Genomic DNA, 144,179 nt, shown 5'->3' with positions numbered 1-144,179 from the left:
GGAATGCAAACCAATCTCAAGTGAAGAGAGAAAAGAACTGGTTTCTGGGGATTTCAATTGTGTTTTTAAAATCATGGAGAGAATTTCCAGTGAGTTATTTGCCGAACCTGAATTGGCAGTCTTATTTTCGGAAACAGTGAGCTAATCGCATGTTAAGTTGCAGCTTGTTAACATGCAGCTGTAAAATCATATGAATAAAAAAACTGGCACTGCATTCAGTGGAAATAAATCTGATTTAATAGCAAATAGAAGGATGTAGGCTTGGCAGTAGAGTTGAGCCTGCCTGAATAGATCCAGAACATAGAGCAATTAGAATGCAAAGAAAACTAAATGGCCCTTTTTTCATTATCACTTTTCTAATGCTCTTATGGGATTACAAAGATTATAAGATTCTCTACAAAACGTGTCATTTTTGTTCTCAATATAATATTTCCATTATTATCTCCAATCATTTCCCTGTGTAAAACCAAATTGATTTTTAAAAACCAGCAATAAAAATGGGATAAGAGGGCTTAAGATTACTGATAAAAACGTTAAGAAACTTAAAAATCTTTCCAACCCTAACATACAAAATATTAAAACATTTAAGGCCACTTAATCAGGATGAACATTGCGGTTGAGACTGATCTGATCCTTGCCCAATGATTGAACACACAGATTTTCCAGCAGGAATCAATGGATAATTATCAGATTAGGAAATCTGGCAGACTTTTATCTGTCCTTGTTCTGAAGAATTAAGGCCAGCTTAGTGCCACCAGTAAACACATCGACTCAACACTGAGAAACTTTTTGGTTTGGAGTCTTTCTTATTTGTATGCCTCAACATTACACCAGGCAGTGCATGTTGATATTAAAAAGCAAAATTAAAATTTCCCTTGGAACATCTATTTAGCATGCCTTCTTTCTAATCGCCAATCTCTAAGATAAGGATCAAAAGGCACCATGCTCATGAAGTCAATTGTTTTTCAATGTATCAACCTTTCTGGAAGGTTAATGGGGATGTGTAAGGGATTCAGAGGTAATGCCAAATTGGGTACTACAGTCCTTTGTATCAAGCACAGGTGATTATTAGAACTGAACTAGTTCTCCTTGATTCCAAACCAGATCGATCTAAGAACATCAGAACAATAGAAATAGGTGCAGCTGTTCAGTTTGATCATGGCTGATCTGATTTTGGCCTCAACTGCACTCCCCTGCATTAAGAAGGTTATTAACTAACAGATAAAGGAATGGCTACTCCAACTGCTACAGTGCACATCCGGTGCTACATGGGAACTCCAGGGTGCTTCCCGTGTCCTGGATAAACATTTGTCCAGTAAGTGCCATCAGTTGCAGTAACTTGAGCACCAAGTTTCAGAAATTGAGCAGCAGCTGGCATCACTGCGGTGCATCCATGATGTTGACAGCTTCATGGATAGCATGTTTATAGATGTGATCACCCCACAGCTTATAAGTATGAAGGGAGAGAGAGAATGGGAGACCACCACATAATCAAAAAGGAACAGGCAGATAAAACAGAAGCCCCCTGAGTGTATCCCACTTCCCAAACAGCACTCAGTTCTGAATATTGATGAGAATGATGGTTCATCTGGGAAGTGCAGCCAGAGCCAAGTCCATGGCACCACAGGTAGCTCAGCTGTACAGGGTCTACAAGGAAGATGGAAGAACAATAGTGATAAGGTGGTGGAAGCAGATTCAACAGTAACTAGCAAGTGACAATTGGATATCAAGTTGAAAAGGGGAGAAAAATTGAGGGCTTTGGGGAAAGAGCAGGGGGCTGGGACCAATTGGATAGCTCTTTCAAAGAGCCAGCTCTGGTATGATGGGCCAATAGGCCTCCTTCTGTGCTCCATCAGTCAATAAAGTGTGGGAATCTGAGTGAATTAATGAGGAAAGGGTGTGGGACATGATCTTTCAGGGGAGGAGATAAAAATGGAAGGCAGTGCGAGGATCTCCTGAAAGTACTATATTGGCACAGGATTGTGACAATAGCAATTATATGAACGAAAGCAACTAGGAGCAAAACCATGGCATTGTAGAGCAAGTGATTGCCAAGGTGTGGGCAAGTGAGGTGCAGTAACACAGTAGTAATGGGAGATTCCATTGTCAGAGAAGTAGGCATTTGCTTTTAAAGCTACAACACAGAGTCCCAAATAGTGTGTTACCTCCCAGGTGCCAATGTGAGGGGTTGCAATGAAATGGGTGCAAAAGGTTTGGAAGGGGAAGGGGAACCGTACTTCAAGTTGGTTCAAGTTGGAACCAATGATGTAGGAAGGAAAAGAGCAGAGCCTGAAAAAGGAGTTTCAGGAATTGAGAAATAAACTAAAGAACAAGACCTCTACATAATAATCTCAGAATTCTTCCCGGTGTTGGGTATCAGTCAGTGCAGGGATTGTAAGATAAGGGAAGTAAATACTGGCTGGTGTAGAAGGGAAGGGTTCAAAATCCAGCAGAACTAGGGCTGTACAGAATGGGCAGAAGGTGAGGCTGCTCAGGATGGACAGGTTTCATCTGAGCAATGGGACCAATGTCCTTGCTAGCAATGTGGTTAGTGCTGTGGTGGAGTCTTTAAATTGACATGGCAGGGGGAGGGGGAAAAGGAAAAGAAACAAAATGAGGAAGGAAAGAGGAAAACAAAGGATGTGGAAATGACAAGAGAGAGGGCCAAAGAATAGTAGAAGGAGGAGGGCATAAGAGATTAAGATTGCCAAACAGAATTTGAGTTGCATGTGCTCATACTTAAATAGACAAAGTATTCTGAATAAAGCTGGAAAGATTGAGGCACAAGTTGCCATGGGATACAATATAAATTGCTATGGCACATGATATAAAAACATTATTAGCTAGGGAAATAAAAGAATGGACAGCAGTATTAATTAAAGTTGCCTCACAACACTAGAATCTAAGGATGATGTAGCAGCTGGTGCTATTGAGAGTTTAATATAGATCAAACAATGAACAAAGGGTGAGATATGCAGAAAACTGCAGTAACAATAGGGCTATAATATGGGTGATTTTAATTATCCAGAAATAGACTCAGTGTAAGTAATACAAGTAGCAAAGCATGGAATATTCAGTATTGCTTTCTTGTTCATACATTTCAATCCAATTAAGGAATGAGCAATGCTGGATACAGTTCTAGAAAATTAAGCAGAGTAAGGGTGGGAAAATCAGAAGACAGGAATATCAAGGAGAAACTGACTGCAACATACTTGCAATATAAAAATGTTAAAGGACACTGAGCAGTCCAAGATAAAGATACTTGGCTTTAGAAAATAAATTTCAACAGAAGGGAAGTAACTCTGCAAAATTAGTAACAAGGGCATGTGATCAGCTAGGACAGAAGAGGAGAAGGTAGACCAATTAAATAGGATAACTATCGCTAAGGAAATAGCCCTGAAAAAAGGTTGGTGAAACTAACAATGCAAGTTTCTGATGCAATGTTCTAGAATGCTGAAGGAAGTTAGAGGAAGTTGCAGAGGTTCTGGCTACAATCATTTAAGCATTTTTGTTGATCTAGAAGAGGACTGGAGGATGACAAATTTAACACTTCTTATCAAGTGAGGAAAAAGCGGGAAACTACAGGTCAATCAACCTAACACAGGTAGTAAGTTCACTTCTGGAAGACATGGGTTAATTCAGGAAGGACAGCCAGCAAGGATTTGCAAATGGCAAATTGTGCCTGACAAATTTAATGGAGTTCCTTGAGAAAGAAATGAAATGAGGTGGATGTTTGTGTTGGGAATTTTCAAAAGACATAGAATACAGATCATTGCAGCATGGAAGGCTGGTTGATAAAATGAAGCTGCATGATATTAAAGGAAGTATAACAACATGGATAGAAAATTAGCTAGAAGGTGGAGACTGTTACTGTTACTGCTTTTTTTGGACAAGAAGGATTTAAGTAGTGATGTTCCCCTGGGCTCAGTGTTAGGAGTGCTCTTCTCAGTGTATATAAATGAAATGGTATTGGGTATAGGAGACAGGCAACAAATGAGACTAAACTAAGATCTCTTTCACAGGGCCAGGCTGGGTGAAATGGCCTCTCTGTCTGCTGTACAATTCTATGATTTTATCCGCCAAACAATACTGCACAACTAGTGAGAGAAGGTGTAGTTTGGCAAAGTTGTGCCTTGAATCCCAGATAGATGATTCCATCCTAAGAGATATAACTTTTGGAAATGACTCATGCTATGGATTAGGACAAATGAAGAGTCTGAATTACTCATATTTAGACATAGTACCATTAATTTTGCAATGGTTATACCCTGCATACCTTAACTCCCACTATAATCCCTCCATGAAACAGGCCGATGTGCTTGATGTTCATGGGGAGCATTAACACTTTTCTTCAATAGTTAGTTTTTATTGCACAGTTACAGATAACCATTTAATTCCCAAATGCAAGTCCAGGATTTTCATAGCCCATTTGATATTGCATCAAGTGATTGTTTAGTTCTATGTTTGAATTTCTGCATAGAAGAAATAGAATTTTAGGCAACAGATAGATCATATGAGATATTGATGTATATAAACATCTCTTTATTTGTTTTTGTTGATGTTTTTCAACCTATCCATTTTAAGTTAAAATTAAGAATATAATCCATTTTAACAGGTAGGATTTCTTTTTTTATTATTCATTCCTGGGAGGTGAGCCTCGGTGGCAAGACTTGCTATTGTTCCCCATCCCTAATATTGCCTTTGGGAAGGTGGTGGTGAGTTGCCTTCTTGAACGGCTGCAGTCCACCTCGTATAGGTATGCACACATTGCTGTAGGAAGGGAATTCCAGGATTTTGACTTAACGACAGTGAAGGAACAATGATATAATTCCAAGTCAGGTTGGTGTGTGGCTTGGAGGGGAACTTACAGGTGGTGGTGTTCCCATGCATCTGCTGCCCTTGTCCTTCTAGGTGATTTGGAAGGTGCTGTCGAAGAAGGCTTGGTGAGTTCCTGCAGTGCATCATGTAGACGGTGCACACTGCTGCCATTTTGTGCCAGTAGTAGAGGAAGTGCATGTTTAAGGCGGCGGATAGAGCACCAATCAAATGGGCTGCTTTGTCCTGGATGGTTTCGAGCTGCACTCATCCAGGTAAATGCAGAGTATTCAATCAAACTCCCGATTTGTCGTTTGTTGATGGTGGACAGGCTTTGGGGAGTTGAGGTGAATTCCCCACTGCAGAATTCCCTGCCTCTAACTTGCTCTTGTAGTATATGTGTGGCTGGTCCAGTTAAGTTGCTTGTCAATGGCAACCCCAGGTTGTTGACAGTAATGGTATTGAATGCCAAGGGAAGATAGTCATTGTCCGGCATATGTGTGGTGCGGATGCTACTTGCCACTCATCAGTCCAAGTCTGAATATTGTCCAGGTCTTGCTGCATACAGGCATAGACTGTTTCAGAAACTGAGAAGTCATGAATGGGACTGAACACTGTGAAATCATCAATGAACATTCTCGCCTCTGACCTTATGTTGGAGGGAAACAGTTGAAGATGGTTGGGCCTAGGACACTACCCTGAGGAATTCCTGCTGTGATACCCTGGGGTGAGATGATTGGCCTACAACAACCACAACCATCTTCCTTTGTGCTATGGATGATTCCAACCAGTGGAGAGATTGCCTCCAAAGGCCATTGACTTCAATTTTGGTCAGCCTCCTTGCTGTAACACTCAATCAAATGCTCCCTTGATGTCAAGGCCAGTTACTCTCACCTCACATTTGGAGTTCAGCTCTTTTGTCCATATTAAGACTAAGTCTGTAATGAGTTCGGGAGCACAATAGCCTTGGTGGGACCCAAACTGAGCATCAGTGAGCAGGGTTTGCTGTAAATGTGCCACTTGATAGCACAGTCAATGACACCTTCTAACAGTTTGCTAATGATTCAAGGTAGAATAACGTGCTGGTTATTGACTGGGTTGAACTTGTCCAACTTCTTGTGGACAGGATGTGCCTGGGCAATTTTCCACATTATTGGATACATGTTAGTGCTGTAGCTGTACTGGAATAGCTTCATTGGAGAACTCTAGAATTTTGCCTCCTAGTACCTAAAATCCAAAGACAGAGTTATTGAGCCAGGGCTATTGAAGCAAATGACTTGTCTGTTTGCATCTTGGTGCGATTTCTCCAAGTTAAGCTGCACTTGTCACAAGGATTTTTTTTTTAAGAGACCTACCCTTGTTATAATTGCCTGAGCTGAGTCGTTTGATTTTTTATGTAACTGTTACGGGCAGGAGGGGATTGAATTTAGAACAGCTCTGGTTTTTCCACATACTACCCGTCCGTAAACAGAAAGGTGTTTTTGGTTTTTGATTTCCCTCCTTTATAAAGTGGTAGCATATACCCTTCAGTTCTGGAGTGATCCAATCCCCTATTAATAGCCCCACAGCAAACTGAAGGTAAGGTCAAATAAAAGGGGTAGTTTATTTTACACAAATACAAAACACAGGAAGGGTGGTTTCGGAACGTCTGCCCCCTTTTGCATTCGTAAAATAAAAGATAAATAAGGGAAAGAAAGGGGTTCAGGGCAAAGACCATGATAAAAATAAGAATTATGGTTTCATGTGAGTCCAGAGTCCTGAATCAATAAGTCCAATGGTGCATAGCTTCAGGTGTTAGTGGGCTGAAACTGTTGCAGGGTGATCCGTTCTTCCAGAAGCGATGACTTTCATGATGGAAGAAGGAACGTAGAGATGAATTAGTTTTCTAATGCAGAAGTTCAGATGTTCCAGTACTACACAGTGTAGACCAGGGCCAGGTAATTTAAAACCTGGACAGACCCCTGGTTCTGTTGCTACTCTGTTAGGTGGTAAATGGCAGACAGAGCCTGGAGTCCAGTTCCTCGCCTGAGGTTGAACAGTGACTGACTGTAAAACCCAAAAATTGTATAATTAAAGCAATTCAAACAGCTCAAGTCTCAGTCATGTGACAGGCTGGTTTCGGTTGAACTATTCAGCTAATGAGGTCCCTTGTTAAAACCCGTTGTGTTTTGAGCAAGTAACTGTTGAACCATTAACACAATGTTAGAGATGAGGAGTCACAAGTAGCTCCGCCTTTCTCCATAGCTGGCGGGTGCAGACATCTCACCTACTATCCTTTGCTTGGCTGCAATGTTTGTACAATACATGGAATGTTACATTCCAGGTGTTTGATGTGTTAGCCTTTGCCCATGTTTAAACTGTTCAGAAACATCCACAACTACCACCATCTGGTCAGTGATGACCATTTTATCAGTCCAGCCATTTGTTCATTTAAAAAAAAACAGAATTTAAACTAGATAATATGGAAGAGAAACTAATTTACTTTAGGTTATTTGCTTCATGCCATCTCGGCGGGACATAACAAACAAATACAGAACAAGGTAATACTTCCCTTGTGGTTCTGCTGGTGATAAAAAAAACCATTGAAATTTTGTTTGAGCGATTCAGGGTTGAATGTGACTCACTGTCAGCAGTGTATTATCCTAGATGTATTATGGCATTATTTTTATTTAATGTTAAAATGCTACTCTAGACCTCATGTAGTGAAAAAGAAACTTTTATATTTTAAGGTACTAAGTGATTTGAAAGCACTACTTTTGTTTTTAAAGGCAATAGAAGGGGAAAACCATTTAGCATGTTCAAGTGTCATTAAACCATAGGTTTTCCAGCTAGAGATTACAAGACTATCCAAGGGATCTGCAAAGTCTTTTGTCTGTTCCATTAGATTTATATTTTGTTTATTTGTTGACTGGTATTTTCGGGAGCTGTATACTAATAAAAATCCTTTCTGCATGACAACACCGTCTTCCTTTAGATAGATATGACTAGCTTTCGAAAATTTGGATGGGGGTGTTGGTGATGTGTGGCCCCTGTGTGTATGTGAACCTTTTCAGAACATTGCCCATACAGTGCAATTGAGAATCACTAATATAGGCAAATATCCAAAGAAACCCTCTAAAATATACTCATACATGTTGGTTTTGGGAATGTTTACAATATGTGGAATTGTTGACATGTGCCTCTCATTACAGCAGTCAGTGCAAAACATTTTCACATATCAATAGCAAAACTTCCCATTGATCTTTGTATTAGTAAAGTTGTGCTGTTCAAAAGTAAATTGTGTCAGGTATATAACCCGTTCTTTAGCTTGGACATCACTTAGAAGGATTGACCCATTTTAGTCACATTGAGTGGATTCTTTTCACCGTACTCTTGTACATCAGCCGAGTTGGATTAAATGGTCTACCAGCTCTTCCCTTACTGCTGTCAGGACAAAACCCAAGTGATGCAAGGGTTAATTAGTAAATTACTTGCTCATTGGCAAGAAAGCCAAATGGTAAACTCCCTTTTGAAACCATGTTATTACCTGTATCTATTAAATCCTATTAATGTCACAGGTATTTTTCCATTAAACTAGCAATTTTTTTTAATGTCAAAGGAGTTCACATTTGTTTGTTGCATCTTTTGTCGATAGGGAGTTTAAAATGGTTGTTAGGGGCTGAACATTTAAGTCATTCAAGGTGAATAGAAAAGGTATTCAGGAAACTGTGATCTCATTAGAAACTTCTTTTTAAACACAGGAAACATTAGCTCAGATTTTACTGTAGCTGGACACCAAATTGTGTCTGCTGTTAATTAGACTTGCCCTTGCACATTTAGGATTTTTTTTGTGTTGAAAGTGTGAGCTGACAATGATGCAGCAAGGGAAAAAGGACCTCTGAGGCTTGAACAAAGTGGACAAGCGACTGTGTATCTCCATACCCAATCAAATTGAAGATATACGAAATAAACAGCGTGAGGACATGTTAATGTTAAAGGAAGGTGAATGAAAGAGGATAATTCAATGTCAAATCAGGTACAGAGAAAAGAAACAGAAAGGAAAAGTTAAAAAGGTCTGAAAACTTTAATATCTTACATTTTTGAGATCTCCAACAGCAATTAAAACCTAAAGGAATGAGACTTAGCACATCTTTTGGTTATCTCCTTCTATCACTGCTTGCTTGTCCCAACAACCACATCCCCCCCCCCACCCCCCTCCCTCTCTCCCCCACCCCCTTAAACCAGCTTATATTTCACCCCTCTCCTATTTTTACTTAGTTCTGTTGGAGGTCATGAAGACTCGAAACGTCAACTGTACTCTTCTCCGCTGATGCTGCCAGACCTGCTGAATTTTTCCAGGTATTTTTTATTTTTTATTACAGGTATTTTTTATTTTTTATTACAGAGCTAACTGTCAAGTGGTCTTGTTTGCTACTAATAGCATCAACTTTTGTTGGTCTGTGTTAGCTGATTGATCAAGTATAACATTATGATTTGATTTTCCACATTGGTCAATAAGAATGAATTGATGGTCATTTGGTCCTGCTGCAAATGAATCTGTGAACATGGGCCAGCACTGAAGTGATCCAATATAGATTGAGAGTGTCAGTATGCCTCAGCTAGCAGTACTCTTGCCTCTGGGTTCAAGACCCACTCCAGGCCTTGAGCACAAAAATTTGAGGCTGATATTCCAGTGCAGGGATGATGGAGTGCTGCACTGCCAGAGGAACTCTTTTTCAGATTTGATATTAAACTGAGGCCTCATCCCCTCTCTCAAGTGGACGTAAAATATCTCATTGCACTATTTTGAAAAAGTGCAGGCGAGATATGCCTACTGGCCAGGGCACGCCCCTCAATAAATAAAACAAAAGTGGATTGTCTGGTCATTATCACATTGCTGTATGTGGGAGCTTGCTGTGAGCCAATTGGCTGCTGCATTTCCTGCATTACAAAAATGACTACACTTGGAAAGTACTTCATTGGCTGTGAAGTACTTTGGAACGTCCTGTAATTGTGAAAGGTGTATATAAAACCAAGTTTTTTTTTTCTTTTTCTTTCCCCTAGCCAAAAGGGCTTTTTTGGTGGCAAGTGGATTTAATAGGATATGCAGAGTAAAATCCAAAATATAAAATTATTTGAAAATAATTTTTGAATACATTTAAAAAATGCAAGTTATTTCTTTTATTTGAAATATTCACACGTGGAGTTGGAAGAATTAACTAGTCCTGATGTTAATGTTTATAGAAGCGACAATTAACTGGCTAGGTACAGTGTTGGGTGAGTACCTGATAAACTGACCAAGGACAAATATTAATGGAACCTGCAGAGATAGGACACTCTACCCTGTGCCTAACAAATTTGAACTTTGTTGGAGTTTAATCATCTTGGGTGCAATTTTTTTTTTTTGCATCCTGATGTCCTACTTCAATTGATGAATGAATTATTCAGGCAGAGAACCAACAAAACCTATTTTCAGGGAGCAGCTTGCTGGGATTTTCCATTTCAGCACTCTTGGTGTATACCGGAAGCACATAAAAAGGATATGCATACACTCAACCAGTGACTTTCCCTGCAGTCAGAAGCACTAAAGCAGAAAATTTTGACCAGCTGTGACTGTCCCTTGGCCTGAATTTCAATCTAGAGCATATGAATGTGTGTTCAGCACATTATTACTGCACAACCACTTCGTAAAATTGAAGTTGCTGATTTGAAATATTGTTGCTTTGCAAAAGACTTTAACCGATGCTATACACTATGGGTCTTTTATATCTAAGTTAACATTTCACACAAGAAGGAAACCAATTCACCAAACCCCATCCTCCCCACTCCCACCCCCACCCATCACTCTACCCATTTACTAATAAACAATTTACAGATCTTCATTTTGTGCTAGTTTTTCTGCTTAAGATTTTCACTGTTAAGTGATAAAACTTGCATTAAGACAGCACTCCTAGTGTAAAAATTAAAATGTGTGGGTGTTTTGCAGGGAGAAATTGTACCTCAGGCAGGATATAGAGGAGCTGTGGGGGAAGGAAAAGATACAATAGGTATGATTGAAGAGGCAAAAAAGTAAAATGGTTTTGGAAAAGCTTTCAAAGATTAGGATTGAAAGACTGAAGGATCAGTGCAAATGATTTCAAGTTTACCAACCACGTAGTGACAGCATCTGACTTTAAATTGTAGTGGCACTTAGACTAGAATTCCAGCCAAATTACACACCACTTAAAGTTATCCTTTAATAAAATAAGAAAACAGTTCTCTTTCAAACTTATTTAAACAAGCACTCTTTGATAATCTGTAAATAGCAAAATTAAGAGTCTCTTAAAATACTCAGTTTCTACAAAAGATAACAATGTTTTTGTGAAACTAAGTAGAATTTGTCTTGCAGGTAAAAACTTTATTTGTCAAATGCACCTTATATTCATGTATGTTTATTATTATATTGTTATTTATTCCTTAGATTGTTATTTAATGTTTCTGTTGGCTACAAGTTTATTTTGTATCCAAAATGTATTCACCCCCCTGAGTTATTCTGCACGAACCAATAAAATAATTAAGGTAGCATATGTGAACTGTACAGATAGAATTACACAATTCAGTATGAAGTCATACACGGTACTGACTGACTAAGGATTGGCTAACTGCTTAAAGGACAAAGCCGCAGATTAAGTTCTTCAACTGACAAGTTCCTCACCACAGTACACACCCAGGTAGGTCACTTGCCATTCTACCCTACCTTCAAAATATTGAATAAAATGAGTCACTTTCTTGAAGAAACTTAATGCATTTTTTTTCATTAAAACAGGTATTTTTTTGGATGGGAGGGATGCAAAGGCAGGTCCAGGTGTTAGCCATCTCCCCAGGGGATCCTCAATAATAGCAGAGCATCCAGAATCCAGCATGAAAAAGTGATTTGGAGCCCACTAAAATGTGAGATTTTCCATAGGTACAACCGAACATTTCTCAAATGTCTTTGAAAAGGTACAGAAACACAATCGTGGTATTGTCACATATGTTACGTGTCACCACAGCACATTTCTCTGTCAAGCCCTTAAGAATGATTACGTTTCACTAAAAACCTAAGACTAAAAGGCAATATTTAAAGCACAGTTCATTAAACATACACTTGCACCGAATACTGTACATGTAAACAGTCTCTATGGTTGATCATTGCATAATATTTAGTAGCAGTTAGAATCCGCCCAGCCGTTCCTTCACTGCTGCTGGGTCAAAATCTGGGAACTCCCTCCCTAACAGCACAGTGGGTGTACCCACAACACATGACTGTAGCGGTTCAAGAAGGCAGTTCACCACCACCTTCTCAAGGGCAATTAGAGATGGGCAATAAATGCTGGCCTAGCCAACGACACCCGCATCCCATGAATGAATTTTTAAAAAGCCCTTTTTCATGTTAATCAAACATTTGATAAAATGTCTCCTGGGATAAAAATCAATATGTTATCTTGGCAAGCAGTCTTGCATTTTTTTATTGTTATAAATACTTAGTTCATGGTTCATAGTAATATTTTACAGTGATTTTTAGTTCTGGGAAGATTAAGGTTTAACTGTAGAAAATGGGATAAATGCAACTGCTTGAAGACTATTACACATGGTTGAGGCCATGTTGACTTAAGGGGCTAACAGCTAGAAAGGTAAGATCATAAAACAGCAGGTGGGGTTACTTAGTTGGAGAATTCGAGATGAGATGTTGACACTGCTTGTGAAGAAATGCAGCCCAGAGAGTTGTTCTGTTTTTGAAGTTAGAGCTGCAATTAATTTAAAAACATTCAGTGAACCCTAGAAGGTGACATCATCATGTGTGGAGCTTAAGAAAGTTCTAGGGTTTCAAGATATCTCTTTGTTTGCTGGGGAGTGAGTGTTCTACAGCAGGGGAAAGGGCCATGCCAAAAAGGTGTTGCAGTTAGCAGGCTCCAGACAGCAAAAGTGTTACTGTTAGCTGGCTCAGTGTAGATGGACCTCAGGAGAAGTCCCAGGAGTCATTTGATAGGTCTATGCAGTTAGGACTCAGGAGAGCTGTGAAGGTGGAAGGAGGTCACTGGCTCCATGCTGGAAAGGGTTAGGGCTCAGAAAAAGCCCTGGGAGCCATTTAAAGCTTGGTGTAGCTGGGGAGATTGGAGTCTGGTGAAATACAGGGGCATTGCCAGCCCAGTGAAGCTAGTTGGCTATTAAAGAGCTGAAAATGCACCAGTAAATTGAGGCTGGAGTGCAGATTCAGAAATCCAGGGAAACGGGGTCTCAGGAGATGAGATTGAATCCCTGGGGGGTACACAGTCATTAAGTCGGTGCGAGCTGCTTTGAGGGAACCCAGAAGCTTGATCTTCGAAAGTGAAAACTCATGAGGGAGACAGAGTTTGAATGAGATTGCTTGACTCACAGTGTTTACTGACATCTGGGTGGGTAGCTGAGAAATCCATGGGCACTGTCTTGGTCACATTTGCTATTTATTGTACAGTGTGGTGTGTTCGACCATAGTCAGCCTGTTAATTCACATGTATCTCATATTAACCCTGAATGTTAGAGTATAAGGTAGAAATTGTAAATTGTATAGCAAAGTTTATTCTTGTTTGTTCAAAACCTGTGGAATCTTGTGGCTTTATTCTCTTAGCTAGTGTCTTGATTCTTAAACTTTGCCTATTTTGAACAAACAATTATTGGTCCCTAACCAGGTCAGACCAAAAACTTGGGGGTTGGGTCAAGGATCATAATATTATCTAATTTCCCATCCACACAGCATTTTGTAAAATGGTGTACATAATATACACAAGTTTTTCACATTGTTCTTCATACTCAAAAAAGAAACAAGTTTTGAAAAGGATGTTGTTTTGCCCCTCCCAGGAGATTAGATGGCTGCAGATGGGGTGTTGGGGTGGGGGGCTGCGGTGGTGGAGGGGGTAGGAGAGGGAAGGGTGCCTTATTAATTATGCACTCCCGGGAAAACACGCTGTTTCGATGGTGGGCGGGCTCTGATTCACCTGTCGGAGATTAATCACACCAAGGCATCATTTAGTACTTAGAAACCCCATTTATTACTTGTGCACAAGAGAGACAATACAACGAGAGCTACTGTACAGTCTCGTAGCAGAATACACGCAGACCTGTTAAAAGCATTTTTACAGCCAATCAGTAAATTTTGCACAAACCTATCCGCTTATTTGCATAAGTTAACTGACCAATCCATATTTCAGTAAATTTCCATTCCCAGCACAACAGATGTTGTGCTTACGCACATGCTTATCACAACCCTGATTACATTCGGCCTGAGAAAGAACAAAATGGAATGTCTCAGGGCTCATCCTACAACTGTGGTCAGACAAGATGGTATTGTTTCTCAAGGCTGCAGTATTTTTCTCTTAGGCCTAGGCATATAATTCAACTTCCCCATTAACCCTTTTGGCACTAAATGGGTTCCCTGTAGTTGCCTAGGCCACCACACACCCACCACGCTATCGCCTCACTGCTTCATCACACTAGGCGCCACATTTAAAACCCAGCCATGCCCACACCTCTCAGTGCTTCCAGCCCAGGACTGCCGCAAATAAGAAATGGCCCCGAAAGGCAAGAAGACTGCAACCCTCAGGTTTAGTGACATGTCCCTTGAGTGCCTTCTGGATGCTGTGGAGGCCCACCGTGATGTCCTCTACCCCTGCTCTGGCCACAAGGGGAGCAGCAACTCCAGCGATGGCAGTGGCGGTCAGTGCCAATGCTGCACAGAAGAGGTTAGCCATCCAATGCAGATAGAGGACGAATGATCTCATCCGTGCCCCCAGGGTAAGGCAACCATCTCTTCACTCTAAACTCACACACTCAAGCCCATGTCACTCACTGCCAGCTCAAGAGACATCATCCCTCATTCTTTCACACACAATCTCACATCTCCATCTGGCCTCATCTGTTCTGGAAACTGCCTTCTCAGTCCTCTGAGTGAGTGAGTGTGTGTGTGTGTGTGTGTAGATTACAAAACTCTAATATTAATAAATAATGAAAATATTGATCAGAGGTTTCAGCAGGAAAGTATTGTCATTTGGATATATTTGGATTTCAACTGCAGTCAGGTGAATTAATGCATGATGACCCATAAGTAAAGAATTTATTTAAGATTCTATTTGCTGGATTTTTCACAGACATTGTGAAAGCCTTAGGTTCTTGAAAGCTTTTCCCCGAATCTTGTCCATCAGTAGTGTGCTTAACAGATTCTTCGGTGATTAAATAAATAACAAAAAACAAATTAGTGAAAGGTCCATTCCAGTGACAATGTTTTTCTTTCATATAGGAATCTGTAACATACTTACAAGTTTATTAGATCAATTCAAAGTTTGGACTGAGGGTTGAACACACTGGAAATCTTATGTTTAAATCCTCAAGTATCTAGGATAAGTTGTTTTGGTTAGAATGGGGAACCAATATTTGCTGTATCTAGTAACTATACTGTTGAAATTAATCTTACTAAAGATTTTGACAGTAGCTTGCCTTTAGAGAAATATTTCCACCCACACACAATAGTATCTTATACCATAAGTGGGAAAATCTTATTTTGCCATCTGACTTATCCCTCTGATCTTCCAACATTCTGGGCGGAATCATCCCAGATTTGCACTGCGCGGTAGCGGGGGGGGGAAAAATGATGGCTTCTCACACCATATCATCTTACTCTTGCTGTATTAGTTATGCATTCCCAAGAAACACACCTTTTCGATAGTGCACCGGCTCAGATTCATCAGCCACACGGTCGACTCACTGCACTTTAAATGTGGCACCCAGCGTGATGAAAGCTTGTGGCCTTTTGGTCTTCATCACACTGGGCGCCATATTTAAAGGGCAGCCACGCACACACCTCTCAGCGCTTCCAGTCCAGGACTGCTGCAAATAAGACATGGCCCCGAAAGGCAAGAAGACTGCAGCCCCAGGTTTAGTGACGCGTCCCTCCTGCACCTTTTGGATGCCATGGAGGCCCACTGTGATGTCCTCTACCCCCACTCTGGCTGCAGGAGGGGCAGCAACTCCGGCTTGGTAGGCAATGGCAGTGGTGATTAGTGCCAATGCTGCACAGAGTGGTTAGCCATCCAATGTAGATACGGGGCAAATTTTTTTTTATTCATTCATGGGATGCAGGCATCGCTGCCTGGGCCAGCATTTATTGCCCATCCCTAATTACCCTTGTTCAGAGGGCATTTTAAGAGCCAACCACATTGTAAGTCACATGTAAGCCAGACCAGGTAAGGACAGCAGATCTCCTTCCCTAAAGGACATTAGTGAACCGGTTGGGTTTTTACAGCAATAGGCAATGGCTTCATGGTCATCATCAGACTTTCAATTATAGATTTTTATTGAAATCAAATTTCACCATCTGCCATGCTGGGATTCGAATCCAGGTTTCCCAGAGCATTACCCTGGGTCTCTAGAATACCAGTCCAGTGACAATACCGCTATGCCACCACCACCGTCCCCTCTTAATGATCTCATCCATGCCACCAGAGTAAGGCAACCATCTCATCACTCTAATCTCACACACTTAAACCCATCACACATGCACTGGCATCTCACCCACTGCCAGCTCAAGGGACATCACCAGTCATTCTTTCCCACATACCCTCACATCTCCATCTGGCTCCATCTACTCTGGAGACTGCCTCCTCAGCCCTCATCATCTTGAGGCCGATTGCACAGATCAACTTGTGCCCCCACACAAACCCTGGGATACCCCACATCCACAGTGCAGCCCTCACCCTGCAGCCTCTTCCCTGCCTGAGGCCACTTCTCCCCTTTCCCCAAGCAAGCCCTAGCCCTGCAGCTGTACAAAGCCATTCCCGCCTTATGGCTGGACTGTTAGGTAGAGACCTGCCCGTGAGCACCCCCTAAAAGTGATGTGGTGCTGTCTGCAAAGCCTGGCGCTGATGACTGCAAGCACTGACTGAAGCAAGGTAGGCAAACAAACCTCAAAGCCCTGAGTAAAGTGTAGCTCGCCAGGTGCACGTTGCTTATGTGCTGCTGTGAAAAGCACGCCGACATGGGCAGACGATCCAGCGTGGGGGGGATGAGACTGGAGGGCTAGCCTAATAATGATGTGCAGATGTATTACAATGAGGTTCCTGACGTCTGATGGCAGGAAACGCGGTCAGCCATCAACCGGCCAAGCGGTCAATCACAAACTGGTTTCACAGCGCTGTGAAACCGATTTTTGGCCTCCTCGCCATATTGTCCACTCACGCCACCGAAACACGCCTGGTGCCAGCAGGCACAGAAACTTCCGCCCTCTGTTAATTCGGTCAAATGCACAAAACCAGAACATTTCATCCTACATATGCTATCTTATAATGGCATTTTCAGAATGTTTCCTAGGAACCTTAGTGCCTTTCTTTGACATGCTCAATCCTTCCAAAGCCTGATTGATATAAAGTTATAAGAAGTATGTTCTTAACTCTGTTAGTCAAAATGAATTAGTTGTGTGGAAAAATCCAACACACGTTTATCTTTCATTAGCATTGGTGAAATATTGCTATTTCATGAATAGCTGTACAAAATTGTGATTTCCAAGGGAAACGTCTCAGGATTGTCCTTACATTATTATGATCAGCCAAAGAGGTAAGAGACAGTACTAAACAGAAAGAAAAGTTTTATACAACACAATACAGCAGAATGGGAGAGCTACAAAAAGCGGCAAAGGGATACAGAGAAAATAGGATGTACAAAAAATAAATGAAAAAATTCTTACAAGGGGTATCAAAGCAGAACAGCAAAGGTTTTGATAAATATAGTAAGAGACAGAATGTTGATGGGGAATATGGGCCATTTCAAGAGACAGATGTAGTCAAAACCATAGTTGATAAACAAGAAAATGGTAGACTTGGTAAATGAGCACTTTTATATCTCTTTTCCCAGTGGAAGAACAGGACAAAATACAAAAAAATGCGGGGAAGTATGAAGTCATTTGAATTTTTTTTTAGAATACTACTTTAATGATGAGACACTAGGAACTGTTGGGGAGCACTGGAATTTAGTATCCGTGTGCACAAATCACCAGGTCCATGAAATAATCAAAAGACAATGAGGGAATGTTGGTCATTGTCTCAAGCAGGTTGGAATTCAAGGTGGGGAAGTGATGCTTCAGGTGTATAGAGCCTTGATCAGAAATTATTCAGGTTTGAGCACCAAACTTGGAGTTGGTACAGTGCAGATTCACCAGAAAGTTACCAGGACTTAAAGAGATGGATAATGAGGATAGTTTGCCTAAACCTGCGTGACATTCCCTGGAAGGTTGAGAGATGATCTAATTGAGGTGTTTAAAACAATAAAGAGGTTTGTTAGGGTAGATAATGAGAAGCAATTTCCTCTTGTGGGAAACCTAAAACAAGGGGGCATGATTTTAAAATTAGAAAATTAAACCATTTAGGAGTGAAATCAGCAAGTACTGCTTTCGCACAGAAGGTAGTGGAAATATGGACCTCTCTCTCCTAAAATGTTGTGGATCATTTGAAAATTTCAAGACAGAGATTGATAGATTTTTGTTGGATGAGGAGATCAAGGGATCTGGAGCAAATGTAGGCAAATGGAGTTGAAGTACAGGTTAGCAATGATCCAAAAAAAATAGAATTGTCTTGAAGAGACGAATAGCCTCTCCTTGTACTTATGTTCCTAATATTCCTGCCAACAGCAATAATGAGTTTTGGCTGTACTACTTATCTTGTAATGGAGCCCATGAAATGAGTATCAGAACATCCCTACCTTTAACAATGTTAATGCTGTATACCACATAGATCACTTCAACTTTTGCTTTAGGATAATAATACTATAACTGTATTTCACAACAGTTGGTAACAATGGTGACCATTTATTCATCTATAAATGGTGTTTACTTTTTCATAGTTTAAATAACTAATATTCCTCCTCAATTGCATTGTAGCTACTTCAAATTGGAGTAATCTGTACTGACATGTACTGTGATAATTTCCTACCCAACTTCTTGTTCCAAAATTGTTCTACCTAAGTAATCATCAAAGGTTACATTGGGCCGTTGAATGTCCAAGAAAAAGTTACAAAAGACTCATTGAGTATGGCAGAAATATTAAGCGAGCATTTTGCATTTGTCTTCAATGTTGATGATGCTCGACTATTAGAATTGAATGATTTTAATAATAAAACCAGTAGTTTTAAATTAGATGAACATATTGTTTTAGAAAGAATTATGAATTAAAATTGATCAATCACACCAAATGATATTCAGCCAAGGGTCCTCAGAGAACTGGGACACATGCTGTGTGAGGCACAAGGCCATATTCTTAACAGTTCACTACATTCTGGGATCCTCGAACAAGGCTAACATAGTCTCCATCTTTCAAAAAGGTGACAAGATAGACTCAAGTAACCAAGGCCAATTAGTTTGACATCAGCAATAGGAAAGATGCTTGAGAGCATTATTAGGATTACAATATAGGATTGCTTGGATACAAAGGTCATGTCTATTTTACAAATCTAATTGCATTTTTTGAACAAGTTACAAAGTTGGTGGATGAGGGAAGCCCAGTTGATATTGTCCACTTAGATTTGCAAAAAGCTTTTGATAAGATGCCACATAAAAGGCCTTGCCACAAGATTAAAGTCTCTGGTAATAGTGGTAATATATTTAGCTGGATTGAGAACTAGATGGCAGGACCTAGGAAAAATTAATGATAGTGGGATTTAGATTTGTTTAGAAACAGTGCTGTCCCACAAGAATTAGGACTGTTGCACTTCTATATTCTTATTACAGTTCTGGACTTAGGCATTATCTTCAAAGTTGCAGACAAAATGAAGAGTTGTGTGAGTGTTAGAACTGTAGATGATGCTCGTTTGCTTCAGGCAGATCTTAATGTATTGGGAGATTGGGTTCATGACTGGCAAATGATGTTTACCTTGGATATGTGCAGGGTTATGGATGTGGTCAGGTTGAATGCTCAACATTCATATCCTCTTCAGGGAAAAGCATTAAGGAAGCTAGAGAAAGAAAGACATTTGGGCATTCCAGTGTATACGTCTCAAAGATACATGAGCAATGCTGTTAAGTGGCTAGAGCATAAAGAGTGTTGGGGGGCATTCATAGGACAATTGTTTATAAGACAAGCCAATACTATTTTGTTCTTGCACAAGACCTTGGTCAGGTCTCACTTGAAATGCTGTGTCTGGTTCTGGTATCTTCATGTTGCAGATGAGATTGAGGTTTTGGAAAAGGTTCAAAGGAGGGCCACTAGACAAATTCCCACAATAACACATCTTAGTTATCAAGATAGGCAAAAAATGCTGAGATTCTACACTTCAGAGAAGTGTATTGGGATCATCTGATTAACGGTTAAAAGATGATGAAGAGATTAGATTGTGTTCCAGCTGACAGTAGATTCCAATAGGTTAGGGAGGATCAGCGGTCACAATTTTAAGCTGTGCAAGGCCAGATTTAGGTTAGATGCCAGGGAGTGATTCTTTTCCCAAAGAATAGTGGACCTGTGGACAGGATGTCATCTCATGCAGTGAACACCAATTCACTGAACTCCCTCAAATGAAAGCTAAGCATTGATGTTATCTCTTACAAAGAGTAGTTACTTCAGGGATTTCAGAACCAGATAACATCCTCAGTTAGTTTTGATCACCTTGATGGATCAAAAAGGAATCTTCCAGATTTTTTTCCCCCAAAATCGGCCTGGGTTTTTCACCTCTTCCAGGCGATCAAATGGAGTGTATATGTTGTGATACACAAGGTATCGTATTGCATGGGATAGCTGAAAGCGTCTTCACCTGACCATCATCGTTTGTTTGCTCTATGTATTATGAACAAAAACTAGTTCATTTAGTTTGGTTATGATGGCATTCAAAGTTCCATTAGGTTGCCATTACAGACACTTGAAAGCTCACTAAGTTTCAGCCTTGACACACTGAGTCAGGAAGGTGTGAGCCGAAGGCAAACTCCAGAGACTTGAGCACAATATTTAGGCAGTGCAAAGGATATGCTGCAACAATAAATTGCATTTATATAGCACCTTTAACATAGTTAAATGTCCCAAGGCCTTTTACGGAAGCATCAACAAATAAACTTTGACGATGAGCCAGATAAAGGGCAGGAAATCAAAATATTGATCAAGGGTGGGTCTTAAGGAGCACCTTAAAGAAGAAGAAAGAGATACCAAAGTGGAGAGGTTTCAGGAGGGAATTCCAGAGACAGTACTGTCAGAGCTGCTGTCTTTCATAAGTATTAAACTGGTGCCTACCTTTGCCACTCAGCTGGACGTGTAAGAACCCAAGGAAGTATTTGACAAGCGCGCAGGAGTTCTAGTGTCCTGGTCAATATCTATCCTTCAAAAACAACACCAAAACTGATGATCCAGTTATTTATTTGTGAAACATTGCTGTAAGCAAATTAGCTGCTGCTTTGAAGTTTAAGGTAGTGCTTTAGCTATGCAGCACTTTGGAAGGCTCTGAGGCTGTGAAAAAGATTATATAAATGCAAGCTCATACTTTCTTTGTGAACATTTTGCATTTTTTTCCATTCTGCTCACTGTTTCTTTCATTTGAGTATTGCTGAAAAAACCAGGGCCCTATGTATTAATATATGCAGCTTCCAGTACATGCAAATGCACCACACTGCAAACCCAACTGACAATCTTAAATTGGTTGTCACCGTAGTTCTTAGCACATTGAGGATTATTTAGCAAATGTCCAATTGCGGAATCACATCTGATGTTGGACACTGTTTTGAGTTTTGCAAGCACAGGCTGGCAGGGTACGGTCTGTACGCTGCCCGTTGCCAACAGGGGCTGGGACATGCTTGATATGATCCGCCAGTCTTTGGGACGTATGGCCTACATACCTAGCATCACACTGGCACTAAAATTCATCTACCACATTACTCATTTGTGTGATAGGCAGAGCGTCTTTTTGACTTGTACATGCAGCTGCGGATTTAAATATAGCAAACATATCATCCCCATGAATCGGAAATATACGAGGGGTAGGAGGTTAGGTGTCATTCCATCGAAGGCACGTTTCTGATAGAACCCAACAAAGATGTTTGTGAGAGCTGGGCCGAGAACAGATCCCATGGCGACACCATTTATTTGGGCATACATGGCGTCATTAAAACCTAACTCAACTGCGCAAGTTGCCGAGTTCATAAGTTCAATGAATATTGATTCATGCAATGGTGGTGGCCTATATCACCATGATATAATGCTGCAGCACAAATATCTATGGCTTCCTTAAGTAGTACATTGGTGAATAGGCCAGCAATGTCAAATGAGCACATGGACACAGCATTGCTATCAATATGAAAGTTCTGTATGGCCTTCGCAAATGTGAAGGAGTCCTTCACCGTGTATGTGGAAAACTTGGTCAAAATTGGATGCAACAATTCACCCAACCATTTGGTCAATTAATGTTGTGCAGAACTGGTGATGGATAAGATAGGCTGTAAGGAGACATCACTTTTGTGTGTCTTGCCCAGCCCATACACACGCGGATGTAGTGACTATGCTTGCAAAACTCAAGACACAGTGTCCAATGTTAGATGTGATTCCGCGATTGAGGATTATTTAGCAAATATTGTCCAATGTGCTAAGAATTATGCTGACAACCAATTTAAGATTGTCAGTCAGGCTTGCAATGTGGTGCATTTGTGTGTACTGGAAGCTTCATATATTAATACACAGGGCCCTGTTCTTTGCAGACAGAAAGAACACGTACATACACTGTGCCTGTTTCAGCTAACAAAATAAGTGACAGCCATTCGCTGATTCATTCTTTACGGCAATGCCTTGATTAATCAGGGTCAAGCTGCCTGGTTTAAATTTCAAACAATGCGTGACAGTTAATTCTCAGTCACCGTCAGTGGTGCATTCTCCATGGCAATGCCACTTGCCAACCAATCAGCATTCTCTTCACATACAGTATAAATTGTTGTTTTCCCCCTTATATTGGTATTCTTGTGAGTGTCCCGATGAGTGCAAGACGAAAAGCTTAGACATGTCCCTTTTATCAGCAATACTAAAGTTCTGAACTACCAAACAACTATTTCTTTCAGTTATTTAAATGTGGCTAAATTTCTAAAACAATCTAATGAAAATATATAGCCCTTGCTACTACTGACTTCTAATTACTTATTTTTAGTTGTAGAAGACTGCAGTATTATTTTGATTTGACTGCATCAGGTGTCAAAATATGCCCCAGGTACTTCAATTCTGCACGTCAATGCTGAATTTTTGGAGGTTACAAGTTAATCCTGGTACTTTAAGCCTTTCTGTAGCTTGCTTTATATCTGAAAGCTGATGTAACAAGAAGGGCGACAAGATAATGACATAATCCAGTTAAAGCAGGTTCAAGTGTCTTTGAAACATTTCTATTAGTCCTTCAAAGGTCACCAAGACTAATTTTATTTGCCCAAAAGGAATCACTTTAATTTATGCAATGTATATTCGGGTTGTGAAAGTCCTTCTTCAATTTCTCTCTTAACCTGTTGATAACCGGTACTGAAATCAATTGGACTGAAGATTGGATAGGCAGCCTCTATTATTATAAATGCAAAACACTGCAGATGCTGGAAATCTGAAATAAAATCAGGGCCTGAATTTTGCGCTTGTCGAGCAAACTGTCCCCCGATTGCGATTTCACACTGGCTGCCCAATTAATGGCTAATCAGCGTGAAATGCGCGTTGAGAAAGGCTCAGCACTGCCGGTGGGGGCAGGAAGAGGGCAGGCACTGATGTTACCATGGGTGCTGGTGAGCGCTTCCACTGAGCTCCCTGAAGGCAGACAGCTGCCTCAGAGAGCTGCAGACCTCCAAATAATAAAAGAAAGCACAAAAAATGCTGCAAAAAATGTCCATGCGGCACAATCAAGCACCTGAAAGCAGGCCTCATAATTAAAAAAAAGTCCCCAGATATTTAGTTTTAATTATAATTCTTAATGGAGATTTCATCCTGCCCTTTGATGAGGTTTCATCAAAAATGTAAAGCCTGCTTGGCTGATTGGCTAAATTAAATAGGAATAGCAGAAGCATTATCTGCTTTCTGAAAAATTGGAGGCAGTAGTGATCTGAAATTGTAGAACTCGATGTCAAATCTGGAAGGCTGAACAGTGCCAAGTCGAAAGATGAGGTGCTATTCCTCGAGCTTAAGTTCAGCTTCATTGGAACAATGTTGGTGGCGGAGGACAGAGAGGTCAGATTGGGAGTGGGATGGCGAATTAAAATGACAGGCACCCAAAAGCACAGGGTTATGCCTGCGGACTGAACAGATGTATTCTGCCATGCAGTCACATAATCTTCATTTGGTCTCCCCAATGTATAGGCTGCATCGTGAGCAGCAAATACAGTATACTAAATTAGAGCAAATTACTGTTTCACCTGGAAAGTGTGTTTGGGGCCTTGGACGCTGGGAATGGAGCAGCTAAAAGGACAGTTGTTGCATCTACTGCGCTTACATGGGAAGGAAAAGGGGTGTTGAGGTTGATTAAGGAATGGATTAGGGTGTTGTGGATGAAATGATGCCTTCAGAAATGTGAGGGTAGCAGAAGATATGTTTGGTGGTGGCATCATGCTGGAGGTGGCTGAAATGGAACAGGATGATCTATTGAATGTGGGGGATGGTGGGTTGAATGTGAAGGACAAGGAAAAGCCTATTGTGGTTCTAGAAGAGAGGGGAAGGGATGAGAGTAGAAGTACAAGAAATGAGATGGACACAGTTGAAGGCCCTGTCAACCATGGTGAAGGAAAATCATCCTTTGTATTCAAAGACAGTGAATCCACGCAAAGCTATCAAGTACTGTTAACACTTTAACAATGAAAATCAGTGAATTATAAATTTTTTATTGTCCTCTCCAACATGAAGAAGGCGGTGTCGAGATTTAAGGAATGTTTTTTAAAAGACAGCGCAATAGGCAGGCTAAATGAACATGGTGACAGCCAAGATAAATGGTATTTTATTGCTTTTGACTTGATATGTTGTTTGTTTTCCAGTATGGAGTTTATATGGCTCTAATTTAGTCTGTAAATACTCCTTGATTACTTGAATTGTTCTTGTGTCAGAATTAAATACCAATGAGATTTTTATCTGAACTGAAACTTATCAATCCAAGGACTGTCTTTCACTTCAGTTCCTCTCTCTTCTGATTATTGTTTTAAGATCTCATGCTCAGAGTTCTCATTACAAAATCCTAATGGTAACTACATGGATCTCAAAAATCCACAGGAACTATGGCATACTCTTACCACAAAATAGATGGAAGTACAAAAAGAGGGGCCAGGAATTAGGCTGGGACCCAAATAAAACAACTCCTGACCTTTGTCAGACAGAACCTTCATTCACTACAAATGTGGTCCACTATACCAGAGCAGGCTGCAGATTCCCAAGCTGGGAGTCCTTCAGCTTTGGATTGAGCCTGGTACAACAGGCAGTGGAAGAGCACACATAGAGTCCAGGCCTCAATTGTGGCCTGGGCTCCCAAAGAAATGCAGCCAGGAGTGTATTATTTTTTACTCTTTCATGGAATGTGGACATCACTGATAAGGCTAACATTTGATGCCCATCTCTAATTGCCCTTCAGAAGATTCTTTCTGGCTTCTTCTCAAGGGGGCCATTGGAGCTACTTTGCCTTGGGATGGATTGCCTCCCACACTGCACGCCCTTAACCTGCAAAGCAAGGTGAACCAATGCTGAAGCATTTTCAACCCCCCTCCCCCACACACATGCTATGTGTCACAGGTACGCTGGTTATTTAAATGAGGGTGCCTTCCATTGACATTGGTTCATCAGGGAATCCTTTCAAGGACCTCCACACTCTTCTTTTATCCCCAAGACTTGAGGGCCTCAAAATTGTATCGCATTGAGTATGTACAGGTACCTCATGGCCTCATATGGCAGACAATATGTGCACACTCTCATTCCACAACAGAATTGCACAGCTGTCCATATTGGTAAGGGTTCCTCAGTAGACATCCATGGTGTGCATCAGAACTGCATTAGCTCTCTGATTTGCATACGCAATGACCTTAATGCCTGTTGAGGCATTTTTGTAAAATTGAAATGTGAATGACAACAGTTCATATTGTATGCATTGGCCCTTCAGGGGGTCAGCAGCCAAACCAGGGATCCTTAAATGAGCTGATGGAGACTAGTCCCAAGAAGGTTAACTTTTAAGTGTTTTTTTACTTACCTTATTGCAAAGTCAGTATAGAAAGAGGCGTGTTCCTCCCAGTTGCAGACTAAAGCCATGGACAGCTGCACCAGAAAAATACCCTGATTCTAGGCACTTTGGATTTTTAAACTCAGAACGTTTAATCTAGTGGCATATTTTTGACAAAATACAAGTAAAAGATGAAAGTTATTGATGAAACCATTAGAAACTAAATTTAAGCTGCTCTATTAAATTATCTAAGCACCCCATTTGTCATTTTCTGCTCTATCAGTGCTCTATTAGCAGTCATTGCTACAATAAATGCATTTGTTGCTCTTTATTTTAAATCTCTGAATGATTTATTACCTTTATCTCCTTATTCAACATATTTTCCATTTATGGAGCAGTGTATCCACTATCTAGAACAGAAGAACTAAATTATATTTCCATAAAATTGTGTAACATAATTAACATGGTATATTGATTTTTCTGGAATTCAGGACCTCTTTGGTGTAGAATGGAATACTTTTCAACTTTGGGGTCTAGCCACGATTAATCTGTCCCAGCTAAAGGTACAAAGTTTGTTTTCCAACAAAATATGTTAAACACAAGCTCAACAAAATTGCTGATTTACTGAGTTGTTCCATTTTCCACGTCTACAACTTTTGAGATTGCCAGTTTAGCCTGCCTCACCTTGAGGAAGCTGCATATATACGAAAGCTCCATGTTCATTCACTTATATTTTAACATGTTCCTTAGGATTTTATTTTAATTTTAAAAAAAAATTTTCACCACTCTTGTGGAAACGACTGCAAAGCTCATGTACATTTTTGAGTTGATCAAAATTTCAGCATTATGATTCTTAAATTAATCAAACAATTATATATACTATTTTATCTCACAAACTAATAGAGCAATATTACAACATGATATACAATTTATTTTGAAGATTTATAAATATTCAACATTTGGTAATTCAATAATATAATCAGGTGATGGTATGATAGAGTTAGCATTTTGTTAAAAGATCTTTACTGCCCTCACATGGTACCAAAGGAAAGACCAAAATATAATTTGTCATTGTATCAATTTAAGCAAGGAAACATTTGTGGCTCCAGTGCGTTTAAAAGAATGCTTGCCTTTAGTAAGCTTCTTGATTGTGAGCTGCACTATGTACCTTTAAAGCCTTCCCCAACTACTCAAATAATAAAGTGACAGAAAAAACATGAAAGAAATTCAATCCGGAGATATGTGAGGTAATGCATTTCATTGGGTGCGGGGTGGGTGGGTGGGGGGGGGGGTGCAAACAGAGCAAGGAATACAGGGTAAATGGTAGGTTACTGAGAAGCGTAGAGGAACCTTACAGTGCATGTTCATAGATTTCTGAAGGTAACAGGATAGATAGACAAGATGGTTAAGTAAGTATAAAGGATAATTTCCTTTATTGGATGAGGCATAAGTATAAGACAGGGAGTATGCTAGAACTGTATAAAACACTATTTAGACCACAACTAGAGTACTGCATATGGTTCTAGTCACCGCATTGCAGGAAGGATATGATCAAATCAGAGAGAGTTCAGAGAAGAATTATAAGGATGTTGCCAGGCTGCAGAATTTTAGCTGTCAGGAAAGATTGTATAACCTTGGGTTGTTTTCTTTGGAACAGAGGAGGCTGAAGGGAGATTAAATTGAGTAGTAGAAAATCATGAGGGGCCTAGATAGGATAGAATGGATAGGAAGATTTCTGTATTTCATGTGAAGCTTTATCATCTGCAGGAAAGCTTATATAAAAGGAGCATGGACGTAAGTTGTATGGACGAAAGCCTCCTTCTTCTTTGAATTCAAGTAAATCAAATTATTTACACTTGGAAGGGCAAGAGGTATTTTATTTGTGGATTTTAAGTAGCAGAGGAACAGTTATAAATGGTGATAGGTAGAGGAACAGTATAAATGATGATAGGTAAAGAATGCTCAGCAATCAAAATGGACTTTGTGCTAAAATGGCTGGTTGTGGAGTGTTTAATGCATTAACTAGCCCCGGATAAACATAGCTGTGGGAACATTTGCCCAAGAGTCTAAGCCAGATCGGAGGAAGTTATTATACCAATGAGTCCAGAATGCCTGCTTTCTCCAATCAAAATCAGATGGAATTTTAATGCATTACTTGAAGATTCCAATCAGTAATATCTGATATTAGAGATGGACAAATGATATATTGAACACAGTCTCTCCAAACATAACATGGCTATATGAACATCGTTTCGACTTAGGTGTAAGGGGAATTTCGATCAGGTTACTCTGCAGTATTTTTGTTTTCAATACCATTCACAACTTCTCAGATCCTGAAGTAGTTCATGTCCAAATTCAGCAATATCTGGACAACATAACAGGCTTGGGCTGTTATGTGGTGCAAATGTTATTTGCTACTTAAGTGCCAACCAATGACTATCTACAACAAGAAATGACTGACTGTAAAAGTTTCTATAGGTATGTGAAGAGAAAAAGATTGATGAAGACAAATGTAGGTCCCTTAGTCAGAAACAGGGGAATTTATAATGGGGAACAAAGAAATGGCTGACCAGCTAAATACATACTTTGGTCTGTCTTCACAAAGGAAGACACTAATAACATACCAGAAATGTTGGGGAACACAGGGTTTAGTGAGAGGGATGAACTGAAAGAAATCAGTATTAGTAGGGAAATGGTGTTGGGGATTGAAGGCTAATAAATCCCCGGGGCCTGATAATCTACATCCCAGAGTACTTAAGGAAGTGGCCCTAGAAATAGTAAATGCATTGGTGGTCATCTTCCGAGATTCCATAGACTCTGGAACAGTTCCTACTGATTGGAGGATAGCTAATGTAACCCCACTATTTAAAAAGGGAGGCAGCGAGAAAACAGGGGATTACAGACCAGTCAGCCTGACATCGGTAGTGGGGAAAATCCTATAGTCCATTATAAAAGATTTAATAGCTGAGCATGTGGAAAACAGTGGCAGAATTGGACAGAGTCAGCATGGATTTATAAAAGGGAAATCATGCTTGACAAATCTACTGGAATTTTGCAAGGATGTAACTAGTAAAGTTGATGAGGGGGAGCCAATGGATGTGGTTTATCTGGACTTTCAGAAGGCTTTCGGCAAAGTCCCACATAAGAGATTGGCCTGTAAAATTAAAATGCATGGGATTGGGGGTAGTGTATTGAGATGGATAGAAAACTGGTTGGCAGACAGGAAACAAAGAGTAGAAATAAACGGGTCTTTTTCCGAATGGCAGGCAGTGACTAGTGGGGTACCACAGGGATCGGTGCTGGGACCCCAGTTATTCACAATATATATATAAATGATTTAGATGAAGGAATTAAATGTAATATCTCCAAATTTGCAGATGACACAAAGCTGGGTGGGAGGGTGAGCTGTGTGGAGGATGCAAAGATGCTTCAGTGTGATTTGGACAAGCTGTGTGAGTGGGCAAATGCACGGCAGATGCAGTATAATGTGGATAAATGTGAGGTTATCCATTTTGGTAGGAAAAACAGGAAGGCAGATTATTATCTGAATGGCTATAAATTGAGAGAGGGGAATGTGCAACGAGACCTGGGTGTCCTTTTACACCAGTCGCTGAAGGTAAGCATGCAGGTGCAGCAGGCGGTAAAGAAGGCAAATGGTATGTTGGCCTTCGTAGCCAGAGGATTCGAGTACAGAAACAGGGGTGTCTTGCTGCAATTGTACAGGGCTTTGGTGAGACCACACCTGGAATATTGTGTGCAGTTTTGGTCTCTTCATCTGAGGAAGGATGTACTTGCTATAGAGGGGATGCAGCGAAGGTTTACCCGACTGATTCCTGGGATGGCGGGACTGACATATGACGAGAGATTGAGTCAATTAGGATTATATTCGCTGGAGTTCAGAAGAATGAGGGGGGATCTCATAGAAACCTATAAAATTCTAACAGGACTAGACAGGGCAGATGCAGGAAGGATGTTCCCGATGGTGGGGGAGTCCAGAACCAGGGGTCACAGTCTGAGGATATGGTATAAACCATTTAGGACTGAGATGAGGAGAAATTTCTTCACCCAGGGAGTGGTGAGCCTGTGGAATTCGTTACCACAGAAAGTAGTTGAGACCAAAACATTGTATGCTTTCAAGAAGGAGTTAGACATAGCTCTTGGGGCGAAAGGGATCAAAGGGTATGGGGAGAAAGCGGGAGCAGGCTATTGAGTTGGATGATCAGCCATGATCATAATGAAAGGCTCGAAGGGCCGAATGGCCTACTCCTGTTTGATATTCAATAGCATTACCAATCACTGAATCACTGAAATGAAACCATCAACATTTGGTGGTGGTGGAGGGGGGGATTACCATTGACAAGAAATTGAACTGGACCAGCCATATAAATACTATGGCTACAAGAGCAGGTCAGAGACTGGGAATAACTGGATGAGTGCAGCTCCAAGAAGCTGGTCATCCAGGACAAAGCAACCAATTTGATCAGCACCCCATCCACCACCTTAAAGATTCACTCCCTCCATCACCAACACAGACTGCAGCAACTCGGCAAGCCCCCTTCTACAGCACCTTCAAAACCCATGGCCCACACCACCTAGGAGAACAACAAGAGCAGCAGATGCAATGGAACACCACCACCTGCAAGTTCAACCTCCAAGCCACACACAACCTGACTTGGAACTATATCATTATTCTTTCACTCTCACTGGGTCAAAACCCTGGAACCCCCTCCCTAACAGAACTGTGGGTGTACCTACACTGGATGGACTGCAGCGGTTCAAGAAAGCAGCTCACCACCTTCTCAAGGGAAATTATGGAGCAGCAAATGCTAGCCTTGCCAGTGGCACTCTCATCCCATGAAAGACGATTGAAAAAAAACATAATTGTCTTAGCTTTCCACCTATCCTCCTCAATGCTTCTCCAAGCACATTTTGCCCGTGAGACCCACTCCTCTTCTCATAACCCAATGCCCATTAAATTCCTACCTATCTATTCCCAACCAGAGCTCCACCAATGGCTTCTCTATCTGTCCTTGGTCCCTTTCTCTTCTTCATCTATATGCTATTCCATGACCGCTTCATCTGCAGACACAGGGTCAGATTCCACATATATGCTGATTAAAAGCCAGCTCTTCGTCTTGTCTCTCCACACCTCCACTGCCAATGTATCACCGAATTCATGTCCAACATCCAGTCCAGAAGCCATAGCTTCCCCCATTAGGAAGACCAAAACTCCACAAGAAACTCACCACTGATTCCATCCCTCTCCCCAGCCAGTGTCTCAATTGAATGAGCACGTTCACAACTTAAGTATCCTAAGCTTGAATTCATATCCTCTTCAACCCAAAGAATACCTATTTCCACCTCTGTAATTTTACCAGTCTCTACCCCTCCGCAGTGACCATTCCGCTGTTCCTCTGCCAGCTTCCTATCCTCAGTGCACCATCAACTTCAGCCTACCTAAATCCCTACTGCGCATATCCTAGCCCTTTCACCCTCTGCTCACTGCATACAATTGGCCACAGTCCTCCTAGACTTTAATCTCTTTTCCAGTTCCTCCCTGGCCTCAGCCCTACAACTTTGAGATCCTCAAACTCCAGCCTCTTGCACGTTCCTCTCCCTTTTCCGTTAATGGCAACTGTGCCCTGAGCCATCTAGGCCCCTATGCTCTAGAATTACCTCCCTAAGACTCTGCTCACTGTCCACCATTAAGACCCTCCTTAAAAAGCACCACTTTGACCAAGTGTTTAGTTACCCTTTATAGGTCCTTTATTTCTATCTCAGTTTATGGCTGATGATGCTTTTATGCACTTTTCTACTTTAACGGCACTACATAAATACAAATTATTGCTGCCAATTCAGTTTTGGGAATGTTGAGCCAGTTTTTTTTCTATTCCACTTCCCATGTTTGCTCACTTAAAAAAGCACATGTACCTGAAATTGAAAATTTAAAACAATGGTTTAAAATGCAATTATATTCTCACTTCATGAATCCTCATGACAGATATCTCGCATTTAGAGCACTTGCCAATAATGCGTTTTCAAGAGGGGTTTTATTAGAAACTTCCGGGAATACCGCTGCCGACCACTTGCGACTTCAATTTGCGGTTTAGTGCGGTTGATAGGTTATCACTGCTCACATGGTAAGAAGCGCATCGAAACTCAGGTTCCATTTCAATCCTGTTTATGGAATTCTTTCCACAGCTTTCACAACCACCTGAACTGTTGTAAAATGCATTGAAGGTGATGTCGAGACACACATTGAGCAAACTTTGCCGTTTTCAATTTGCAACTAAAATGTTTAGCTGAAAATGAAGCGGCTGTTTTATTCCTCCACCCCCCAACTTCTCCCCACTTGCAGTAGAAGATGGAATTGTTTCTCAATGCTGCAGGAGCAGAATTTTAAATCATCCTTTTAAATTTTCAATTTTAGACACATTTACTGAACAACATAGGAAGTGAATTAGAAAAAAACTGGCTCAACGTTCTCAACACTGAATTGGCAGCAATAATTTGTACTTACGTAGTGTCGTTGAAGTAGAAAAATGCATAAAAGCATTATCAGCCATAAATTGACAGACATAAGACATATTGGGGAACACGTTATCAGACAAGCTAAACCAGGGATAGCTGTATACAAAACTCTCACGTCCTTAAAGATAGACAAAAGAGGAAATAAGCCTGCAATTGGACTTTGGTTCCTTTGAATTGAGCTACAAACATAATTCAGAAGGATAACGTATATATTGCGCGCACGCAATGAAATCAGCAAGGTATTTTGCAACAAAACTTAAGTCACCGAAAACACCACAAAAAAGTGAAAACAGCTTTATCCTATCACTCGCGATATGACAGAGGTTTGTGAGGGCCAGTAACCTCGGTCACTTGCCACACCGCACACCCAAGTCAGAAAGGTTATGTGTAGGGGAGACCGATGTCCCACAACTTTCCAACTCTCACTTGTGATTCCAAGTCGCGAGTCGTGCACACCAGCGGCCAAACGCTGGGATCTTGACTCGGCAGTCCCGCAAAAATAAGTGAGGGGTCCGTCAGCTATGGCTGGCGTGGTGTTAGGACGTCATCCCTTCTAACATGCAAGAAGACTGGGAACAGCAGAAGATCCTAACAGCAGCACAATGGCTCAGAAGGCGCGTGACGCCCCAAAGTGAGTCCTAACATTCAGTAAGGCAATGTCACCTGTGAAGGGTCTGGGACCTCACGCAGTTTAAGCCCCATAGTCATGGAAAGTCATAGTCAGAGAATGGGAGATACAGAGGAGGTTGGGGCCCCCTGCAACCGATTCTGTTGTAAAATAGGGACAAGAAAGGAGGCCCTCGTCCAATGAAGTAACCAACAGATTTATGACAAAATTGACCTAAACTCACGAGAGGTCAGCTTCTGAGCCTGTTACATTCAATGGAAGAGTAGCTTGAGAACTGCCTTCAGGTAACGGATTGACACTGTATTGACAAAATATTGCAAAAAGTGGACTGTTTTTCTCCAACAAGAGACTCTCATCCTCATTTTATTTGATCTCTAGGTTAATAGCAAAAACCAAGGGAGTCTAGAATGCAACATTTCTCAAAGTTTTCTTCAGAATTTACCTTTTGCCTGAGAACTACATCTCACTTTCTGGATTATTCCCAGTATCCAGGATTGTCAGCAGAAAGTCATTCATTAGTATCAATCTGAAACTTATTATCCTCTTGGGGTTAATGCATAAGTGTTATGGACAGGAGGGGAGTTCATTTAAACAGCACTAATTTTTCCTTTCGCCACCTGTCCATAAACAGAAAGGTGTTTTGATTTGCTTCCCTCTAAGTGGTGGCTTATTTCCCAATTCTTCGGTTTTGGTGCGATCCAATTTTCTATTAATAACCCCACAGCAAACTCTAGATAGGATGAACTCAAAAGCGTTAGTTTACTTGCACACACTCAAATTGCGAAAGAAAAATCATCCCCCTCATGTTAAGATAAAGAGAGGGAAAGAAAAACTAAAGATTTACAGTATAGAGACCACAGGGAAAGAAATATTGTTCCACGTGAGTTCTAGAGTCCAGAATCAAAGTCCAATGAGATTGGATAATACACTTTTCCAGTGGTGTTGACTTCACAATGAGATTGATTCATCTCTGCATGCCTGTCTTGTAGGGAATGGTACAGACACCCAGCAGCAGGGTCCAACCTGGGCCAGAGCTCCTTCAGTGTGGCTACTAGTCAGATGTTAAACAGGAGACTGAGCTATGCAGTTCAGCAAGGCAATATTACTTAACCTAGGCCTCTGGCTTGTGGGACATGTAACTCTCCACAATGCCTTCAACAAAGGATGTTTATCCAGTATCTAGGAATTGGCTGATAACATCTCAGCCATTATGGGTTAAAAGGAATGTTTGAGAGACCATTGTCTTAATAAACAGTCCATCTCTGCTGACCAGCCTAGGTTATCAAATACAAATGAGCTTCGTGTAGCTCCCTTAGAAGTTGGACTATGCAGATGCAGGTGGTTGTTAGTAGCTCCTCAGATAGCAAGGTGAGTTTCCCTGAAACTGCAACGTGGCTCATTTTGTTCAGGGGGTCACAGTTTCAGCCATTTTACAGGTCTTTGTTCAGTTTTAAAATTTTGTATATGTGATGAGTATATCTGCATATTTTTTATAAAATAGACGAGGACTTAGTCCCTCACAATAAGTCTCTCCTGTAGGTGGATCTTGCATGAATTATGGTCGATTTAACTTCACTGCACACTATTTAACCTTATTCATGTCAAAATCATAAAAAAAACAAACGTCTGGACTGGATGGGACAACACTAAGTGTGGTTGTTTTATCTCCTATACCCAGGTTTGATTCCACAGCAGCCTGGAGAAAGTTTCATTCCGTTCACAAGAAAATCCAGTTCCTGCTTGATGTGGGCTATTACTTAAAGAAATGCTCAGAGTTTAGTTTAATATCAGCCTCACTCAGCAGCTAGTGGAAGACAGGGAAACGGAGTTTCCAAGGTGCAGTTCGACCCACTGAAGTGGAATCACTTTTTCCAGCCTGTGTTTTAAAATTGAGGAAAACTAGTATGCAACAGCCATTGGGAAAGGAATTCAAAATGGCTCCATTCCCAAACACATTTTTATTTTGAATTCAAAACATCATGAATAATAAATAAGTAAATCACTGAGCCATTAGAGTGTGAGTCAGCAAAACTAAGCTGAGCTGTGACAATTCACAATGCAAGCCTTCAATTCATATTCAGAAAAGGCATCTGAAGAATTAGATCATTTCTAAATCTCAAGTGTCTCTGGGGAGTTCTGAATTTGGTACATCATAGACAGAATGGTTTCTTTCTAAGTCATAAAGACTATGAATCTACATAAGGTTATAATATGCTTCCCATCCATGACACCAGTAACAACGGACATGGAAAATTTGGCTTCGTTGTGAGAATCTTTTTCTTAAATTTATATTTGTGAAATGTAAAAGTTTCAGCTAGGCTGTGACATCAGCTTTTCTTCCTGTTCCCAAAAACCTTGTGTGAAACACAAGTTCAATCATGTGACCATCATGAGTCTCTGAATGCCTTTTACTTACAAGTAGATAAATCCTTTTCTGTACTATTGTACCACAGGTTTCTCAGTGACCCAGAGGTTATAAACTCAAGTAGTATCAACAGCATGCAGGGTAAGCTCCAAGGAAAACTAATCATTCAAGCAGCCCACCTCAGTATATGCAATGCATCAATATAAAGTTGCCTTAATAATCAAACATTACAATCTTGATTTGATTAGACATGCTGTATTTCCAACAGTAAAATACTGAAGATGCTGGAAATCGGAAAACAGAAAATGCTGGAAACACTCAGCAGGTTTGGAGCATTTGTGGAGAGAGAAACAGTTTATTTTTCAGATCTGTTGAAAGGTCACAGATGCTGCCAGACCTGAACATTTCCAGCATCTTCCATTTTCATATGCTGTATTTGCCTTGGGTTCCAACCAGCAGATTAATAAAGAAATCTCACCCTCCGAAATAGGCATGTTTTAGAAAAAGACATCTGCTTACTATTTGGAAAACCAGTAATAAATTACATAGTTACTTCAACAAAGTCAGCTCTTTTGACTTCGGTAGGAAGGGGGTAGGGGGGTTAAAGTTATGGATACCTGATAGAGCTCTCCAAAGTTAAGAGATTGCAAATAATTAATAGGTCAGTTTCACTGGTTTTCAAGATGGTAACCATTTTAAGGCATTCATAAAAACAATTCAAGGGAAGGCCAACATGCAGAATTCTCTGTCACAAACCAATATTAAAGCAGATTCCATATGTTCTTTAAACAGAAACGTAATTGCATGAAAGGAAGGAATATTAAGGAGATTTCAGAGCATGCAGTTTTTGTGCTGTCACATTCTGATGCTTTCAGGTGTGGTTTAGTACCTACCAGAATTTGCATCACTCTGCCATTTGGATCTTTGTCTAGGATTGATGAAAGTCTTTGAGTGTTTGGATTTGTATACATGTAAAGTTAGTGAGCATTTCAGAGTGAAATTTACTGAACTTTTTAAACCAAATTCACAGATAAGTTGCTCAACTACTGTTAATTATTAAAAGGTTCAAGTGCTACACAGAAAGTCCCCATTTAAGGTTGCCTTATTCAGCATTATTTCGCCTTAGCATCGTGGATATACTGAGGCCGGTGTGCTCACTTATCTTTGGGACTTTCACTTTAGTGTTGTTTCACAGCAGGGCCAGAGTGTGCGTGACCCACTGAGCTGGCCTCCTGCTTGCCCGTTCACCAAGACTCTTTCTCATTGGCTCTCCCATTCACAGCTCCTCTTGCTCCCCTCACTCACTTCCTCCCTCTCCCAAGCCCTCGCTCACAGCGAGGGAGAGGAGGGGAGCAGGAGGTACTGTAAGTAGAAAGAGCATATTTCTTTTATTAGAAGTTGCTTCATTTACAAATACAGGAATATAGGAATGTACAGTATTTCAACTTGGAGGGTATAACGTTTTAATGATTTTTCTGCCGAGAAGGTAGAACTACAACTTTTACATTGAATGTAATGGGAAAATCTGATTTGCTTCAAGTTGTTTCACAAAGTTGCAATTCTCAGGAATGCAACTTCAACTTTAGTAGTAGGGAAGTTTACTGTAGTAGGGAAGTTAGATTAAAATTAGCTTTCATTTTTAGAAAAATTATAGATGACAAATTAGCATTTATAGATTAATAATACCAGTCTGAATGTTTTCCCAGTACAGCTATGCACATTAATCCTAACAATTTTGATTTTAATACTGTATATCTCAGAACTGAACAATTTATACAGAACTCTCTCAATGGCTATAATCAGCCTCTACCACACCTGTTGCATCATAATGTTTAACAATATTTGTTCCCTATTAAAAATGTTTAACAGAAGAGCAGCTTTAAAACTATATGCATAATGACAAGATATATATTAAACACCTGTCTAAAGCCAAATACTCCTTTTCCAGTGAACTTACTGCTCTTTCAAAAATTTAAAATCAGATTTTAGTAATATCAAGACACAATTGCAGTGTTTTGCAGCCATGAACAAGGTTTACCTATTTAGAAAATGTAATTGAAAGGAAAAATGAATCGCCTTTTAACTTAAATGGATAAAGTTCTAAGTTTTGTAAAATGTTGCCAGCCCAGTGAGATCACCATCATTTCAAATTACTTTACATAATGTATAATTGTGAAGAATTTCACATCTTTGAGCATCATATAATTTTTTCTGATGTGTAATTTCACAAAATTATTCCTCAACTTACCGTGTTCCATGACATTTAGCTTTCTTTGAGGAGCACTTATCTCATCAGTTCTTTAGCATTTATACCAGAGAATAAAGTTGCGGCCAACCACACTTTGTTCAGTTTTCTGCATATATGAATGGCTCTTTTGCATTGAAGCAATTCATTTTTAACTCATCCTTTAGCAAAGAATGTAGGTACAAGGAACACTGAAGTACTAACAAGTTATAGGACAAACCACCTGGATTTACATTCTGATATTTGATTTAAATAAAATCTGACTCAAGACTGTCATTGATGTTAGTGGCACCCTGAAAATATATATCTAGTTTTTGTGTAGGGTGCTTTTGAGGTTATCTTAGATGGGAACAGCAGCTTAGCATAAACTGATACAGGTGCTAATATTTTATGTTTAATGCAATGCCACTTCGTTGAAAATACTTTTTAAATCAATGGTTTTGACAAAGCAAGAAGATTAATCTCAGTTTTAAGAACATAATTTACAGAATGTATTTGATTCATTACTGTACAATTATGCAATGTACATAACTTACACACTGCCAGGATTTTAGTAATACTGCTGACAGAAAAAGACATGAAAAATCTCAAGTGCACTTTCCGTACAAAGAATACGAAGTGCGTAACATTGTATATGATAAAGAAGGTAACACAAGAAATTCATTGGTAAGATTTGTATTTTAAAACTCCTCAATCAATACATCAGCTTCTGATTACAGCCTATTTACAGTATGTGGTCAAAAAATGAACCTAAGGGTGTTCACAGTAATCTGTCATGAAATACAGTAACTGCTTTGTGTTGGTAAAAAAAACCATCATATACTACCAATGTGCACAGTAAGCAACACTGGTTGCTTAAACAAAGATGGTTATTGACTAGAATGCATCACATTCACCATTTAGTATTTCTGAAAGTACAGTGGAGTCCATTTAAGACAGTCTTAACTTGTTTTACTGGTCAACTTTTATAAAAGTTGTAATACATTTCTTTCAAGCCCCCACTCATCCCTGAAATATATCTTATTTCTGTTTGAGATCATGTTTTGCTTTAGCGTATCATCAAAAAAAATTAAATATCCATATGTGGCATACCTACATCAGTTCTCAGGTTACTTTAACACCTTTAAAGGTATAATTCCGAAGTACAGTGTTTACTGTATAGTAACCAATTCTAGCTGAGTGCAAATATCTTGTATCAGTATTTGAACCAACAAGTGATTATTCAACAGCACATATTTCTTGATGGGGCAGTATCTTTCTTGACCCGCCTAGCCCTTTTTCAAAGCTGAAAGAAATCAAACTTACACACTCTGCTTGCTGTCTGATTTAAAAGGAACAGCTTCTGATTGGATTCTATACTGATATTCCAACACTTTCCAATGAGCAAATAGATTGAGGACAACCTGTGAAACTTAATAGTCATTTTTTTTTTTTGAAGCGTGAAGTTAGTTTTCTTAAAAATAGGTTGAGAACAGTGCAGGATGATGTATGTCCGATCTGCAGTAAAATTAAAAACTACAAAAAAAGTTTTTTTTTAAAAAACTAAGTTTTATACCATACACTTTCCCACACCTGGTGGGATTAAAGCTGCTTTATCAACAGTGGTGGTGTAACACACAGAGCAATATAACACTGGTAGTGTAACAATCCAACTGGATCAATACAGTGCATACTACGCCATAAGACATTATGGCTTATTTCCCTACTGATTCATTAAAAATGCTGAGGTGTGTATGGCGTTGATGACCCCACGCATTAAATTAGTCACATACACAATCCCAACAATGTTAGTCTTGTATCATGCCGCATTGACCATAACAAAGCAAACTCTCGCACACAATGTATAATGCACTTAATTATGTTCTGTGCATGGAGTTAGGAAGGGTGCTCATTTCTCTACATGAACCTTCAAGTTAAAGTTTTTAAATATGAATTAATTGTGTGGTGTAAATATGAAATACAGGTGGTTATGTAGCTTATACTGCTAATGAATAAGATCTTGTACAACAACTTACATTTTGATTAGTTATTGGATATATCTTGCTTACTCAGTTTTGTATCCTATCAAAACAATTATGTATCTTTAACAGATACTTTCTCTAATGTACAGTACAGCTAGTATATCTGCAAAGAGTGTACTTTAGTACACTACTACCAGTACAAAAGTTATGAACTGCATCTTGATGCATATGGACACTAACCTTTACACGACCAGTGTGCTGTATGTAGAGGTATTTTAACACCACAATAGGTTTAAAACCACCAAATTAAAAACAAAGCTTCCACAAACTTGTAAGAAATAACTTCACGTTAAGTATAAATTAAAATGCAGCAAAGTCTCAGGGTCAAGCAGGAACACAATCTTCAGTCTAAAATATATTTGCTTGCAGTCTGCCACCGAGTAGGAACTCTCGATCCAGGTGTCCTGATATAGCAATCTTCTTGGGAGTTTCCATGCACCCATAAGGATGTTAAATTATTTTTTTTTCTTTTTGAAAAATGTTAAAATAATGACTACATTTATAGAAGAGCTCTCAGACATCCATCTACTGTACATACTTTGTACTGACGCCCTTCTTTTTGACATACCATTTAAATGTGAAGAGAAAAGTTATATACAATACTGTTACAGAACCGACTGTCATTGATAATGAAACAGGTGTGAAATCTACTAAAAAGTAGCACAATACAGAAAACTGTTGTTCCACCTCTTACTACATAAATGTATACCATGGGAATATTAGCACCATGTTTCTTTAAGATGGAATCCCTTTTATCACACCTTTCTTTATTTCAAGAGCCCTCAACTTTTTCCAAAGCTCTTCCCGCTCTTTTTCTTTTTTCTTTTCCCTGAAAAATATTTTAAAGAAAGTAAGACCATGTTATGTTGTGCAGTCTCCTTCTGCAAGTTGCTATTTTATTTCATAATGTACTGCAACAAATATTATGAAAATATACCACTACTGTAGCTCAACCACTTTTAGGAGTCCAATGTACACTCTAATCACTCCTAGGCGTGATCCCTATTTGAATCTGGCTGTCGACATGGGTGAAAGTTGACAGTTTTGAATTGCAGAGCAGAGTGACACTGGTGCCACCAAGAAGAAGCAAGCAACAGGTAGCCTCATCACTTTAAACGAGGAAGCACGAAGTAGCAACAGTCAAAACGCAAGAACAAAGAAAACAAAGGGTATAAAACCTCTTCATCGTTTTCTTGTCTATTTTCTCAGTTCCTGAGGCATGTAGGGAGGGGGTTGAAGAAGGGAAACAAAGTCATTTGTGTTATCTTAAAGTTGAATAAAATTAAACTTCAACCTTTAGTTTCATTGAATCCCTAAACTGTCAAACATAAATGAGAATGCATTACAAAACCTAATATTCCACCTGTGTACAAGTGCCAATAGAAAGCAGCAAGTGACTGACATGCTTTTTCACTTCATATTGTTGCTCTCCGATTAATTATTTTCCATAATCTTCCTTTCAGAGATCTGTTACTATGAATTTTGAGTAAATCCACATTATAATTGTGCCTCAAGGTAGCACTAAAATCTATAAGGCATGGGCATTGTGTGCTTAATTTAAGGTAATAATTTTAAACTGCTGAAAAAAGACATTTTTTGTCAAAGCTTTTTGTCTTGCACTCATTAGGACACTTTGCAAGAATACCAATATAAGGGGAAAACAACAATTTATACTGTATGAGAAGAGTGTGCTGATTGGTTGGCAAGTGGACTCATTGGTAGAGACGTTGCCAAGGAGAATGTAACGGTTGATGGTTACTGACAGGTAACTGCCATGCATTGTCTGAAATTTAAACCAGGCAGCTTAACTCTAATTGGTCAAGGCACTGCCCAGCAAATGGTTGTCATTTATTTTGTTTAGCTGAAACAAGCAGAGTGTTTGTGCGTGTTCTGTCTGCAAAGAACAGGGCCCTTTGTGTATTAATATATGTAGCTTCCAGTACACGCATATGCGTCACACTGCAAACCCAACTGACAATCTTAAATTGATTGCCAATGTAATTCTTAGCACACTGAGGATTATTTAGCAAACGTTATTCAATCGGGGATCACAGCTAATGTTGGATGTCACATTCTGAGTTTTGCAAGCACAGGCTGGTTGGATATGGTCTGTACCTTGTCTGTTACAAACAGTGGAAGGGACATGCTGTTTTATATGATCTGCCAGTCTTTCGGGCTCCCAAATGCTTGGCAGTTAACTATTAGTTACCATCAACTGGTGAATTCCCCATGGCAATGCCTCTACCAGAGTCCACTTGCCAACCAATCAGCATTCTCTCCTCACAAAGTATAAATTGTTGTTCCCTTACATTTGGTATTCTTGCGAATTGTCCTAATGAGTGCAAAACGAAAAGCTTCAACAATAAATGTCTCTCTTTTCAGCAATACTCAAGTTCTGTACTACTAAACAACTAATTTTAAAAATCCTATGTTCAATACCACCATTAATCTATAAATAAGCCAAATTAAAGGCAGTTAAAATCTTACTTCTGGCGATCTGACTTGTAGGTTGCCGTCAGCTCATCAAATAAAGGGCTGTTCATTTCCATAAAAGCCTTCAGTACATTGTAGACTAAAGCTACAATTGCCCTGCACAAAACAGACCAATGCTTAGAAAATATGTTTTAACCAAGTTACGTGTGCATGAATAACACCTAAAAAATCCGTCAGAAAAAATTATGCCAGTATTGAAAGAATATTAAGAAATCCCAGTGATTACCAGAAAATATGACTCCTGATGTGTGTCACAAACATGCAATTATGATACTACAGAGTTTAAGGACAACTATTTTAAAGGCACATTTGTTTTCAAAGCTTTACATTTGAGTTTAAAAGCCTTCATCAAAATGGAAGCATGGACAGACAACATGGCACCTTCTGATGTTTCGTCAAACCAAGTCAAACTCCTATTGCTAGACCTGGCTACAAAGAGGCATTAAATTGCAAAGACCCCTCCAGGGATGCCCATTGAATTCTAAAAGATATGAAAAGCCCTATTTGCTTCTGAGGGAACAAGAGGCAGGAAGGGACTTCAAAGGACTTCAACATGACTAACTTCTTTGCCTGGTGGAACAGTGCTTCATCGAAAGTAACATAGCAGCCATTTTAAGATTTGGGACTGTATAAAGCATGCCTGAGAACAGCCATTTTATGTGCAGAGGCTCAGGAAGAATTCTGAGAAAAATCATCAGAGGGGGCTCTTGGCCAAGGGAAGGCAAAGAGGAAGGTATTAAGAAATCAGCTGCTGTTCAGCTGAAAGAGTCCAGGCAATCTACAAGTGCCATAACCGGTGAATTAGTGAGGAATAAGAAACCTCCTCCCTCCCCTAAAAAACCTGCTGACCTGCTGAGCCAACCTTAAAAAGGCAAACTCTGGCTGGTTGAATGCAGAAGCCATCATAGCTGCTAAACCGAACCTCAAGTTTTAACCCCTTCACTTCAGAAAGCAGGAAATGAAGAAAAGGGCCCACAATGAAATCTCAGACTGATTAGAAATCTCATCTGTAAGTATCCTTTATCTTTATCTGCTTTTAATCTTTGTATCTGTATTTTAGTTAATAGCTTGATCATTTTTACCTAAATAACTTTCAGCAGTAGTTTTGTAATAAACTAACATATCTTCTTTAATACTAAGAGTTGTCTCTGCTGGGTTATTTTTGGATTGAACCACTCAAATTCAGAGGGGGCTACATTCATAGTTCAAAGACCACTTTAAGGAAATGCCTTTTACATGGTTGTGACATGCATACATAATTTCAGAGTAACTAAGCCTTCAATTTTTGAACATAAATAATCTCAAGCTATTTTGGCTTTTAAAAGAATTAAAGAAAGAACTACAGTAAATTTGTTATCTGCTCCTCTCCAGCACTGTATGGCTGAGATCTGCTCCAAACAAAATCCAAAAATAGACGTCTGTATAGAAAACAACCTTAGGGTACATTTTTCACTACATTGGAACTAATGTGTTACTGAAGATTTTTTATCCTGAATGTTTCTGTTTAAAAAAATTTGATTGAAATTAAATCAAGATAAAATCGGTTAACGATTACTCAAATTACAAGTGTCTACATGTTGCTCTAATCCGAGAACAACTCCTTGAATATGCAAGGTTTAAAGTAAATGAAACACATGGCATAACTATTCAAATTGGAACAGAAGATACAGACACAGTATTTCTGCATGCTCCTTTATTCCTACAGAGGGTGCTGTTTCTAAAGGGTAACTGTAAGCCTTTATCATCACTCAAAACCAAGCCACCACTATGCCCGTTCCTCAGACTCTCATTTCCTTGTGCCAATTTTGCTAGCACTTACCTGGACCGTTGTTTCTCCAAACTTTAGAAAATTTTGTGCACGAGTCAGTACACAGCTAGTGCATATGCATAAAGGCATCAAAGCTTTTTTCCCCCCACTGATATAGCACTCATTTACACTATAAACCAGGAAGAACTTCATTTCATTCACAAAAGCACATCTTTTGAATCATGCAAGCATATTACAAGTGAATCTCTTCAGGCGGAGAAAGAAATAGTTACTTTTTGGAATTCCACGAACTGCTATAAATTTAAGTGAATTATTCATTCAAATAATGATTTTTGTGATCCGCATAATCATTGGCCAAAGACAGTTATAATCTACAATGTGGCAATACATTTGGTTCCCCGCTTTTATTAAATAAATCCTCAAATTATTTTAATGACCTCATCATCTCCAATTTACACAATATAACTTTAACAATGTCCTAGGGTGCTTCACAGGGGCATCAGATAATCTGCAAGGGTTGGAGGGATTGTTGGGAAGGTGAGGTTGAAGTGGCAAATTTTGAAGAGCCTTTGAAGGAGAGGAAGACATTCAGCACCATAAACTGGAGTTAGAACAGTATAGTATGCAATCTAATAGATTTGGAAGAGGCTGCCAAGTGTGGGTAGTACAATATGCTGTGGAGTGGTGTGGGGGGGAAGTTAAGCGCAACTGACCTGGAATGGTAGGGTGGTGGTGTGGTGGGGGGGGGGGGAAATAGAGAGAGAGAGCGGGCAGCACCAGGTAAGCTGAATTTACTACAGGATGGCGCAGTTCTGGATGAGGTAGAGTTTGTGTGAAGTGGAGATGGGATGCCTGTTAGCAAGGAAGGAAGAGACGTGAAGAAGATACTGGCAAGAGTTCTGGTGACTACGGGGACGAGATAGAGATAAGAACATAAGACCTAGGAACAGGCCTTGAGCCTGCCCCACCATTCAATACGATCATGGCTGATCTCATTTCGGCCTCAGCTCCAATTTCCCGCCCTCTCCCCATAACCTTTCAACCCGTTACTAATTAAAAATCTGTCTATCTCCTCCTTAAATTTATTCAGCGTCCCGGTATCCACTGCACTCTGAGATAGTGAATTCCACAGATTCACGACCCTTTGAGAAAAGTAATTCCTCCTCAGCTCTGATTTAAATCTACCACCCCTTAGCCTAAAACTATGGCCTCTCATTCTAGAATGCCCCACAAGGGGAAACATCCACTCCACGTCTACTTTGTCTATCCCCTTTAGCATCTTATATACCTCAATTAGATCTCCTCTCATCCTTCTAAACTATAGCAAATATAGGCCTAAACTGCTCAATCTCTCCTCATAAGGCAAGACCCGCATCTCTGGAATCAATCTAGTGAACCTCCTCTGAACCACCTCCAATGCAATTACATCCTACCTCAAGTAAGGGGACCAAAACTGTGCACAGTACTCCAGGTGCAGTCTCACCAATGCCTTGTACAGTTGCACCAACACTTCCCTATTTTTATACTCTATTCTTTTAGCAATAAATGCCAAAATTCCATTTGCCTTCCTTATTACCTGCTGTACCTGCATACTAGCTTTCAGCGATTCATGCACGAGGACACCCAGATCCCTCTGCAGTGAAGCATTCTGAAGTTTCTCTTCATTTAAATAATAAGTTGCCTTTTTATTCTTCTGACCAAAATGGATAACCTCACACTTATCCATGTTAAACTCAAACTGCCAAATTTTGGCCCATTCACCTAACCTGTCCATATCCATTTGTAAATTTATTTCTTCATTGCAACTTACTTTCCCACCTATTTTGGTGTCATCTGCAAATTTAGCTATAGTACCTTCTATCCCTGGGCGGTGATAGAAATAAGCAGGCAGTCTAAGTGATGGACCCATGTTCAGTATGAAACCTACATTAGGATTAACCAAGACACAAGGTTAAGCACTAGTGAACTCTGCCAGAGTGAGCAATCAGAAAGGTGGATGAAATTGGAAGGTAAAATGGAGGCTTTCAGGTGTTAGTTTAAAGAGAATAATGCTGGCAGAGCCATTGCTGAACTACATAAAGTACACAGAAAAATGAAGCTCTCAAAAGGCAACAGTAATATTTTCATTTAAATGTAAAAATACATACGGGTTCCAATGTTCTTTAGAGATTCTGTATAGGCTAGGAAACATGATTGGCAGGATCACAGCAGAGTTCTCTTCTATGAGACTCATAATGTATTCATTGTTCCAGTAATACAGTGCCCTCTCAGCCACCTTAAGAGACAGGAAGAACAATTAGATTTTCGGCAATATTTAACCAAAACATTTTCATTGTTCTGTATACGCAGCATAAACTCTAGGGAGAGGATATCTCCATTAGAGAGTACCCTCCAAACATGTTTTGGATTTGTTACAGCTACTGGTGATTTCCCATGCAACAATCAGGAACAAAAGCACTTATTAAAAGTAGAATCTGTTAAAACAGATCTGTATGTTTTTACTCCATTGAGATCAGTCTCCAGTACTCCACTGTGGACAGTCATGAACACAACTGCCTAGAGTGCTGGCACTTAACTGAACTATTGTTTCTCCAAAATTTGGAAAAATTTTGTGCACGAATCAATATGCAGCGAGGTGCACATGCATAGAGGCATTAAAGCCTTTATCTCCACTGATTTAGCGCTCATTTACACTATAAATCACGAAGAGCTACATCTCATTGACAGTGCCACATCTTTTGAATCATGCAAGCATACCGCAAGTGAATCTCTTCAGGTGGAGAAGGAAATAATTACTTTCTGGAATTCAATGACCTGCTTAAGCAGATTAATCATTCAAATAATGATTTTTGTGATCTGTATAAATAAACAATGGCCAAAGACATACTTAAGAGGCTAAAATTTGCCAATACATTTGGTCCTTTGGTTTTATTCAATAAATCCTCAATTAAATAATTTTAATCACCTCATCATCTCCAATTTACACAGTATAGCTTTAACAATGTCCTACGGTGCTTCACTGGGGCACCAGATAATCAGTAGGGGTTGGAGGGAACAGCCTGATGGAATTGGCAGCAGGAAGAATTTTTGGCCAGATCGTCATGAAGTATGACAGCAAGTCTCAATGGGTGCATATATGGGGAAGCAGTGGGCTGGCAGATGAGTTCTTGTCGTACTAACTGGATTCACCAATGTTGAGCTATCAGAAATATGTTCCCAAAATAGTGTTTCAGCTTCAATGAAATCAGCAGTTAAACTGAATGCTGGAAATGGTTGGGAAACCAAAACTAATTTAAACTAGGAAGAGGTTTATTCAAAGCAACATTATTTATTTAGGCTAAAAGGCCCATGATGGAATACTTAGGCTAGATATAGCTCATTAGTAGGACATAAATATGCCATGCCTGGATATATTGGACCCCTTGTTAAAACATATTGCAATGTTAAAGAGTGGAAGTCAGTCTGGCATGCCCAGAGTTCATCTCTTTCTAATGTCACAATCACTTCTCATTAATGCCATCATCCCATCGGAGGAGAAAGATCAATTCAACCATGCGACTCATTAAGGATAAGCTCAAATAAACACTGCAAGCATTGTTAACCACTGCATACAGACTTTTAAATGTAAAGATTGGACAAATGAAGATGGTTGTGGTTATTGGAGGTCAATCATCTGAGTCCCAGGACGCCGCTGCAGGATTTCCATATGGTGGTATCCTCTGCCCAACCATCTTCAGCTGCTTCATCAATGACCTTTCCTTCATCATAAGGTCAGAAGTGGGGGCTGTTTGCTGATGATTGCACAATGTTCAGCACCATTTGCAACTCGTCAGATACTGAAACAGTCCATGTCCTTATTCAGCAAGACCTGGGCAACATTCAGGGTGTGCTAATAAGTGGCAAGTAACATTCACACCACACAAGTGCCAGGCAATCAATGACCATCTCCAACGAGAGAGAATCTAATCACTTCCCTTTAACATTAAATGGCATTACTATCATGGAATTCCCCCACTATCAACATCTTGGGGGTTACTATTGACCTGAAACTGAACTGGACTAGCCATATAAATATTGTGGCTACAAGGGCAGGTCAGAGGCTAGGAATTCTGCGGCGAATAATTCATCTCCTGACTCCCCTAAGCCTGTCCACCATCTACAAGACATAAGTCAGAGTGTGATGGAATACTCTCCACTTGCCTGGATGAGTGCAGCTCCAACAACACTCCAGAAGCTCGACACCACCCAAGTCAAAGCAGCCCACTTGATGAGTGCCCCATCCACTACCTTCAACATTCACTCCCTCTACAAGATACACTGCAGCAACTCACCAAGCTCCCTTCAACAGGACTTTCCAAACCAGTGACCTCTACCACCTAGAAGGACAAGGGCAGCAGATGCACGTGAACACTATCACCTACAGTTTCCCGTCCAAGTCACACACCATCCTGACTTGGAACTATACTGCCATTCTTTCACTATCGCTGGTTCAAAATCCTTGGACTCCCTTCCTAACAGCACTATGGGTGGACCTACATCACGTGGGCTGCTGTTCAAGGCAGCAACTCACCAGAACTTCTCAGCAGCAATTAGGGATGGACAATAAATGCTTGCCTAGCCTATGTAAACGATTAAATATTTTTAAAAATGGTTTATCCATTGCTGTTAATTTGATAGATACTTAGGGAGTTTAATCCTAAATCAATTTCACTAATTTATGTCAGTCTCGGATCATGATTTGAACCATGATTTCATAAAACTGTGATCTAACAATACTGAATTCAGGAATATTATTGAATTACTTCTACAACCTCTTACTCATTGTTAGGCAACTTAATTATTTGTTATTACAATTTAGGTAACCCTGTCCTTAACTATTTCTATTCATTGTTTGTATACTTTGTCTAAATTTAAATAGTGACAGTTGTCATTTTGTAGTCAATGGATAGGAGTTAGTCCATGACTTATAGTCTGACTTCTATGATGATTTGACAAAAAGATTTTCTTCATTCACTCAACAGCTCATGGGTATCCCAAATGAGAATTGGTACAGCAACTTCAAACTCAACGTGGACCGTGATGCAAATCAGTTTGGTGAGCCAATTTAAGCTTCATTCATTTCGGGACCTAAACTAGGCAGTAAACTCCAAATATCTCCTTAGTGAGGCGTTGGGTTGAAAGGGTTAAGGATTCATCTGGTCCCATAACATGTCAGGATACCAAAGCCAGTGCTCTTGCATCAGTGAAGAGGACAAAGCTCAGAGACAAAATATCAGCATTTGGACTGCTACTGGTCTTCCATCATCCATGGAATTATTTTTAATATGTAGATAACCAAGATGCCATTGCAATGTGATGGCATGAATATTATGTTGAGATTAATGTACACAACATTTCTTATTAAAGCTCTCATTTGAAAAATTGATTTTTGTACAGATAGATACATTTCACCTGTGGGTCTTCCTTCATTTTCCTGCAGACTGTATCCCACAGAATGGAGCCACAAATCTGGATTTTCCGATTGGCATCTACCCACTTATTTTAACTGGGTTATTACCACCAGTGCTAATTTAATGATACGTGCACAATTCAGGCTAGGGACATTGTGATATATGGGAAACCATTTTAACTGAATGGAGAGAATGCCAAAAGCTCAGTTTAAGCCATTAAAAAAAAAAATCAGAGCCTTCAAATGCTTGTATACCATGCCAGAAAGTATAAATAATTATGTACTGGTATTGAAAAGCCTAGCATAACCAGGACTGAAGCCAGGTTTCAGGAAAAACTTTGTCAAGATTACCAAAACTCCTGATTTTTTCCCCTAGTGATGGGGCTTTTCTTGGCTATAATTATATCACTGCCCAGAAATTCAGAGGCATGGTATTCATTTTCTCAGTTATGAGTATTTCATTAAAACCTTCATATAAAAAGTACTCACAAACCATATGAATTTTCAATGAGAAATATGTCAACATTCAGTAGGAAAAGAGGCCAAAGTGGAGGCTACAATTTGTTTATGACACAACTTAATCTTACAGAACTATTATTTTGTAGGGTCAAATATTTGCTAAAAAGATGAAACAGTAAATATAACCTGAAGCTCGAAGGGTTTTTTTTTCAATATCCAACATATATAGCAGTAAAGCAATAAATCATGTATTTGTCAAAAGCCCCCCCTCAACAAACTAATCTACTGCACTAGCAGACCGAGTGCACTTTTTATTGTTGTATTTACAGAAGTAATTTACGTTAAAGTCCCTGAACTTTGTGTGCAACTAGAATAATATTTTAATCTAAGGGACAAAACAAGAAACACTTCTAACCTGGAAATGGGGGCTGGAAACACATCTGGAAATTTGTTTGAAGAGCGGGTCCTGAATTTTTACAAACTGTGTAGGCTCAATAACATCCAAGATTTCCTCTACCTCCCCAAGGAACATGACCTAGTTTAAAATAAAGCAATATAAATAACGTCATTTATTTACATCGTATTTTCACAACACAAAATATTTTCACGTTCTATAATTGCCTGAATATAAATCATCTAACTTTACATGTATGTAATTCAAAACATGTTAATATTTCTGTAAATTCTGTACATTTGAATCCACTCATTTTTCTTTGTGTTAATTTTCTTCCCTGTCCATGCCTCCCAAAAGTATCCACCACTTGAAGGTACCATTCTACAAGTGCCACTAACTAACCCTCTGTTACTACATCCAGGTGGACAATCTTCAATGTGCGTGTTTTTGGCAGATTGTTTGACTACGTGGAGCCTAAACATCCCCCCTCACCCAACATTCACTTCCCACCACTTGTTACTGACTGGATGATATTTTCCCATCTAGCCTGGGAGCAAACAGGTCAATTATAATAGTATCCTTACTGCCTCAGCACAGGCCTGGAATCAAACTCATGATCTTCTGACCTGTACAGTGCCATTATATAATCGTAATAGCTGAGACATTTGAGATCCCAGAACATCACATAGCCTTCATTCTATTCAGTGCTTTGAATTATTCCAAAAGATTGCTTTATTCCTTCTAAAATATCAATAACTTAAAGTCAAGTGCTGCTGTTCTGTGCATAATGTTTCCGTCTTCAGGGAGCACATTTGAATAGACGAGCAAAAGGGAATGTTTTTTGTTTATTTGCTAATCCGTATAACAATCATAAGAAATTTTGCTAGCAAAGTTCACAACACATCTGTGTCTTTTTAATCAGTCTTCATTTTGTCATGTTGGCCAACCATAATTTAATTCCAATGAGTTTTATCAATGAAAGAGCTAGGTTTTCTTTTATTCATTCATGGGATGTGGGCTTTGCTGGCTGGGCTAGCATTTATTGCTCATCCCTAATTGCCCTTGAGAAAGTGGTGGTGAGCTGCCCTCTTGAACAGTATTAACAAAAATGCAATACAATAAAAAAAGATCATTCCATTTTGGTATTTTATTGCTCATTTAAAGCACCTTCTCTACTTCTTAGGAAATTTAAAAATTTATACTAGTAAGAATTAGCATTACATAAGATGGGGAGCACTTAACATTACAGAATTATTTAAAGAAACACTGAGTTCAGAAACATGAATTCTTTTAAATATCACATTATTTTGAAATTATTATTGCATTATTTTGAAACCTGTGATAGAAAAATATAAAAGTGTAACTCATTAGAAAACTTGAAAAAAAAAACTAAGGACATAGCACCCTGTGGTCACAATGCATCTTGGCACAAAGGATCTCTAAATATTGCTTAAACTAAACTTAAATTTCAAAATAACAGGTGGAATTTTCAACTTTGACAGAAGCGTGAAACAGGTGGCAGTGAATTGGCCACCCATTATAAACCCAACCCTACACAAGTCGACAGAAAAGTGAATTGTGCTTGGGTTTATTATAGGTGACTGAATCCATATTTCTGCCTTTGTCAGAGTTGATATTTCAACAACCATCTTTGTTATATATTGCCAATTATAATTTGGGTCTTAAATAGGTTTTATCAAATCCAAGTAAAACCTGAGCATATGTATTTTACCTGGCCATCACTTCTTATGCACAACAGTTTAAAATTACCGTTTATCAACAGGTTGAGAGTTTAAATACAGTCTCTCAAAAACCTATATTCTGGAACACAAACCTAGTCAAGCACAAAGGATTTGATTTGTTTACAGATGATTTATTCAATAGTCCTAGATATGGTTAATTTAGAAAATTCTACTCCTCGTGATGCAGAAAAGAAAAGTAATAAGCAATCTTACTACTTCACCAGGATCATTATTTTGTCAAAGTCTTGGGGTGCTGCTGTGACCCGAATAAGCAGGAATGCCTGTCCCCATATTCTGACTTGGAAACCTGGAATATGATTGGTTCAGTGTCAGAGATGACTGGCCGTCAATCATACCTGACACACAGAACATAGATGATCTCACCGTGCAATGGGGAAGTGGGAACAGATGGAAATTGTGACACCAGGACATGTATGCATCTTAGAAAAATAATTTTAAGGCACAAGCCTATGAAATGGTATGATATTTTTTTTAAAAACGTGAAAGTTTCTATGAAGCAAAGCTTATATAAGTTTATGGAAAAAGAAACTAGAGACTTCAAAACTTTAAAAATTATAAATTTGGAAACAAAAATGAACATTTTATACATCAAAACATGAAACTTGGTCACAGCATACCAAAATCTGTTTTCATTAGAAATGAGAGACTGTGCACATTGATTTAATCAATTTAAGTCTGGATTTCACTGCTAGCTATTCTCCCACTTCCTGATTTAAATGTATACAACCTGTATATTTAGTTCACATCCAAGCGAATATCCAACAACTGATCTAATATGGTCAATGCTCATTCACCTGTATGAATTATCAATATGCTGCAGTTTGTCCAAAACAATCATTTCAATTAGTGATAGATAATCATGTTACATTTTTAAATAATGGAAATTATAGCCAAATTATTGGTGGCTATAATCAGTTAAGCTTTTCTGACAATACTTCAATAATGGTTGCTATGGATATACAGGAAGCAAACAATTTAAACTACCAACATGAAAGAACTGAAGTCAAAGTTACAATCCTAATAATGGTATTAGAAAGAAGTTGGGTGGGGGAGGTGGGTGTTACTGATAAGGTAATTGCCAACCGCCAGGGCACCATCTGATGAGCTTAAAATTATTATGGAGGTCGTACTGGATGGGTTGTCTGTACTTAAAGTTGAGAAAACACCAGGACCAGATGAGATGCTTCCAAGGATGCCGAGGAAAAGTGCAGAGGCACTGGCCATAATTTTCCAGTCTTCCTTAGACTCGGCGGTGGTGCCGCTGGACTGGAGAATTGCAAATGTTACACCCTTGTTCAAAAAAGGTGGTAAAGATAAGCCCAGCAACTACAGGACAGTCAGTTTAACTTCAGCGAAGAGGAAACTTTTAGAAATGATAATTCAGATAAAAATGAATAGTCACTTGGGCAAATGTAGGCTACTTAAGGGAAGCCAGCACAGATTTGCCAAGGGCAAATAGTGTGTACCTAAACTGTTTGAGTTTCTGATGAGGTAACAGAGAGGATTGATGAGGGTAATGCTGTTGATGTGGTGTACACAGATTTCTGAAAGGCATTTTATAAGATGCCACACACAAATTTGTGAGCAATGTTGGAGCTCATGGAATAAAAAGGACAGTAGCAATACTGATAGGAAATTGGTGGAACAACAGAAAAACAGAGGATAGTATGATTAACAGAGGTTGTTATGGTTGTTTTACAGGCTGGAGTAAGGGTTTATAGTGAAGTTCCCCAGGGGTGTTAGGATCCCTGCTCCTCTTTATACATATTAATAATCTGGACTTTGGTATACCGGGCACAATGTCAAAATCTGCAGACAATGCAAAACGCGGAAGTACTGTGAACCGCAAGGAGGGTAGTGTGGAGCATCAAAAGGGCATATAAAGGTTGGTGGTTGGTGGAATGGACAGATAAGTGGCAGATGAAATTTAATGCAGAGAAATGTGAAGTGATTCATTTTGGGAGGAAGAACACAGAGAGACAATATAAAATAAAGAGTACAATTCTAAACTGGGTGCAGGAGCACAGGGACCTGACTGTTTATGTACAGAAATTATTGTAGGTGGCGGGGCATTTTGAGAGCACGGTTAATAAAGCAGATGGCATCCTAGTATAGTATGTCTAGCATCCTAGACATAAATAGTTGCATAGAGTACATGGAAGTCGTGTTAAACCTGCATAGAACACCAGTTTGGCCCCAGCTAGCGTACTGCGTCTAGTTCTGGGCATCACACTTTAGGAAGGATGTGGAGGCATTACAGAGAGTGCAGTAAAGATTCATAAGAGTGGTAGCAGGGATGACTAACTTCAGTTATGTAGGTAGATTAGAGAAGTTGGGACTGTTCTCCTTAGAGAAGGTTGAGAACAGATCTGACAGAGGTATTCAAAATCATGAGGGGTACGGACTGAGTAGACAGGAAGAGACTATTCCCATTGGTGGAAGGATTGAGAACCAGAGGGCACAGATTTAAGATAACTGACAAAAGCAGCATGGCGACATGTGGAAAAGCTTTTTCCACAGAGTACATGGTTAGGATCTGGAACGCACTGCCTGAGTGCGATGGAGGCAGGTTCAATCGAGACCTTCAAAAGGGAATTGAATTATCTAAAAAAGAATGTGCAGAGCTATGGGGAAAAAAACCATACGGTAATAGATGATTTGCTGCTTCAGAGGGCCAGCAGAGACACGGCAGGCTGAATGGCCTCCTTCTGTGCTGTAACAATTCTATGATTCTATGCTTCTACCTGAATGCTCCATTCTTACAGAAGCAAAAGCTGGTTAAAAATTTGCACATTCTTACAACAAATCTTCAAAATATAAAAAATTCAAAATCGGTATTAATACGTTAAGTGCCGGCCTTCAAGCTATATAGGAAACCATATACACAGCATGTAAATATGCTCACAAAAGGGCTTAATAGAAGATACATGAATGTGGCTGTTTCATAGCTTTTAACTCTAGTAATTATGGGGTTGTAAATGCTTTTTGTGGTGGGATCCTAATAAATATCTAAGTGCTTGATATTAGATCCCTTATTCTGTATTCTGATCTACAAGAATGAAAAAAGTATATTTTAAACTTTCCAATAAGTTGTTTTGAAATAGGAGCTTATCCTTGGAATGATAAAAGTTAATAGAAACATATGCAGAACACAATTATAAAGATACTCTAAATCAGTGCATTTAAGTGCTTAAAAGTGCTATGGAAGCAACTGGAGTGACTTAACAGTGAACAATCGCTTTTCTTTTTTGTAATTAAAATTTTTCATCATTAATAATTACATCACCCTACCCACTTTGTACATATTCAGGAAAGCGTGGATTCAAACTGTTTGCTTACCTCTTTTTGACTGCAAGTTTTTGGCCAAAACTTTAGCAAACCCCTGATGACCTGAAGAAACATGCAGGGCAAATATTTTAAGGTCAACCCACTTTAAAGTTTTTTAAAAAACAAAGCACTAATTGAGAAACATTAGCGAAACGTACCGATTCAGTTAATGCTGGATCTTTTTCTAGAAACTGTACAATGCAATATGCCAACTGTTAAAGAAAAGTAAAATGACTGTTAAAGCTAGTAAAAAGAACAAACTTTTTAAAAAAGAGAATATTCACTGATTCTATCACATCCGAGCCAAAAGGCTCAATAGCCATTTTTGTGCAATATGCACAGAAAATTAATTAAGAGCATGGCAATCTGTCATGAACCATAATCAGGCTTGGCCTTAAATACCTGCCCATCCTTGAGCTTACAAAGACAGAAGAAATGAGATGAGAAAGAGGAGAAATGAAAGTGGATTTTGATGGTTCTTCTGCAAGGTATTATCTTTGAATAGTGTGGTATTAGGTCTTATTACCTTAATACAGTTCCCACCACTTATAGGAGGTGACAATGCAACTTGCCCACTATAACAAATGGGTGGTATATGGTGAAAGAATTTGTGAAAATTCTGAAATAAAAATGCTTCATTGTTTTCTTTCCAGCCTTCCCTCGCTGTGCAAATCTAACTATAACCATGCTTGTAAATGGTGATACTGTAGTAGTGAAAGGCAGATATTCATGTTATTTTCCTGAGTTATAATTACCACCTAGTGAAACATACAATGTAAATTAAGCCATATCAAGGAGGTCATATTAATTAACTTTGTGTTTAACTTGATATGTGGAAAGATTTTGCTATCCACGCAACTTTAAGCATTTCCCACTCTTGCAGTTTGTTGTTAGATAGCCAAAACCACAGCATTGAAATAGACAGAGAAATTAAACTTTTTAAATGTCAAAATTCCTATGAGAAGAATGATAAAACCATAAATTGCACAATTGCTCCACAGTAACTCAATGGTTTAATAGAATAACAATTAAATTTGACTTTTAATGTAGAGAAACATTGCCAGGTGCTTTACAGAAGCATGTAGAAAAAATTCAATGCCATGCAAAAGGTGGAGGTATGAGGAATCTAAAAGCTTAGTAAAAGAGATAAGTTTTAAGGAGGGCGGTGATGGAGAGGCTTTCATTGTGAATAAAGACCCTGTATAAAATGCTGCACATCACCATTAGAAAGGTAAAAAATAAAAGTAGTAAATTTGAAATAAAAACAAACCGCTGGAAATGCAACAAGTGCCTCAGCCTCTGAAGAAAATACTAGATAATTTTTGAGTCAACACTTTTTGCCTCAACTTGCAACTATAATTAATTGTCTACACATGAAACGTTAATCTGTCTGATTAGTCTTGAGATAATAACCGAAACAGCGGCATTTTCTGAAACAACTTCATTTTCCTTCAATAAACATAACATGGATAATGTGGAACTCATCAATTAACCAAGGTGTCCTTTGGGCGGGCCGGGTGCGGGGCCAGGGGCGCAGGCGGGCCGGGCATGGGGCCAGGGTCGCGGGAGGGCCGGGTGCGGGCGGCATATTGGGGGGTGGTGTTTGAGGAACGTAGGGTGTTGTGTGGGTGGGGGTAGGATGGAAAAAAAGTGCAAAATTAAACTTCAGAGGATGCTAAACAGAGTCTGGCCCGCCACTAAATGCAGTTCATTAACACTTCTTGCCAAGACAAGAATTAGCAAAATTTAACTGAGAAAATGTTAAGTTCTTGTAATTAGACCCCCAGCTTGCAATTTAAACAAAGTATTTATCAAAAGGGATATGTGCTTCGTCCGCATGATAAGCAGAATCTCAGGCAGCTCTAACTTGCCCCTTCCTTTTTTTCTTACCCTTTATAGAAAAACTGCTAATTTGAAAATTGGGTAAAGTACACAAGAGTTTTGAATACATTGTTCAAATGCACTTGCCACATGCCAACCTGAAGCTGGTGAACTAAGTTCTATGAGTGGCCCTTCTGAGGCAGTGCCATGAACCGAGTGGAGATTAAGTCCATTATGGGGATATCCTCAACTAATGCCCTGATCTGTTCTTTATAAGATACAGGCAGGATGTAGTGAGAGGATTGATGTATCTTGATCTCAAATTAGTGTCACAGGATGACTACATCAAATTACTTTAAAAACTGTGGTGAAAACTGAATAACTTAACTGTTGGCCAAAATCTTAAAAAGGACCAATGTTATATCATTCCAAAATTGTAACACTGGAATCAGCCCCTTCATAGACAGAAGAGGTTGCGTGGAACTCAAAAGAAATCATGGCACGCTTCCCCATCTCAGCATCCATTTTGGAACAGTCCTGTGAATATTCTCCATGACATTTTGTTTATTTTCTGAAAGAATCCAGTTCTGACATCCCAGAATAACCTTCCAAATAAACTCCAGGCATCACACTTTGAAAAATCATGAGACCATGGAAAAACAAAGATAAGTGTTGTCTAAGTTGATGACTGGGAAAAATCCATAATAAACCCAGATTTGTTGCCAAATAACCAGAGGGTAAGTTGGAGTCAAATAAGATTGAACAAACCCAAAGACATAACATACTAAAGATCACAAGTGTTTTAGCTTTGGTGTCAGAGAATGCTATCAAACTTTGCAAAAGATTGTCAAAAAGAATTGATAAATGGCCATATTTCATGCACTTCCCCCCCCTCTATTTGGGATAAAAGTTTGATTCATAGTTTTAATTATTTTCTCCTGTCAAAAATTATCACAAAATGGAGGCTCAGTTTACAGTGGAATGAGAATAGTCATGCCTGCCATATACGGTGCAAAGTTCACAAATGGATGATATCCATGATGATTTTCTCCTGTGGATAAGAGCAATTTTCTGTCTGGATGTAGGTGCTGAACAATTGAGTACTAGATAATTATAATATAAATGGACAAAGCAACATTCCTACCTGTGCATGAAAAAGTGATAAAGTCCTCACAGTATGCAAAGGGAGCAGAACCTTAACCAGAAATTGTTTGTGTTCAGCCTTCAGAGGCAATGCAAACCCATTTATTATACTGTCAACAGAAAAACAGGAAAGATTATCCACCTAATACTACAGCCTTACATACAAATACAATACCCTTTGTCTGGGAACTTTATACAAAGGATCTATATTAAAAAAAGAAACAGCCCCAATTTACAGCAATGATATTCTCAAATGTTAGACTCAATGTTCATATTTTTAAGCATACCAGGTATTTGTTCATCAAATTGTACAAGCCTAGATGTCTGTCTTGTCTGACCGAATTAACAAGAGGATGCCCCCACCCTGCCTAAACATCCAAACTTATTATAGCTAGTATGCACAACACTGTGGCAAGTAAGAGCAACAGAATGAGAGAGAGATTAGAAAATCTTAATGATATTAATTCATTAATATTTTCAAAACCAACTTTCACAGCTAGTCAGGAAAATATAACAGGTTGCAAAAATGCTCATTTTAACTACCAAGTTTTAAAACAAAATTTTGGGAAGACAGCTACAGAATGGCATTGATATCTCGCTGAGGAATCTTCAGTCCATATGGCTCTCTCTCCTTTCCTATTTTTTTCCTTCCCAACCACACCTCAAAGAGATTAGATTCTTTTGAGGGCAAAGAGAAGAGAAATGAAGGCCAGCAAGCCACTTAAAACAAACTGAAACAATGCACTATTTATATGTTATGCAAGCTATTTACTAAAGAAAGCAATGCATATTGTTGTAATACAAGCAGGAGTACATTATGGTACTTAACTATTAAGATGCAGCTATGTTCAACATCGCCTGACCCACTAGGGCCACTGTTCAAATACGCCTGGCAGAGAAGTGTTCTAAATAAGCAAAAACAGCTAACTGCAGCTGCTTGCAAATTCCTGAAGCCATTTAGGAGGTAAATGTACCTGCTGGTAAATATCTGGCTGCAGCTCAGAAGAACTTAGCACTGAAGTATCTACAACCAATTTCTTTTACTTTACATCTGTAACAAGATGCAATATCATGAGTGTGAGGGATATACACATTATACATGTCTTTAATAAAGATTTTCCTCAGTACACCTAGACTAAGAAGGTTAAAAAAAGTAATCAGCTAGTGTTCCAACCTCTGATCATGCTGAAAAATGAATTTGTGTAGCTGCTGGCAAGGCTTGGTCATGATGTTCCCCCAACCAACTAATTAACTAGCACTGCTCCAGTTGAGCTAAACAAAGAACAATCACTTGGGAAAGGCACCAGAATGCTATGAAATTGTAACCCAGCTTGATTCAACAACTTCAAGATAGAAGGGGAAAAATTAGAAACATCGGAATGTGTGGCTGCTTACCTTCCTAATATTTCCAGAAGTTCTGCTACACCATTAAAATGTTCTGTTTCATAAACAAATCTGCAAAGAGAACCAAGTTAACTGTATGTGCTTAAACAACAAGCAACACTGCAATTTCATTGGGGAAAAATGATGAGGAAATAACAATGCAGAACACTGAAACTTGTAATATCAATGCGCAAACATCAGCAAAACATTTAAACTTAAAGGCACCATTTTAATATTCTCAAATAGTGAATTCAAACCAGATATTATCTGCAGGATGTTGATATAATCAATATATTGCTAGCTGGATAGCCAAAAGAAATGTCACACATGTAATTTCTTAACACTTGTGTGACCAGCATACCATATTTTGTTACTTGGCTCACTGAGAAAACCGTAGAGTAAAACGAAAGCCCCAGCTTATTTCTGCTACTTCCTCAGCCCTACAACCCTCCGAGAGCCTGGAGTTCCTCTAAATCCAGCCTGTTGTTCACCTTACACTTCTGAGATGTCAGGGGAGAGGGGTTTAAGTAGACATTAACAATACAGAAATGGGGTGTGGAGTTATCTTTATCCTCCAAAATGATCCTACAGTGGTGGACAGCTTTAGCAGATGGCATTGAAGCCCAAGACAGCTTTATGTGGTTAAGCTAGATCTGGTGATCAGAAAAAAAATAGAATGAGAGTAAACCCGCCTGGAATATAAAAACAGATTGTAAGAGCCTTTACAAGTTTATAAAGGGAAGAGAGTAGCTAAAGTAAACATATTTTGGTGAAAGGTCACCTTGAAATGTTAACTGTTTCTCTCCACTGATGTTGTCTGACCTGCTAAGTATTTCCAGCATTCACAGTATTTTGCTTTTTAAAAAGTAAACGTTGGTCTCAGAGGCAGAGACAGGAGAAATCATGAGGAAATGGCAGAGACATTGAACAAATACTGTCTTCAAAGTACAACACAGAAATTACAAAAGAAATTGAGGGTAACCAAGGGGCTGTTAAGACTGAGGAATTTAGGATAATTAATATCAGAGAAAAAGTATTAGAGAAACTTAAGGGACTAAAATTCGACAAATCCCCACGACGTGATGGCCTACATGCTAGGATTCTAAAAGAGGTAACTGCAGAGATAGTGGATGCACTGTTTATGATTCTCCAAAATTCCCTAGACTATTAGAAGTTAGCAAATGTAACTCCACTATTCAAGAAAGGTGGGAAAGAACAAACGTAAGAACATGAGAAGTAGGAACAGGAGTAGGCCATTCATCCCCTCGAGCCTGCTCTGCAAGTCAGTAAGATCATGGCTGATCAGATTGTGGCTTTAACTCTACTTTCCTTCCTGTCCCCATAACTTTTGACTCCCTTTTCAATCAGAAAAGAGGAAAGAGGGAACTACAGGTCAGTTAGCCTGACAGCAGTCGTTGGGAAGATGCTGGAATCTATTAAGTCTTAATAATGCACTTAGTACTATGATCAGTTAAAGTCAATATGGTTTTACAGAGGGAAAATAATGCTTGACAAAATGTTTAGTTTCTTGAGGATTTAACTAGCAGGGTAGATAAAGGGAAACCAGTAGATGTAGTATATTTGGATTTCCAAAGGCATCGAAAAGGTGCCACAAAAGATTAATAAAGGTTCATGGAGTTAGGGGTAATATAATAGCCTAGAGGATAGGTTATCAGCCAGGAAGCAAAGTATAGGGGTAAAGGGGGCATTTTCAAGTTGGCAGGCTGTGACTTCTGGAGTGCCGCAAGGATCCGTGCTGGGTCCTCAGCTATTTATAATCTATATGAATTTGCTACAGTTGCACATGGAGTTCGTGTGACCACATCTAGAGTACAGTTTTGGTCTCCTTACTTAAGAAAGGATACAAATGTGTTAGAAGCAGTTCAGTGAAGGTTCACTCTACTGATACCTGGGATTTTGGTGGGGGCAGGGGGGCATGGAGAGGTTATCTTACGAGGAAAGGTTGGACAGGCAGGACCTGTATCCATTGGAGTTTAGAAGATTGAGAGGTCACCTTACTGAAACTTATAAGATCCTGAGGGAACCTGACAAGGTGGACGCTGAAAGGATGTTTCCCCGTGTTGGAGAGGCTAGAATTATGGGATACAGTTTAAAATAAGGGGTCTCCCATTTCAGACAGAGGTTAGAAGAATTTTTTTTCCCTCACAGTCGTGAATCTTTGGAACGCTCTTCCCCAGAGAGCAGTGATGTCAGGGTCAATGAATATTTTTAAGGCAGAGGTAGATAGATTCTTGACAAACAAAGGACTCAAAGGTTATCAGGAGTAGGTGGATTGTGGAGTTGAGGCCACAATCAGATCAGCCATGATCTTATTGAATGGCAAAGCAGGTTCAAAGGGCCAAAGGGCCTACTGCTCCTAATCTGTATGTTCGTAAGTTAATGATTTAGACAAAGGGACAGAGTAATGTATTGAAGTTTGCTGACAATACAAAGCTAGATATGAATGTAAGCTGAGAGAAGTACACAGAGATTGCAAAGAGATATAGGTAGGTTAAGTGAGTGGGCAACAAGGTGGCAGATGGAATATAATGTGGGCAAGTATAAGGTTATTCACTCTGGTCATAATAGAAAAGCAGAATATTTTTAAAAGGCATCGAAACTTGTAAATGTTGAAGTTCAGAGGGACTTGGGTATACTCGTACAAGGAATAGCAAGCAATTCGGAAAGCAATGGGATGTTGACCTTTACTGCAAAAGGATTGGAGCACAAGAATAAAGAAGCCTTGCTACAATTGTACAGGGCTTCGATGAGACCACACCTGTAATACTACATGCAGTTTTGGTCTCCATATCTAATGGATTGCCTTACGGTGAGAGGTTGAGTAAATTGGGCTATATCCTCTGGAGTTTAGGAAAATGAGAGGCAATCTCATTGAAACATGTAAGATTCTAAATGGCTTGGCAGGGTAGACAGAGCTGGTTTCCCCTGGCTGGGGAATCTAGAGCACGGGGGCAGAGTCTCAAAATAAGGGGCTGATCATTTAGGATTGAGAAGAGGAGGAATTTCCTCACTCAGGGTTGTGAATCTTTGGAATTCTCTACTCCAGAGGGTTGTGGATGGTCCAATGGTGAATATATTTAAGGCTGAGGCAAACAGATTTTTGATCTCTTGAGAAATCAAGGAATATGGGGGCAAGCAGGCAAGTGGAGTTGAAGCCAAAAATCAGCCATGACAGAGCGGGTTCAAAGGGCTGTATGGTCTACTTCTGCTCCATTTCTTATGTGCGCAAGCGTGCAAAAAATTTGTAGAGAACGCACACTAAAAAGGGAGAAAACAAACAGGCTATGCACAACAGCTAAATTTTAAAGGGAACATTGAACAATAGCAGAGGGAATGTTGAGCACATCAGTAGCTGTAGAGAAATTATAACGTATGGAGGGTCGAGAGCCATGGAGTTGAGAGTTAGAGAGTGCCACAGTCAGCAATTTAGTGGTGGGGAGTTTCAGGAAGGATACAGTTAGAAAGGATAGGGGTTGTGGGTGATTAAGGATAAGAGAAGGTGGCTAGAGAGAGTCTGATTCAATTTGAAACTTACTGGTTAAAACTCCCTCCTTGCAGCATTGATAGCATAGGTCTCTCCCTTCCCTCACAAGGACAACAATCCCAATTCCATGAGGTGTTGATACCCTTTTAACCACTGTCAGTGTCAACAGTCCTATCAAAGGGAGTAAGCCTACTTGCGTAGTCAACAAACTGTCTTTTCAGCTCAAAAGCTGAAATGGCTCAAGGTCTTTTCAACTTTGCAATATTAACCAAACAGAAAACACGAGCTAAAGGGAATTATCATTTTAAAAAATCCTGGGAAATTCTCAATCTCAAGGAAATCTAGACAATACTTCATAAACTGCTTTATAAAAATATGCAAATATGCAAAAATTTCAAAATTTGAACTGCTGATTCTAAAAAAGCCACGAATGCATTTTAAAGATTTTTCAAAATTAAATACTTCAAAGCTTCAATGACACTTTGGGGGAAAAAAACTTAGAAAGAGTTTGCAACAAAATTGCATAGAATCAAGGATTTTTAAAAATTGAACCTGAATAAATTGTCACACCAGATTGGGAGGAGCTTCTATTCAAACTCAGGCAGATCCCAGAACCTTGACCAATTAGTCTCCCTGACACCAGAAGCAGTCACTCAGTTTAAACAAGGGATAATCTTAATCAGTCGTGATTCCCTCTCAGTGTTACTCATCCAGTAAGTTATTGAAAGCTTCTGTAACCATATCCTATCGCAAGTTTCCTCATGGCAAGCACTATCAGCTATGTGTAAGGCAGTTAATTTTGGTGGTGGAATGCCACCATGATCTTAAACCAGTGTTGAGCATTAGGCAGCATCCTAATGCTCCTCTCCTTAACTTCCTTCACCCAGTACTAAAAAAAACACAAACATAATGCTTAATTACGTTAGAAGCAACCATTGACATACTTACTGTAGAAAAATATTGTTAATTTGCTTCCGGATAAATGCTCTAAGTCCAAGAAACTTTCCATAAATTCTGTGCAGGACAGTCTTCAGGTAGTCTCGTTCTCGGGGGTCCTCACTGTTGAACAACTCTAAAAGCTGCAAATTACCAAAAAAAAAATCATTTCAACTTTCCTGTAAAACTCCTGCTTAGATCACAAACACTATGGAGTTTGGCTTCTTACTTTTTTTCTTTACAGTCACCATAACTTCAAATTTACATCACAGAAGTTCAACACTGAAGGCTTTATAATAACATGCTTAGTTCCCAAGAACCATTTTATAACCCTAGGATTGTTCAGAAATTTACTAGTACTTTAATTCAATTAAATATATAGGTTACAAAAGGAACTAATCTCAAGACTATACTGATAGATTATTTTAGTGATTGCAATATCACAATATTCTAGTTAACTTTCAAATCAGTAGTCTGCACAATAAAATGTTTAAAAATGCAAGAATTGGCATTCCCCTATAAACAAACACTGATCAGTTGTTCAAATCACAGTAATATATCAGGCATTTTTTAGTCTTAGAATTAAACTGTGGGAGTAAATATTTTACATCATTAAGGTTTTGACACTTTTGAAATTTACTTGAGTAGATAACTCCAGATTCTGGGTGGTACAGTGACACACTGGGAGTGTGTTCAGTGACAGATTAGCAAAGAATTCTTGAAACCCAAAACGCAGTTAAGTGAATATGTCAAAATGTGAAAATCTAACTTGAAAGGAATAAGCTGCTTAAGAGAAGTCCCTAGAAAGAAGGAATATCAGACACGGGATTAAAAGAAAGTGTAGAAAGGGACGAGGTACAGGACAAAGTTCTTCCATAGTCAGTACAGGTGTGATGTACTTAATGGCCTCATTTGTCAGCAAAATTCTGCAGTCATCTGGCGAAAATTCTACATTGAGTACTTTGGTATATGACACACATCAAAATATCATTGAACTGCAGTCTCAGCTACACGAGTGAACCTTTATTCATCCCAATTACAAACTAGAAGATCCAAATAGATCTTGAGAGCAGTTTCTTCCAAGAAAATTTTAGGTACAAATTTACATGGTAATTTCAAACATAGAAGCATCTGAAGAATCCAATATACTGAGACAGGGGATATTACTGCACTTCTTGAATCTTTAAACTTACTTTAAATTGTGTTCAGACCAAAAATATAAATAGCACATAAGAATTTTTGTGAACACTTGGAAGTTGCAATAAATTTTGAACTCAAAATATTACACTTGGAACAGATCAGATACATTTAAGGAAGGCATAAACAGAACTTAATGCCAAACTGATGAACACAATTTCCTCAAGAATTATGGGAGTCTTATATTCAAACCCTATTACAGCCTATGCCCTTACACTGGCCAATGCAAACCTTAAAAGGAAATCAATAGCACAATAATGAACAATGTTTACAAAATATTCAACATATCACTTGTACTCAAATTTATAAATACTTGACGGAGTATACTGCTATACTATTCGATTTCTTAACTTCATAAACAGTTGGTTATGAGAAAGTAATGGCAATGTACCATTTATCATTTGTCTAGTCAAAAAAACAGCACATACGCACCTGCAATATAAACTTTTGATCTACATATTTTTTGGCAATAGTGGGTTGGAATTCTTGACTCTCCAAAAATCGAATGAAGAATTCATATACAAGCTGCAAGAGATGAGTTAAATTACAATAATGAAAAAAAACACTCACTTCTAAATAGAAAACTATCAAAAAAAAGTCAGGTTTGAAAGAATCTGCTTTCAACTATCACTTCTCCCTCTGCCCACCAAAAAGAAGTTAATTAATGTAGGTGGTAAACACGTACACACCCACAGACACAAATGAAAATCTCAGTGCTTTAATGAAAGATGCATCACATCATGAGAAAGGAGAATTAATGGTCATGATTCAAAGTTAGCAATTCCTATCTGTATAAAAAGGCTCAATATATAATAATCAATTTTGATACAGAGAACACTTGAATTTTTCCCTACCAGGAGAACAAAAGTAGGAAAAAGGAACTCAGATATAGACTGTCACCACAGCTTGTATATACTTTAGGAGCAGGAGGATATTGCTCCTCCAACATACCTGTGATCAACAAACTGGAGGTTACCATTCAAAGAAAATTAACTGGACCAGCCATGTAAATGCTGTGGCTCCAAGAGCAGGTCAGAGACTGAAAATTCAACAGTGAGTAACTCACCTCCCGATTCTCTGAAGTTCCAACATTCAAGCAGTCTCACACTATCCACTAGAAAATAGTCCACTTGATCAGCACGTCATCCACAACCTTAAAGGTTCACTCCCTCCACCACCAGCACACAGTGCCAGCAGTGTACATCATCTGCAGTAAATAAACTCTCCAAGACTCCTTTTACAGCACCTTCCAAACCCACAACCTTTACCACCAAGAAGAACAAGGGCAGCAAATGCACAGGGACACACCATCTGCAAGTCCCCCTCCCAGGTCAAACATCATACTGACCTGGAAATATATCGCCATTCCTTCACTGTCAAAACCCTGGAACTAGGTCCCTCACTGCACTGTGAGATTACCTACAAAACATGTACCACAGTGGTTCAAAGCAGCAGCTCACCACCACCTTCTCATGGGTAATTAGGGATGCTAGTCTTGCCAGTGATGCTCACATCCTAAGAACGAATAAACAAAACCAAACTTTTAAAGAGCCACTATCACAATGATTTACTCTCACTGGATGATAGATCTATCCTAATCAATCTAGAACAAAAACAAAGAAACACAATCTGCATGTAGCCAGTGACGGATGATGGAAATTTCAAACAATCTGAGGTGAACTGGTTTAATCACAGCTTGACAAGAACATTAGAAAACACAGAATAGACAAGGTCATTTGGTCCCTGAAGGTCACTCACACAATCTATAATCTAAACTGTAAACAGAAAATTCTGGAAATACTCAGCAGATCAGGCAGCATCTGTGGAGTGAAAAAAAAGCATTAACATTCAGGTCTGTGACCAGTTCCGATGGTCAATTTTAGCAATTCTACACCCCCCTCCCCGAGATCAAACTTTACTCAAGGAGACTTGTATTGTAGGATGAAGAAAATGTTAATGCTTTCAAAGTTCTTCAATTAATATTGGTAGTAAAAGCAGACAATATTGAAATTGTATCAAAAGTGATTATTAGGCTCACTTGAATTAATGTTCAACTTGGAAGTTGAAAGTACTTTCCATAAAGAGGACGGGTTTGAAAAAAAAACTGACGGGCAAGGGAAGTCTTATGGGTAAGGTAAGATAGTGATGATGGTAATGTACCAGTAATTCAAAGGTGATAAGTTTAAATTCCAACATGGTAAGTTGGGAAACTGTATTTATCAGCTTATTAATTTGCAGGCTAATACCAGACAAAATAACTATGAAAGTTTCTGGATTGTCAAAAAAACTGGTTTACATATGTCCTATAGGGAGGGGCCTGACAGTAATGCCAGGTCTGACCTGTGCATAACCTCCAACCCGAGTCACACAATTTTGAGATTGACTTTAATGCCCTCAAATCAGTTAGAGATAGACAATAAATACTGTCAGTGTGACCCAAATCCCATGAACATTTTTAAATAAATATATTCAATGCTGTTTGCAATCTTTAATAAATTTGTTCTTGTGGAAAGGATTCGGGGGAGACGGTGGCATAATGGTAATGTCACTGGGCTAGTAATCCAGAGGCCCATTCCAATGCGCTGGGACACGGGTTCAAACCCTGCCATGGCAGCTGGTGGAATTTAAATTCAATTAATTAATAAATCTAGAATTGAACACCAGTCTCAGTAATGACCATGAAACTATCATCGATTGTTGTAAAAGCCCACCTGGTCTTTATCTGGTCTAGCCTACATGCCACTTCAACCACAATGTGGTTGATTCTCAACTGTCCTCTGCAATGGCCTGGCAAGCTACTCAGGTCAAGGGCAATTAGGGATGGGCAATAAATGTTGGCTTTGCCAGTGACACCCACAACCCATGAAAGAATTTTTTAAAATTCAAATTTCAGGTCTAATGGACGCAGATTTTAGGAGTTAACCCTATCCATTAACATCGTGTTTTGAGTATAACAGATGGCCAAACTTCATTTCTAATAATTGAAGGATATTAACCAGTTATTTTACATATGAACTTGCAGCGTTCACCTGTAAATGAGGCCAGGATGCTTCGAGCGTTGGTTCATCTTCTTCTGGATCAAACTCTGAAGACTCTGAAGGTGGAAGCGTCCTAAATATATTGAAAGAAACCTATAACAAAATAGAGTACTGAATTAAATGTTAAATTCGCCCTTTTCAACCCCATCCAATATACTTCAATTAGTGTGTTATGTACTGACAAAAACACGTTGTGCAGCTATTTCAAAAGCATTCTCTGTCATTCAAAGTTGTGTATTAAGTACTGGAAAAATTAATGTGGTGTTCAAACACAGGGCCAATAGATGGATACAGAAAATTATGGAAATAATTCAACAGATAGTCCAACTGTCAAGAATAAAGTGCACATGGGAAGCTCATTGAACACAAAGCATAAACCAATATTTAAATATTCAGTGTTTTCTGAAGTTTTTTGATCAAATATCTGATCAAACATATTGATGGATTTTTAGTTTTTGCACTGAAGTGCCTACATAGATAAAAATAACCAGGTAAACATACATTAATACAGATAAATACATTGCTGTCCCCTGCCCCCAGCAGCAAGAGGTTTTCATGCTCAACATTATATTTTTCAAGAAACAGAAAAATATGAAAAAAAGGAAACAGAGAAATAGAAATAATGTAAAGAGAATTTTGCATGAAAGGAAAAAGTAGAGTAAAAATAGGTGTCCAGATGAAGGCAAGATCGGTTTGGATATTATCTACTGGATGCACTGCACCAATGTCCCAAGACTTCTTTGGCAACAACTCTCAAACCCATGGCCTCCATCACTTAGAAGAACAAGGACAGTGGGTGCAGGGAAACACCATCAGTTTCAAGTCACACACCTTCCTGATTTGGCCATCTATTGCCATTCCTTCAATATCACTAGATTAAAATCTTGGACTCAATCCCACATCATTGCAGAAGCACCATCATCAGATGGATTGCAGCAGTTCAATAAATTAGTTCATCACCATCTTCCAAAACACAACTAGGAATGGGCAATAAATGCTGGTCTTTCTACCATTGCCCAAATCCCAAGTATAAATCATTTTAAAATAGTACAACTGTCCAACAATATTCACCAGTGCAAGTGGAACTGATGGAGTGACATCGTGCAGCCCCATTAGGTTTTGATGTCAAAGGGCAAAAAAGCGAGGACGAAGAAAAAATTGTAACAGGAAGGAAAATGCACAATGTTGATCAAGGTATTATCAGGTATGTTAAGTCAACTTTTAGGCTCCTTATTTAAATGGAAGATACACCAACATAAAAGGGCTCTGCTGAGGTCACTACTACAATTACTTACCAATGCATGCCTTAGGTTTGCATGCATTAGCAGTACACCAGGTGACACTTTAACAAGTTTACTATAGTCTTTGTAAAAAGGACCACAGGTAGGGGGAAGGTGTAGTTGTATGTGGGCTGTATCTCCCAATGTAAATAGATTGAACAAGCAAAAGTATCAATACTCTTGAACATTTGACAGTTTAAAAGTTTGAAGTATAATTCTAAGAAAGCTCTGAACTTTGAACAGTTACACTCTGCCACACACTGCTACATTTTTAGAATTGATTGAATTTGTGCAGTTTGAGTTTTCAATAAAGTAACAAAATAAACTCATGCTAACTCAGATCAGTTGACAACATCACAATAAATTCTTGTATTTGCAAACGTTTCAGTACAGCCTTCAAGATTTGAACAGCATTCTAAAAGCGAATAAATCACATTTACAAAATAACCTTGATCGTTTTCTCTATGTAAAAGCATCACTTAGGGTGGTATCAACACATATTAACCATGACCCAGAGGTTCAAATTCCTATGTTTAATTAGCCGATTCAGTTCAGACCCCAGACTAGGCAGATGGAAATGTAACAAAATTCTCATTCCTGATTGCTATCCAATCAACTCTGGTGGAAATGCAAGTATGAGGTTAGGAGATCAATTGTAAAGTCCTCCATGGAAACCAGTTGCCATTGTTACTGTTTCAACTCATTCATGAACCACCACCACTTGGACAGGTTACCAGAGAACTGCAGGCACTCAAAGCCTTACTGTAGCATTTTCAAGAAAAGGACAAAGAGAAGCAACTTTATTCCATTAGTTTGCATTTACTATGCAACCCAGTAATAAGCTGATTAAACAACTTGCACTTAAATAGCACCTTAAACGTTGGAAAACATCCCAAGGCATTTCAGAGGCAGTTAAACCAGCCAAAACTTATCATCAAGCCAAAGGAAACATTAGGACAAGTGGCTAAAACCTTGATCAAAGACTTAGGGCTGCATTTTATGTACATTCAAGCTAGGAGCAGAAGTAGGCCACTCAGCACTTCGAGCTTGCTCTGCCATTCAATAAGATCATGGCTGTTCAGATTGCAACCTCAACTCCAAATTCCCGCCTACCCCTGATAACCTTTCACCCCTTTGCTTATCAAGAATCTATCTAGTCCTGCCTTTAAAATACTCAATGACTTGGCTTCCACTGCCTTTTAAGGAAGAGTTCAAAGACTCACTATCCTCAAAAGAATTTCTCATCTGTGTCTTAAATGCACAACCCTTATTTAAGAGGAAACATCCATTCCACATCCACCTTGTCAAGACCCCTCAGGGTCTTGTATGTATCAATCAATTTGCCTCTTACTCTTCTCAACTCCAACAGATACAAGCCTACTAGAGTGCTCAACTTTTCCTCATTAGACAATTGGCCCATTCTAGGTATTAGTCTTGTAAACCTTCTCTGAACTGCTTCCAATGCATTTACATCCTTCCTTAAATAAGGAGACCAATATTGTAACACAGTACTCCAGATGTAGTCTCACCAATGCCCAGTATAACTGAAGCATAACCGCTCTACTTTTTTATTCAATTCACCTCACAATAACATTCTAATAGCTTTCTTATCCTTCTTTACCTGCTGTACCTGCATATTAACCTTTTGTGATTCATGCACTAGGACATCTAGATCCCTCTGCATCTGAGGACTCTGCAGTTTCTCACCATTTAGGTAATATGTATCTTTTTTATTCCTGACAAAATGGATAATTTCACATATGCCCAAATTATACTCTATTTGCCAGATCTTTGCCCGCTCACATGCCCCCGCCGGATGTTTTCTCAGCGGGAGGGACGGGGGGGGGGGGGGGGGGGGGGGCACAAAATACAATTGGTGCCCATCCCACCACCTTCCCGCACGCCCCCATAACATGGTGGGGTGTGTGGACGCCAAAATCAGCAGCCCACTCACTATTTTTAAAAGAGATAATCAAGGGTCAATTAGTTTTGCTACCAAGTGGTGGTCTTTGCAATGGACAAAATATGGGGTCAGAAACTCAACTCAGGATCAAATAGGATGCTGAGATTGTAAGTTTGTTTCAGCCTGAAACAGTAAACAAGGAGAGGGTGAAATCTGTAGCTATGGAATAAAGTTTGTGGCAGAAGCTGTAGATAATGACTTTGTTCCTTTCAATGTTTAACTGGAGAAAATTGTAGCTCATACAGGACTGGATATCTGACAAGCTATTTAACAACAAAGCAGTAGAGGGAGTCAAGAGAAGTGATTGCAAGGTTGAGTTGGGTGCCAATACTGTACATGTGAAACCTGATGCCAATTCTTCTAGTGATGTCATCAATGGCAGCAAGTAGGTGAGAAACGAGGGGCCAAAGACATCTACTTGGGGTTCATGAAAGGTAACAGCAGATGAATGCACACTTCCCTACATCTACTTTGCCCACTCATTCTATCAATGTCCCCTATTAATATCAACGAGGTATTATAATTATTTGGATGAACTAGGGAAGCTGGGATTGCTCTGCTTAGAGCAGAAAAGACTAAGGAAATCTGATAGGGGTGATTAAAATCATGAAGGGTTTAGACAGAGTAAATAAAGAGAAACAGTTTCTGCTTGCTGAACAGTTGATAAACAGAGGTCAGGTTTATGGTTTTTTTTTAAAAACACAATGAGTGGCCATGATTTGAAATATACTGTCTGATAGTGACGAGGATGCAGATTCCGTAGTTGCTTTCAAAAATGAATTGGATAAATTTTTGACAGAAAAATTATTGCAAGGATATAGGGAAAGGGTGGGGAATGGGACTGACTGGATTACTCTTAAAAAGGCAGCTCAGCCTTCTTCTGTGCTGTACTATGCTGTGGAAAGGTGGTGGGGGACAGGGGTGGGATTCAGCTAAGGCAACAAGTGACTAAACCACTTCAGCACCATAAACATGCAAGTTGGTGCCTCTTGGGCTTAAGGGAGCCACATCAGTGGGAACAGTGAAGGTGGAAGAGAGCAAGAAATTTACTGTAGACAAGGGCATCAAATATTGAAGTGGTAAAGCAATTGAGCAGATTTGACAGCTGCAGTATTGTAACGTATGGCGGGCCAAAGAGTAGTTAGTTGGGAGTTTGAAATATTGTCAGAAATGGGAGAGAACATCTTGCATCCAGAATCTTTATGTAGAAAAACATTCCACTGTGGATCAGAGTGACATAATAAAGACAAAAATGACAGACAAAAGGGATATCTGGAAGGGTAATCAAAAGCTTGGTCAAGAGGTGTTGAGGATGACTGGTGTCAGAGATTAGGGAGGGAATTTCAGAGTGGGGCAAATATAGGTGGTGTCATGGCTGCCAGTGATTAGGCAAGGAGAGGACAAGATGTAGAAAAGGCTGGACTCAGATAAAGAGAGCTTGTTAAGGTTTGTAGGGCAAAGCTTACCATTTTAACTACTTCAGGGTATGTCTGTTCTGTTAAGATTCCTCGACCTACTGCGACAAAGTCCACCAGTTCATTAAGAGTAGAGCGCTTGTACTCCTTCATTTTAAGATCTCCTAATGAATCCATGAAGTCAAATACAACGCAACACTGTTGTAATTTCTTCTGGAAGAGTGCTGCCTTTTCAGTCGCAGAAACGTCTGGAAGAGGGGTGAGAAACAGTAAATTTAGAATGTGTGAATTATAGCAATTTTCCCAGTTGGGAGCAAGAGTATTTTAATTTATAAATACTAGTTTGAACTTCAAAATATAATTTGTATTAATGCAAGCAAAAAGTTAACATTCCATTCAAACAAATCAAAAGAAAAGCAACTCAGTAAAAACAATTCTAGGCTAAATTTCTTGTTCTTCAGTAATGTACAATTTAGCTCAATGAAATACTGAGCATCTTACCTCTACAGACCAGCAAGTATACCAACATCCAGCTTACTTTAAAAACTTCACCACTGTAATACTGTTCCACTGTTCCAGATTAACCTTCTTTCTTCAAACCCCCTCCCTAGCAAAAAGTGGACTCAGATTCTGTAACAAACTTTGCTCAAAATATTAATAATGGATCACTAGTTAATACATTAAGGTAATGTTATCCAAAAGTCGCTTTCTAGTGGGATACACAAAGTCTGTATGAGATCCTAAAAAACGCATTTGTATAAATGTTATTTGAACTTCAGCCATTAGAGGGCAGACTTGACAACATAAAAACATGATTAACAATGCCGCTTTCAAGTGTAAATGCCTTACCAAATATAAATCGCTTTGAGTCAAAAGAAAATATGCAGCTATCGTCAAGCAACCCAGAATGGGCATTGCACCAGACTGAAACAATGCTTGTACTTGTACTCCTTTACCTTCGACTAGTTTCTCCCTTTTCTCATTCAGCCCCAATACACTGATTTCAATAAAACAGTGGTGCGCATGAAATTTTTAAAAATCTCTGCCCAGCTGAACTGGGGAAAACAGTCCACAACACAATATAAAATTTATCCCTGCAAATCTTGTTGGCATCTATAGATCATACATTAGCAACACCCAGAGCTGCACAGACTTATGTTGATTCTCCAGGGGCAGGCAGGCCACTACCTGTGCGTGTTTTCCACTGATATCATTGAAGAATGTTGATGGGCCACACAGGTAGCAGCTCCCAGTACTGCCTGCCTGAATGAATCGAGGTAGGTCTGAATTGAAGTGATGCTATGTAACTTTTCTTTCTTTATTCTTTCACAGATGTGGGTGTCACTGGACACCGGTATTTATTGCCCATTCCCAATTGCCCATGAGGTGGTGGTGGTGAGCCACCTTCTTAAACTGATGCAGTCCTTGTGGTGTAGGTGCACCCACAGTGCTGTTAGGAAAGGAGTTCCAGGATTTTGACCCTGGTGAAGGAATGGCCATATAGTCCCAAGATAGGATGGTGTGCAACTTGGAGGGGAACTTGCAGTTGGCGCTGTTGGCATGCAACTGCTGCCCTTGTCCTTCGAAGTGGTAGAGGTTACAGGTTTGGAAGGTGCTGTCGAAGGAGCCTTAAGTTGCTGCAGTGCATCTTGTCGATGGTACACACTGCTGCCACTGTGCATTTGTGGCAGAGGGAGGGAATGTTTATGGTGGTTTAAAGTGGCTGCTTTGTGCACTGTGTCAAGCTTCAAGTGCTGTTGGTGCTGCACTCATCCAGGCAAGGGGGGAGTATTCCATCATACTCCTTACTTGTGCCTTGTAGATGGTGGGCAGGCTTTGGGGAGTCAGGAGATGAGTTACTCGCTGCAGAATTCCCAACCTTTGACCTGCTCTTGTAGCCACAGTATTTATATGGCTGGTCCAATTCAGTTTCTGGTCAATGATAATGCCCAAGATGTTGATAGTGGGGGATTCCACGATGGCAATGCCATTGAATGCCACGGGCAGATGGTTAGATTTTCTCTTCTCGGAGAGGGTCATTGCCTGGCACTTGTATGGCATGAATGCTTCTTGCCATTTATCAGCCCAAGCCTAAATGTTGTCTAGGTCTTGTTGCATATGGACACAGAAACTGTTTCAATATCTGAGGTGTAGCAAATGGTACTGAACATTGTACAATCATCAGCGAACATTGCCACTTCTGACCTTACGATGATGGAGGGAAAGTCATTGATGAAGCAACTAAAGATGGCTAGGATTACAATACGACCCTGACAAACTCATGCAGCAATGTCTCGGGACTGAGTTGACTGACCTCCAACAACCACAAAATTCTTCCTTTATGCTAGGTATGACACCAACCACTGCAGAGAGTTTTATATACATACGAATTAGGAGCAGGAATAGGCCACTCAGCCCCTCGAGCCTGCTCTGTCATTCAATAAGATCATGGCTGATCTGATTGTAACCTCAACTCCACATTCCCCCGATAACCTTTCACTCCCTTGCTCATCAAGAATCTATCTATCTTTTGCTTAAAAATATTCAAAGACTCTTCTTCCACCACCTTTTGAAGAATAGAGTTACAAAGACTCTCAACCCTCAGACGAAAAAATTCTCATGTTTAAATGGACTACCTCTTATTTTTAGACAGTGATCCTTGGTTCTAGATTCTCCCACAAGAAGAAACATAGTTTCCACATCTGCCCTGTTAAGACCCCTCAGGATATTGTGTGTTTCAATCAAGTCACCGAAACTTCTTCTAAAGTTCTGGAGTCTTCTAAACTCCAGCGGACAGAAGCCTAACCTGTCCAACCTTTCCTCTAAGACAACCCTCCCATTCCAGGTTTTAGTCTAGTAAACCTTCTCTGAACTGCTGCCAATGCATTTACATCCTTCCTTAAATAAGGAGACCAATGCTGTCCAGATGTGGTCTCACCAATGCCCTATATAACTGAAGCATAACCTCCCTATTTTTGCGTTCAATTCCCCCCAACAATGAACAATAACATTCTATTAGCTTTCCTAATTACTTGCTGTACCCGTATACTACTCCTGTGATTAATGCACTAGGACACCTTAGCACTGCAATCTCTCATCATTTAGATGATATGCTTTTTCATTCTTCCAGCCAAAATGGACAAGTTCATATTTACCCACATTATACTCCATTTGCCAGATCTTTGCCCACGCACTTAACCTATCTATATCCCTTTATAGCCTATGCCCTCTTCACAATATACTTTCCTACTTATCTTTGTATCACCAGCAAATTTAGCAATCATACCTTTGGTCCCTTCATTCAAGTCATTCCCTTCATTCAAGTCATTAATGTAAATTGTAAAAAGTTGAGGCCCCAGCAGTGACCCTGTGGCACACCACACGTTACATTTTACCAACCAGAAAATGCCCATTTATGCCTACTCTATTTAATGTTAGCTAGCCAATTTTCTATCCATGTCAATACGTTATCCCCTACACAATGAGCTTCTATTTTCCCAATAACCTTTGATGAGGCACCTTATCAAATGCCTTCTGGAAATCCAAGTGCACTATATCCACTGGTTCCCTTATATCCACAGCACATTACTTCTTCAAAGAACTCCAATAAATTGGTTAAACATGGTTTCCCTCTCACAAAATCATGTTGCCTATGCCTGATCACCTTGAATTTATCTATAACGTCTTTAATAATATCTTCTAACATTTTTCTTATGCTAGATGTTAAGCTAACTGGCCTGTAGTTTCCTGTTTTCTGTCTCCCCCTCTTTTTGAATAATACATCCATTTTTTTCCAATCTAATAGAACCTTCCTCAAATCTAGGGAATTGTGGAAAATTAAAACCAACACATCATCTACCACACTAGTCACTTCTTTTAAGGCCCTAGGATGAAGTGCATCAGGGCCTAGGGACTTGTCAGCCTGCAGTTCCAGCAATTTTGCTCAGTAGCACTTCCCTGGTGATTGTAATTTTCCTGAGTTTCTCCCTCCATTCCAATTCCTGATTTAGAGCTATTTCTGTGATGTTACTTGTATCCTCTATAGTGAAGACCAATGCAAAATACCTGTTCAATTCATCTGCCATCTCATTTTCCATTATTAATTCCCCAGACTCACTTTCTATAGGACCAACGTTCACTTTGTTAACTCTTCTTTTTTAAATAACTACAGAAACTCAAGTTTTTATATTTCTAGCTAGGTAGTTTTCCCCCTTATTCCACGGATTTCAGTTTTGCTAGGGCTCCTTGATGCCACACTCAGTCAAATGCTGCCTTGATGTCAAGAGCAGTCACTCTCACCTCACCTCTGGGAGTTCAGCTCCATTGTACATGCTTGGGCAAAAGCTGTAATGAGGTCAGGAGCCAAGTGGCCATGACGAAACCAAAGCAGAGCGTCAGTGAGCAGATTATAGCAGAATAAGTGCCAGTTGGCAGCCCCGTCACCGACACCTTCCATCACTTTGCTGATCAAGCCTTGACTCATGGGATGGTAATTGGCCAGGTTGGATTTGTCCTGCTTTTTGTGGACAGGACACACCTGGGCAATTTTCCACATTGCCAGGTAGATGCCTAGCGTTGTAGCTGTACTGGAACAGTGTGGCTATAGGCATGGTTAGATCTGGAGCAGAGTCTTCAGTGCTGTTGCAGGAATATTGTCAGGGGCCATAGTCTTTACAATATCCAGTGCCTTCGGCCTTTTCGTGACATCACATGGAGTGAATCAAATTGGCCGAAGATTGGCATCTGTGATGCCGGGGACCTCAGGAGGGCGACGAGATGGATCATCTACTCGGCACTTCTGGCTGAAGATGGTTGCAAATGCTTCAGCCTCGACTTCTGCATTAATTTTTGGAGCCTCCTCTTTCAGTTAATCGTGCCCCACCATTCATGACTGGATGTGGCAGGACAACAGAGCTTCGATCTGATTCGTTGGTTGTGGGATCGTTTAGCCTCGTCTATTGCATGCTGCTTACACTGTTTGGCATGCAAGTAGTCTTGTATTGTAGCTTCTCCAGGTTGACACCTCATTTTCAGGTAATGCCTGGTGCTGCACCTGGCATGCCCTCCTGCACTCTTCGTTAAACCAGGGTTGGTCCCCTGGCTTAAGCGTAATGATAGAGTGGGGGATATGCCAGGCCATGAGGTTACAGATTGTGGTTGAATACAATTCTGCTCCTGCTGATGGTCCACAGCGCCTCATAGATACTCAGTTTTGAGTTGCTAGATCCATTTGTAATCTATCCCACTTAGTTAAGGAGGCAGTGCGACACAACACAATGGACAGTGTCCTCAATGTGAAGACAGGACATTGTCTCCATAAGGACAGTCCAGTGGTCACTCCTACCAATATGGTCACGGACAGATGCATCTGCAACAGGCAGACTGCAGAGGATGAGGTCAAGTCGGTTTTTCCCTCTTGCCGCCCACCTCTCCACCTGCCGTAGACCTAGTCTAGCGACTATGTCCTTTAGGACATAGCCAGCTCGGTCAGTAGTGGCGCTACCGGGCTACTGTGATGGACAGAATGGAGAAGTGGTAATCAGTTGCAGGCTTCCTTGCCCATGTTTGATCTGATGCCATGAGATTTCATGGGATCTGAAGTCCATGCTGAGGACTCCCAGGGCAACTCCCTCCTGACTGTATACGCTGTGCCCTCATCTTTGTTGGTCTGTCCTCAGACATACTCAGGGATGACGATGGTGGTGTATGGGACATGGTCTGTAAGGTATGATTCCGTGAATAAGGCTATGTCAGGTTGTTGCTTGACTAGTCTGTGAGACATCTCTCCCAATTTTGGCACAACCCCGCGGATGTTAGTAAGGAGGACTTTGCAGGGCCAACAGAACTGGGTGTACCGTTGTCATTTCTGGTGTCAAGGTCATTGCCAGGTGGTCCATCTGGTTTCATTCCTTATCGATTTTTCTGTAGAAGTTTGATACAACTCAGGGGTTTGTTATGCAATTTCAGAGAGCAGTTAAGAGTCAACCTCATTGCTGTGGGTCTGGAGTCACATGTAAGCCAGACCAGGTAAGGATGACAGATTTCCTTTCCTAAAGGACGTTAGTGAACCAGATGGGTTTTTACGGCAAATCATCAATGGTTTCTTGGTCACCATTACTGAGACTAGTTGAATTCCAGATTTTATTAATTGAGTTGAAATTCCACCAGCTGCTGTAGGTGGATTTGAACCCATGTCCCCAGCGCATTAGCCTGGGTCTCTGGATTACCAATCCAGTGATATTACCACTACAACACCGCCTCCCTAACTTAAATTTATTTCATGCCACTAGTGTTCAATAGCTCAAAATACTATCTACAGATACAATTGGATGAACAATGGAGTCCATATTTTACTGTTGCTTTTAAAAGCAAAGCTTGGTGGCACCTACTCATTATTAGTCTTCATACTTGCTCTTTTCAAACTAAGTGGTGACTTATACTATAACTTCGACCCTATACCTAGCTTTGATAGAAAGTCTTAAAATGGACACGAAGATAAAAGCGAAATACTGTGGATGCTGGGAATTTGAAATAACAGAAAATGCTGGTAAAACTCAGCAGGTCTGGCAGCATCTGTGGAGTGAGAAACAGAGTTAACGTTTCAAGTCCATATGACTCTTCTTCAGAGCGAAAAACACTGAGGGGCTTTTTTTTAAAGCTCTGAAGAGTCATATGGGCTCGAAGCGTTAACCTCTGTTTTTCTCTCCACAGATGCTGCCAAACCTGCGTTTTACCAACATTTCCTGTTTTTAAACTTATAATAGGCATCTTGCCATAAACTTAACCACTGTTATAATAAGATTTATATATTATTTAAAATCATTTGTTTTTCTCAATTATTTCACAATTAAATCCAGTTTGGCAGGTCATGTGGTTTAACATGGAGTCAGAAGAAGTACTCTTGCCCCAGAGGTGAGGTGAGAGTGACTGCTCTTGACATCAAGCAGGCATATTTGAAACATTTACCTTGTTGGTTGCAGCCTTCAACAGTTTCTCAAAGGATGGCCTATGAGACCTGGCACATCCACCCCAGCACTGGTTACATTCAGAATAACCCAGTATTGTGTAGGGGCTTCAAACTGATGTTAGGTCCATAGTATACTGTACTGCAACAAAACTAAGGCTTCATGCCTGTTTCACACATCGCCCTTGACTGGATGCCTACACCAATATGGTGGGTTGCACAATTCCAGCTCATTATAAACAGCACTTCTTGTAATTTATTACCCATTTTAGTTGAAGTTTCTGGCCATAATGTGCAGGCAGGCATTTTAGAAGCATGATCAGCATCGTTGGACAAGAGGATTTGGATAGCAGAGCCCCAATCTGTAATATTTGTAGAGTAGTTTGAACGCTAATGCTTATTATTCCAAAACATGTAACAAAGTAGACTACATTCATTGAAATATAAAATACCATGCAAGTCCTGTTGCTACTGAACATGTATGATAACTCATCACAATTAGCCGCTGCTTGAAAGCTTAGGTATTATTCTACTTGTGTGCTTGATGTAAAGATCAATAAGTCTCCATGGATACATAATCAATATTGAAAACCATTCCTTTCACATATATCACATAAGGTGCAACCAATAGCAACATTCATTTACAATTCCCGTGTATGCATTGTACACAGGTTTCAATAACATTTCTGAATCTTTAATTACATTCAATAGAACTACAACATAATTCCCTGGTGTTTGAAAATCAGTAAATTCTTGTTGCCATCACACTATGGGTTCTATAAAATAGCTGTTTTAATAACTATTGAGGTAAAATAACCAACGTTTCCTTGTTAGCCAGACTAAGTAACTGGATTTTATAATCTGGGGAGTATTAAGGGGATCATACATATTTTTTCATTAATTGTCATGAATAGAATACAGCAATATAGATAGCTAGAATACAGTATTAAGGCTGTATTTCTGATTTCTGTAAAATCTGCTCATTGCGCACATGAAGAATTACCATTTGATATAGGTAGACAGTGAATGGGAAAAACTACAACAGATGGAATTCATTGTGGGGGAGTCTGAAGTCATCTACTTCAGGTCCAAGAAAGGCAAATTGGAATACTAATGGAAGCGACTAGAAGCTGTGGAAAAGCAATGGGATCTGAATGTCAGTGAACACATATCACTAAATGTTGATGCACAGGTACAAAAAGTAATCAAAAAGGTTAATGGTATGTTGGCCTTATGTCAAGGGGTTTAAAACACAAAAGTAATGCTTCACTTGTACAAAGCCTTGGTCAGATACATCTGGAGTACAACTCAGTTTTGGGCACAGATCCTCAGAAATAGCACACTGTCCTTGGAGGGGTTACAACACAGATTCACAAGAATAATATTAGGAGTTATATGGTTGAATGGTGAGAAGATGCTACGCAATAAAGATGGTTTATATTCCCTTGAGTTTTGAAGCTTAAGAGATGTTTGAATTAAATGTTTAAAATGCTAAAGCAATTTGATAGGATAGATAGAGAAATTATTTCCTCTAGTGGGGCAATCCAAAACAAAGTGGACATAATAAAATTTGAGCTAGGTTATTCAGGAGTGAATTAAAGGAATTCACATAAAGGGTAGTAGAAATGTGGAACTCTCTCCCAGAAGATTGTGAATAATTTACATGTTCAAGGCTAAGATGTTTGTTCAGTAAAGATATCAAGGGGCATGGCGCACAGGCTGATAAATGGAGTCAATGTACACATTAGCCATGAACTAACAGAAAGGCAGAATAGTTGAGGATCTGACTGGCCAAATCCTGTTCCTCTGCATCAGTATCAGAGAGTTGATGGCCCCTCAGGAACTGTTACCACTTGGGGACAGAGAGAGAAAATTCCTCTTAGATAAAACTTTCCTTCTATGGATAATGGAGTTTGCCCAGTGATTATTAAATTGTGTATCCCAGCAAAGTCTTAAGTTTGATCCATGCTGTGTATTGTTAATTGACCCCAGCCTTGTAGGTAGTATTGTGCTCTAAGTAGCTACAGTATTCCCAAGTTAAGGAAGGGAGAGAAAATGTGATCCTACTGATGACGTGGCCCCGGCTGGAAATGCATGTGCGCGGATGGTATGTAACGACCAAACAAAACTCAAATGGCCTGCCATGACAAACAATCAAGATTCACAGCTGAAGGTACTGGATAGTTAATATCACATCTGGGCTTTAGCAAGGGCTCGTTCAGGAGAGGGAAAGGAGAAACTGGGGAGGAAATTGGAGGGGGAAGATAGATTAACATTTCTTCAGAAATTTTTGTAGTGTAACTCAATTCCTATAAGCAACTCAGCCAATCAACCATCCAATTTATGCTTATTTACCTGAAATTCTAATATGCAACTTTAACATTACTAATGAGCCATAATTTGTCCTGCTTTGAATGCAAGATAAAATTCAAATAGGAAGCAAATTAATGAACTAACTTTTACAGATTTCAGTGCACAAAGTCAAAGTAACAGCTGCCATCAAATAAGTAATTATGTAGCACTGTGCAGCAATGCTTCATTACATAAGATTAACAGATTAACAGCTGATAACTGTAGCTGTTCAGCTTATCTACAAGGGACTTCTCTCTCCCGGTAATTATGCCCGTCAATGTAGCTTTCTACCCTACAGGCTGGCTTTCTGGGTGAAGGATAACCAAACAAATCACGTATCTAGAAGTAAACCAGATTTTTATTGGAATTCAAGCCCAAGTTCAAACATTTTTTCAGGGTGTAGAATCAGAGACATATTTAAAGCTGTACATTTTTGAAACAGTTCATATATTTAAATTAACTCAAATCTATATATGAACATGCCAACAGGCTGAATTTTCACGGCAGGTGGTGGAATTTGAATTAAAAGTCTAATGATGACCATTGTAGATTGTTGTAAAAACCCATCTGGTTCTAGGGAAGGAAATCTGTCGTCCTTACCTGGTCTGGCCTACATGGGGGACAGCAATGTGTTTGACTCTTAAATGCCCTCTGAAATGGCCTAGCAAGCCACTCAGTTGTAACAAACTGCTACAAAGTCACAAAAAAGGAATGAAACCGGATGGACCACCCGGCATTGACCTAGGCACCGGAAATGACAATGGCAATCTCAGTCCTGTCCACCCTGCAAGTCCTCCTTACTAACATCTGGGGGCTACTGCCAAAAGTGGGAGAGCTGTCTCATAGGCTAATCAAGCAACAGCCCAACACGTTCATCCTCACGGAATCATACCTTACGGATAATGCCCCATCACCGTCCCCGGGTATGTCCTGGCCCACCGGCAGGACAGAGCCAGTTGAGGTGGTGGCATAGTGGCATACAGTCGGGAGGGAATTTCACTGGGAGTCCTCAATATTGACTCCGGACCCCATGATGTTTCATGGCATCAGGTCAAACATGGGCAAAGAAACCTCCTGCTGATTACCACGTACCGCTCTCCCTCAGCTGATGAATCAATGCTCCTCCATGTTGAACATCACTTGGAGGAAGCACTGAAGGTGGCAAGGGCACAGAATGTACTCTGGGTGGGGGACCTCAATACCCATCAGCATTACTGACCGAGCTGGCCAAGTCCTAAAAGACATAGCTGCTAGATTGGGTCTGCGGCAGGTGGTGAGGGAACCAACAAGAGGGAAAAACATACTTGGCTACAACCTCACCAACCTGCCTGCCGCAGATGCATCTGTCCTTGACAGTATCGGTAGGAATGACCACCGCACAGCCATTGTGGAGACAAAGTCCTGCCTTCACATTGAGGATGCCCTCCATCGTGTTCTGCAGCACGACCACCGTGCTAAATAGGATCGATTTCGAGCAGATCTAGCAACTCAATGCTGAGTATCCATGAGGCACTGTGGGCCATGAGCAGCAGCAGCAGAACTGTACTCGAACACAATCTGTAACCTCATGGCCCAGCATATCCCCCACTCTACTATTGCCATCAAGCCAGGGGATCAACCCTGGTTCAATGAAAAGTGCAGGAGGGCTTGCCAGGAGCAGCACCAGACATACCTAAAAATGGCAACCTGGTGAAGCTGTAACACAGGACTACTTGCGTGCCAAACAGTATAAGTAACAAGTGATAGACAATGCTAAGCGATCCCACAACCAACGGATCAGATCTGAGCTCTGCAGTCCTTCCACATCCAATCGTGAATGGTGGTGGGCAATTAAACAACTCACTGGAGGAGGCGGCTCCACAAATATCCCCATCCTCAACGATAGGGCAGCCCAGCACATCAGTGCAAGAGATAAGGCTGAAGTACTTGCTACAATCTTCAGCCAGAAGTGCCGACTGGATGATCCATCTTGGCCTCCTCCAGGGGTCCCCAGCATCACAGATGCCAGTCTTCAGCCGTCACATGGAGTGAATCGAATTGGCTGAAGGCACTGGACACTGCAAAGGCTATGGGCCCCGACAATATTCCGGCAATAGTACAGAGGACTTGTGCTCCAGAACTTACCGTGCCCCAAGCCAAGCTGTTCCAGTACAGCTACAACACTGGCATTTACCCTGCCCAGGTATGTCCTGTACACAAAAAGCAGGACAAATCCAACCCGGCCAATTACCGCCCCATCAGTCTACTCTTGATCATCAGTAAAGTAATATAAGGTTCATCAACAGTGCCATCAAGTGGCACTTGCTTAGCAATGCCTGCTCACTGATGCCCAGTTTGAGTTCCACCAGGGCCACTCAGCTACTGACCTCATTACAGCCTTGGTCCAAACATGGACAAAAGAGCTGAACTCCCGAGGTAAGGTGAGAGTGACTGCTCTTGATATCAAGGCCGCATTTGACAGAGTGTGGCATCAAGGAGCCCTAGCAAAACTGAAGTCAATGGGAATCAGTGGGAAAACTCTCCACTGGTTGGAGTCATACCTAGCACAAAGGAAGATAGTTGTGACTGTTGGAGGTCAGTCATCTCAGCTCCAGGGCACCACCGCAGGAGTTCCTCAGGGTAGTGTCCTCAGCCTAACAATCTTCAGCTGCTTCATCACTGACCTTCCTTCCATCAGAAGGTCAGAAGTGGGGATGTTCGCTGATGATTACACAATGTTCAGCACCATTCGTGACTCCTCAGATACTGAAGCATATCCATGTCCAAATGCATCAAGACCTGGACAATATCCAGGCTTGGCCTGACAAGTGGCAAGTAACATTCGTGCCACACAAGTGTCAGGCAATGACCATCTCCAACAAGAGAGATTTCCAACCACCGCCCTTGATGTTCAATGGCATTACCATCACTGAATCCCCCATTATCAACACCCTGGAGGTTACCACTGACCAGAAACTGAACTGGACTATACTGTGGCTACAAGAGCATATCAAAGGCTAGGAATCATGAGACAAGTAGCTCACCTCCTGACTCCCCAAAGCCTGTCCAACATCTACAAGGCACAAGTCAGAAGTGTGATGGAATAATCCCCTCTTGCCTAGATGAGTGCAGCTCCCATAAGAAGCTTGACACCATCCAGGGCAAAGCAGCCTACTTGATTGGCACCACATTGACTCCCGCCATCGATGCACAGTAGCAGCAGCGTGTACTATCTACCAGATGCACTGCAGGAATTCACCAAGGTTCCTTTGACAGCACCTTCCAAACCCACGACCACTACCATCTAGAAGGACAAGAGCAACAGATAGATGGGTACACCACCACCTGGAAGTTCTCCTCCAAGTCACTCACTATCCTGACTTGGAAATATATCGCCATTCCTTCAAAATCCAAGTCAAAATCCTGGAACTCCCTTCTAACAGCACTGTAGGTGCACTTACTCCACATGGACTGCAGCAGTTCAAAGCAGCAGCTCACCACCACCTTCTCGAGGGCAACTAGGGATGGGCAATAAATGCTGGCCCAGCCAGCGAAGCCCACATCCCATGAATGAATTTTTTAAAAACATTGCTGTATTTCTATAATTGTCATTTACCAATAATATAAATTATCATTTACAATGCACGTAGATATTTTCTATATTTAAAATCATAACCTCTTCAAAAATTTAATGAAGCAACTTGCTAGCAAAATTGAGGGAAAAAAAGATTAAGCATTTATAAAATTGAATATACAATGGATTATTTGTGCACCACAAAGTGGAAGTGACTTATGTACCACGACAGGAATGTACTCAAATATACTTAATTGTGGAAATCTCTGATTGCAACCTGTCATTAGCACAGCAGGTCACCATTGGTCACTTAGTCTCATTTCTATAGCATAATTAAACAGTTTACCCATGATCAGCAACTGGTAGGAAGAGACAGTTGAGGGTTAATTGTGCAAACTGTCATCTCCTTTGTTGGCTTAACGGATTTGAAAAAAATATAACTGCAGTTTATTTAAACTTATGGAAAGACTAAATGCAAAATAGTGATTGACTGTTGATTAAAAATGGTATGAACATTGATTTACTTACTTCCTCAAAACCAAAGGAACCTGTTCTGAAATAGGCAGAATCTAGCCATGTACTTTTACACAATCGTTGATACTCATCATCACTCCATTCAGCTTTACTCAAATCTGATTCAGGTTTTTTTTTAAATTAAAAGGGCAAATGGAAAACCAAGGAAATGCTAACCCAAACTACCGAAGTGATTTCGCCCTGCCAGTAGCCAATGTTCTCTATACCAATTTCAGGCTACATAGCAGCATCTTGTCACCCAAGCTGTACAAAAATAGAATGCAGAAAGTTGTACTTGTTCAAAATGAACAGAAAATGAAAGCCCAAAAACTGCAATTAAGAAAGCTAAAACAAAATATTGCTAATGTACAGCATTTCAATCAGTATCCATATTGCTAATCTATTTCTTTCACAATCTAACCAACTGGCTGTATATTTCCGATATTTTGGCCCAGATTTTCCAGTCAGCGTCAGAGAGAGCACGCCCGCCAACTACAATTTAAATTGCCCACTTACTATTTTACACTGAAGCCTTTGCACCTTCCAATGCCAGCTCCAGCAGGGATCTTCACTGTCGGGAAGCAAATTGTTCAGGGTATTTCCAGTGCAGCCACTCCCCCTTTTCTTGTCATGAACTGAAGACTTGCCCCTTGCTTTTTTCAAATTCATTCATTCATGGGACGTGGACATCACTGGCAAAGCCAGCATTTATTGCCCTCCCTAATCATCCTTGAACTGAGTGGCTTGCTGGGCAATTGCAAGGGCAGATAAGAGTCAACTATATTGCTACGGAGGCAAGGTAGCCAGATCTCCTTCCCTAAAGGATATTATTTGAACAAGATGGGTTTTTGCGACACCCCTGACTGTGTTCACCCCCTCATCTCACGAAAATGCTCAATCTCTACTTTCCCGACAATGCTGATTTTTTGATTCTTCTGCCATTGGCCAGACAGCAGCCAGGGATTCCAGAAGGCGAGAAGGGCGCAAGAGGGAGAGAGCACTATCCGGTGGTGTGGGGGTACGAGATGCAGACCATACATGTTTTCTGGCTCCATGTGACACTGTCACCCCTCTTCCCTGTTTCATGCCCCACACCCCCAATCACCTCTCCTCCTTTTCATATACAGTTCAATCATCCAGTGACTTCTGATGTCTGGGAGTGGGTTGGCAGGGCGGGGGGGGCGCGGTGGAGGGTGGATAGGAGTGTGAACATTGCTGGGACTGAGGTTGCACATTGCTGGTGGTGGCGTGCTTTGACACTCCAGCTGGTTTCGCTGGGTTTAATACTTGTTATGAAAATCTGTAAGAAAATCGGTGTAAAAACCAGGGTAAGTATAAGGCAAGCAGCTCAAGTCTCCATGGCTCTGGCCATCTGATTCCACTATCGCTGGAATTACAGCGCAGTCCAGGAAAGGTAAAAACGGCAAGCAGAAATTTAAACTTCCCACGAAAGTACCACGCACTTAAGTACCACACATCAGGACTTCCTCGTGGTCCCAAGGCACATCAGCAACGCAAGTTGATTCAGAGGTCTCTCCCCATATCGAAATATTTGGGCCAATCTGTATTTCATAGCAAGTTAACAAATTACACTTTAATTTCAGTACATATTGGCAGTTTAAATATAAATTAGTTTAACTTCTGCATTGAACTGCCAACCCTGTCTAGTCTGGCCTATATGTGACTAGTTCTACACAAAGTGGATAACTCAATGCCCTCAGGACAACTTGAGGCAGGAAGAAGCACTGTTCTTACCAATAGTTTGTTACAGATTGGATGCTGCAATTGGAACTGATGTATAACAGATTTTTTCTGGATGGAAGAGGTAGGATAGCCAGTCCTCGTCATAAATGCCATTTGATCAAGTGATGGATGTCTAACAGTACCAAAAGCTCTAAACTACAAGGACTTAAGACAGCATTGTATATTGTTGAATTATCAAACATGGAAGGGCATGACCTATCACTGACAAATATGGATGGATACATTATACACCAGGGTTGCCGTGTCATTGAGACCTCACAGCGTGGTAGCCCTACTCTTTTACAAGCCGCCTAGGCCCAGGTAAGGGCCCTATGCTCAGGGTTATGTCCATGGTTAATTGCGGAACAAGCAAATTTTTTATGATGGCGGAATAGACAGAACCATGAGGGACAATGGCTGCTTATAGGCAGAGGGTCCTTTTTTCTTTAAGCAGACACGAGGAAGGCAACGGAAAACCACCTAATGTATTCTTTTCCCTATTCATACCACTCATTGAAATTGAAAATGGGAGGCTCCTACAAACACTGAAGAGTGAAGTGCAAGGCCATGAGATCAAGGAATAACGAACAGGGGGCCTACTCTTAGGTAGATCACTACTGCTACATTACACATACTACTCCATGAATCAGTATGTTCTGTTTATTTTATCTAAATGCAATAACTAATTTAATTTACTGTTCCACCAGAAAAAATCCCAACACTGCCAGGAGTTTAATTCCAAATAAGTGTTGGCAACATATTTATTTGACCATTTCTACTTTAATATCATTTTGTAATTTGCTTTATTTTTTTACTTAAACTGTATGCCTTTGAAACATTTCTAGTTACATTTTACTAGAAACGTTCTGCAAAATATTTTATACAAACACTTGGTATTATTCATAATGCAATTGCCCCACTACCAAGAAATACCAGAGGAAGTCACTTTCTCTAAATAAATCAAATTGAGTCACTTCCAATAGAGTTATATTTAATTTCACTTGAGTAGAGGATTTAAAATATTTTCTGCAGTGACTATACAAATTATATTTATAAAGACTAAATCCTGTTTGTACTATTTAATGTTCTAAGAACTAGATGGAGAACATGAATGTATTTTAAAGTACAGGGAAGAGGAGCGAAATGATATTAGTGTGGTGGTAATGTTACTGGACTAATAATCCAGAGACATGAGCTCAAATCCTGCAGGAGTAGCTGGTGGAATTTAAATTCAATAAACCTGGAATGAAAAGCTATTCTTAGCAGTGGTAACCATGTAACTACCATATAGTCATAAAACCCATCTGGTTCACTAATATCCTTTAGGGAAAGAACTCTGCCATCCTTACCTGCTCTGGCCTACATGTGACTCTAGATCACAGCAGTGTAGTTGACTCTTAACTGCCCTCAGAAATTGTCCATCAAGACACTCAGTTATCTCAAACCATTACAGAAAAGTTGAAGAAGTATAAAACCAGGATCGTCCTGTATCGACCGAGGTACTGGATATGACCAAGGCACACCCTGCCGAGTCAACCCTGAAGTCCTCTTCAATGACATTCAGGGACATGCTAAAATTTGGAGAGCCGCCCCACAGTCTAGTCAAGAAACAGCCTGACAGAACCATACCTTACAGCCAATGTCTCAGGCTCCTCCAGCACCATCTGGTCCCACCAGCTGAGGTGGTGTCACAATGACACAGGGGGGCAATGGCTGAGAGTCCTTGACTCTGGATCACAAAGTTTCACAGCATTGGGTCAAACCTGGGCAAGGAAACCTCCTGATAGCAACCTACTGCCCTCCCTCAAATGATGAAACAGTACTCCTCCATATGGACCACCACATGGAAGAAGCATTGAAGGTCACAAGGGCGAGAAATGTACTCTGGGTGGGGGATTTCAATGTCCATCACAAAGATTGGCTTGGTAGCAGCATTACTGACTGAGCCCTGAATTACATAGCTGCCATGGTGGGTTAGCAAATGGTGAGAACACCAACATGAAGCAAAGATCTACTTCACTTCATCCTCACCAATCTATTGCAGGCACATCTTTCAATGATGGTATGGGCAGGAGTAAGCACCACACAGTCCTTCTGGAAGCAAAGTCCTGCCTTCACACAGAGGACACGCTCTATTGTGTTGTGCGGTACTACCACCATTGTTAAATGGGAAAGTTTCAGATCAGATCTAGCATCTGAAAACTGGGCATCCATGAGGCATTGTGGGCCATCTGCTGCAGAATTGTACTCCACCACAACATGCAACCTCAAAATCTGGCATATCCCTCACTCTACCATCAAGCCAAGGGGCCAACAATGAAGAGTATGCCAAGAGCAGCACTAGGTAAACCTGAAAAAGAGGTACCAACCTGCTGAAGCTACAACACGGCTACATGCTGGACAGCAGAAGCAGCATTCTGCAGAGAGAGCTAAGTCATCCCACAACCAATTGATCAGATCAAAGCTCTGCAGCCCTGCCACATCTGGTTGTGAATGGTAGTGAACAGTTAAACAATCCCAGGGTCAGTATTGGGACCCTTGCTTTTCCTGATGTATATAAATGATTTAGATCTTGGTGTGCAAGGGACAAATTCAAAGTTTACGGACGACACAAAACTTGGGGGAATTGTAAGCTATGAGGAGAACAGTGTGGAACTTCAAAAGGACATTGACACGTTGGTGGAGTGGGCAGATAAAGTTCAATGCAGAGAAGTGAGAGGTGATACACTTTGATACAAAGAACATGGAGAGACAGTATAAAATAAAGGATACAACTCTAAAGAGTGTGCAGGAGAAGAGAGACCTGGGTGTGTATGTAAATAAGTCAAAGGTGGCAGGACACAGAGAGCCGTTTCTAAAACATACAGTATTCGAGGCTTCATTAATAGGGGCATAGAGTACAAGAGCAGGGAGGTTATGCTGAACTTTTATAAGACCTCAGCTGGAGTAGTGTACACAGTTCTGGGTGCCACACTTAGGAAGGATGTGAACGCATAAGAAAGAGTGCAGAAGTAGTTTACGAGAAAGATTCCAGGGATGAGGCGCTTTAGTTATGAGGAAAGATTGGAGAAGTTGGGACTGTTTTCCTTGGAGAGGAGGCTTGATAGAAGTTTACAAAATCATGAGGGGTCTGAACAGAGTAGATAGTGAGAAACTGTTCCTGCTCGTAAACGGATCAAAAACCAGAGGTCACATTTTAAAGTGTTGTGCAAAAGAAGCAAATAAGAGGTGAGAAAAAAAAACTTTATTGACACAGCGAGTGGTTAGGATCTGGAATGCACTGCCTGAAGTGTGGAGGAGGCAGGTTCCATTGAGGCATTCAAGAGGGCATTGGATGATTATTTAAATAGAAACAATGTACAGGGTTACGGGGAAAAGGCAGGAGATTAGCACTAACTTAAAATGCTCAGTGCGTCAGTGCAGACACGATGGGCCGAATGGCCTCCTTCTACACCATAACAATTCTGTGAACTAAGAGGAGGAGGCTCCACAAACAACTCCAGCCAGAATGATAGGGTAGTCCAACATCTCAGTGCAAAGGACAAGGCTGGAAGAATTTTCTGCCATCTTCAGCCAGAATTGCCAAATGGATGATCATTTTGGCTTCCTCCTGAGGTCCCCAGCAACACAGGTGCCAGTCTTAAGTCAACTTGATTCACTCCACATGATATCAAGAAACAGCTGAGCACATTGAACACAGCCAAAACCATTAGCCCTGACAACATCCTGGCTATAGCACCGAAGACTTGTGCCCCAGAACTAGCTGCACCCCAAGCCAAGCTGTTCCAGAAGAACTACAACACTGGCATCTACCTGACAATGTTAAAAATTGCCCAGGTATGTACTGTCCACAAAAAGCAGGACAAATTTGATCCGACCAATTACCACTCCATCAGTCTGCTCTCCATCATCAGCAAAATGATGGAAGGTGTCAATAACAGTGTGATCAAGCAGCAATTTTTCATCAATGCTATTTGGGTTCTGCCAGGGCCACTCAGTTCCAGACTTCATTTCACCCTTGGTCCAAACATGGGCAAAAGAGCTGAACTCCAGAGGAAGTGAAAGTGACTTGCCTCGACATCAAGTCAACATCTGACTGAGGTGACATTGAGAAACTAGTAAAATTGAAGTCAATGAGAGTAGGGGGAAACCCTCCACTGGCTGAAGCAATACCTAGCACAAAGGGGAATGGTTGTGGTTGTTGGAGGCCAATTATTTCAGTTCCATGACATTGCTGCAGGTGTTCCTCAGGGTAGTGTCCTATACCCAACCAATCTTCAGCTGCTTCATCAGTGTCCTCCCCTCCATCATAAGTTCAGAGGTGGGGATGCTCACTAATGATTGCACAATGTTCAGCACCATTTGGAGCTCCTCAGATAATGAAGGTGACCATGTCCATAGGCAGCAAGAACTGAACAGCATTCAGGCTTGGGCTAAGTGGCAAGTAACATTTGCGCCACATGTGCCAGCAATGACATCTCCAACAAGAGAGAATCTAAAATCTCCCCTTGAAATTTAATGGCATTACCATCGCTAAACCGCCCATCAACATCCTGGGGTTACCACTGACGAGAAACTTAACTGGAGCAGCAACAGAAATACTGTGGCTACAAGAGCAGGTCAGAGGCTGGAAATTCCGCAGCAAGTAACTCACTCTTTGCCTCTCCATCTACAAGGCAGAAGTCAGGAGTGTGATGGAATACGCCCCATTTCCCTAGATGAGTACAGTTCTAACAATACCCAAGAACCTTACCATCATCCAGGACAATGCTGTCTGCTTCATTGGCACCCCATCCCACACTAAGGAGAGGAAAACTAAACAGGATTCCTCCTTCTAATAGCTATCCAATGACCACTACTGTAAGTGGATACATGCACACTTGAGGGCCGGTAGTCTGATATGCCTGCTGCACTGGAATATATGGTCATTTACACATGAATAATTGACACCTGAATAAGTCATATTGGAGAGCACTGCCTTTGAGGAATCAGCACCCATTTGGCAGCTTTTATACGGGAAAGAGCTCTTCTTCTCATGTTACTTAAGACAGATAAAAGACTGATATTATGCACACAGATAGGACTAATTCTAGTTAGTCTTTAACATAACGTACCTGCACAGGTAAGCTGACCAGGTCAGTCACAAGTCAAATTACAGTTACTTCACAAGCTGAGATGGTAATTACCACATGATACTGGAGTGCTACTTTGCATAGAGTGCTGGGAGTTGGGAATTGGTTCTTACTCTACTACAGGGGAAGAAGCTAGCTGATTGGCAAGTATCTGATAAGTAGTTAAGGTCTTTCTATTCCTAAAGTTTAAAATAGTATCTGAACTGGCGACAGTGTTAATAAAATATATTAAAAAAGGAAAATAATTGAATAAAATAATTTAGTTAATTAAAACATATTAAGGATGGCAGGACAAGTGATGTGTCATGGCTGAAGTATGCGAGAGCTCTTGGATACTAGTGTGATCCAGGACAAACACATCTGCAGTAAGTGTTTGCGGCTCAAAGAGCTTCAGCTCTGACATTAAGCTGGGCATTGAGCTGCAGATACTGTAATGCAGTGGGAGGGGGAAAGTTTGTACCAGGAAGTGGTCACATCTCTAAGGATAGGGTCTTCTGATTTGGAACGTGGTCAGGGACAGAAGGGCGTGACTGCAAATGAGAAGGTAAGGAGGCCCAGCGGGCAAGAGTGCAGGAACATCAGCCTTTGCAATTGTCCAGCTAGGTTGAAGTTCTTTCAGCTGGTTTGGATGAGAGTGGAGGGTGCATGGTGGATGAGAGGACATGCTAGACCATGACACAGGAAGCCATTCAAGCGGGGGAAGCAAAAAGGAATGCTGTGGTAGCAAGGGACAGTATAGTGAGGGGGATTGACATTGTTCTCTGCAGAAAAGAGTGAGAGTCCAGAAGGTTGTGCTGCCTGTCCAGTGCCAGGGTTCTGGACACCTGCTCAGGGCTAAAGAGGAACTTGGAGTGGGAAAGGGAGGATCCAGTCATCATGGTCCATGTAGGTACCAACAACATTGTGCAGAGCCTCTTTTCTTGCCTGCATGAGGATCTAGGGACTAAATTAAGCAGAACCTCAAAGGTATTAATCTCTGGATTATTATTACCTGAGCCACATGCAGGTTTGGGGGCAGTTGGTGGTATAGTGGTAATGTCACTGGATGAGTAATCCAGAGGCCCATGCTCATGTTCTGGGGACAAAAACAAATAGTGCTGGAAAAGCTCAGCAGGTCTGACAGCATCTGTGGAGAGAAACGCAGAGGTAACGTTTCAAGTCCATATGACTCTTCTTCAGAGCTAATGTTCTCGGGACTTGGGTTCAAATCTCAGCACAGGAGCTGGTGGAATTTAAATTCAATTAAATAAATCTGGAATACAAAGTTAGTCTCAGTAATGATGACCATGAAACTATCATTGATTGTCGTTAAAAACCCATCTGGTTCACTAATGTTCTTTAGGGAAAGAAATCTGTCATCCTGACCTGGTCTGGCCTACATGTGACTCCAGATCCACAGTAATGTGGTTGACTCTTAACTGCCCTCAAACTAAGTGGCATGCTAGGCCGTGTAAGTGCAATTAGGGATAGGCAACCAATGCTGGCCTTGCCAGTGATGCCAACATCCCGTGAAAGAATAAATTAAAGATTAGGGAAATGAAAGTGCGGCTCAAAGACTGGTGCGGTAGAAGTGGGCTCTGTTTTGTGGGGTTCTGGCACCAGTGCTGGGGAAAGCTGGGGCTGTAGCAATGTTGACGGTCTACACCTGAACCATGCTGAGACCAATGTTTTAGCGAGCCGCATAACTAGGGAAGTAGAGAGGATTTTAGATTAAACAGTGGGGGTGAGGGATCAAATTTTGGAAGATTTGGCAAATCAAAGAGCAGAGACAAGCCAAGAGGGAAAGGTACTAATATGGGAAATGATAAACGGACCATGACAGGAAGGGATAGAGAGAGTACAAATCAAAGGCTAAACCAACAGATAAGGCTAGAGGTTACAAAAATAATAAAAAGGACAAAACTAAAGGCTCTGTATCTGAATGCACATGGCATTTGAAACAAAACAGATGAACCAACAGCGCAAAAAGAAATAAGTACAATCTGATAGCCATTACAGAGACATAGCTGCAGGGTGACATAGATTGGGACCTGATTATTGAAGGATTCGTGACATTTAGGAAGGACAGGTAGCTAGGAAAAGGTGATTCTCTTAATTAATGATGGTATTAGCACAATAGAAAGGGATGACCCAAATTCAGGAAACCAGGATGTAGAAGCAGTTTTGGTAGAGATAAGAAATGATTAAAGGCAAGAAGTCACTTCTGGGTGTGGTGTACAGGCTTTCCCTAACAGTACCCACACGGTAAGATAGAGTATAAGGAGGAAGTAACGGCTGCTTGTCAGAAAGGCAGAGTGACAATTATGGGGGATTTTAATCTACATATAGACTGGAAAAATCAGATAGGCATAGGTAGCCTAGATGAGGAGTTCATAGAATGTTTTTGGGATAGTTTCTTAGGACAGCACATTCTGGAGCCAGAGAGCAGGCTATACTGGACCTGGCATTGTGCAATGAGATAGAATTAATTAATGACCATAAAGTAAAGGTGCCCCTTGGTAGCAGCGATCATAATATGATTGAATTTTACATTCAGTTTGAGGGAGAGAAGAGTGGGTCCAAGACTAGTATTATGAACTTAAATAAGGGCAATTATAAGGGTATGAAAGCATAGCTAGCTAAAGTAAACTGGCAAATTAGGTTAAGGGATAGGTCAACAGAGATGCAGTGGTTGACATTTAAAGAGATATTCCAGATTATACAGAATAGATACATTCCAATGAGAACGAAAAATTCAAAGAGGACCCCCCCCACCACACTGTGGTTTACTGAAAAAGTTAAAGATAGCATCAAACAAAGAAAAAGCATATAAATGCACACGGGTAGCAGGTCAGGAGATTGGACAGCGTATAAAAAACAGCAAAGAATGACTAAAAGATTAATAAGGAGGGAAAAATTAGAGTACAAGAGAAAGCTAGCTAGAAATATAAAGACAGGTAGTAGGAGTTTCTACAGTTATTTAAATAAGAAAATTTAACAAAATGAGCATTGATCCTATAGAAAGTGAGTCTGGGGAATTAATGTTGGAAAATAAGGAGGCAGCAGATGAATTGAAAAGGTATTTTGCATCGGTCTTCACTATAGGAGGGTACAACTAACATCCCAGAAGTAACAGTAAATGGGAGGGAAGAATGCAAGAAAATTACAGTCACTGAGCAAACTACTGGAGCTGCGGGCTAACAAGACCACAGGTCCTGATGGGCTTCATCCTAGGGTCTTGAAAGAAGTGGCTAATGAGATAGTTGATGTGCTTGCTTTAATTTTCCAAAATTCACCAGATTTGGGGAAGGTTCTATTAGATTGGAAAATAGCAAATGTAACTCCTTTATTCAGAATAGGAGGGAAACAGAAAGCAGAAAACTACAGGCTAGTTAGCTTAACATCTGTCAAAGGAAAAATGTTAGAAGTTATTATTAAAGATATTATAGCAGGGCACTTAGAAAAAGTCAGGGTAACCAGGCAAAGCCAACATGGTGTTGAGAGGGAAATCATGTTTCACCAATTTAATGAAGTTCTTTGAATGAGTCACATGTGCTGTGGATAAAGGGGAACTGGTGGATGTACTGTACTTGGATTTCCAGAAGGCATTTGATAAGGTGCCACACCAATGGTTAATGTGGAAAATAAAAATTCATGGTGTAGGGGGCAACCAATTGGCATGGATAGATTGGCTAACAGGAAACAGAAGGCATATATGGGTCATTTTCTGGTTGGCAAGATGTAACAAGTGGTGTGCCACAGGATCAGAGCTGGCGCCTCAACTTTTTACAATTTATATTAATGACTTGGATGAAGGGGTGGCTTGATTGAAGTATAAAAGATCCTGAACTGTCTTGACAAGGTGGACGTGGAAAAGGTGTTTCCTCTGGGTGAGTCCAGAACTAGAAAACACTCTTAAAATTAGGGGTTGGCCTTATAGGACAGAGATGAGGAGAATTTTTTTCTCAGAGGGTTGTGCAACTTTGGAACACTGCCTCAGGAGCCAGTGAAGGTGGGATCATTAAATATTTTTAAGGCAGAGGTAGATCGATTCTCTTGCCTAACAAGAATCTAAGGTATCCAGAATAGATTAGACCAGCCATGATCTTACTGAATGGCAGAGCAGGCTTGAGGGGCCTACTCCTAATTCATATGTTCGTATGGCAGGCTGTTTACGGCATTCTATTTCTAAATTTTTAAAACAAGTTCTGGCACTGATTTTGATATCAAAGAGCGTCAATTCATTTTCTCCTCCAGGGAGTATTTCTTCAGACAAGGTCAAGTGATCTTCTGGATTTTGTTGACTCAGAGCCACACCCTGATGTGCATTTACCCTCTGAACTTTGAACACTTACAATACCATTTTCTTTTTGCCAAATCAATTCTGGTGTTTTTCGTTGGGTTAATCCGGTTCCTGATATGTGCAGAAACCCATCACCGATTTGAACTGCTGAGAAATTACACCCACCCACCAGGAGTCCTGCCTGTCCAATAAAAAGCTTTCTTCTTAGGCAGTCCCTCCGGATTGAGGATGATTTGTTTGCTCCCTGGTTCATTAGGTTCTATGATGGCGGATAAGGCCAGTGTATGATCTGTAGACTCTGCTAACACTGGGGAAAGGTGGTGCTTGAAAGATCAAGCAGATGAGGTATTTGGGGGTTTGTGCACTCATTCCAACACCACAATTTCACCATTGCACGCTCCCGATGAAGTCTCTTGATGTGTTCAGTGCCTTCCTGGATTAACCTTCCCTGTTTTAGTCAGTCACAAGCCAGGAACTCCCATAAGTTGGTGGGGATGTTTGGCCTCTGCAGGGATGCTTCGAGGACATCCCTAAAGCATTTCCAATGTCCTCCTGGGAGTCTTCTGCCGCAATCAAGTTCCGTGTAGAGCAGTTGCTTTGGGAGTCTGGTGTCAGGCATATGTATGGCATGTCCTGCCCAGCGGAGCTGGTTTTAAGTGATTAGTGCCTCAATGCTGAGCAAGTGGGTATGGGAGAGGACACTGCTGTTGCACCGCCTTTCTTGCCACCGGATTTGAAGGATCTTGTGCAGGTATCGCTGATGGCACTTCTTCAGCATTTTGAGGTGTCTGTTCTAAGTTGTCCAAGCCTCCAAAGCATATAGAAGCACAGGGTAGAGTTACTGCCCACTAAATCATGACTTTAGTCTCAGTTTTCAGGGGTACAGAGCACTCGTTAGTGACACATCTCAAACACAAATCCAGTCAGTTTGGATCCCATAATTGCTCACAGAGGTAGTGCTGGAGTTAAAGCATCTAAATCCCCATAGCTTATCAGAGCCAGTCATCAGCAACACTACTGCAGAGTGGTCTGCATTTTTGATGCAAACCTGCTTTGTTTCCATTTCCCAGGCTCCTGGACTCTATGCCCTGCTTTGCTATACTGGTTTTTCATATGTCTATTCTACCCGCCTTAATTAAGCACCTTTTGTATTATTCGCACATTCACCATCTCAAATGTCTGATGCTTTGATGTACTCACATGTCATGATGTCACTTTTGCTATTTAACCATCTCCTGTTTTGCACAGCACTTCATATTTTTTTTCCTAATATTCATTTATTCTAAAGGTGTGGGTGTCAGTCACTGTCTAAGCTGGCATTTATTCCCCAAATTGCCCTATGAAGGTGGTAACGAGCTTTCTTCTTGAAACACTGCAAGTAATGGTTTGATATAAATGACTGTATTGCTAAACCACTTTAAAGGCAGTTCAGTCAAGCACGCTGGTGTGGAACTGGAGCCATATATGTGCAAACAAGTTATGAAAAGCAAGTTTTCTTCCCTAAAGTACATTAGTAATCCAGTTGAGTTTTACAACAATCTGACAGCTTCCTGGTCAGTTTTTTGGCATAATTAGCAACTTTGCATGACTTAAAACAAAAAAATTAAGCTTGTGAACAACTGGAAATGAAGCACAATTCTTTTGGAAACAAAACTTCTGAACAAATCCAACTGGACCCTCGGCAATTTTCAACCACTCCAGATTCCAATTTAAATGGCATCTCAGTCCCAATATCAATACGAAGGCCTTGATTTTAAAGCAAAGGCTCATGATTCCTTGATTAAAATGTGTATATTGTGGGAAATTATATTGAAAAGTTTCCGGATCTGTTAAAAATGGTTATACGTTGCCCCCACGCTGCAAGGTATTTTTGCTGGCCAAAATGAATTTTCTTCCATTTTTCTTCTGCTGGACAAAGGGTCACAATCTCAGGATATGGGGTAGGCCATTTAGGATTGAGATGAGAGAAACCTCTTCACTCAGAAGGTGGGGAGCCTATGGAATTCTCTACCACAGAGGGCTGTGGAGGCCAAGTCACTGAATATGTTTAAGAAGGAAACAGATAGATTTCTAGAATCCAAAGGCGTCAAGGGGTATGGCGTTGAGATAGAGGATCAGCCATGATCATACTGAATGGCGGAGCAGACTGAAAAGGCCTAATAACCTACTCTTGCTTCTATTTCCTATGTTTCTATAAAACCTCAGGTGGTGACTTTGATAGAGTGGAAAGAGAGTGTTAAATACCACACAAAGTATCTGGTAGATAACATACACAATTTGGAGGCTGGGACCTATTTTTGCTTAACTTATTCTTTGCTCACTGAAGTGCTGGTTGTAGCTTACAAAAAATCAGAGTGCTTTGAAGAACAATGAGGCTGACTGCTCTTTTAAATCTCAACTTTTCTAGCAATAGATATTCATGACACAATCAAAGGGAGAACAATTTTATAGTTGTTCAGATGTTTAAAAGTATAAGGATGGCATACATTACTACTGAACACTTTCATTCATATTTAATGCTTTATTGACTAAAGACATGATGCCAACATGGAGGTTGAAAGACCTTGACAACTTTGCAGGTCTGAATGCATACAACTATCCTGTAATGTTTAAATTCATTAAAGCTTGCCTCACAATTCATTCTGACATTACTGAACAAGTTTCTGTACATTAAAAAAATCCTTGCAGAAAGTTATTTGTTTTGCACAACAATCACAAGACTTTGTACAATGGATAAAAGCTAAAGTGATCGGACCAGACGAGGAGTTTGGATTTTCCAACCACAAATCCAACCCGCAAGGCCAAGACTAATTTGCAGCACTCCCAAGCACATTTTCAGGATCACATGAATTTTCTGGTTGCCTAATGTCAAGGAACATGAGGACAATTTCTTAATGAGCACAACTGAAAATCGATTTTCAAATCATTGCGATAAAAGTGACAGACTATTAACAAGGGAGAGAAAATGAAAATGACAATGATATCATATCTTGCAATTGCGATTCAATGTACTTCAATCTAAATTTGAAAGCTTTTCACATGCTATTTACCACACCACCACTTAAATGCCAAACTTATTTCAAAATCAAGGGGCTAGCATTGTTCTTGTACGCTAAATCCTGTGAGGGTAGCAAGTTTTATGTCATATGCAACTCAGCGTTGGTACAGATGAACAGACCATACTGAAACTATCCAATTTCAGGCAGCACATAATAGAATATTAATATTTTTTTTGCACAAAGCTTATCAAAATGCCCACAAATAGGTAAGTAGGGCCTACACAAATGACTATGTTGGAGATTTTTGCTATCAAGTTAATATAAAGGGAATAGTACTAAAAAGTCAAGTTGGAAAAGAATTGTAAAAAGCATCCAAGCAGGGAACTGAAACAGGAGAAGGTAAACCCATGCAGCATTTACTTTGTCAGATAACTTTTTCTTGCGAGCATCTGCACCAGCAGCTCTGAAATCATGGCAAATAGATGTGCAGTCAACACCTCTCCTAAATAAAGATCGACTCCAGAATTGCTGAACTTTTTCTACATATCTGTATACATTTTGCATCTGTCTTTACCTAGGAAGATGCTGCTGCCCAGGTCATGGTGAAAGAGGAGGTACTTCAGACACATGAAGGATTTAAAATTGATAAAGAAGCAGTATGCATGGGCTGTCTATTTATGAGAGTAATGATATTGATGTGGTGTTCATAGGCTTCAGAAGGCATTTGATGAAGTGCCGCACAATAGACTTATGAGCAAAGTTAGACCTCATGGAATAAAAGGACATTAGCAACATGGATACCAGATTGGCTGATTGACAGGAAGGAGAGTAGTGGTTATTGTTAGTGGTTGTTTTTCGGACAAGAGGAAGATTTATAGTGGAGTTCCCCAGGGGTCGTGTTAGGAGTCCTGCTCTTCCTGAATGACCTAGACCTTGGTGCACAGTGCACAATTTCAAAATTTGCAAAAGATATAAATACGCAAACTGAGGACAGTGTAGAACTTGGAGATCGACAGGTTGGTGGAATGGGTGGTTAGTGACAGATGAAATTTAATGTAGAAGTGTGGGAAGAACAGAGAGAGAGGCAATATAAATTAAAGGGCACAATTCTTAACAGAGTGCAGGATCAGAGAAACCTGGGTGTATACGTGCATAAATCATTGAAAGTGGCAGGGCAGATCGAGAGACTGGTTAATAAAGCAACAGGGGCATAGAGTACAAAAGCAAGGAAGTTATGTTAAACCTCTATAAAACACTGGTTCGGCCTCAAGTGGAGTATTGCATACAGTTCTGGGCGCCACACTTTAAGGATGTGATAGCTTTAGAGAGGGTGCAGAAAAGGTTCACAAGAATGGTTCCAGGGATTAGGAACTTCAGTTATGTCAATAAATTGGAAAAGTTGGGACTGTTCTCCTTGGAGAAGGTTGAGAGCAGATTTGATAGAGATATTCAAAATCATGAAGGGTCTAGACAGAGTCGATAGGGAGAAACTGTTCCCATTGGTAGGGGAATTGAGAACCAGAGGGCACAGACTTAAGGTAATTGGTAAAAGAAGCAATGGCGAAATGAGGAAAAACATATTCAAGCAGTGAGTGTTTAGGACCTGGATTGCTCCTTCAGAGAGGCAGCACAGATAGTACAGGCTGAATCGCCTCCTCCTCTGCTGTAACCATACTATGACCTAATTATGTCGCACCAAATTACGCTGTGGAGAACAAATGCAGACATGAGCACAGAGTAAACCCAAGACTACAATGGATTCAAGATAAGACACCAAGGAGTAAATGCTCCATTAACGCCTTTAAGAACTAGCATTCCTTATTCTTGCCGGTGGGTGTTGATGCAACAAAGTATAGAGTTAAGTTATGACAATAAAAGGGAAAAGGGAAAGCAACTAATTCTGCTGGTTGGTGTCTAGGATTGGGGACATGGTTTAAAATTAGAGCCAGTCATTTCAGGTCTGAAATTAGAAAATCCTGCTATGCACAAAGGGTGGTAAAATTTGGAACATTCTTCCACAAACAGCAATTGATGCTAGATCATGTTAATTTTCAATCTGAGATTGATAGATTTCCGTCACCCAAAGGTATAAAGGGATATGGGACAAAGGTGGGTATATGGAGTTAGCTCGCAGATCAGCAGTGATTTCAATGAATGGCAGAACACACTCAGGGCTTGTAGTAACTGAACGTATAGCCTCTCCTACAGTATATCAGGGGTCACAAGATTGTTCTTGGCAGCTCTAATGAGCCCTAAGCACGGGTAATCTGGGAGGTGGGTGGGGGCTTCTTATCGAGGACCTGGTTCAAGCATGTAGCATCTGAAAAGCTCTGTAATAAAGTTTACTGTTTCTTGTTAAAACCTGTCCAGTATGTCAAGTCATTACATTTGGCAACGGGGGTAAAATAACTTTGGCGCTGCACCTCGCCTTGTTAACGTGAATACATCAAATCTTAAGAAAAAAGAAAATACTCACCAGTCATGCCACTCTTTGGCAGAATCAATCCTTACAACGCGACTATGGAAGACTGGAGAAGTATGTAGAGTGCCTTGGTTTTCATTTCGTAGCAAATGAAATTACCGCGGAGGAAAAGTAGAAAGCAATATTTTTGAGTGTATGTAGTAGCAAGACATACAGCCTCATCCGCAGACTAACGGCCCCAAACGCGCCCAATTCTAAGTCCTTGAATGCATTAGTGGACCTCGTGAAAGCGCATTTCTATCCGAAGCCATCTGTAATAATGCAGAGGTTTAAGTTTAATTCCAGAGTTAGGACCCCAGGAAGAGTCCATCGCAATCTATATAGCGACGTTGAAGCAGTTGACAGAGCACTGCAACTTCAGAAACATGCTGAATGATATACTGCAGGACTGATTAATTTGTGGAGTTCACAACGACGCCCTTCAGCGCTGTTTACTCGCAAAAGTCAACATCAATTCGAAGCGCGTCATGGAAATAGCACTAGCATGGAAAGAGCTGAGGGGCTCACAGGCTTTACAACACGTTCAACATGGCGCTGTTCTTCATGTAGGGCGGGAACCTACCGCATGGCATGGTGTGAAAACCAGAGACACAGCAGCAAAGCAAGAGGCAAGGTCTGCTGTTAGAAAAATGCAAAGGCCTAATAGAAACATTTCAGCAGCAACTCCAAGGTTAATCTGTTATAGATGTGGGGGTGACCATGTACTGGACACCTGCAGATTTAAGGAGGCAGAATGCCATTACTGATATAAGAAAGGTCACTTAATAAAGCAATGCTGTGCGAAATCAAATCAGCTCATAAAGCAGCAAACCAATATGATTGAATTGAATAATACAATAGAACCTAAAGCCGCAGATAGTGACATCTATTCCCTATACAACATCATAGCAATAAAAACCAAACCTGTTACTGTCACAATCCAAGTTAATAGGAAGCCACTAATAATACAGGAGCCTCAACCAAAGTGATGGGAGAGCACATGTTTAAATATCTAAATAAAAAGGTACCCAGCCACTGAATCTGGAGCGACAACTGCTCAATTGAAGACATACAATGGAGAATCTATACAGGTAAAGGGCATCACCACAGTATCTGTGTCTTATAGGCAAAAGACTGCTAAGCTTCCAGTAATAATAGTGACAAGTGAAGGACCAAGTCTTCTGGATTGAGACTGGTTTCAAAAAAATCAAGCTTAACTGGTCCAAAATATTTCACTTGAGAACAGGAGGAGTTCCTTAACTGCTAAGGAAATACGACAGTGTTTCTCGTGACGAATTAGGGAAGCAAAAGGCTTTCAAGTAAAAATATATATGGGTTCTCAGGCGACACCCCATTTCTTTAAGGCCAGACCCATTTCTTATGCCTTAAATGAGAAGGTGGATGCAGAACTGTGCTGGTTAGAAATGCTAGGCATCATGCAACCAGTCTAATTTTCAGAATGGGCAGCACCTATAGTCCCAGCAAAGTCTGACCAAACTATACGCATTTGTGGGGACCATAAATTGACCAAACAAGGCAGCTAACCTAGATGAATATCCTATCCCGAGGATAGGCTACTTACATGCAAAGCTAGCTGGAGACAAATCCTACACAAAACCGGACATGAGCCACGCTTATCAACAATTAGAGTTGGATAGCATGTCTAGAGGATACATTGCCATCAACATGCACAAGGGTCTTTATCAATATACTCACCTACCCATTGGAGTATCGTCTGCATGTGCAATCTTCCAAAGGACAATGGAGAGTCTTTTGCAAGGACTTCCCCGAGAGGTAGTATACCTAGATGATGTTCTGATCACAGGATCAACTGTAAGCAAACACTTGGCCAACCTGGGAGAGGTGCTATGATTATTCTTGGAAGCCAGCGTACAATTAAAGAGAGAAATGTACATTCCAAGCACCAGACGTTACTTACCTGGGTCACAGGATGGATGCCATGGGGTGGCATCTGATAGAAAGTTAGGGTGATCAAAGATGTGCCCTCTCCGTCCACTGCAACCAAACTCAAAGTCTTTCCTGGGTATGATCAACTATTTATTATAGCCGCTTCTTGCCAAACTTGTCAACACTGTTAGCACCATTACACTTGTTAAAAAAGAATCATTAGTCGTGGAATTGACAACTTTGTGACAGTTAAGAAGCTATTACATTCATCGTGTTTATTGGTACACTGTAACCCAAAGAATTAACATGTGATGCCTCTCATTGTGCGGGGGCTGTGTTATCACACAGAATGGAAGATGGATCAGAAGGCCAATCCAACCCTCTCCACAGCTGACAAGGGTCATTCCCAACTGGAAAAGGATATTCCGGAGTGAAAAAATTCCACCAATATCTTTCCACCGACATTTCACCATTGTGTCGGACCATAAACCATTAATAGGTTTATTCAGTGAGGATAAGGCTATTCCACCAATAGCATCAACAAGACTTCAATGCCGGGCTTTGATATTATGTGTATGAATATACCTTTATGCACCGTCCTGGCTTGCATAATGCAAATGCAGACGCAATCATTTCCTGTTACGAGATAGCATTGTACATGCTCCAGTGCCAGAAGTTGTGCTTATACTGAATTTCTTGGATTCTTCGCCTGCGTGCACGAAGCAAATTAGAAATTGGACGAACAGAGATCCAATTTTGTCAAAAGTCAAAGACCTTGTATTGCAAAGGTGGTCTAATTTACCAGTATCTGAAGAGTTGAGACCACTCCATGCCCGAAAATCAGAGTTGTCAAAATGGAATCTTGTTGTGAGGATCAAGTGTTGTCGTTCCATCACAAGGAAGAGAACCACTCTTGACAGACTTCACGATACACATCCAGGCATATCGAAGATGAAAATGCTTGTGCAAAGCTATGTCTGGTGGCCAGGTATTGACAGTGACATTGAAAGCATGGTCAAGCACTGTCTGCATTGTCAGCAACAACAGAAGTTGCCCATTTCAGCTCCAGTACATCCAACGGAGTGGCCTGATCGACCCTAGGTTAGACTACATACTGATTATATAGGACCATTCTTAGGTACCACGTTTTTATTGATCGTAGATGCACATTCTAAAAGTATGGATGTGTCTGAAGTCAGATCAGAGGGGACATAGAGAAGAATCAAAGTAATCAAAACTTGAATCACGATATTCATAGTGGAATTCGTGCGGAGTTTTGGAAGTGAACCTTGTTGGGTTCCTGATACAATTATCTCAGAAACTGGCCCCTTGTCCTTCCAAGCGGAAGTGGAAGACTGAGTTGTTCAAAAACATGTGGACCATCTTCAGAGTAGAGAGACATTCCAACAACCAGCTATTCCACCTGTGATTAATGTTGAATCATTAATCCCTAAGGTGACAGATCGACCTAGAATAGACATGCCCATGTCAGGAGGTGGGATACTCATCACACAATTCCCAGCTTCAGACATGCTCTTGTAGCCACAGTATTTATATAGCTAGTCCAATTCAGTTTCTGGTCAATGGTAGCCCCCAGGATGTTGACAGTGGGGGATTCAGCTGTGGTAATTGAACATCAAGGGCCGATGGTTGGATTCTCTCTTGTTGGAGATAGTCATTGCCTGACACTTGTGTGGTGCAAATGTTACTTGCCACTTGTCAGCCCAAGTCTGGACATTGTCCAGGTCTTGATGCATTTGGACATAGACTGCTTCAGTATCTGAGGAGTGACAAGTGGAGAACATCAGGCAATCATCAGCAAACATCCCCATTTCTGACCTTCTGATGGAAGTAAGGTCATCGATGAAGCAGCTGAAGATAGTTGGGCTGAGGACATTACCCTGAGGAACTCCTGCGGTGATGTCCTGGAGCTGAGATGACTGACCTCCGACAACCACAGCCATCTTCCTTTGTGCTAGGTATGACTCCAACCAGTGGCGAGTTTTCCCTAATTCCCATTGACTCCAGTCGTGCTAGGGCTCCTTGATGCCACAATCTGTCAAATGCGGCCTTGATGTCAAGGGCAGTCACTCTCACCTCACCTTGGGAGTTCAGCTCTTTTGTCCATGTTTGAACCAAGGCTGAAATGAGGTCAGGAGCTGAGTGGCCCTGGCGGAACCCAAACTGAGCGTCAGTGAGCAGGTTATTGCTAAGCAAGTGCCGCTTGATAGCACTGTTGATGACCCCTTCCATTACTTTACTGATGGAGTGTAGGCTGATGGGGCGGTAATTAGCCGGGTTGGATTTGTCCTGCTTTTTTTTTTGTGTACAGGATATACCTGGGCAATTTTCCACATAGCCGGGTAGATGCCAGTGTTGTAGCTTGGCTAGGGGTGCTGCAAGTTCTGGAGCACAGGTCTCCAGTACTATTGCTGGAATATTGTCAGGGCCCGTAGCCTTTGCAGTATCCAGTGCCTTCAGCCGTTTCTTGATATCATGAGGAGTGAATCAAATTGGCTAAAGACTAGCATCTATGATGCTGGGAATCTCCGGAGGAGGCCAAGATGGATTTTCCACTCGGCACTTCTGGCTGAAGGTTGTAGCAAATGACTCAGCCTTATCTTTTGCACTGATGTGCTGGGCTCCCCCTTCATTGAGGATGGGGATATTTGTGGAGCCGCCTCCTCCTCCAGTGAGTTGTTTATATAGAATACTGTAAATACAGTATTCTACCAGAATTCAGCAACCAGGGGCTACATTAATTAGTAGCCTAAATATATTTTGCTCATCAGGATTTGACAAGTTGTATAGTACTAAACTAGGATGTAAATTACCTAGTCAATGGGAGGAAAATGCAAACCTCTCATGTCATAGTTGCAGATGTGAGCTATATTCACATAGCTATTAGGAAACTGGGTTAAACTTGGCATGCTAACAAATGACCAAACACTATGTTGGAAATGAAAATCAAACAGTACATAAAGGAAAAAATGCCTGGTCATTGACAAGAGAAGCTTGTACTAAAGCAATGCGGAAGTCAAGGAGCTTCCACTGCAGTATGCATAAAAGACTGCAAGCTACACTTTAATCTGACAATCACAGATTTTCTGTTGTTTAAAAGTTATAAAAATAATTAGACCACAGCCTTTTTTTTTAAAGAAAACCTATATGTTAGTGAAGTCATACAGGAGATATCCAGTGCCATGACTCAGAACCTTAATTTCTGCAAACATCACTGGTGCTCTTCTATGAATCCTCTTGCATTCCTTTTATTGGCTGAAAAATCCAAAATTGTACACAATGTTTCAAATATGGCCTCAATAAATTTATACAAGGTTAGAATGAATTGTTCCAACAGTTAAAAGTTTCAAGATACATTCCAGTAAATGATCAACCTTTGCAGATATACAAGGATGAGATACTTTCAATCAACAATCAACCCCAGATCCACAGTGTGCTCTAAAGTACATTAACTAACACTATTCTCACCAAAGGTACTTAATTTTTCAATTAATCCCTACATTCAATTGAATAGGCCTAACTCTACCAATGCCTCAGATGCTGATTTTTACAGATCAAGTTGGTCACAATTCTCTATCTATGCTAATTTCAGTGAGCATAAACAGGACATTCGTCAGGGCATTACAATTAACCTCAGTGCCCCTGGGTTAGGAGAGAGAAATCATACTGCTCTCCAGAAACCACTTTTGGAAAATGCATGTAGCTACACACGGGTGAAGCAAGTGGGCAGGATTGGATGGATCAGCTGTGATGGCTTCCTCCCCACCCCACACATAGAAAGCTGACACACACATCACAAAATGTTATTGATCTGTCTGGCAAATTTCAATTAATTCAGCACCCACAGCTTTTGGAAGAAAATTCCACATTTCCACTAGCCTGTGAGAAAAAGTGCTTCCTGATTTCACTCCTGAATGGCCTGGCTCTAATTTTTAGATTGTGCTTCCTTTCACCCCCACCCTGCCGAATGGCTTCACTAGTTACTCTATACCTTCCCTATCAAGTCCCTTTATCATTTTGACCACCTCAACAGGGTCACCTTTCAATCATCTAAACTTAAAAGGAATGCAAAACGGATGTATGCAATCTGCTTGAAAAAGCTGTCAATAGTCATCAAGAGTTGTATTAGCAGAAACTCGGGTTCTTTCCCACCATCTTAGCTGGGAAATAAATAGAATCATAGAATGATAGGGCAAAGAACAACATTTGCCTGTGCCAGTTCTTTGAAAGAGCTTATTAGTCCCATTCCCCTGCCCTCCCCACAGCCCTGCAAACTTTTCCACTTCAAGATATTTATCCAAATTCTTTCTGAAAGCTACTATTGAATCTGCTCCCATTACCCTTTAGGCAGTGCATTCCAGATCATAACTCTGCATAAAAAAAATCTCATATCTCTAATTGTTTGGGCAATTATCTTAAATCAGTGTCCTCAGCTTACCAATCCTACTGCCACTAGAAATAGTTTATCCTTTTTACTCTTTCAAGATCCTTATGATTTTGGACACCTCTATTAAACCTCCCTTAACATTTTCTGTTCCTAGGAAAGCAACCTGAGTTTCTCTTGCCACTTAACTGAATTCTTTCATCCCAGCAACAATCTAATAAAGTTCTTCTGCCAATCAAACCAAAATGAATACAGCCCTACCTGTCAAAGCATTTACTGCACAATAATACCAAAACACAGGTGATTAACTGTTTAAAATGAGAGATAAGATTGAGCTAGCCAATTAAATTATAGTGACAAATAACATTCCCTTTGGATAGTTTGAAAGTATGAATTAAGAAGCTGTACGCAAAAAAAAGTGGCAGAAGTCATTCATAAGAACCAGGAGTAGGCTATACAGCCCCTTGAACTTGCTCTGCCACTTAATATGATCTTCGACAACTGCACTTTCCTGTCCAAAGCCATATCCCTCTCTGATTCCCTTAGAGTCCTGAAATCCTTCAATCACAGCCTTGAATTTCCTCAACACCTGAGCATCCACAGGCCTCTGAGGTACAGAATGCCAAAGATTCACAACTCTCCAAGTGAAAATTTAATGTTGACAGATACATATGTAGGTGATTGGGAACAGATAATGAACAATTGCATAGTTCCACTGGACACGATGCAAGAGCAGTTTGGAAGGACATTGGCGGATAGATCGCTGAGGCTATCACCATAGTCTGAGGCAAAGTAAAGTCAGCATACAGGATCTTGAACTGTAAAGCCTGAAGAATAGGTCACAAATATCAGGAGATGATTAATTTAGCGCACAGCACTGATCCACCCCATGCACTGTGTCATTCTGGTCACCGCATTAAGGAAAAAACAACATAAAGGCATTGTAAAGATGACAGCAAAGGGCAATTAGATAGATAGCTGAGTTATGAGAAGTTTCTAAATGTGGGAATGCTTACACTGAAGATATGGCTGAAGATATACACTAAAGGGCAAAACACTGAAATTCAAAGACAAAACTTTGGGATTCTGAAATAAAAAAATTCAAAAGTGAGTGTAAGTTAATATTTCTACAGTATTTTTATATACATTTAAGATTATGTAAACATAAAGTACAACAGCAAACAGGCTCTGCTAAACCACTGAAAATTAGTTCGGCTGTAACTAGAATAGCGTGCCTACTTTTGAGTGTTTTACTTCAGGAAGGATGTCAAGGCCGTGTGTGCATAAGAGATTTGCTATGATATTAAGGCTGACAGGCTTTAATTACAAGATACTAGAGAAACTGGGGCGCTTAACATTGAGAAAAGATTGAAGAGGCTTAATTAGAGGTGTTCAAAATGATGGTGTTTTGATGAGGTAAATCAGAAAGTAGAAGGCATAAACTTAAGATAATCACTAGAAATTGAAGGAAGAGGTTACAATATTGTTTCTTTATATTTATATACAGGTTGTTAGACTTGGAATGGTAGCAGATTCAATAACAGCTTCTAAAAGAGGTGTCAATTTTTTGAAAAATTAAAAATTTATGGGGAATGAGATTATGACCAGAGCTGACACAGGTGCTGTAAAAATCCGCAGTGCTATGAATAAATAACAGGATTCAGAAGACAAAGATCCTGCTTGACCCAAACTTTCATTTTTGAGAAAACACCAAGTTAACAATGGAAAATCATAAGACGACAAGTGAAAACAGTGAGAATTCAAGGTAAAACTTGGTATGGATATAAAATGGGCTGAAGAGAAATAAAAGCAGCAGTAATTGTTCAGGATTAACATAAGTGAGGGGGAGATAACTAGAAAAAGAAATCAGAAACCCAATGTAAATTGGTCAAAGTTCCAGGTGATCATAACTATAGGGGTGGAAGGGGCTGCAGCGTGAACAGGAAGCAACGAGAAAACTAGAGAGGGATTAGATCTGAAAAATACTAAGTGGCAGGTGAAATTCGAAATAAGACATGTTCAAGGTTGTGCACATTGAAAGCAAAGATAAGTTTATGCATATACTTTAGATGTTGTGGCAATAAAAAAAGTAAAGCAGAAATGGAAGGAGATATGATGATTTAGCGTTTAATAAACTACAGTATCCACGTCAGGCTGCATTGAGTGAAGTGTTCAATTTTAATTAAGACATTCAAAGAGACATTGGAGGAGATGCAATGAAAAACCATGAGACTGATCCTGGAAGTCAAAGGATCGAGTTATGATCCAAGGTTGAAAAAGTGGAGCTCTTTAGAGAGGGCACCTTATACAAACATTAACGATATAAACAAGGTAAATCTGCAGCACTACTTTTAGGTGAGACAAAACCCCAGAACAAACATGCACAGGCTAATACTGGTGAAAGGAAGATTCAGGATAAAAATTGGAACAAATTTCTTCATGTGTTAACATCTAAATGACCTAAGGTAGTGGATCCAAAAGCCTCACTTTCATTCAACATAGTTAGGTGACAAAATGGGAAATGCAAGTTATTCTGGATCAATGCGCTAAGATTAGCAAAACAGCCTTCTTTGCTGGAGATACAAAATCACAAGATAAGTATCAATACCCCAGAGTCAAAATGTAAGTACAACTGTCAATGTTTCAACACAGTAATGCTGTGTCAGATCAGTTCATAAAAACAAAAAGTACAGTAACAATCGCCCCCTTCTCATTTCAGAGCAAAGAGTTCTCACCAGTGTCTTTCCATTTTAATTTCTTCAGACCATGGTAGTGTCAGACAGGGGCACTAGATTTGCTCCAATACACAATGTAGACTTTGGTTTTTTTTTCAGTAACTAAATTTTCATACAAGAGTATATGGCATGTATGGTACATTTCAACAATATCATACTAAATATCTTTCTTCCATCTCTTGAAGGCTCCTCAGCAACTTCTACTATTCCATTTTGTTCATGAGATATCTCCTTAAAAAGTAGCTTAACTTCTTGAAAATTCATTTTATTCAAATGTTTCCTATTCAAATCCACTAAAATATTGCACCATAAAGTGTCTTTTTGCATCTAAAACACTGGATACCTAGCACATTCTCATTTTCAATGTGTGAAAACCCTTTTAGATATTTTGATTCAAAACCTCAGAACTTTAATGAACCAACACAAGCTGAAAGAATTTTTACACAACTTTTAAGTTGTAAATGCAATAAAAGTGTGAAACAAACTTAGTTACTCTCATCATAAAAAATCACAAACACACAATAAGAACAGGCAAAGATCAGCAGGTTCATCAAGTTGACCCTGTACTCGCACACTGGAATTCTGCACATCAGCACCCCCCCCAATACCCCTCCAGCCATGCAAATCTCCCGGAAAAGACAAATTACACCTGCAAAAAATATACCACCAATTATTCAAGAAATGATCTATTAGTGAACTAGTTAGTGAAGATTGGTAGACCTCCTGTGGCACTGTTCACAATGAGTAGAAAGATATGGCAGAAATCTACAACAGCCACAGTGAAGCTTGTGGGCATTGGCAAATGTTTAACTGGCTCAGTTTTCCCAATAACTAATCAAAAATCAATTTGTTTGGCTGCTACGGAAAGGTTTACAATGTAACTTACTAAACATAAAACATAATATTACCTATAAATCTAGACTTGCAAGAAACAAAGTGAAGATTGAGGCAGACAAAAGTCCCTAAGAGAGTCTGACTGCAGCCAAGATATAATCACTTCCTCTAATGGTCAAGCATTCACCCAAGATGAAGATTGAGGCTTAAAAAACAGAGAATAAATTTCATACAGTGAATTAGTCAACATGGTTATGCATTTTCCATTGTGAACCGATAAATGGTATACCAATATAGCATCTCATCAGTTTTTCTTTAATTTGGATTTGTTTTCAAAAAAAATTTGCCATCAACAGACCCAGTGACTGGGAAAATGTTTGATGTCTGTAGAAAAATGTTTTTTTTTTTAAACCCCATCTGCCATAATTCTAGTACTTTTACTACCAAATTACAACCCACTCCACAGGATTGGATTGTGATGCAAACAGGATTTCGGTGCAACATACTTCAAAAGCTTAAACAAACTTGTTAAAATATCAACATTATATGCCTCAATCAATAAAGCGAACACAACCACCTTTCAGGAATAACAGTCAAAACATTCTCTAAAATAGTTTGGGAAAAGTGGGTGGAGATGCCCAAAGGCCCTTGATTTATAATAAAAGCTTTTCTTTAACTTCTGTCTCTGTCCAGAAATGTTATTCAGAATCCAGGAGTCTGATGATCAAAATATTTACTAGAAATAGAAAAAACATTTTTTTTAAAATTAAAACCTTTAATGTCACTTGTGGTCCACAAGTAAACTCCACTTTCACATGGATAATGGTGCTTTGTAAATGTCGCTCCTTTGGGGATACTGCAAGGCTACCCTTTGTCAATATCTTGGTTTGTGCTATTCTGCATCCTCTCTGTTTACCTGTGAGATGTAGTTACAGACTCCCTCTGAAATAAGACTCAATATCTGTCCTTATGTGCAGATACGTTTTGATGTGCTTTCTGTACTCGACGGGTAGATTACCCTGGATTCTCTGCAAAGGCTGATTTCTCCCCTTGTTTGATATGTTATTTATTGAACTGAACTTCATGGTAGGTCAGCATAGAGGGAAATACTTCTGCTGTTGAGCAACAACGAAGGAAGGCACAAAAAAAGCTGCAAGATAAAATTTTATGTGAAGCCAATGGTGTCTAAGAAGCCTACAAACCACTCAGCTAAGTCGCTGGGTCAAAATTCATAATGGCACTGTGGGTGTATGTACCTACACCACATGGACTGCTGCTGTTCAAGGCGGCAGCTCACCACCTCCTTCTCAAGGGCAATTAGGGATGGGCAACAAACACTGACCTAGCCAGTGACGCCCACATCCCGTGACAGACAAAAAAAGACGAACAATGGCAATGACAGAAGTCCAGGAATGAGTGAACATTGAGCCAGGCATTTGAAGTGAGACAAAGCAACATCGCTTTAAAAAAAAATTACCTACATTAATATACTTGCACTTCCCAGTAATGCAAGAACTTTCAAAATGAGAAATTGTTATGCATCATTTTTGATTTGCTGTGTTTTTTAAGTGACAGAAATCATGACATTTGCACAGAAAAGGACTTAGACTGTAAACGTTCAAAAATACAAATTTTCAAAATTTTTCACTTAAGTAATAAAATTATTTTAATTAAATCAAATAGGAGCAAACAGTTTTGAATGTTTGATTGCTAAATGTGAAACACTAATTTACCAGGTATTTCTGTGAAAAGCAACGTAATTAGAAATATCCAACTTTTATGTGCCACAAAACAGGGCTGTGCCAATGAACCATTTAAATAATTATTTACTGATATGATGAATAAAGCATCTGGATCCATTCAAGAAAGCAGCATGAGTTGCTAATAAAGTTTTTTTTTAACAACAAAGCCAACATAAGCAACCGATACCAGTTTATTTTTAGAATTCCAGTTACACCTAGAAAACCGGATTTAAACCGATGTTGTAAGTTTCCATTTACCAAAGCACTGACTTAACCCATAAGGAGAGCATACTTTACAGGGTTACCTAGGAAGGCAATTAAATCACTATGCTTAAAATTTACTTGGTCTAAGCATCACTTATCACCATTTCCAATGGTTTCAGCAGCCAGCTGCAACTTCAGTCTTCCAAGTTGCTGTAACATGGTAAATTCGGATTTCCTATAAAGTTTATGGAGGAAAGAACATCAGTTTTCAGTGTTTCTACTTCGTTCACTATTATTGGTCTGTAGAAATAGTCTCAATGACTTACAGTAACTAAATAATTGCCAAACTTTCTGTTTCTCAGTTCCAGAATTGTGTTTAAAGTAACAGCCCCCCACTTGATTATTTTCACAATACCAGTTTTACAAATTCAAGTCAAAAGTTCGAATTTGAAACCTAACTAAAGTGACAATCTTTCTTTTAATTCCCAATGCCAAAAAATACACTCGCAAAAGTATACATTTAAATAAATTAAAACGGTGCTATTGCAAATCAAAAAATGGAAAAATACTTCAAATTCAACTTCTGTCAGTACAAAACTTGGTCCAATTGTCATTTGGCCTCTTAAACGCAGTTATGCCATCCATTACATCAGGCAATTCAGACAAGTGGATATCAATACACATCTAATTAACAGAACCCAATCCACGGGCTCATTTGAAATTCTATCCCAAATCACTTCACAGGTTACTGTTACTAGGTAAAGTCTTAATCTGCTTTTAAACTGCAACCAACACTAAGTGCCTCTGACTTACTCCAACTCCTTGTCTCATGATTATTTTTTACCAATATCGCAGAGTTCTTGCTCACAAGTGCTAATTCAAAATATCACTCATGATAGAAAATTGATGTTACAAGATCAGTCTTAGAACTTCAATAAAAGCATTAGCTTATTTTTTTTAGTACTGTGATTATGTAATTATATTTGTCTCTACTTCGATTACAAAAATATACTCCTGGGTGTCCCATGGCACTGTTCAGGGCTGAGGTGGCCACATACACACAAACTAAGCTGTATCCAGTTAGCAAAGAATGATCTTCTGGAAAAATCTTTCTTCCTGTCACATGATTAATAAGATGTCATAATAGTCCAGAATCCTCTCATCCTGTCTAATGAGAAGTAAATGCTACAAAGTGAAACAAACTTTCATAATGGACGAATCTCAGGGTGGAATGAAATCTCAGGTTTAAGAACGACAATTCATGATTCATTTAATCCTAACTTCCCACCTTATCATACCTTTCTTTCTCCAGAAAAACATGAAATTGTTTTTATTTTTGAATCAGTTCCTTGGATCCATTAAAACAATTTCCTTGCAAGGCCTTCCTCAGACCATGTGTCTATTACCTCTCATGAACACAGTTCCATTTGAAGCTCCCATTTACTCCTAATTTGAAAATTATGTATCCTACTTAGTGATCCCTTCATTAATGTGATTAGTTTAGCTGCTTTATCTAACCTCTTAATTTTAAAAACATGTTAGGTGACTACTTTCAGGTAATCTCCTTTTGCAGAACATGCAAAGCTTAACTAGATTCTGGAGATACAAATTCACATTTGTTCTGCCACTCACATTTCCTCAATCTCAATACCAAGAGCTTCTCTTTATGTATCTTTCAACGCCTCAAGGTATCCCAAAACACTTCACTGCCAATGAAAGTATTTTTAAAGCATAGATGTTGTTGCAATCTATGAAAATGCAACAACCAAATTACATACAAAGTCCCACAAACAGCAATTAATTAAACACCCAGGTCACCAGTTTTAAAGGATAACCGATAGAGAGATAAGTGTTGCCCAGAACACAGAACTCCCTTGCTCTACTTGTGACAGTGTCACTGGAATCTTTTTATCTACATGAGGGCAGACAGGTTTATGCCACATTTGGAAACAACACCTCCCAACATTACAGCACTCCTTCCATGAAATCTCAGCCTAAATTATGCGCTCAGATCTTTGAATGGGGTTCTGCTGAAGGAAGGGTCATGAGGACTCGAAACGTCAACTCTTTTCTTCTCCGCCGATGCTGCCAGACCTGCTGAGTTTTTCCAGGTAATTCTGTTTTTGTTTTGAACACAAGCTGCTGACTTAGGTGACTGTGCTACTTCTAAGCTACAACGGTATCTAAAATCCCTCATAGTTTGATGACTATTGTCCACATTACCCCAGTCTAACCAATGCCTCAAACAGAATTCTCTCTTTTGGTTTATATTCTATACTTCTGCTCATGCGACCCAATGTCTTGCTGCGATATTTGCACTGGAACTTGTCCACAACAACCCCAAATCCTTTTCCTACCTACACTTCAATTGGCATAACACCCTAATTTGGTTTCTCTAAATCTAATTATCTTACATAACTCTACACTGAGCTGTATTTGCCTTCTATTAGTTCTATTTCCTAAAAGGTCCAACTTCTCCTGTATTGTTTCTCAATATTTGCTCCTTTCCTGATTTTAACATTCTATGTACAAAGTATTATAATCTACTAGTTTAAGTAAGTTCCAGCAAAACACCTATGTGAAAGAAAGCAAAACTCAGCTTACACACCAAAGGTGCAATCATCCAACAGCAAAATATGAATTTCAAAGCTCAATAATTGAAATAGGCTAAATGTATCCTGTTAAATATATGGTTTGGGAGTCAGGTCAACAGTAATATATTTACAAAGTCTAAATACCGCTCATATTGCCATGACAGCGGACCATAGCCAGAATTACTTACGGGTATATTGAACTTTTTTAAGTTTAAAAGTAAAAAACTTTTTTTAAAAAGGACATACAAGCAAAGGCTAGCTGAGACTGTAAAGTAACCACTTGCTGGAAAATTCCTATGTGGGTTACACTTGACCAACTAGTCCAGAGAATGGAATATCGCATATAAAAGAGGAGTCAAGGCCTAATTCAAAGGAAAATATGCAATGCAAAAACTGAACTTAATCTCCTGCGGTTGCAGAGATAATGAAGGTTGGTTATCACCTCAGCAGAAACCATCTCCTGAGAGTTATAGGCCAGACTGTGGACATGAACTGAGTTGAAAGGAGACAGTTTCTGGGCGAAAGGCATGTTTGTTTTTCCCTTCCAGGAATACAGAAGAAAAGGGGTCAAAAGTCAACTGCAACCCTGGCCTGCGTGTGCAAGTTTTGGTGTTCCAGGCATGGTGTGCGAGGGTGTGCTGTGAAGGTCACAGCTGAAGAACATCGACTAGGCATCCCTGCGCTTGCAGGTAAAAAAAGCCCTCTCTCTTGGATCGGCTTTGCTGACTTGTCTTACCTCCAGCACAGTCAAAAAGGAAACAGGATAATTCCTTTCAGTTAACCTGCAGAACCAAGAATCTCCAAATCCACTGCTCAACTGCCAAAGTCAGCTCTCCCAGAATCACCCAACTTAACGGCCGCAACGTTCCACCATCTATTCCTCATGAACAAACCAAAGCCCGATTCGTATATCTTATTAACTTTCATTTTTGAGCTCAATTTCTCATTTATAATCTGTGTGTTGTGGTTTATTATTTTTTCTCGTGTTTAGTAACTAATAAACTCACTCTGACTCAAAAAAGCCTGGTTAAATTGGCTCCTTTTAAGACAAATACATTTGGACTGGGAATAGATATCCACGAGAGAAAGGATCCTCTTTAACCTTGTTGCGAGCAACCAAGGGGGTTGAAAAAAAGGAGAATCTGTTCATCCCTCCTCATCCAGGAGCACAGCAATTTGGGGTACCTTGTCCAGGATCATAAATTGGGGAAACCTCACCTGTGGACCACTCGTAACAATATTTCATATCAATTACTTGCTTGTTACGTAGACAGTTGGATCATTAATGCAATTACTTTTAAGGTTAATTAAAGATCTACTTTGGGACTGCAATGATCTTTTCTGGTCAAGCACATTCCTTATATCTATTAATTGGCAATTCGTAATGCTAAGTAGAAACAAGTAAATTTAATAAGACAAAGTTAATCAAAATTAATATTGCAAAATCTCAACATATATTGAACATGTCAGTGAGGAGTATGTCAGTGAGGAGTTTAAAGTCCAAAACTGGTTGCCTTCTAACAATTATAATAATATTGAAGATGCAATAGAAAATGTATACAAATCACAGTTGTGGCAGTTTGTTACTGCCTTGAATTCACAAGTATAATGGCCAGCTTTCATGCCCACAAATTAAAGTGAGCAACCCGCAACTAGACCAATATGCTGTATGTGATACTGTAAGGAACATACCTTTTTATTTCTGTTGGACTGTGGATTAAAATTACAATGGCTGCAGTTTGAAGGACATGTCTATTGGAACAGTGTGAGGTTATATACAATGTTACTGGAACAGAGTGTGTCATGAAAGACAGGATGGTGCTGAGGAAGCGTCTGGTCTAATGGGGAACTGCCTGACAACAATGTTTTAAATCGCTCCTGGCCAGGTGACCAAGGTCTTTGTGAGAGCAGTGCAGCAGATTAGCTCCTCATCTGAAAGGAAAATGGCCTAAAACCTTATGCTCTTGTGTGTAGGATTCCAGTAATTCCACAATAGCTAGCTGGTTTTTTCTCCTTATATCTCTATAACCTGCTCTCTCTCTGTCAAGAGGCAAAGGGGAAAATCACTGTTGGAAACATTGAAAGGCAAGTGCTCAGTGAACTAAAGACAAAGTGCTAGAAGGCCACCTCATCATCAACAAAGAACTGAAAGGAACTTGGTAGACATCGATCAAAATCAACCCATCGAATCCTATACTCCGGAATTGGTGCTACTGAACTATTTTATCCCACCCTTAAAATCCATGTTTTTGTGGGTCTTGTGTGTCATGTATGTGTGCATATAGGGATTAACATGAGGCAGAGTTTAGGTTATAGAACTAGAAATTAGTTCATATTTCTTTCTTTTGCCACTGGTTAAAGGCAATTTGTTCAATAAACAGTTATTTACTCATTAAGTTTACAAACCTGTATTCTGCTTGTATTCTGTTAACCTAAATTAAACAATTAGGTGGGTTGAATAAACTTTTCACATTTGTCACGGCTCAGGGAGCAGTGGGGCTTAGTATTGCAGCGCACTATCCCCAGTGAGTCGTGACAATACACTCATAGCACTTTCTGTAAAATTCCATTTCCTTTTATCATGTTGTACTGTGGGCTTGTGTAGTATTATGCAAATGAGGTAAATTCACTGTGTAAAAATGTGCTCAGTACAGAAATTGTGATCACTAACCCATGAGAGGATTGGCTTGTGAAATTTGTACATATTAAATTGATGTTAGTCAGATATTTCCTAATTCCATTTGTGTTAGTGATTGTGGAGTTTGCAATCTTTTTACAAGAAATTCAATTCTGCGAACATGGTCACCACAGTATTTCTCTGTATCCTAGATTAGGCAATGAAATAAAGAACTGCTTCAGTGAAGAAAATAAACAGTTCATAAGAATATTACCAACATAATTCCATATTATACATGCAAATATTCATTTCACAGTCTACGCGGAATTGAAAATTTTGAATAAAGTCTTATTTTATCAACATATATTTATAATACTTTTATAAAAAGGTATGCAATACTTTAACATTTACTACAGTTCCAATATTTCTACATCATGTTACACCACCTAAGATACAAATATTCCACAAGTCTTTATTATGTAATCTATAGCTCTAAAATGAGTTAAAAGAACTACAGACTGAACACATCTTCACGTTCCTCTGATGGATAAAGGTACAACCTTATGTGGCAGTGAGCCACACGAACCAGAAGCATGTGTTAAATTAATTACATCTCAGCTGGAGTGCAAGGAAACCAAAATCCTTGCCAGGTTTTGCATTCCTTATTAATAGCTAGTAACCCCAGTGGAAAATATATGTAGATAATGGGCAAGGGTGAGATCAGGCTCATTATTGCGCCCGAAAGTTGAATACCCTGAAAACAGGTGAAGAATGTTGACTTGGTATCAGATAGCAGGCAGCAACAATGGCACCTTACCACAGCACAACCTTCCACTACTGAGAGGCAAACAAAAATGGAGGCAAAGAAAGTGTACACACACACACACACTTTGGTTCATTGTAAAACATCCTTGTAGCAGAGGGCCCAATTCACTTGCTCAGATTATGCTTACAATAATTCATCGTACGATCAAGGTACTGAAAATTTGTTGTAATTTTTATTCAGCACACTACAGCCAAATTTTCACTCACTCAAAGCCTATATTCTTCAGGTTTTGGTTTAACAGTATCTATTTAAGACTACAATCTAAAATCAGTCTTCAAAATCGTCTTAACACTGTAAATAGAAAAACAGTACATTTTCAAATGTTTATTTTTTTAAAACCAAAGACAGACTCCTTAAGTGAAGGCAATAATTAATTACTTTTAATTGCAGTAGGCAACTGTACTTGCAATGGGAGTATGCTATACTTAGTGAATGATTCTAATAGTCAACAATACAAACCAACCACAGTGCAAACAGAAACTACTACCTTGTAATTTTGTGACACACAAATGTTGTCTCTAGGATATTTCTGAGGTTCCCATTGCTTCAGTTAAGAAACCACCTTAAGTGCAACTAGCATGGAGCACTTAGAAGGCTGTTCTCAATGTTGTATTTTTCAAATGAAATGCATCTATTACTGCCTTGCACTTTACCTTAATTTATTTTGCTGTTGAAACCTAAAATTCAGTTTAGTTGCAAATTTGCTACCATATTCCTCAGCCCACATTAATACACATCCTGTTGTAATTCTGGGTAAGAGAATTTAATCGACAAGGGAAATCTGACAGTTCAGTTCAGCACAGCACACTCAATTAGGTAATATCTGACTAACATCAATTTAATATGTACAAGTTTCACAAGCCACCCCTCTGATGGATTAGTGATCACAATTCCTGTACTCACCACATTTTTACACAAAGCTTACAATGGGAATTTCTCATTTGCATAATATACTAGCCTATAGTGCAACATGACGTAAGGGAATTTCCAGTTATTTCTGATCCCACCCAGACTATCAGAAGAGAACATATGCACACAAATATTAACCTATGGCAGCACTACACCACTCTTATGGTAGGCTTAAAAAATGCAGGAGGGGGAGGTGGACCAGATGAAAATCTAAAGAAAAAAATTAAGCTTGAAAGAACATTTTAAAAATAATGGTATCATATTGGCAAAGGAGATATCTTAGATCAATTAAGATCATGCATTATCTTGGGAGCATTGCCAATTCAAAGCTCAGTTATCCAGCATAATGGCTTGGTGTATGATGTCCCATTCCTGATTACTGCTCTGAATTTTGAATATGCTGTCTTTCCTCAGTTGCCTGGCTCAAGTGGGACCCTGACTCTGGTCCTACTGATACTGGAATAGCTAATTTGCCACCCAAATTTCTTTCACATAACTCACGAGTTCAGACACCAGACCCACCAAACATCCCAGGAGCATTTAAAGAGATTCCCATTACACAAACTCTGATGGAGCAGCTACACAGGTGACTGATAAAGTTAGATCAGGCTGTGCTGAATTTAAAAATGAACACAGGCACAAGTGTAGGAATCGGAGAACAAAATACAAGAAACGTTTACTTCTAGAGGAAAACAGAAAAGAAATCAAAAAGAGGGGATTAATGTTAAAATTATGTGGAAGGAATCTGATTAGATCACAGTGTACTGTGTGCAGTTCAGATCTCAACATTACAAACAGGGTATTGAAGCACTGGAGAAAGTGCAGAAAAGGTTTACAAGAATATTTACATCCTTAAGTGGATGCAATTATCAGGTACAATTGAGCAGGGTGCAGACCCCATAGAGGGCCTTTACCCATATGAAGGCATTTGATTGGAAGTTGTGGACAAATCCAGAACAAGGGAGCATAAATAATATAGCAACCACTAACAGATCAAAGAAAGATTAGGAATTTCTTCACATAGGGAGTGGTGAGATGGTGGTACTGAGTAATTAAAACAGGTTGCATTGAAGAATTTAAGATGCATACACGAGGGATTAGCAGAGTGGGAAGAGATATAGAGGGCAAAGAGGCTCACAAAGTATAAATACTGGCATAGACTATTTGGGCCAAATGACCTGTTTTATGTGTCACAGATTCGGTGTGATGCTCAACATAAAACAAATTTGAGTGGGGAAAGATGGGGAAGTAGTTCAGTCAACGTTCCCATTCCACTATTGAAATAAATACATAGGAACACAGCATCAGGCTCAGCCACCCCACTTCTCCACTTACTATGCAAGGCATTATCATAGTCTATGAAACAGTCAGCCAGCACTAAAGGGTGGAGACTGGAACTAGAACACGCAAATAAAACTTTTTCTTGCTCCCCAAAACCCATTCTTTGTAAACGTTTCTAAACAGGAGAAATAGTTGATGCAGAATATATGAATTACAAAACACTTTTCAAACAAATATTACTCGTTTCAAGACAGCATTTCATCTACTTCTAGTAGCATCATTGACACTTCTATAAAAACTAAAAGATGATTTTATAAAGTCCACAAGGTATACTTGATCCTATTTTTTTGAAAAAACTTCAAATACACCTAACCTTGAGTAACTAGTTGGTAGATATCGCTATGCAGCTGTGGTGAGTTCACACATTACAGTATGCAAGCACTATCGAAGGATCAACACACAAGCAAACAACATTTTTTGGAGAGGCAAGTGCTTTTTTAATTCAAACATAAAAAAGATACTAAAAATTAATATTTCTCAACTACCTTTTTCCATTGATCACTTGCAGTAACACAAAGTGATGACATACACTTGGACAATGCTGTTGGAAATCCCTCTATAGTTATTGTCACATTCAAAACTAGGAGTCCCCTTCAGTCTGTTTATCCATTAAATATGTTATGCCAAACAAATGCTTAAATTACATTTTCAAGGCTGTCAATGATAAATATTCTTGTTCTTCTACAGCATTTCAAGAATGTACCAAAGAGCAACACATGACTGACAATTCAGATATTTTAGGCATCACATTGGGCTATGGTATTTGAATCCATTAATATAGTTAATACATTCAGTTAGCACTGCACTTCTCATTATCCTAAAACAATCACCAACTGCATTAGCCTTAAAATAATGTGGCCTTCAGCATCACTCCATCCTGCCATTGCATTGACATTACTAAAATGCTCAATAGATAAAAATGCACGTCATTTTTTGTTTGAGATCCAAAAATTAATCAGGATGAAATTACTTGCAAATCAATAACAGCAACCCAGCGTTAAAACGGAGCAGGCTACATCAAAAACAAAGATGGCTGATGCTGGCTTTTTGATTCCCTCACTTCTGTCAGTTTGTTATTGATTTGTAATTAATTTCTTTACTGCAACAGCCCCATACTGCTACAAGCAATTGGCAAACTAATATATCTTTCCAATGGTGATTGTCACAACTGAATTTATTATTCCACAGGCTAGAGCCAGAACTGCTGCAGATATCAAACTCCAGGCATGACTTTGAGGGGAGGTACCACATGGTATGATACCAATGCAAAAAGACTGGGCGGGGTGCTGTGGTTCATCCTCAGTCTGTGCTATTAACTGATTGCAGCCACTTCAACAATTAACCTGCGACAGTTGCATCTACAGTGATAGTTATGTAGTGGTTATAGTACTGCACGACCAAATCTGTTCAAATCCCTCCATGGCAAGTTGTGAATTAGAAATTCAATGTATCTGGTAGTTTGGCCTAGCACAAGGAAATATAATCTTGAGAGCCGTCAGATTGTCATAAAATCCAAAACTGGTTCACAAATGTTCTTCAGGGAAGTAAATGAACCTGTGAAGGCAAACTGGTACTCCTCTAGAGTCTGACCGACACATGATTCTTGTGTACATTATGTGACTGACTGCTAACACCCTCAGATGAGGCCTTGCACGCTAGTCATTTGTAGAGAGAAAAAAAAATCACAATCTGGACAACTAGGGTTTAGTAATAAGAGCGACCTTGCCAGTGTCATCCAAATCTGGAAAACGAAAAAAAGGCCTCAGTGAAGTGAGGGGAAAATAAAGCCAAATTACCACTACATATTGCTATTGACTCCTGCTAGAAAGTATGCGTATGTGAGAACAGGGTTGTGATTCTTCCACAGTTAAATAGCCTACTGATACTCATTGCCTCACACATCAGTGAGGTACTGGGAGGCTGCTAGCAATGAAGGGTTATTAGGTATTTGGAAATAAGGGGGGGGGCAGTGGGAAGTCTGAGAATTGTGGGAAAAGGACTACCAGAGGGCATAGCATGATAGCTGAAAGAACACTCACCGGTGTTGGAATGGGAAACAAGGAAGAATTTTCCATCAGTGGTTTACTTCATTTGATCAGTGTTGTGCAAGGATTACATTTGCAACTGAGAAAGGAAGAATTTAATTGTGATAGGTAATTGTGCAGCGCCTGCAGATGGAGTTGCTTGCCAGCATAGGGCACCACTGTGAAGGCCTGCTTACTTGCATGATTGAACCCTTAATGTTGCCTTTGTAAAAGATGAATGACTTCTGGTTTTGAAGCTAAGAGACAAATTTCATTTCTGGAACTGTAATTGAGGGCTATTATCAAATCTAAACTATTTGATCAGCTGAAAGCAGGCAAGCTTAATGACCCATTTGGTCAGCTAACTAACCTTTGGCTGCAAAAAACCAAAAGCTTTATTTTTCAGTATTTCTGCAAGGATGGGAGAGAAGAAAAAACATGACCATTTCTTCATCTGCCATTGTGAACATGGTTTACAATGAGAAAACTGCCCTCACTGATTAAACAAATTTCGGTACCAGAAAACAAACTTCCTGAAATGTCAAAGGGGTATCCCAATGGTTAGCAGCATAATGTTTAATCAGTTTAATTGCCTTTCACTATCCTCTAAAATCCAGCTGACAGCAAGAAGGATAGATTATGCTGAGTCTAAAAACCTGTTAATGTTTGATGAGAAGACGTGAGTTTTTAAAAGACTAAAGGCATAGAACATAGAAACACAAAGTACAGGAGGCCATTCAGCCCCTCAAACCTGCGCTGCCATTCAATTAGAACTTGATTTATCTACATTACAACTTACCTTCCTTTACTCTATTTCCCTTGATACCACCTTCTTCTGGCTTCTCCCATTTTACTTGGGGCAGCCAAAATGCTGGGTGATCGCCTTCTCTATCACCCATTCATCATCCAATCTCACTGCATTTGAGTCTCTCGCCACCATATCTTTCCATCTGGTCTTAGGCCTTCCTCTTCTCCTCCTTCCATCTCCATCACTCGCCACACCACATTTCCTTTCTTTCTCCATATCAGATGACCAGATCATTTCAATCTCTTCTCAGCTACTTTCTTCAATGCTTCCACAATCTTCACTGACCCCCTGATGTACTGGTTCCTGATTTTGTATTTTCTCGTTACTCCACACATTCATCTCAGCATCTGCATTCATTAATATCCAGTCGCTCCTCTCTTCTTGATGTTGTCCTAGTTTCTGCACTATATAACAAGGCCAGTCTCAGAACTGCCTTGTAGATTCTTCCTTTCAGTTTCACGTTTTCTCTAACAATTAACACTCCACTGCACTTTTCCAACTACTCCAACCAGAACTGATCCATTGCATAAATTTCCATACTTCCATCTTCTGCCATCATTGACCCCAGGTGCTTGAAATTACTCACTTTCTCCAGGTCTTCACCCACAATCTTTACACCTTCTTTGTTCCTAACAAAAATTTATCTCAGATAGCCGAAAGCTCCTAAGTGTCCTAGCAGCCACAGCATTTTGGGAGTGAACCCTCAAGACTTTAACTCATTGTGTGTCTGACAAATTTATTAAGAGTATTTTTAAGATGTAACTAGTAGGGTAGATAAAGGGGAACCAGTAGATGCAGTATGCATGGGTTTTGAAAATGCATCTGATAAGGTGCCAGCCAAAAGATTAATAGGCAAGATAAGGGTTCATGGAGTTTGGGGTAATATCGTAGCACGGAGAGGGGATTGGTTAACGGTCAGGAAGAAGAGAGGAAAGATAAATCGGACGCTTTCAAGTTGGTAGGCTGTAACTAGTGGAGTGCCGCAAGGATTGTGCTGGGGCCTCAGCCAGTTACAATCTGTATTAATGACTTAGATACATTGCTCTCGGTCTCTTTGTATAAGTTTGCTGACAATACAAAGCTAGGTGGGAAGGTAAGCTGTGAGGAGGACACAAAAAGTCTGCAAAGCGAAATAGACAGGTTAAGTGAGTGGGCAACAAGGTGGCAAATGGAGTATAATGTGGGGATGTATCAGGTTATTCATTTTGACACTTAGAAAAACTGAAATCTTTTTATAAGGCATGAAACTTGTAAACGCTGATGTTCAGACGAACTTGGGTATACTCAAACAAGAAACAAAGTTAGCATTTGGGTCCAGCAAGCAATTAGAAAGGCAAATAGCATGTTGCCCTTTATTGCAAGGAGGCTGGAGTACAAGAATAAGAAAGTCTTGCTGCAATTGTATGGGCTTTGGTGAGACCACACCTGGAGTAGTGTGTGCAGTTTTGGTCTCTATATTTAAGGAAGGATATATTTGCATTGGAGGTGGTATAGCAAAGGTTCACTAGATTGGTTCCTCGGTTGAGAGGCTGAGTGAAATGGGTCTACACTCTCTGGAGTTTAAAAGAATGAGAGGTGATCTCATTGAAACATCCAAGAAAGGGATTCGAAAGGCTGGTCCTTGGCTGGGGAAGCTAGAAACGGGCACAGTATCAGGATAAGGGGCCGATCATTTAGGACTGAGATGAGAAGAAATTTCTTCACTCAAAGGTTGTGAATCTTGGAATCCTCCACCTCAGAGGATTGTGGATGCTCCACTGTTGAATATATTTAAGACAGATTATTAGTCTCTCAGGGAATCAAGAGATATGGGGAGCAGGCAGGAATGTGAAGTTAAAGCTAACTAAGAGCCAAGATCGTATTTAATGGTGGAGCAGTCGCGAAGTACTTCCTCAGTACACTCCTAAACGGTCCAGCTCTAATTTTAAGTTTACATTTCCTTATTCTGAACTCCCCCACCAGATGAATAGCTTTGCTGTATCTACCCTATCAAATAATTTTAATATTTTAAACAGCTGGATCAGATCATCCCTCAATCTTCTATAAAGGCTGTATAAGTCAAATTCATGCAACCTGTCCTCATAAGTTAACCCTCTAAACCTCAGTATCATTCTGCTGAATCTGCATTGCACACCCTTCAAGGACAACATACTCTTCCTGAGGTGCAGTGGCCTGAACTGAAGGCAGGAGTTAAGATGTGGTCTGACCAATTGGAGGCTCCCATGTTAACCCCATGTTCTACCCTATGTATAACACAAACTGGAGACAACAGGTTGACATCATAAAGTACTGCACGGCTAAAGAAACAACCAATAAGATTTAAATTTATTCCATGTAAATCTGATAATGAAAAATTCAGAAAAAGTATTTTTTTTTATGATTAATCATGCCCCAACTAGTATGTCATGTAACTAAGGCAAAGTTACTATCAATCAATTCCAAGAAGAGTGGAGACATTAACAGTACATTAAATATTTTCACTCTGCCAAACTGACACAGTACTAGAAAATTTATCCTTCTTGCAGGAAAGGTGGAAAGTTCAACACTGGTTCTCCTGATGTGGTTATTCAGGTGCCTCAGGTGTGTAAACCAGCCAAGTTCCGCCTCTGGTTTATGCAGAGTTAGCTAATCTCAACTGGTGCACAGAAGGGACAATACAACAGGACCCCAGTGCCACTACAACCTGCCAGGCTTGGCATCACCCTACCACTACTTACCCCTCTCAGCCTTTTTCTTCTACAACCTATAGGATTAGGCTTGTTGTAATCACTAACTCTAGATATACCTCACTCTGTGTCTCATGATTTTCAGCCTTGGTGCCGATCTGTACTGTAATCCATTGTCCTTCACCTAGAATTTTCTCGGTAATAAGATTATTCTTTAAGAATATGCTTTGCCTAGAAAAGTTATGACTGGAGACAAGAACAGCAACATAGGATATGGGAAAACAAAACAATTAAACATGCAAATAGTTCGAAAAACCGAGAAGAAAGCAATGAAAAACAGTTGACACTTACTTTTAATGCTTTGGTAAAATTGAATATTGCAAAATCACAGCATGCAAAGTATTACTATAATTGTATTTATAATGAAGGATGGGTGTATCATCACACTTTCCATGTCATGCCTAATTGGAACAGCATTATACAATATGAATGTAATCAGTCTTTTCAGAAGCTAGATGGTCTTTAAACTGAAACTAACTGGTTGAGAAAAATTACGGTGCATTTATTGTCAATATCATGATGAAGAATTTAAAGCAGTAACAATTTCAGGATTCAGATGTTGGATGTAAATTACTCGAACTGCACTAATGATTTGGTAGTCAATCGAAGCATTCAATTGAAATATGCCCTCTACTTTCGAGAGGTCTTTACTATTGTACTGTCTCATACCAACAACCGGACCAATGAAACCTACGATCAAACATAAGACAGAGAGGTGTTCCGCTTTTCGGAAGGAGCTGAAATGAAGAAAATGCTTTCTAAGTCAAGATTCCTAAGGACCAATTGTAAAGTTATATTTAATAGCACTTGCGGATTTTCAAGTTCGGGCAGTACTGCACTGCTGCTTAAAAAAAAGTCACATGTTAGCAAGTGTCCTGCAAAGGGAAAATCCTATTCTAATTAATACATTTGCAGCAAATGCACTTGTTACATTTATTTTGTATCATTTTTTACTAACATTTTTTTCCCAATTTGAAAATCTGCTTTCTGGGTAAAGCCACTTGATCGCTTCTGAGCTATACAGAACCAAGATGTCCCAGATCCAATTGTCAGTCTGTGCTGAAATAAGTGCTCTCAATAATGGTAGCAACTGGCCTTAAGTGACCCTGGGCTAGAAGGGTGACACAAATAAGAACAACCAGGTTCGTACTTTATCATTATCCAGTAGCAGCTAGCAGAAAGGATGTAAGATGACAGTATTTGGCTTGGCAATCATAGTACTTCCTCCTTCTCCCCACCTCCCATCAACGAATAAATAGGTTACTAGCAATCACCATTTGGCAGTGCAGAACAGCATCTTATTTAATGCTTCTTTTTAATTTTTTTTAAGGACAGCCAGCACCCACCGAAAGCTAGTGTCTTTAGCAAAGACGGAGTAAACTCTGGGGAAGGAGGAAAATCTTTTTTTTTAAATATGAGTTTGATATACCAGATCAATGTAAACCAATAATTATTGTCTATATATCGAAACTGCCTACAGTGGAAACAATTTTTTTTAACCATAATACAGCAATTTAAACAAGAGCTACAGACTAATTTCCATCAAAACTGTGACAGCCAAACTTCTCATGTCTATGCTAGCATTCAAAATAAGCAATTAAAAACAGTAAAATATTGTAATGCCAAGTAACAATGTGGTAGACCATGCTTCCAAACAACATTTCCACCATTGCAAGTAAAATACAACCAACTGTTGAACAGTACTTGCCCAATCAGCATAAGCAATTTATTTTAACTATCATATTTACAAAATCTTTAGCATTTTTGTAGTCGTACCACTAGTAATCTTAAGAAAACGTGTGGCATTCATTAGCCACATATTACATATGATGCACTGCAGTATGTAATTTAAATAAAATGCGATCTATGGCTTACTTTTCTTATTTTCATTTTGTTCCCTGAAACAATCCTGGATATGAGAACTGTACGCCTCACTCATATAAGGATCAACAGTAGGGAACTGTAATAATCCAATCTTACTGTAGAACCCCAGCTCCCATCAATACTGAAAACTGTCTAGGTTAAACTAGAGCCAGCTGAAAATGACTTGGGAGGCAAACCACTATAGATTTGGCAAAATACTGCCTTTTGAAGGCAATTAGAATACCCATGTTCACTTGCGCATGTAGCATACTGACAGCAGAATAACTCACCTGATCAATGTGATTTAGTTAAATGTACACAACTCAGAAGTCAGCAAATTAAAACTATATCTATTTACTTAAATCTGGCACCCCCACAGGAAAACAGCTACAAAAGTCATTGCCTCTAGAGACCTTTGTTACTTCAGCAACAGGGAATGGACTGTGAAGTCATTGTCAGCTTAGCAACCACACAATGGCGCTGGGTCACCTGGATAGGGGGCGAGGAACAATCTTGTCCTTTACAGATGATCCAGGTTTAAATACTCACCACAGCAAGTCGCACAGAAAACTTGCAACCAACAATCGGTGAGGTTTTAAGTACTTTAACCATAAAAGTATGGAGCTCTGGGGAGGGAGAGGGGGACGAATGCAGACTCCTAATCTTCTTCCAATTGACGTTTAAATGTCCAAGTTGGATCATTACACCCAAGTGAACTTGGACAGCAGCCATCCTTCTTACATTTTATTATCGAAACCTCTTCAGCAGCTCAAAACAAAAGTTATTCCTCTGATCAAACCCACTGTTTAAGGTTGCTCAGAGTTTATCGACCTGTCCGTTGAGGGGCCTTCAGAACCGAAGCAATATAAAAGGGGTAAAAGCGAAATGATGCAGGCCTGGCCCTTACCTTTCAGCAGAGGCAGGGGGTTTAAGTCGATGGCTTTGCCTTGGATCCTGTACTGCGAGGAGCTCTGCGAGCGCTTCTGCTTGGCCTTGCGAACGGACTTCCGAGAAAATCCGTCTACTTTCTCCACTGCCGTGGTGACGCTGGGCGAGGACATATCCCCCCTTCTCGACCGAGCCGAGTCACCTCACCTCGAAAGGGGGGGGGGAAGCGGCGGTGAACGACAGCCCAGGGAGAGACAGAGAGGCAGGCACCCACCTTCTCCCCCCCCCCCGCCCACCCACCCCCCAGCCCGGGTGAACAGGGCTGACCCACCACCTCCTCCTCCTCCCCAGCCCCGGCGCCGAGTAAAGCGAGCTCACTGCCAGGGGGGGCCCGGCCTTGTGTCCACTCACTGTCCAGAGAGTAGGAAGCGGGGGGTCAGGGTCCGGGGGAGGGGTGGGGGGGGTAAGGAGGGGGGGGGAGGGGGTAGTCTCGCTCTGCTCTCCTCTCCTTTCCTCTCACTCACTTCAAGCGCCCATTAAATTCCGGCTGAGCGGACCGGGCGGCGTGTGGCTTTTTTGGGGTCGGATCCTCCTCCTCCTGAAGCAGATTACAAGCTTTGTAATTGAAAAAAAAATAATAAACGGTCACATTCCTCGACTACACCGGCTGTCCCTGCGCTTGGCTGTGCCTGTCTGGGTGGACGTGGTTTTATTTTTCACATATATATTTCCCCCTCTATTGTGTTCCTCTTCCTTTTGTGTCAGTACCGATGAGCCGCGTCCATTTCCAATATGGGGTTGTGTCCAGCTCCGTGCGGCGGGAGGGGAGGAGGCGGGTCTGGTGAAGGAGGAGGAGGAGGAGGAGGAGGAGGAGGGGGAAAGTGGGCGGGTCCACGCCAACAGTCCCAACCCCTCCCCCCTTCTCCTCCTTTCCTGCCCTCCCATTGGTGGAATCCGCCCCGCGCCCGAGACGGCAGCGGGCGGAAGCGCTTTCCCATTGGTCCTGCGACCGTGTCAATCGAGGTGACGTCACCCCGCTTGCGATTCTGAGCGGTCGCGGTCAACGTCAATCGAAGGATGTCACGGCGCCGGGCAGGTTGCCTTGCGCGCGGGAGGGGTAGTCAAGTTCGGTTGATTTCACAGAGGCCGTTCCCATAGTCAAGGGGGTCAGCAATTACCCGTATGAACCATTCACGGGCGTCACAGTTGAGAAGGAACTTGTGTTTTGAGAGAGCAACGCAAATTACACAGTACAAATTGTATAAAAGAGAAGTTGTTCAATACACTACCAATACAATACAAATTAAATGGAGGATGACTTGCTTTCATTCCAGTTCTGAAATGGCTGATAAATCCAATGCACAATCTGTAGACTCTGCCACATGTTGGACAGGTGATGCTTGAAGGATTAGGTAGTGGGTTTGTTTGGAGGTTTGTGCACTCTTTCCGACGCCTTGATTTAGTGTCTGCACATTCCTGATGAAGTTTTTTGATATGTCCAGTTCCTTCCTAAATCAAACCTTCTCCAGTTTAGTTGGTGGCAAGCCAGACTCCCTTGACCTCTTCAGGGATGCTTTGAGGACATTCCTAAAGTGTTTCCGCTGTCCTCCTGGGAGTCTCCTGCAGTTACCGAGTTCCGAATAGAGCAGTTGCTTCGTAAGTCTGGTGTCAGGCATACAAACACGTTCACATGAACAACAAAGAACAACCTGTACTGTCCACCAGCGTTGGTTTTGAGTGATTATCACCTTGATGCTAGGCATGTTTGCTTGCAAGAGGACCCTACTGTTAAACCGCTTTCTTGCTCTAGATTTAGAGTATCTTGCGAAGGCACCACTGATGGTACTTCTCCAGTGCTTTGAAGTGTCTACCCTAGGTTGCCCAAGTCTCTGAAGAAAATAGGAGCCTGGGGATCACAGCTGCCTGCTAAACCATGACCTTTGACTCAAGTTTGAGACCCTGGTCTTCAAATACTCTTTTCCTCAGTTAGCCAAGGGCTGAGCTGGCACATTTCAGGCGATGATGAATTTTGTCAAATTTGTGTGCCTCTTTTGAGGGGAGGCTCCCAAGATATGGAGTATGGTCCACGTTTCCCAGGATCTCGTTGTTGATCTTAATCGATGGGGGGAGGTATTGTGCTGTGGGAGTTGGTTAGAAGGAGTCGGCAATGACTTAGAGCAGTTTCTGATGAGCCCAAGCGTCATCTGCTTAATGAAGCTCAATGGCTGAGGTTGGAGTGGTTTTGGTTTTGGATTGAAGATTGGATTGTAAATTGGACAGTTTCCCATCTGTTCTGTAAATTATTTTCACACCTGTGGGTAATGTGTTGGAGCTGAGGTGCAGTATTGCAGCGAGGAAAATTGAGAAGAGAGTTGGTGCATTGGCATTGCCTTGTTTGACCCCAGTTTTCATTGAGATATGGTTTATGGTGATTCACTGGTGAGGACCACAGTGTGCATGTCATCGTGGAATAGGTGGAGGATGGTGAAAAATTTCTGAGAGCAGTCAATTTTGAGAAGGATATTCCATAAGCCTTCATGTTTGACAGAGTCAAAGGCTTTCATGATGTCGAAAAAGGCCATGTACAGCAGTTGGTGATGTTCCTTGCATTTTTCTTGAATTTGCCACACAGTGAAGATCATGTGTGTGGTGCCTCTCGATGGGCGAAAATAGCACTATGACTCTGGAAGGAGTTCCTCAGCCATTGGGAAGAGGCAGCTGGGGAGGATTCTTGCATTAATCATCCCTGTGCAGACAGTAGGGAGACTCCACTGTAGTTACCGCAATCAGACTTTTCTCCCCTCTTGAACATAGTCACGATCACAACAGCATCCCTGAGATCCCCCAGCATGTGCTCTTCTTCCCAGATGAGGGATATGAGGTTGTGCAGCCATGCCAGGAGTTTATCTCGACCATGTTTCAGAATTTCAGCAGGGCTTCCATCTGCTCCAGAGGGCTTGCTGTTTTTCAAATGTCGAATCCCTGTGCATAGCTTTTCAACCTTGCTCTGGACCGGGAGGATCAATGTGACCGAGCTGGACAGGGTATTGAGGAATGGAGTTGAGTATGTTCAAGGCGAGAAGTTCTTCAAAATGTTCTCTCCAGCGAGCACTGACTGCCTTCTTCTTCTTGATGATTTCTCCTCTCAGCTTGACTCTCAGCGATGTGGGCCCTTGACTGCTTGGGCTGATTGAGAGACCAAGCACCTCTTTGCAGGTACTTGTTATGGTGGACTTTAGGGTCGACAGGCACTATGGGCACATTGTAGCTCCTGGTGGCAGGAGGTTGAGAAGTTGGCAGTGATGCACTGACTTAGAAGGGAACTTCAAGGTCTTCGATGTTAATTTTCTTGCACCATTGCTTCTGTTGCCTCCGCTGGACACCAGGCTGATGGAGATGGTAGATTGGAAAAGGCAGTGATTGATCCCGCAGTCATCAGTACCTGTCATGGCGTGTGTAATGTGGACATCTCTGCGGTCCTTTGCTTGAACAATGACAAAGTCGAGCAGGTGTTAATATTTGGACTGTGTGCTGCCATGAGGTCTTGCGCTTGTCATGAGGTGCTTTTATTCCACAGGGGGACTTGCTGAGGCACCAGAGAAGCACATTTTTGATGGCAAAGCTCACCTCACGGAGGCATCATTCCTCGTCTGGAAGACCCTTCCAGAAAAAGGTTTACTTGCCGCCTTGTTCCTTCAGTTGACCTTCTCCTGCATGCCGTGTCTCATTTAGGGTGGCAATATCGATGTTGAGGCACCTGAGTTCCGGAACTATGATGGCAGTGCAGTGCTTAGGTCTGTCACTGTTGGGGATTGTCCATCAGGGTCCTGACATTCCAGGTCTTAAACTTCATTTTGACAAGTGGAGGATCCCATGCATGATTTTTTTTAACATGAAGCGCTCATGGCGGCTGGTGTGCAATGAGCTGCATGGTCCCATGGCAAAGGCGTTGCATGACGATTGGAGGCTAAGCTCCGCTGTGAGACATTAGCATGTAATGTGCATGATCATGTGCAGATACGTACGTAACTTGCGGCCTGGAGCAGACTGAAGCTGAAAAAACAAGTCTAACCAGTAGTGAGACACAGGCTCAGTTGGAGACTGAAGTCTCTTAATCATTGCAGTGATGGGGGAAGGGAGCACTGAGCCAAGATACTCTAAATGTGACAGGAGATCAGCGAGACAGACAGAATAATAATTTAGGTCTTACTGTGTAGCCAGTGTAGTCCAAAGCAGAAAACATCTTCTTGATGTTAAGAGGAATCCAGGAGTTTGAAGCCAAGCTTGAAACATGATACAGACCTAGATTTTTTGGTTGCAAACCAGGAGAAAGAGGTAAAAACATAATATCAACAATAAAACCAAAATGGCTTCTGTGCAGTCAGCTCCCTAGAGAGCCCCTCACTATGCCCTTCCATCCATGCAATCCATTCCTCTTTCTCCCCTCTAAATCCTCACTTCTACTTAAGTTCCCCTGCTTCTAACTCTGGGTGCATTTTAACCCAAACTTTAAGTTAACTATACAAAACTACAAGTGTCCCGGACAACTACATCTGCAGGAAGTGTACCCAATTGCAGCACCTCACAGACCGCATGGATCGGTTGGAGCAGCAGTTGGATGCACTTGGGAGCATTCAGGTGGCGGAAAGCGTCATAGACAGGAGTTTTGCAGATGTGGTCACCCAAGGTACAGACAGGTAGATGAGTGACCGCTAGAAGGGGCAGGCAGTCAGTGCAGAAATCCCCTGTGGCTGTCCCCCTCTCTAACAAGTACACCGTTTTGGATACTGTTGGGGGGATGGCCTATCGGGGGAAAACAACAGCAGTAGCCAGAGCAGTGGCACCATGGCTGGCTCTGTTGTTCAGCAGGGGGGCGTCAAAGCACAGAAGAGCGATTGTCATAGGGGACTCAATAGTCAGGGGCTCAGATAGGCGCTTCTGTGGTGGTGAAAGAGATACCAGGATGGTATGTTGCCTCCCTGGTGCCAGGGTCCAGGACGTCTCTGATCGGGTACGGGACATTCTGAAGGGGGAGGGAGAACAGCCAGAGGTCGTGGTACACATTGGTACTAACGACATAGGCAGGAAGAATGACAAGGTCCTGCAGCGGGAGTTCAGGGAGTTAGGCAGAAAGTTAAAAAACAGGACCTCTAGGGTTGTAATCTCAGGATTACTCCCTGTGCCACGTGCCAGTGAGGCTAGAAATAGGAAGATAGTGCAGCTAAACACGTGGCTGAACAGATTGTGTAGGAGGGAGGGTTTCCGATATCTGGATCATTGGGATCTCTTCCGGGGCAGGCGGGACCTGTACAAGAAGGACAGGTTGCGTCTAAACTGGAGGGGCACCAATATCCTGGCTGCGAGGTTTGCTAGTGTCACTCGGGAGGGTTTAAACTAGTATGGCAGGGGGGTGGGAACCAGAGCATTAGGTCAGCAGGTGAAACAAATGACTGGGAACTAGTGAATATGGCCAGTAGGACTAAGAGGAAGAGCAGGCAGGGAGAAATTACTGAACACAGTGGGACTGGAGGTCTGAAATGCATTTGTTTCAATGCGAGAAGTATAACAGGCAAGGCAGATGAGCTTAGAGCTTGGATTAGTACTTGGGACTATGATGTTATTGCTATTACAGAGACTTGGTTGAAGGATGGACAGGATTGGCAGATAAACATTCCAGGATTTAGATGTTTCAGGCAGGATAGAGAGGGATGTAGAAGAGGTGGGGGAGTTGCACTGCTGGTTAAGGAGAATATCACAGCTGTACAACAGGAGGACACCTCGGTGGGCTCATGCAGCGAGGCAATATGGGTAGAGCTCCGGAATAATAGGAAGGGTGCAGTCACAATGTTGGGGGTTTACTATAGGCCTCCCAATTGCTGGCGGGAGATTGAGGAACAGTTATGTAGGCAGATTTTGGAAAGATGTAAAAGCAATAGGGTTGTGGTGGTGGGTGATTTTAACTTTCCCTATATTGACTGGGAATCACTTAGTGCTAGGGGTTTGGATGGTGCAGAATTTGTAAGGTGCATCCAGGAGGGCTTCCTGAGACAATATTTAGATAGTCCAACTAGGGAAGGGGCAATACTGGACCTGGTATTAGGGAATGAACCCGGCCAGGTGGTTGAAGTTTCAGTAGGGGAGCATTTCGGGAAAAGTGACCATAATTCAGTAAGTTTCAAGGTACTGGTGGATAAGGATAACAGGAGTCCTAGGGTTAAGGTGTTTAATTGGGGGAAGGCTAATTATAACATTAAAGGCAGGAACTGAGGAATCTAGACTGGAGGCGGATGTTTGAGGACAAATCAACAACTGACATGTGGGGGCTTTCAAACGTCAATTGATGAGAATTCAGGACCGGCATGTTCCTGCTAGGATGAAGGATAAGTATGGCAAGTTTCAAGAACCTTGGATAACGAAGGATATTGTGAGATTAGTCAAAAAGAAAAGGGCTATTCGTAAGGGCTAGAAGGCTGGGAACAGATGAAGCCCGTGGAGAATATAAAGAAAGTAGGAAGAAAATTAAGCAAGGAGTCAGGAGGGCTAAAAGGGGTCATGAAAAGTCATTGGCAACCAGGATTAAGGAAAATCCCAAGGCCTTTTATACATATGTAAAAAGCAAGAGGGTAGCCAGGGACATGGTAGGCCCACTCAGGGACAGAGGTGGGAATCTGTGTGGAACCAGAAGAAGTGGGAGAGATACTAAATGAGTACTTCTCATCAGTATTCAACAAAGAGAAGGACTTAGTGGTCAATTTGTCTAGGGAATAGTGTGTAGATAGCCTGGATCATGTTGAGATCAAAAAAGAGGAGGTGTTAGGTGTCTTGAAAAATATTAAGGTGGATAAGTCCCCAGGTCCAGATGGGATCTACCCCAGAGTACTGAGGGAGGCAAGGGAGGAGATTGCTGGGGCCTTGACAGAAATCTTTGTATCCTCACTGGCTACGAGTGAGGTCCCAGAGGACTGGAGAATGGCCAATGTTGTTCCATTGTTTAAGAAGGGTAGCAGGGATAATCCTGGAAATTAAAGGCCGGTGAGCCTTACGTCAGTGGTAGGGAAATTATTGGAGAAGATTCTTCGTGACAGGATTTACTACCATTTGGAAGCAAATGGGCGTATTAGTGAGAGGCAGCATGGTTTTGTGAAGGGGAGGTCGTGTCTCACTAACTTGATCGAGTTTTTCGAGGAAGTGACAAAGATGATCAACAATGGAAGGGTAGTGGATGTTAGCTATGTGGATTTCAGTAAGGCCTTTGACAAGGTCCCACATGGCAGACTGGTACAGAAGGTAAAGTCGCACGGGATCAGAGGTGAGCTGGCAAGATGGATACAGAATTGGCTTGGTCATAGAAGACAGAGGGTAGAAGTGGAAGGGTGCTTTTCTGAATGGAGAGCTGTGACTAGTGGTGTTCCGCAGGAATTGGTGCTGGGACCTTTGGTGTTTGTAGTATATGTAAATGATTTGGAGGAAAATGTAAACTGGGCTAATTAGTAAGTTTGCAGACGACACTAAGGTTGGAGGAGTTGCAGATAGTGAAGAGGATTGTCAAAGGATACAACGGGATATAGATCGGTTGGAGACTTGGGCGGAGAAATGGCAGATGGAGTTTAATCCGGACAAATGCGAGGTAATGCATTTTGGAAGGTCTAATACAGGTAGGAATTATACAGTAAATGGCAGAACCCTTAAGTGCATTGACGGGCAGAGGGATCTGGGTGTACAGGTCCACAGGTCACTGAAAGTGGCAACGCAGGCGGATAAGGTAGTCAGGAAGGCATATGGCATGCTTGCCTTCATTGGCAGGGGTATTGAGTATAAAAGCTGGGAAGTCATGCTGCAGCTGTATAGAGCCTTGGTTAGGCCACACTTGGAATATTGCATGCAATTCTGGTCGCCACATTACTAGAAGGATATGGAGGCGTTGGAGAGGGTGCAGAGGAGGTTTACCAGGGTGCTGCCTGGTCTGGAGGTTATTAGCTATGAGGAGAGGTTGGAGAAACTCGGATTGTTCTCATTAGAGTGACGGAGATTGAGGGGCGACTTGATAGAATTTTACAAAATTATGAGTGGCATGGAGAGTGGATAGTCAGAAGCTTTTTCCCAGGGTGGAAGAGTCAATTACTAGGGGACATAGATTTAAGGTGAGAGGAGAAAACTATAGAGGAGATGTGCGGGGCAAGTTTTTTACGCAGAGGTTAGTGAGTGTCTGGGATTTGCTGCCAGAGGAGGTGGTGGAAGCAGGTACGATAGTGGTGTTTAAGAGGCAGCTTGACAAATACATGAATAGGACGGGAATAGAGGGATACGGACCCCGGAAGTGCAAAATGTTTTAGTTTGACAGGCAATATGATCGGCGCGGGCTTGGAGGGCTGAAGGGCCTGTTCCTGTGCTGTACCTTTCTTTGTTCTTTGTACAACACCAATACAATGCAAATTATACAATATTTTACCAAAGCTTACTTGGCTGGTGTTCTCAGACTGTTAAATTAGAAGCAAGATCCTTCTCAACATAATGGGGAGAAGGCAGGAGAATGGAACGAGGTGAGTTGCTCATTCGGAGAGCCAGTGCAGACACAATGGGCCAAGTGGCCTCCTTCTGCGCGGTAACAATTCTGTGATAACCATGTGTATTTCCAGTAAGCTTCCCGAGATCAGAAGAGGTACTTGATTGCCTGTGAAGCACTTTGTGACATCCTGGGATGTAAGATGCCTCCTTGCCTTGCCCTGAGCTTTGGAGTGGCACCTCTCAAGCTACAGGTTACTAAAATTTGTCTCTCTCTGATGGAGAGAGGTGTCTATGGTCCTTTAGGATTATGGCTAGATGAAGTAAAGAGTGGGGTTAGTTAAGATTTTTTTTTCTGTGACAAAGCTGGCTTAGACACAATGAACTTAATGGCCTCCTTTATGGTTACATAGTCAGGGTTTCTGCATCTGATCACTATCTGATGAACCCTCCTGGAAATGCATGTAATCAGGTCAAAAGACCCAGGCTGGGACTTGCTGTGCTGGCTGGCGTCAGGCGTGTTTGGTGGCGTGAGCAGACAATATGGCGAGAAAGTCAAAAATCAGCTTCACGACATTGTGAAACTAGTTTGCAATCGTCTGCTCAGCCTGTCAATGGCAGGCCGCAAGCCTACCATCGGATGTCAGGAACCTCATTGTAATACATCAGCATATAATTATGAGGCCAGCCCACTGGACTCATTCCCACCACCTCCCTGCATCCCCCACCCCGACTGTTGGGATTCTCCATCAGTGTCCTGACATTCCAGGTCCCAAACTTCAATTTGACAAGTGGGGGATTCCATGATGATTTTTTTTTACATGGGCTGCTCATGGCGGCCAGTGTGCAATGAGTCACATAGTCCAATGGCAAGGGTATTGCATGACGATTGGAGGCCAAGCTCCGCTGTGAGACATTAGCATGTTACGTGCATGATCGTATGCAGATGTGTACATAACTTGTGGCCAGGAGTAGACTGAAGCTGAACAAAACAAGTCAAGCCAGTAGTGAGACACAGGCTCAGTTGGAGACTGAAGTCTCTTGATACCCCCACCCCGTTCCCACCATAGGATTGTCCGCCCATGTCGGTGGGAAAACACGCTGGTGCAGAACACGTCTTGTCGACTGTGACGTGCAGAAGCTGGGACTCATGATCAGGGCCTTGCTCACATCTCACATCGCGGACATCCGAGGAGCAGAAGATACTGGAGCCCAACAGCAACTGGATCCTGGAGAAACGTGCATGGCATGCTGGGTGGGTTCTCATGGGCTTTGCTGCAAAGCAGCTCACAGGAGTCGTAAAGTCGCCACTGATGCTCACGACAGATGATGGTCAAGGGGGTGGGAGAGGAAGGTCTAGGATCGACTGGGAGGGGAAGAGGTGTCGGGGGGGTGAGGTTGGGAGGGGGGTAATGAAGATGTTGGGCGGGAGTTTGAGGGGGGAATGAACGTGTCGGGGTGGGTGAAGTTGGGAGGAGAGGGAGGTTGGGGGGAGAGGGAGTATGGGGGGAGGGGATAACGGGGAGAAGATGGCAACTGTAGAGGTAGGTGTAAGGCAGGTGGAAGGAGTAAGCGAAGGAATTGGGAGAGGGGGAAGGACTGCGGAGAGGGGAGGGAGTTCATGGGGAGGAAGGAAAGGGGAGAGAGTCCAGGGGCAGGAAGGAGTGTGGAGAGGGGACGGTGTCCGGGGGGAAGAATGTGTGGGGAGGGGACGGAGTCCAGGGGGGAGGAAGGATTACGGAGAGCGGAGTGAGTCCAGGGGAAAGAAGGAGTGCTTAGAGGGGAGGGAGTCAGGGGAAAGGAAAAAGTGTGGAGAGGGGACAGAGTAAGGTGGAGGAAGTAGTGGGGAAGGGGGAAGGAGTAAACTGGAGGAAGGAGTGAGGGTGCCTGAGGGACTCAGAAAGGGGGAAGGAGTAAGGCTGGAGGAAAAAGTGAGGCTGGTGGGAGAGGTAAGGCTGGAGGAAGGAGTCAGGAGTGGGGAAGAACTAAGGGTAGAGGAAGAAGTAAGGGTATCTGAGGCAGTCAGGAAGCAGGAGGGTCTAAGCGGGGGAGGAGTCTGGGGAGGGAGGGGTGGGAGGGTTTAGGGTCTGGGGGGGAAGAGTTCTGGGGGGGTGTGGTTCCAGGGGGGAAGGGGTTTGGAGCAGGGGATGTTAAGATGAACGTGCAAGGGGGGGGTCTGATGAGTCCATAACTACCTGCTGGGGAGTGAGCTGAGAGTGGGCATCGTATGAGGGAATTGTGAGAATGACTGAGGACAGAGTGGGGCAGTAGGGTGGGAGGGTGAGGGTTCAACGGTAGCGATATAAGGGACGGCAAGGGTGGTTGGTGGGAACTCAGAGGTAGACACAGACCTTGGGGGTGGGAAGGTCGAGGTCGGGGAGGTGAATGTGGATGGAGGTGGGATTTTCAGGAAGGAGGGCAACTTGCACATTCACCTGGACATCCCCGAAGGAAAAGGGTTGTGGCTGGTAGGTCACGGAGGGGAGGTGAAGGTGATTCCAGGGGGGTCAACGGTGATGAGGAAAGGAAATGGGTGACTGGGGGAGGAGAAAGGATGGGAGACCGTTCAAAATACTGGATCCAGACCATGCTGCCCAAACGGAAAGTGAAACGACAGTCGTGGTGGGCGAGATCGAGTGCTGCTTGAGAATGTGATCAGTGGGTGGGGGAAGATGCAGTTTAGCTCAGATGGACAACTGAAAGCGAACCCCAGCAGGCAGCATTGAAAATGCTCAGGGCATTGAGGTGAGTGTGATATGTGAAGGATCTGCGTGCGTGGGAGAGAGCTTGCATGTGGCTCTGAAAGGCCCTGCACCCCTCCACCCCACACACACACACACACACACACACAAACACACTTCCCCCTCCAGAACCACTCATTGGCCAGTTGCTCCCTCTGTGATGACGGAGGACAAGGTTGAGGGGCTCACAGGCAAAGGGGACTCGGAGGGAGAAGACAGCTTCTGAGATTCCTGAGTAGGTGACTCAGGGGTGTCCAGCTGCCACTCCTCCCATCGGGTGCCCAGGGGCCCCGGTCTGACTCCTTGAGGGGAAGGGGCACCTGGAGGGACTCTCGCATTGCCACTGCAGGAACTCACCCATGGCTCCCACAATGGAATAAAGGTCTGTACACAGCTCCGTGTTCTGCTGGTCCAGGGTCTCCATGGCACCCGCCATCCTCCCCATGGAGACTTCTATGCATGCATATGTGGGCACCACTTCATCAGAGAGCAGGCGGACACATTCCTCTGACTCACGAGCCACTATGCTGAGGGCATCCAACAGCTCTGCGTGAAGTTCCCATGCCTTCTGTTGACTCTCCAGGATGTTGGAAGGCCAAGTCTAGAGGCTTGTCATCTGACTCGGACCTCACAGATGCCTGGTCCCCAGTAGTCCCCTGAGTGCCGGCGAGCTTGCAGGAACCTGCCTCCTGCTGCTGCGGACATGTGTCCGTGTAGTGACCACCAGATTGTGAACCCAAGCCTGCTCTAGATCTAGGTCCCACCGAGGTGTGTGTTTCTGCGCAGTGCGGGGTGTGGGTAAGCGCTGTGACGGGGCTCTCAGGCTGCTTATTTCCCGCTCTTCAATAGAGGAGGTGTCCTCTTGGCTAGAGGTGAGGACCTGAATGGAGCTGAGGGACTGGCTGGCTGGCTGAGGGTGTTGGTCGCTTGGCAGAGCTCCCTGTGAACTGAAGTAGAGATAATTAGTGCAAGGCAGCAGAGTCAAAAGCAGAAGAGAGAGCACTCACAGTTGCCTTGAGAGAGGGATGATGTGGTGCAGGAACTTACAAGGGTGTTTGCCGCCGACCTCACTGTCATCGCAGGCACGGTCCATGTCCTCACCCGTCAGTGCGACGGCACGCTCCTCAAAGTGAGTGAGGGGCCTAATGTGGGTCACTCCACTACCCCCCTCCCCCAACCCCCAGGCCTGGGACCTCTCCCTGCTGATGTGAGCAGGTTTCTCCTGAATGAAAGCAGATGGAGAGAGTGTGAGCAGGACGCATGGCACTGTGTGGAATGTTTGTGTGGTGAGCGGAGTCATGGACAGGATGACGACGAGAGCTCGAGAGGGTATGAGCCTGATGGAGATGTGAGAGTGTGTGTGAGAGTTAGTGGTGTTGTCCTTTGAGGTGTGAGATCCATGTGAATGTGTGATGGGTTTGTGAGTGTGTGAGTTGAGA

General features: G+C 40.9%; 1 protein-coding gene across 4 annotated transcripts; it reads right to left on the bottom strand.

The window, feature by feature from the left end:
• Positions 1 to 38,093: 38,093 nt before the first annotated feature.
• ppp2r5eb (protein phosphatase 2, regulatory subunit B', epsilon isoform b) lies at positions 38,094 to 132,310 on the bottom strand. 4 transcript variants are annotated; one of them, XM_078562240.1, is made up of 14 exons: positions 131,517 to 131,656; positions 86,634 to 86,720; positions 73,126 to 73,322; positions 68,408 to 68,509; positions 65,811 to 65,903; positions 64,194 to 64,324; positions 59,753 to 59,812; positions 58,359 to 58,467; positions 55,552 to 55,605; positions 55,406 to 55,456; positions 50,325 to 50,444; positions 46,149 to 46,276; positions 42,228 to 42,329; positions 38,379 to 40,569 (listed from the first exon to the last, which is right to left on the bottom strand). In XM_078562240.1, the coding sequence occupies exons 3-14, from the start codon at positions 73,249 to 73,251 to the stop codon at positions 40,476 to 40,478; spliced, it is 1,170 nt and encodes a 389-aa protein (XP_078418366.1). In that variant the 5' UTR covers positions 73,252 to 73,322; positions 86,634 to 86,720; positions 131,517 to 131,656; the 3' UTR covers positions 38,379 to 40,475. The 4 variants fall into 4 exon arrangements, with proteins under 4 accessions (XP_078418364.1, XP_078418366.1, XP_078418365.1 ...); XM_078562239.1 differs by lacking the exon at positions 86,634 to 86,720 and adding an exon at positions 115,063 to 115,136 and having other exon boundaries at positions 131,517 to 131,650; XM_078562237.1 differs by lacking the exon at positions 86,634 to 86,720 and having other exon boundaries at positions 131,517 to 132,310.
• Positions 132,311 to 144,179: the final 11,869 nt, after the last annotated feature.

Source organism: Cetorhinus maximus, chromosome 18 (genome assembly GCF_964194155.1).
Source record: "Cetorhinus maximus chromosome 18, sCetMax3.hap1.1, whole genome shotgun sequence".
NCBI classification, from domain to species: domain Eukaryota; kingdom Metazoa; phylum Chordata; class Chondrichthyes; order Lamniformes; family Cetorhinidae; genus Cetorhinus; species Cetorhinus maximus.
The sequence above is the reverse complement of the archived record's forward strand: the minus strand, read 5'-3'. Positions and strand labels throughout refer to the sequence as shown.

Bases quoted from the DNA above. Each gene is read 5' to 3' on its own strand.
- ppp2r5eb (XM_078562237.1), bottom strand. From the start codon at position 131,670: ATGTCCTCGCCCAGCGTCACCACGGCAGTGGAGAAAGTAGACGGATTT. The intron at 65,904-68,407 runs GTGAACGCTGCA...CATCTCTTGCAG, and splicing joins CATCCTGGCCTCATTTACAG to CTTGTATATGAATTCTTCAT. The intron at 59,813-64,193 runs GTAAGTATGTCA...TTCTCTTTGCAG, and splicing joins ATTAACAATATTTTTCTACA to ATTTGTTTATGAAACAGAAC.